The sequence below is a fragment of the Cervus elaphus genome, chromosome X (genome assembly GCF_910594005.1).
Source record: "Cervus elaphus chromosome X, mCerEla1.1, whole genome shotgun sequence".
Classification (NCBI taxonomy): domain Eukaryota; kingdom Metazoa; phylum Chordata; class Mammalia; order Artiodactyla; family Cervidae; genus Cervus; species Cervus elaphus.
In genome coordinates, this window is record NC_057848.1 from 81,696,713 (window position 1) to 81,836,981 (window position 140,269).

A 140,269-nucleotide genomic window follows, 5' to 3' on the forward strand; every position below is an offset into this window, starting at 1 on the left:
GCATTCTTTGGCACTGCCTTTCTTTGAGATTGGAATGAAAACTGACCTTTTCCAGTCCTGTGGCCACTGCTGACTTTTCCAAACTTGCTGGCATATTGAGTACAGCATTTTCACAGCATCATTTTCCAGGATTTGAAATAGCTCAACTAGAATTCCATCACCTCCACTAGCTTTGTTCATAGTGATGCTTCCTAAGGCCTATTTGACTTCACATTCCAGGATAAGCCTAGAGATTACCATATTAAGTCAGACAGGAAAAAGATAAATATCATATGCTATCACTTATATGCAGAATCTCAAAAAATAACACAAACTAACTTATTTACAAGATAGAAAGACTCACAGATATAAAAACAAACTTATCTAAGGGGAAGCGTTCGGGGAGGGATAAATTAGGAGTTTGGAATTAACATATACACACTACTATATATAAAATAGATAAGTAACAAGGATCTGCTATACAGTACAGGGAACTATATTCAACATCTTATAATAATCTATAAAGGAAAAGAATATGATAAAGAATATACATGTATAACTGAATCAGTTAGCTGTATACCTGAAACTAACACAACACTGTAAATCAACTATACTTCAAAAAATAAAATAAAAATAGAGAATTCCCTGGCAGTCCAGTGGTTAGGACTTGGCGGTTTCACTGCAAAGGCCAGGGTTCAATCCCTGGTCAGGGAATTAAGATCCCATGAGCTGAGTGGCATGGACAAAAAATAAAAATAAAAAATATTTAAAGAAATAACACAGGAAAATTCCCTACATCTGAAAGTATTAGCTTCTAGGTTAACAAAGGCTACAAAGTGCCCACCACCATGGGTGAAAGAAGAGCCACATGGTCATGAAGTTTCAGGGATAAAGAGATTTCCTAAAAGCTTCTAGACAGAAAAAGAGGGGAGAGATTATCTACAAAGAATTATAACTTCAAAAAAAAAAAAAAAAAAGAAATATAACTTCAAGTAGCATTTAGATTTACACCACACTAGCAGTCAGATGCGGAGAAGGCAATGGCCTCCCACTCCAGTACTCTTGCCTGGAAAATCCCAGGGACGGGGGAGCCTGGCGGGCTGCTGTCTATGGGGTTGTACAGAGTCGGACATGACTGAAGCGACTTAGCAGCAGAAGCAGCAGCAGCAGCAGTCAGATGACAGTGAAACCAAGTCTTCAAATTTATAAAGGAAAATGATTCAAATCTAGAATTTGATATCTAGAAAAACTCTCAATCAAATGTCAGGAAAGAATGAAGACATTTATAGACATGCAAAGACTCTTATTCCTAGGCATCCTTCCTCAGGAAGCTAATGGAGGTTGTATTCCAGCCAAATGAGGATGTAAACCAGAAAAAGAGGATCTCAGAAACAGAGGGAAGGACAGGAGGAGAACAGCAAAAGGAGTCCCAAGGTAACAGTCAAGCAGAAGCCCTCAGGAGCCTAGCATGGATTCTCCAGAAAAAAGCTCTTCAGGGAAAAAAAACTAAACTCAAGTTTTTGACCATATGGATAATATTGATGAATGTTCAACAGAGCTCTTAGAGCACTCAGAAAAGATAAAAAGCAAAAGGTTCACAGAAAACTAAGCCAATGAGAAAATGATGTAATTAATCAAGTCAATGGAACCAAAAGTTTTAAAATTCATCACATTACATAAAACTAAGCAGCTATTTAAAAAAAAAAAATGAAGTACATTATTAAATGGAAAAAAACTGGGCATACACACTGAGGAAACCAGAACTGAAAGAGACACGTGTACCCCAATGTTCATCACAGCGCTGTTTACAATAGCTAGGACATGGAAGCAACCTAGATGTCCATCAGCAGATGAATGGATAAGAAAGCTGTGGTACATATACACAATGGAATATTACAATATTATACAATGGAATCAGCTACTAAAAAGAACGCATTTAAATCAGTTCTAATGAGGTGGATGAAACTGGAGCCTACTATACAGAGTGAAGTAAGTCAGGAAGAAAAACACCAATACAGTATACTAATGCATATATATGGAATTTAGGAAGATGATAATGATGACCGTATATGTGAGACAGCAAAAGAGACACAGATGTAAAGAACAGACTTTTGGACTCTGTGGGAGAAGGCCAGGGTGGAATGATTTGAGAGAACAGCATTGAAACATGTATATTACCATATGTGAAATAGATCGCCACTCCAGGTTCAATGCATGAGACAGGGCGCTCAGGGCTGGTGCACTGGGATGACCCTGAGGGATGGGATGGGGAGGGAGGTGGGAGGGGGGTTCAGGATGGGGAACACATGTACACCCATGGCTGATTCATGTTAATGTGTGGCAAAAACCACTACAATATTGTAAAGTAATTAGCCTCCAATTAAAATAAATTAATTAATTTTTTAAAAAGATACAGAACCATGTTCACATTAAGCTACCTTTTAGCTAAGAAAGGGGGAGATACAAATATGTTTCCATTTTTCACAAATAAATAAAAGTGAATAATAATGTTACCCGTAGATGAAGGAAGGGAACTGAGTAGACGGGGCAGAGGTAAAAGCTAGAACTCTCTAAATACACTTTCATTTTGTAGATTTGACTTTGAAACCATGTAAATATCTTATAAAATTATTTTAAGAATTCAATCTAAAGGAAAAAGTAAAAAAAAAAAATCCATCCCTAAAATTTGAAAGCAAGCAGAATGAGGGGGAATAAAAAAAAAACACGTATCAAGTGTCAAGTTGGTGATGTAACTACAAAGAGATGAATTCCTTCACAGTCACAATAATTTGACAAAAAGAACTGGACAGAGATCTCGAACTCTTTTCAGTAACCATTTGTTAGTAATATTAGTACAACTGTTCTGAAATTGTGCATAAAGACTCATATAGAATAAACAGGTACAGCTGACCCTTGAACAATATGGGCTTGAACTGCATAGGTCCACTCATAGGAGGATTTTTTTCACTAAACCTGTACTACAGAACTATATGATGCGTGGCTGGTTGAATCCACAGATGAAGAATCACAGATAAGAGGTGGATTTTCAACTGTACTGCGGTTGGCACCCCTAACTGTGGCCTTGTTCAAGGGTCAATTATGCTAATGCTAATTATGCTGTAATTATGCTAATGTTGTCAGGACTAAAGTTTTTACTGTAAGAGATAGGAGATAAAAATATAATATCAAAGGATTTAAGTAAAAACTCTGTAATTTTTAATTTGATTTGGGTATATAGCTATAAATTCATGATATATTTTCTTTTAAAAAATATTTCCTAGCACTGTCCACCTAAAGAGGCTTTGAAATATGACCAACTTAGTATAAATATGCACCCACCTAGCACCCTGCCATTTCCCATTAAAAGAGACAAGGATCCCTTGAAGAAATGGCTGATTTCAGCTCCTAAACAGAAAATGGACTAGATGTGCTAGAAACATCCTATCATTCTAGAACTATCAGGGCCATCTAGGGTTCATAAGCAACCTAAAGAGGTTTCAATTGGCCAAAAATGGAATATTCTGAGTACCAAGAAAACTCTAGTAGCTGTAGTAGATTGAAATATATCAAGTATGCTAAAAAAATTTATGATTCATAATGGTACCAAAATAAACACATTTAACTGATCACCTTTTGAGGAAGGACAAAGAAACAAGGATTTATCCTGCCTTTCTTGTAAGAGTACCTTAGAGTAATCAAAGGATTGGTAGGGAAAAGTTATTTCTATAAGGATTTTCACTAATAAATGATAGATTTAGAATATCACTACACTGCAACCCCTTTCTAAAATAATGGATCTAGGCAATGATCACCAAAGACAGCTAAACCATTAGGTGAAAAGCTGACAGGGAACTTTTCAATGAGCGGATGAGACTGATGATACCTGAATCAACTGTTCAATCTTAACATCACCAAAAGACAGCCCATTAGACATTATGTATAAAAACATCCTTGCCAAAAATCAAACGTGATTCTGATAAACACTCTACATCTACCAGCTCATAGTAAATACAGGGGATAGAGGAAGAACACTCAATGATATCAAGAAGATTCAATCAGCAAAATCCAGAAAGTGAGAATCTCCACAGGAAAACCAACCAGTTTCTTCAAAAAGTAAACTGCAGGGACAAAGAAATTAATAGGGAAGGGTACTTATAAATTAAGAGGCTAAAGAGACATGTTAATCAAATGCAATGTGTATACCTTGTTTGAATCTTGGTTTGAACAAACCAACTGTAACAATCAAGCTTTTTGAGATAAGAAAGAAAGTGAAGTCACTCAGTCATGTCCAACTCTTTGAGACCCCATAGACTATAGCCTCCAGGCTCCTCCATCCATGGGATTTTCTAGGCAAGAATACTGGAGTGGGTTGCCATCTCCTTATCCAGGGGATCTTCCCGACCCAGGGATCAAACCCAGGTCTCCTGCACTGCAGGCGGACTCTTTACCATCTGAGCCACCAGGGAAGCCCCTTTTTTGAGATAAAATAGTGCCAAATCTGAACGTTTACTAGGTATTTGATGACATTAAGGGATAAATGCTTATTTTCAGGTGTGACAGGAGTATGAAATTATGTTTAAAAATTTAAGTCCTTTATGTTAAAACTCAAGCTGCAGTATTTGCATATTATATAATATAATGCCTAGAATTTGCCTCAAACAAATCCAAAGGGGTTAGTGGAAAGTGGGTGAGAGTACAGCGAAAACAAGTTGGGCCACGTGTTGGTAGTTACTGAAGCTTGGTAATGGGTATATGTGGTTTGTTATACCATTCTATACTTTAATATGTTTGTAATTTTCCATAATACAAAATGAAAGAAAAATATAGTACAATAAAGGAAACAAAATCTTACTATATCTACTTAGCTCAGGAGTGAATATTTATAGAGTCATAAGAATATAGGGGCTTCCCAGCTGGCTCAGTGGGTAAAGAATCTACAATGCAGGAGACAGAGCTTCAATCCCCAGATGGGGAAGATCTCCCAGAGGAGGGCATGGCAACCCACTCCAGTACTCTTTCATGGAGAATCCCATGGACAGAGGAGCCTGGTGGGCTACAGTCCATAGGTCGCAAAGAGTCAAACAAGAATGGAATGACTGAGAACACACACATGCATAACAAACAGACCCTAAATAATAGTGAGACCAATTTGGAGGCTATTGCAGCAGTCTGAGAGAAGATGGAAGCTTGGACTGGAGTGGCAATGATTATGATAGTGATAATGGTGATGGAAATAGAAAGAAGAGGGTGGAGTCAAGATATTTTTACAAAGAAAAACTGAACCCAATAAATAAATAACAAAACCAAACAACCCCCACCCCTGCCCCACAGCACCAAAAAAAAAAAAAAGGAAAGGAAAACTGAAAGGACTTGGAGATAATTAGATGCGGCTGAGGAGGAAGAGGTGGGATTAAGACAGAGGAATCTAGAGGAATACCCTACTTGCCTAGTGGTTAGGGCTCTGCACTTCCACTGCAGTGGAGCATGGGTTCGATCCTTAGCTGGGGAACTAAGATCCTGGAAGCTGCATGGCCCAGCCATAAAAAAGAGAAGTCAAAGATGATATATGTTTCTAGTACATGTTGCTACCATTTACTAAGGTGAGAAAAAAAGGGCACACTTGGAAAGGGAAGAGGATAAATTTAGTTTAGGGCAATGTTTCTCAACCAGAGGTGATTGTACTGCACAAAAGATATCTGGAGACATTTTTGGTTGTCACAACTGATTGATGGTCCCTAAGGGCAGAGGCCAGGGATGCTGCTAAACATCCTACAGTGCACCTAACAGCCCAAAACAATAAATAATTATTCAATTCAAAATGTCAATAGTGCAGAGGTTGAGAAATCTTGATGTGGGCCAATGCTGACTTGAAGAGCTCTGCAGGACAATGCTCAAGAGGGAGCTGGAATGAAAATATAAGTTTAGGAGTTGTCAATTTATAGGTGGTCATTCCAATTATCTATCCGTCTAGTCAAAGCTATGGTTTTTCCAGTAGTCATGTATGGATGTGAGAGTTGGACTATAAAGAAAGCTGAGCACCAAAGAATTGCTGCTTTTGAACTGTGGTGTTAGAGAAGACTCTTGAGGGTCCCTTGGACTGCAAGGAGATCCAACCAGTCCATCCTAAAGGAAATCAGTCCTGAATGTTCATTGGAAGGACTGATGCTGAAGCTGAAACTCCAATACTTTGGCCACCTGATGTGAAGAACGGACTCATTTGAAAAGACCCCAATGCTGGGAAAGATTGAAGGCAGGAGGAGAAGGGAATGAGAGGATGAGATGGTTGGATGGCATCACCGACTCAATGGACATGAGTTTGAGTAAAACCCAGGAGTTGGTGATGGACAGGGAAGCCTGTTGTGCTGCAGTCCATGGGGCTGCAAAGAGTCAGACACGACAGAGCAACTGAACTGACTGACTGATCCCAATCATCAGCTATAGGGGTGTGCAATCTCCCATGATTATATTCAAAAAGAAGGCCAAGGGCAGAGTCCTGGAGGACACCAACACTTATCATGGGAAAGAAAATGAGAAAAAGATCCCATGAGAAAGACTAAGAGATTTTGGCCAGTGAAACAGGAGGAAAACCATCAGAGAATGGTATCACAGAAACCAAACAAAAACAGTGTTCCCAAGGAGGAAAATAAGAATAAGAAGTGGTGCCAAAGGCAAAGAAAAGTTGAATAAGTTAGGGGCAGAAAGTTCCCATTAAACTTGGCAAAACAGAGGTCACTGATAACTTTGGAAAGATTGATTTCTAGGGATTATTGGGGGCAGAAGCAAGAACCATCAGATTTTTTTTAAAGAGATGAAATATACTGAGCATGCTTATGAACTGAAAGAAAACAGCTGACAGAGGTGGGGAAAAGGGGTAAATAAATAGGTAAAAGAGGGAATGTAATGAAGGAGCAAGGATCCTGGGGAGAGAGGAGATGAGTCCAAGATGGTGTTTCAAGAAGAACAGCCTTGGACAGGGAGAACGGACAGTATTTCAATGAGATAGGAGGAAAAAGGAGGGTAAGGTTTCAGCAAAATTGGTAGATGGTAGGGGAAGTAGCTAAGAGAGTTCTCATCTGGTGGTCTTAATTTTCCAGTGAAGAACCAGGCACAGCCATCTGTCAAAAGCAAAGGTAAACGTGATGGGATAGGAAATTCGAGGAGAGGTAAGAATTTAGAATAGTCACTGAATACAATGGGAGAAGATGCTGATAAGGGTCATGTAGGAAGATTTTTGGAGAATGATGCTATGATGAGAGCTATGTCCTGGCCAGGAAATCTTTGAGGTCAAGATGTATCCTATCAGAAGGAACCACCAAGTGTCAGAAAGCTGATGGATACTGGTAAGTATAAATAGGGAACAAGTATGTCAGTTGGGAGTCTTGTTTAGTCCTTGTAAGTAAGGCTTTTGCCTTTTTAAGTTCCAGGAGGGCAGGCACCATGTTTGAGTCATCCCTGGATCCCCAGCACCTACCACAGTACCTGACCCATAGTAGGTACTCAGTAAATAATGGGTACATGAAACAGAAGGATGTAAAAATGTCATGATGTAGATGTCTTATGCCCACTCCCATATCTCTCATTATATTTTTCAACCTTGTTCTGCTGAAAACACTAGCCTTCCCACTATTTCAGACATATGCTACCTGCTATCCTGTCCTCATCAGTACCTCTATGTTCTAAATTTTCCCCCTATTAAATTCCTTGGACATTTGACATTTGCAATAATGGATGCAGTTCTCTCTCCTCCTCTCCATCCTCTCTGAAATGAAACACTAGCAATGTTCTCTCTGACGTTAAGAGGTACACTTTCAGAACAGAACCCCTCCTCCCCTGCAGCACTAGAAGCGGCTCTATTATTAAAATGTCAGGGTTGCTGTAGTTAGACTGCAATGCCCTGGGTCATCTTCAACCAGCCTTTCTTTGTTCCTTATTACCTGTGCCACTTGATTGTGTTTCTCGGGGATGTTTTTCAGATAGTTAGACCATACACAGACTACGTCCCTGTCTATGGAAAGAAAAAAAAATTTGATTTACATGGTTTTCTTCCTAAAAGATAATGTAGAAGAATGTCTGGCAACTCAAATCCTCTCCTCCAAAGAGGCATATGCAGATGTGAAGAAGCAAAGTACCTAATTCATGCTCAAGGACATTTTTCAAAGGAAAAACCTGCTTCCTGGTCTGGCCATTAAAACACCTATTCTTAACAGAGCTAGTTCTCAATATTTTCTCTCCTGCCACAAATGCATGATATGACAATGTATGCTTTCTGTTCAGATTTTAAGAGGGAAATAAAATGTAATGGGTTTTGATTTTCTGTTAGTGAATAACAGAACACTGACGTCATATACTCATTTAATTCAGTACACAGGGGGGAGAAAAAGAAACCCAAGTGCCTGCCCTAATGAACTGTAGTTTAAGGCATATGGATATTAAACAGTGTGACTAATATAAAAAGATGTTTTTTTCAAGTGCATTTATTGAAAATGGGAAAATGGAAAGTTCAGGAATGGAATCTGGGAATGGATACTGGAATTAAGTCTCAGAAATATGACAGTGTGATTTCCCTCACAGAACTCACCTTCCCTACCAATTCTTTTAAGGTAGATTTATCACAGAAAGCTCTAATTTTCAGGGACTTAGGGATGTAAAATAGAAAGGGCATCTCTCTAATAAGCAGGAGACCGCTGTCAGTACAGAAAGTAACATAAAACGAAGACAATAATGATGACAATGATGACAACAGTGATGATAATGAGAGAGCAACAGTACCAGCATTAACATTGATGAAGTGCTTACTAGGTCTCAGGCATATGGTTTTTAGAGGAAGAAAGCTGGGGGCAGAGGTTGATTGCTAGCACTATAATAGAATAATTATTCACCAAAAAGTATCCCCAATTAACCTTGTTTTTTTATGTCTTTTTTATTGAAGTATAGTTGATTTATAATTTTGTGTTATTTTCACATGTACAGCACAGTGATTCAGATATATACACATATACACACATACATATATATGTTCTTTTTCAGATTCTTTTCCTTTACAGGTTATTACAGAATATTCAGTATAGTCTAATATATAGCACAAGGACCTGTGCTATACAGTAGGTCCTTGTTAGTTATCTGTTTTATATATAGTAATGTGGTGTCTATGTTAATCCCAAACTCCTAATTTATCCTTTCCCCTCACTTTCCCCTTTGGTAACTGCAAATTTGTTTTGTGTTTGTGGATCTATTTCCGGTCTGCAAATAAGTTCATTTGTATTATTTTTTTTAGATTCCACATATAAGCAATATAATATTTTTCTTTATCTGTCTAGTTTACATCACTTAATACGATAACCTCTAGGTCCATCCATGTTGCTGCAAATGGGATTATTTCATTATTTTGTGGCTGAATAATATTCCATTGTGTATATATACATACCACATCTCCAATTAACCTTGTGATCGTGCTCTGAATTAGAGGCTTCCAATTCAACCTTCTCCTTTGGGCTTCCCTGGTAGCTCAGATGGTAAAGAATCTGCCTGCAATGCAGGAGACCCAGGTTCGATCCCTGGGTTGGGAAGATCCCTGGAGAAGGGAATGGCAATCCACTCCAGTATTCTTGCCTGGAGAATTCCATGGACAGAGGAACCTGGTGGGGCTACAGTCCATGGGGCATCAAAGGCTTCAAATTCAACCTTCTCCTTTAAATCCACCATATTTCCCACTCCTCTCCACTCCCACAGACACTGTTCTCTGCAACCTCCCCTTTCCTCTTAGTGTTTGGTTTGTTATTTCTACTAGGTACATGCTTCAGCTGACCTCTCCAAGTTCCCAGGTAGTACCCCACAGTTTTTGGATTGTCACAGAGAAGATAGACTTATTTCAGTAGCCATCAATGACAGGCTGGAGAAGGCAGAAGGACAGGATAGGGACAACAGGTCAATTAAAACCAAGCAGGACAACAATACAAAGAATGAAAGAGTATTCTCTGGATGAGAAAAAAATAAAAGATGCTTGATTGGGAGGTATGACTACATGAAAGTCCATGGCTGAGAAGATAAAAGCACTCCATAGACACTTTATAGAAGAAAGAGAGTCCCAATCTTTCCATAAAGCAGGAGGTGAAAAACTTTTTCCATAAAGGAAGTGTGCATGTGTGCTTAGTTTTGTCTAACTCTTTGTGACCCCTGGCCGTAGCCCACCAGGCTTCTTTGCCCATGGAATTTTTCAGGCAAAAAATACTGGAGTGGTTTGCCATTCCCTTCTCCAGGGGATTTTCCCAACCCAGGGATCAAACCCATGGCTCTGGCGTCTCCTGCAGTGGAAGACAGATTCTTCACCACTGAGCCATCTGGGAAACCCAATAAAGGGCCAGATAGTAAATAATTTTAGGCTTTGCAGGCCGTATGGTCCCTATCACAACTATTTAACTCTGCCATAGCAGTGCAAAGTAGCCACAGATAATCCATAAACGAGTGAGCTCAGCTGTGTTCCAATAAAACTTTATTTACAAAATCAATCAGCAGAGCAGATGTGGCTTTTGGGCCATAGTTTGTCAACCTCTGCCACAAATTAAATTCTGCCTCTCTGAAGCCTCATTATAAGTTTTCCAAAGTCTGAGATCTTTTTAAGGATGTAGCAATGTGTACTGGTTGAAAAAGTGGCTTTGCATCAGATCCACCTAAGTATAAACCTTAGATCTGGCACTTTCTAGATGTGTGTCCTTCAGCAAATCATTTAATCTCTTGGGTTTCCCTGGTGGTGCAGTGGTTAAGAATCTGCCTGCCAATGCAGGGAACATGGGTTTGATCCCTGGTCCAGGAAGATTCCACATGACATGGAGCAACTAAGCCCATGTGCCACAACTACTGAACCTTGCATGCCCTAATGCCCGTGCTCTGCCAACAAGAGAAGCCACCACAATGAGAAACCCACACAACACAACTAAAGAATAGACCCCTGCTTGTTGCAACCAGAGAAAGCCTGTGTGCAGCAACAAAAACTCAGTGCAGCCAAAAATTAAAAATTTAAAATAGACAAAAGTAATAAAATCACTGAGACTCAAGTATTCATCTGTAAAATGATAGTGTCTACCCCTCAGTGTGACTGGAAATAGTAAAACAAGACAATGATGCATGTTACTCACTTAGCATAGAGCCTCGTCCCCAGCAAGTGCCCAGGTAAGTATTGGCTGATATTATTAGCTATTGAGGAGAGTTAGTAGATAAAGGATAGGCAAGTATGGACTTACAGAAGGTGTAATAGGATGCAGAAAACAACAGAGCCCCTTGGATCTGGGTCCAGTTGTTGTCATATTGACTCCATTAAGCCCTTGAAGATAAAATTATCTAGTCTCTGAAAAATTTTCTTCTGAGCTTCAAATTTCACCTGCAAAAGAACATAAGCAATGAAACAAACAACTTCAGCAGTATCAACTCAAAGAATAGAAAACAAACAGGATGAGAGAAAGTAGTCCCATGAATCCTTGGGTCATGGTCTCAGCAGATAAGGAACTCAGAATGATGGGACAGCCACAGATCTAACATGGTATTGGGAAAAGGTTAAGTGAGCTCTTGTGTAAACTCATCGTTCTATCTGACCTTTCAGACTGAACATTCCAGCTATATGTTAGTGCTGTCCAGTAGACCTGCTGTGATAATGGAAATGTTCTCTATTGGTGTTATGTTCTCTATAATACGGCAGCCTACACTAGCTACAGGTGGCTACTGAGCCCTTGAAAAGTGACTCATGCAACTGAGGAACCAAATTTTTCATCTTATTTTATTTTAATAGCAGTTGGCTCTGCTATCATGTATGACAAGCATTCTTACTCCATACTATGCACAATACTCCAAACAAATCACAGGGCTCATGGGAAAATGGGGTTGCGCACTCACATTCCAAACTTTTATCAGTTACATTCACAGAAAATGTAGGAAACTAATAAAAACAACAGTTTTCTGCATGTTAAATGGTTAAGCAATGTATAAATGGGATGGCACGTTACCACAAAGACCTGAAACTTGCTTGTGGAAGTGGCTATCCACTTGTGAGTTACCATGAGATGGTGAAAAGAGGGTTATGTGGGTGGAACAGAAAGTTCTCACAAAAAAAAAAAGAAAGAAAGAAAGTTCTCACAGCAGATGTGAATGGCTGTGGCTCATAACACACTCAGTGAACTGAGGGAGCCGGGAGATGTATGATATGTGTACATGTGTTCATTTTATGAATTTGTACCCAGCTCAGTTCAGCTGGGTATGGATACCCTTTTATCTTGTGTTTCTTATGGATGAAGTCATTCCTAAGCAAACATGAAATCTGCATTATGTTCAAATTGTTCCCTAATACCTCAATCTGTTGGAACAAATTTTCATTTTCAAAACAAGCTTTAGAGCAGAATTGACTGTATTTAAATTTAAATAGCCACATGTAGCTAGTGGCTACCATGTTGGAAAGTGCAGCTATATATGAAGCAAGAACAGTTGCTACACACATACACACAGCTGTAAGTATCACACACAAAAAAGAAATCAAGGAAGAAAGGAAACAGGCATTTGGATATAAGGCTCTAGTGTTTGGAAGACATAACTGGCCTAAAGTGAAAATTTCAGATTCATTAGCATATTGCTTTTCTAAGGACCTGTTGGGGCATCCGGGTAGAGCTTTCCAGCTAAGCTTCCTACAAGTCCAGTACCTGATGGGATGGAGTAGTGAAGACTTGAGCTGGGTCCCTAACTTGAGCTGTTCTTCATAGCTCAGCCTCCAGAGTGGTGTCACAACATCAGCCAGCCTTGAATAAAATAAACCAGGTACCTAATTCAATATCTATAAATATGTACTGAGCCTCTTACTCCACAAAAGTACTTCCTGCCGCCAACTGCTCAGGCATTTTACTCGTCATTCAGAAGACCTAACTCTCAGACCCCCGGGGAGATAAGAGTCTGGGAGAAGAGCCCATTTTGGTGCTATCTGCTTAACAAAGCTGAACAGATGGGCAAACCTAATATAAGAAAAGTCCAGATTTATCAGGAGGTAATTAATCATATTACAAAAAGGCTTCACTGTTGGGTTCCTTTAAATAGCTCACCTCCCTAACGCTTTTAAAATATAATTTGATTTAGAAAACACAGTTGTTGCATAAAATGAGGTGTATTTGTATTTGCATGACTGCAATGGGACTATTCATTTCTAATCCATCTCATCTCCAAGTCCCTTGTTTTCAGCAGACCTATCCTGGACCTTTTTAGACACAGGATCACAGTTTAATATCCCCTTTCTGCCAAAAACACACGTAAAGGCAAGAATATTTTCTGCAGTCCCAGAGCATTTCCGCCAGCATTCCTTAGATGTTTTCAGTTTGTCCTGGGTATCCTACCTGAGGTGCCCTCTGAATCCTTGCAACACCACATTGCACATCAAGCCTACAGAATTTCAACAGGCCCAGAGATTCAGACTTGTTAAAGGGAAGGGCCTTACCTTTCCTGCCAGAAATCATCTAGTGGTCCAAGATGTCTTGGTTTCTTCTGACTTTCCTGTCCTCTTTGACGTTTCTTGGCCATCACCTGGGTGAAGTTTTCTTTACATGGTGAGCCCAGAAAGAGCTGTGACCAACCTGGAGGTTTTCTGGCATACCAGGGGAGCAGCCCTGGTTTGGAGAAGAGACCCATTCTGGAGAGGAAGCATCTTAGGCTGTGCACTGGGACTCTTAATACCTGAAAACCACAGAAACACTGAAATTCACCAGCAGGAAAGGTGGACAAACAGAAGTAGGGAAACAGAAGAACAACTTCAAAAGTCCTTCATTCATTTAGAAACCTTACCCAGCACCTAGCACAGTGCCTGGCACAGAGTCACTGCTTGGCTGAACTCAATTACTGCGCTCCAAGCACTGGCTATGGCTCCCAATATAAAAAGATGAGGAAAAGATAGTATCTGTCCTCCAGAAAAGGGTTCAACTCTCTGGACACACTTTTGTGGCCAGTCCCTCTCCATTCTACCCTCCTACTAAACAACCCATCAACCAACTAATATTTAGTAAGTACTGACTATGTGCCAGGCACTGTGCCACACTAGATACCAGAGGGGTTACAAAGGTCATAATCTATTGAGTAATTTAGGAGACCAAGCATGGACACAGGAAAAGACGAAATAATCCCCTATGCCTGGTTCCTGATGAGTGCTCAGGAAAGGTTTCTCACAGTAAGCAGAACATGCACTGGGTCTTAAAAGATGGCAGGGAGGTGAATCAGATATTTGAAGGACAGTGGCTCGATCAACCTGGCTAAAATGATAGTTCATTTTAGGGAACAGGGGAAATCAGGTTGAAAAGTTCCACCAAAGGGTTATTTGGAAGAACTTTAATGCCTGAGTAAAATGTGGACTTTATTGTGAAGGCGATTGTAAGCTGATGGAGGCTTTACATAGAAAAATTAAGATGAAACACAGAGGTTAATAAAAAGCAAGGTCATGTTTGAGGCATGTGTTTGAAATGGTAAGGAAACATCCAAGTGGAAACATCTAACAAGTAAGTAGAGAAGCAGTACAATTCAGGAGAGAAGTCAGGGTGAGAGACTTGGTCAAGTGTCTACAAAGGAGCTAAAAAAGCTCCTTAAAAAGGAGCTTTTAGCAAAGATAAGAGCAAAATGACAAAACCTGGGAGAAAGGCACTATTTGGAAAGCAAGATGAGATGCTGGTAACCCAGCTGAATCAGGGGATTACAGAGCTTGGTGGCCAAGGGAGATGACTTTTGGCAAGAGCATTGACCCATTCAGTAAGTCTGAGTCCAAAGAAAAACAGGAAATAAGGCAATGGGAAATGGTGCAGTAGGGACAAAATAGAGTTTGAGACCTTAGGAGTGCAGACCCTAGAGTCAGGAAGACCTGGGCAGTTCCCTGGCTCCACCACCTACTAGCTAAGTGGCCTTTGGCAGGTTAATCATTCTTTCTGATCTTCCTCTTTTTCATCTGCAAAATGCAAATAATAATAGCACCTACCTTATAGAGTAGCTGCAAGAGTTAACAAAGGATAATTAATAAAAAGCACTTAGCAAAACATTAGAGATGATGTTTGTAAAATTCAGAACGCAGTGTCCAGTGCCTGGGAAAAACTCAGTACATGTTAATTACAACTGTCATGATGTTTAAACACAGTATGGGACTGAGTGGGGGTGGCAATAGTAAAGGAAGGGAGCAGAGGGGGAAAGAATAGTGGGAATAACTATGAGTCAAAAACTGGAAGTGTTAGAACAGGTGAATGACCTCACTTTGAAAAGAGGTAGTAATCCCTTTTTCCCAACACAAGACTTGGTGTTGTTGCCTATTTATCTAATGGTGCGTGATCATTGATGTATAACTTTTTTGAACACCCAGGACACGTGAATGGACTCAGACACCTCACTGATCTGTCATGAAATAACTTTTTTGCCCTTGCCCTCTACCTTGGATTTCATGTTAAGTCATACTTCAATTTAGAATGAAATATATTTAAAGTTTAATTATGGAATAGGTTTATTAACAAAGATTCTTCCATGGCTCTATTACCACAAAATTAGTATGCATGATCACTAAGTAATTTAAAGGAAGCTGACATGAGTGCTATAATATTTAACCATATAACATTTTGTATGTTTACAAAGTACTAAAGAAAGTAACTGTCATAACATGGAAGCATTCTGGTGGGGGGGTGGTTAAATTTCTAACAGGATAAATGTAAGTTGGCCCAGAGTTCAGGTGTTAACATCAGTTCAGTTCAGTCCCTCAGCCGTGTCCAACTCTTTGTGACCTCATGGACTGCAGCACACCAGGCCTCCCTATCCATCACCAACTCCCTGAGTTTACTCAAACTCATGCCCATTGAGTCAGAGATGCCATCCAACCATCTCATCGCCTGTCATCCCCTTCTCTTCCCATCTTCAATCTTTCCCAGTATCAGGATCTTTTCCAATGAGTCAGTTCTTTGCATCAGGTGGCCTAAGTATTAGAGTTTCAGCTTCAACATCAGTCCTTCCAATGAACATTCAGGACTGATTTCCTTTAGGATGCACTGGTTGGATCTCCTTGCAGTCCAAGGGAATCTCAAGAGTCTTCTCTAACACCACAGTTCAAAAGCATCAATTCTTCAGCACTCAGTTTTCTTTATAGTCCAACTCTCACATCCATACATGACTACTAGGAATACCATAGCTTTGGGACAGACCTTTGTTGGCAAACTAATGTCTCTGCATTTTAATATGCTGTCTAGTTTGCTCATAACCTTTCTTCCAAGGAGCAAGTGTCTTTTAATTTCATGGCTGCAGCCACCATCTGGAATAATTTTGGAGCCCCCAAAATTAAAGTCTGTCACTGTTTCCATTCTCCCCCCATCTATTTGCCATGAAGTGACGGGACCAGATGCCATGATCTTAGTTTCCTGAATGTTGAGTTTTAAGCCAGCTTTTTCACTCTCCTCTTTCACTTTCATCAAGAGGCTCTTTAGTTCTTCATTTTCTGCCATAAGGGTGGTGTCATCTGCATATCTGAGGTTACTGACATTTCTCCCAGCAATCTTGATTCCAGCTTGTGTTCATCCCGCCCAGTGTTTCTCATGATGTACTCTGCAAAGAAGTTAAATAAGCATGGTGACAATATACAGCCTTGACATACTCCTTTCCCTACTTGGAACCAGTCTGTTGTTCCATGTCTAGTTCTAACTGTTGCTTCCTGATCTGCATACAGATTTCTCAAGAGGCAGGTAAGATGCTCTGATATTCCCATCACTTGAAGAATGTTCCACAGTTTGTTCTGATCTACACAGTCAAAGGCTTTGGTGTAATCAATAAAGCAGAAGTAGATGTTTTTCTGGAACTCTCTTGCTTTTTTGATGATCCAGCAGATGTTGGCAATTTGATCTCTGGTTCCTCTGCCTTTTCTAAAACCACCTTGAACATCTGGAGGTTCACAGTTCACGTACTGTTGAAGCCTGGCTTGGAGAATTTTGAGCATTACTTTACTAGCGTGTGAGATGAGTGCAATTGTACAGTAGTTTGAGCATTCTTTAGCATTGCCTTTCTTTGGGATTGGAATGAAAAGTGACCTTTTCCAGTCCTGTGGCCACTGTTGACTTTTCCAAATTTGCTGGCATATTGAGTGCAGCACTTTCACAGCATCATCTTTTAGGATCTGAAATAGCCCAACTGGAATCCCATCACCTCCACTCGCTTTGTTCGTAGTGATGCTTCCTAAGGCACACTTGACTTCTCATTCCAGGATGTCTGGCTCTAGGTGAGTGATCACACCCTCGTGATTATCTGGGTCATTAAGACCTTTTTTGTGCAGTTCTTTTGTTTATTCTAGCCACCTCTTCTTAATATCTTCTGCTTCTCTTAGGTCCATACCATTTCTGTCCTTTATTGTGCTCAGTTTTGCATAGAATATTTATTATCTTGGTATCTCTAGTTTTCTTGAAGAGATCGCTAGCCTTTCCCATTCTGTTGTTTTCCTCTATTTCTTTGCACTGATCACTGAGGAAGGCTTTCTTATTTCTCCTTGCTATTCTTTGGAACTCTGCATTCAAATGGGTATCTCTTTCCTTTTCTCCACTGCCTTTCACTTCTCTTCTTTTCACAGCTATTTGTAAAGCCTCCTCAGACAGCCATTTTGCCTTTTTGCATTTTTTTTTCTTGGGGATGGTGTTGATCCCTGCCTCCTGTACAATGTCTTGAACCTCTGTCCATAGTTCTTCAGGCACTCTATCAGATCTAATCCCTTGAATCTATTTCTCACTTCCACTATATAATCATAAGAGATTTGATTTAGGTCATACCTGAATGGTCTAGTGGTTTTCCCTACTTTCTTTAATTTAAGAAAGAAATTTAAGTCTGAATTTGGCAATAAGGAGTTCACAATCTGAGCCACAGTCAACTCCTGTTCTTGTTTTTCCTGACTATATAGAGCTTCTCCATCTTTAGCTGCAAAGAATATAATCAATGTGATTTTGGTATTGACCATCTGGTGATAGCCATGTGTAGTCTTCTCTCATGTTGTTGGAAGAGGGTGTTTGCTATGACCAGTACGTTCTCTTGGCAAAACTCTATTAGCCTTTGCCCTGCTTCATTCTGTACTCCAAGCCCAAATTTGCCTGTTACCCCAGGTATTTCTTGACTTTCTACTTTTGCATTCCAGTCCCCTATAATGAAAAGGACATCTTTTATGGGTGTTCATTCTAGAAGGTCTTGTAGGTCTTCATAGAACCATTCAACTTCAGCTTCTTCAGCATTACTGGTCAAGGCATAGACTTGGATTACTGTGATATTGAATGGCTTGCCTTGGAAATGAACATACTCCAACCAATTCCCGGAAAAGGGCATGTGATTAAGAATATGGGCTTTTGGGTCATGTTCGGGACCCCAGCTCTGCTTCTCACTAGCTCTATGACTTTGGGTAAGTTACTTAAGTGCTATGAATCTCAGGGTCCCCATCTATAGAAAGAGAACTGGTAACACCTACCTTTCAGGGTTGTGGTAAGAATTAAATGACCTCATATATGGAAAGCACTCAGGACTGGGCCTAACACAGCAGGTGTTCAACATGTATCACCGTCCTGCCTCAGGCTCTGATTCAAAGTGTGTCACTTGACTTCTTTGTGCCTCAATGTGTCCAACCTGCAAACCTGGCAAGATGTAACAATGCATGTGAGTGCTGTGAGGGTAAAAACTATTATTGTTGTTGTTTAGTCGCTAAGTCGGGTCCAACTTTTTCCGACCCCATGAACTGTAGCCCGCCAGGCTCCTCTGTCCAAGGGATTTCCCAAGCAAGAATACTGGACTGGGTAGTCATTCCCTTCTCCAGGGAGCTTCCCAATGCAGGGATCAAATGTGGGTCTCCTGCATTGCAGGCAGATTCTTTACTGACTGAGTCACCTGGAAAGCTCAAAAACAATTATGTGGAAACTTAAAAAACAGCACACAGGGACTTCCCTGGTGGTTTAGGGCTTAAGAATCAGCCTTCCACTGTAGGGTACATGGGTTCAATCCCTGGTCAGGGAATTGAGATCCCACATGCCTCTGAGCAACTAAGCTGGCATGGAACAACTATAGAGCCTGCGTGTTCCAACTACTAAAACCCGTGCGCTCTGGAGCCTGCACACCACAACTATTTGAGCCCGTGTGCCACAACTAGAGAATTGGTGCATTGCAACGAAAGATCCCACATGCCACAACTAAGACCTGATATAGCCTAATTAATTAATTAAAACACACACACACACAAACCTTCCTAACCTCAGTGCTTGCTGCAGTGTGATGAAACTTAAGGCCCACTCTGCACCACCTGTTAATATTATTAAATGTGTGACCTGTGAAAGACCTTTTTCCAAGGTGAGACACATGTGTGTACTTAATATAAGGAAAAGCAAAAGCCAGAGAGAGGAACTGAGTGAAGGTGCAGGAGACAAAGAATAAAGAATGCTTTGGAGGGGGCACTGAGGAGGCCCCACTACAGAGAAAGGGAGCGGTGCTCATTCAGGAAAGGGGCACTGTCCCTCCAGCTGGCAAGGAAGGAAGGAAGTCGCATGCCTTAGTGGGGTTGGCAGGGGAGCTGAGGTATTTGAAGAAAGCTATCTCTACCCCATAACATCTAGACTTTTGGGGAAAGTGTGGCCCCTTTCCCTCCTGACTGCCACAATGACTGTGCTCCATTTGCCTCGTACCCCTTGTCTTTCTAGATTTCCTTCTCCAAATGATCAGATATAGTCTGCAGTAGACCTCTACTATTTCAAGGTGCCAACCAGACATCTCTCCTGGTAAAGAACCTCTCATCATACTCAGTAATTTCTGTAGTGAAATACATGTTCAGATGCAGTACAGTAATACCAAAGTGAGTTATATCTGTTTCTTGATGACAGAGGGGGCATTTGTTCACAGAAAAGACTATTTTGTTTTTATAGTGTTTCCTGTTTTAAGTAAATGCTTGGGTTCAAAAAAAAAAAAAAAGACTGTGACAATCTCTCTACTTCTGCCTCAGGAATTGATCAGAAAGGGCACCCAGGGTCCAAAGTTGCCAGGCATGAAGGTAAACTAAGTCTCCAGGACTGAATAGCGAACCAGCCTGAAATGCTCAGAGAGGTTCAAAGCAGAGACTGTGTGGTAGGTCTGATCCTCACACAGCCATGGATCTCCTCGGAGCAAATGTTCACTCGCGGAAAAAGATCCTGCTTACATTCTCCATTCACCTTTCTTTCAGTTGACCTGGTCCCAGACATACTTCCTGGCTAAACCAGATGGACAGACGGGTTTACTGCCGCATCCGTGACTGCAGCCCTCGTGCCGTCAGGCCCTTCCTTCCCCCACCAGACCCCCATTCAACAGCCCCACCATCCCTTTCCTCTTTGGGTAAGTTCTGCCCACCGAGTCTGTAAGAAGCCTAACAAGAAGAGACACTAGGAAAGGCTACTACTGAACTTTGGCCGGCTGCAGGGTCTGGGGAGCCGGGAACCCGGAGGTCAGAGGACAGACAGACGGACGCAGGGCAGGACGCGCCCAAGTGCAGCCAGCGTGGGGTCGTCCCCTCCCACCCCGCCTACCTTCCCCCCTCCCCGCCCGGCGGGCAGTTTGGCGCAGTTTTCTGTACCGTAGGGAATATTCAAGTCGGGTTTTCGGACACTTCACGCACCCCTCTTACCTTCTGTAACCAATACAACCCGGAGGCGGTCAACGAAAAGACTAAGCTAAGGGCCCGGATCGCAGCCGCCGGGGAGAGTCACTTCCTGGTGCGCACGGCGCCGCGAGTTCCCGAAAGCAGGAGCGGCAGGACGCGGAGTTTCTGCCCAGAACTAGCGGCCCAGCCCCGGGCAACCGGTCTCAGGACCCAGTCCCACGACTTTGCCCGGGGCACTTCCTCTGGAGACGTTCCGCCAAAGCACTACTAGCCCTACAGCCCGGCGCCTCCGCGCCCAAGTTCCCCCAACCCCGCCCCTCTGCGTGACCCTGCCCACTGCCTGCTCTCCTCACCCTCCCATTGGTGGACCTGAATAAACTTCCAAAATCGCTTAGGAATCCCCCTGTGGTGTAAACAGCCCTAAGCCTGTCCTGGGTGCTTGCCGTTTAACTCTTTCAACTGAAAGAACAGTTTTCTAGTGGTAGAGTCACAGGCATCAGATCCTTAATGGAATGGAAGATTGGGAGATGTAGAGTTTCCTCAAATCACAATGTTGATGGACGCACACGTGTGTGCTGTAAAAAAGTTACTTTAACAGAATAAAATTTACAACAAAGCGAATCTCATTTTATGACACTTGATTTGTATGCTTAATTGGGCTTAAATGAAAGCACTTTATAGTCAGCAGTTATTTATTTATTCAAAGCAAAATATGCCTATTATGTGTGAGGCAACATATTACCCTAGTGAGTACAGCAGTTAAACATGGACCAGCAACTCACGTAACAGCCATGCGACCCCCATGAACTGTAGCCCACCAGGCTCCTCTGTGCATGGAATTCTCCAGGCAAGAATACTGGACTGGGTAGCCCATTCCCTTCTCCAGGGGATGTTCCCGACCCAGGGATGGAACCCAAGTGTCCTGCATTGCAGGCGGATTCTTTACAGGCTGAGCCACCAGGGAAGTACACTGTCCACCAGACCAAGGTTCAAAGCACAGATCTGCCATTTATAAGCTGTGTGAATTTGAGCCAATTACATAATTGCTGAGTGCCTCAGTTTTCTCATCTGAAAAAAATGTCCATAATAATTGCACCTATCTCACTGGGTTGTGAGAAAGATTAACAAAGTTAATACATGCAAGATGCTAAGAACAGAGTAAGCACACACTCAATAAATGTTAGCTATTATCATTCAAAAATAATTGTATATACTGTGTGTATACACACACGTGCACACATGTGAATATATACCTTTTTTAAAAAGAGATCTTTAAAAAAAAAAAAAAAGAGATCTTTATATGATGTACAAAATAAATAAGCTACAAGGATGTATTGGACAGCACAGGGAATTTTATATTTTTAATATATAAAAAATTTGAGTCTCTATGTTGTACACCTGAAACTAAGAGTATTGTAAATCAACTATACCCCAATGAAAAAAAATTTAATCCACTAAAAAAGAAAAGAAGAAAAGAGAGACTTTTGCTTTCCATTTCTAAAGACTTGAGCAGGTACTCACCTTGACTCAAATTGTGGCCTTCCTAACTGCTCTAATAGCTCTTGAGCAAAATGGGAGCTCAAACTGTTGCTTCAGGTTTCTAATTCTATGCTGAGCTAGTAAGTGAGACCAGGCCAGAGACTGCACCTTCAGGTCTCTTCTCTCTCCTTTTAATTCTCTCTTATTCAGAAAGTCAGCCCTACTCTTTTCCTCACCTCTTCTTCCCATTTCTTCTTCTGATGCACTCTGATCCTTTATCATTCCTCATCTTGGCATCCTTTGTTGTGCCTATCCCAGAGCCAGGTGCCCAATAGGAGCTCAATAAATATTTGATGAATTGAATTGAATCCCACCTCCTCTACTGAAAGGAAAAGTGCATCTTTGGTCACCCCCACCCCCACCTCCTCTGAGCATCCAAGCAAACTCATTTAAAGCAGGTCTGCTATTTGAGAAAGGAAAACCCTGAGGTGTGCAGAGAGAAAAGAGATTAAGGAAGCTATAATGTAATTATTTATCCATTAACACTTTTATATATGTTTAATATGATAAACCATGGTCTACTCTACAAGAGAAATCATTACATATGTAAGAGGGGAAAGAAATATCCCATATTATGGAAAAGGTTAGACTCTTCAACTGGCAAGTCAATAAATGAACATGTCATAGATGATAACACATATTGTTAAATTAAATAAGAGCTGAAACCAAAATAACCTTTGCTTAACTTTGTTATCAGCAAACCAAATCACTACAAAGTGAAGTCTCTAGAAAACTGTCAAATATTCTCATTTTGGACAAGGAAAGAATTTCTGAGGCTACGGAATTAGCTCTCAGAAATAACATGCATTAAAATCACTTGAAAAAAATAAAATCATTTGGCAGTGAGGTCTGGTTTGGTTCCATTAACCACGTTCTTTAGGTGTGCTTTCCTGGCCTCTTGGCCTGTGTTAGAGGCCACAAGGGATAGACACAGACTGAGAGTATGTGACCTGATGGAAAGATAAGACGCACAAAGTCAGAATATACAACCATGGGTTTTGGTAATTTCAGGAAAGCAGCAGATCTTCTTTGTAGTCAAGGAAGGAAGAGAATGAGATGCATAGAACTTTAATCACTTGAGAGGAGGTGGGGGCTGCAGCATGAAAACAGGAATGAGCAATATGTATATTGTCCATATGTGTCCAAGGTCCAAGGCCCAGGAGGAGGCAGGCCGAGTTGGAAAAGATTATGGTGCCTTTTTTCCGTGCATCTTGCTGGATCTTAGATCCATTGGACTGCCAGGGAATTCCTCCTACTGTATTTTTATACATTTTGGCAAATTAAATATTTTTATTAAATAGAATAAAAAAAGAAGGGCCTGAAGTTGGAGTGCTGGGATGCAGGGTTTGATCTAGTTCCCTTAACAACAGGCAACTGGTGAAGAGTTTTTCATGAGATGTTCCTGGAAGGGAATTCTAGAAGCTGTGTCATCAAGATGGGAGGTGCTGAGTCTTTGTACCAAGGCAGGCTACACTGTATTCTGTAAGAGTGTTTTAACATGTGCACAGAAGCCCATGAGCAACTTATGCAGGGGATGATTGTAACACACGTAGGTTTCTGAGCCCTACTCCACACCTACAGAATCGAAATCCCAGGGTGGGTAGGGCTCAGGCCTATTGGGCTTTTAATAAGCACTCCAGTGATACCCATGAAAATTTGAGCCCACTACCAGGCAACAACTCAAAATTCCAGATGAATGAACTGAAGGTAAAAAAAAAAAAAATCAAATCATAAAAGCCCTAAAATATAGATGATTATACCTCTAAAATTTGGACATAGGAAAACTTTAGCAGTGCGAGAAACCACCATGTAGGTAGATTTTATGACACAAATCTGAAAAACTTATATATGACAAAAATTTAATTAACGAATTCAGTCATAAACAGAAAAATATATATGACTATGGCAAAAGAGCATTATTTTATTGCATAAAGAGCTACATAAACTGATAAGAAAAACCCAATGACCCCAACAGAGACCTTGGCAAAGGCACAGAGAGATAATTCACAGGGAAAGAAACATAAGTGGTCAAAAATTACTTTGTTCTACCTCTCTAATAATGACAGAACATGCCAACTACATCATGTAGATAATATTATTTTATCTATAAAATTAATGAAAAAAAAGAACCAATGTTACTGAAAGTAGTCCATGGACAGTGAGGCAGATGCTCTCACACATTGCTGGTGGAATTGTAAATTGATACAAATTTCCTGGAAAGCAATTAGAATCCAGAGCTTTTAAAATTTTCATACTATTTGCCCCAGAAATTCCACCTCTAGACATCTATTTTAAGCAAGTAGAGATATGAACAAAGATACATGACCAGAGGGTCTCAAGGTTAAAAATAAAAAAAACCATCTTCAAGGTCCAACATTAGAAGAATAGGGAATGGTTACATAAAATATGGTCTGTCCATAGACAATTACAGAGACACTAAAAATTATTCTTGTGGCATGGTGTTAGAAATCAGGATGCCCTTTAGGGTGCAGGGAGTGGCTGCCAGGGGGCATAAAGAGGCTTCTGAGGTGCAGATAGTATTTTATTTCTTCATCTGGGTGCTGGTTATAAAGATGTATTCACTTTGTGAAAATTCATTGTGATACTCTTGATATGTGTGCTTTTCTGTATGCATGTTATATGTCAAGAAAAAAATTACTTAAATTGTGTCTTTGAAAAGTCTATAATGGCATGAAAGTGTGTGTAGAAGGCAATCTTAAGTGAAAAGGGCAGGATAAAGACTCGTGCACACAGTATAATTTTAAATTTGTAAAGAAAAAAATGCATTGGAAGACAATGGTTGCTTCTAAAGAGTGGACTTGGGGTGACCATTTACAAAATTTTTTTCCATTTTTCCTTTTCTGTACTTTCCAATGTTTTCTACAATGAACAGTCATTACATTGATAATTAGGGGAGAAAACACCTAAAATATCAGAGAAAAAGTGAATTGATGAATCTTAGTGAAACTCCCATAGTATGTGAAACTGATAACTAGATTTCATCAGTTCACAGGGAAGTGGTTTAGACTCTGAGGGACTAACTTACACTAAGCAGATTTATAGGAGACATAGTGCCAGTGAGGAATATAGTTTCTAGAGACTAAAACATTCCTATCTCCTATATAAGGTTATACCTACCAGCCATGAATGTATCTGAGAAACCAAACTAACAATCATTTGTAGTTTGAATATATGGAGCTAAATGGTTTTGATGGAGCTCTTTGACTGGGTTATATGTAACACATTTATCAGATCAGTGTTTCTGTTACTTGATCAAAGATGGATAAACACTGACTCTCCAATGGTCTTTTCCCACCATCTCTAACTCGTTACCAGAATCTTCTGTCATTACATTATTAACTGCCTCCTAGCCTCATTACATGTCACAGTTGCCAAGGTAACAGCTCATCTTACATGAATTATATTCTAGGTTGGTAGCTCCCAAGTGAGATATTGGGAAGCATCTTAATCTCATTGACAGTATATCTGCAAATTATATTCACAAGAAGTTGCTTCAAGGAAGAGTCACAGATGGCTAGTTTCATCCACTGTGAGCTTTTTAAATTTTTTCAATTGAAGAGTCTATCGCTTTCTGATATATGTGTCTAATTTTTTCTAAACTCTACCTCTTAGGTTTGGAGATACACATTACTTTGGGGGCCCTTCAATTACCTGATAAACATCAAGCATTTTGGATGATAGTACTTAGGAGAATGGCACTTACAAAAACAGGGAAGTCAAAAAGGGAAGCTTTTGGGAGAAAGAGATGATAGCGGAACATCAAGTGAAGGTCCAGTGGGCATGTAGAAAAAAAAAGTTAACATAATAGAAAAGCTGTTATGTTGGAGGTGGGAGGAATTACCCTGGAAACTGTCACCAAACTACCTAGCGACTTTTATGTTCTGGTTTCTAGGGTAACACAGATATTCACTACCTCACATTTACATGGGTGGTGCTAAAGTTCATTTTCTCACTTAATAAGGTCTCAACCCTTTGCTTTTATATAGCATTGAAATTTGCAATTCAATGTCAATAGCATTCCAGCATTGACAGATCCATCTCTTAGAGCTAGATGTAGAGAAATAACATGAGGACACCTATTCCATGTCCTGCTCTACATTGGAATGCTATCAGTACATGAGCCTTGGCTTCATGCCTGGGACTCAGCACCAAGGGCACAAATTCTACAACTACCTAGAGGCTAAAATTTCAATCCTTTCCAAACTGTCATCCTCAGTAAGCCCTCAATTGCCGGGGTCCAGCCCCAGCAGGATCCAGGGGAACCCTCAGGATGCACGGCGTCGGCGAGAGAGAGACACGTAGGACCGGCCTTAATGGGGCCAAGTCTGCTAGAGGAGAGAGAGAGAGAGAGAGAGAGAGAGAGAGAGAGAGAGACCAGACCAGGATATGCGGCAGAGTCTGGCAGTTGCTTTATTTTTCACCATCGCCTTTATACCCTAAGTTGGTACATTTCTAAGGGGCAGATAAGGATACAGACTTAGTCTAACATTATATCAGTTTGTCCTTCACGAAACCAGGTGTGCTCTGTATATTTTTTGTTTATGAGAGTCTTTTCCCATAGATTTTTTGTACATTATCTTCTGGCCTTGAGGTTAGCAGAAAACAGAAAATTGGCAGTTTCATGGTATAGCAAGTCGCAACATAATAGAAATACAATCCTGTTAACATAAAAGTCAGTCTTTTTGCAGAAATTCTCAGCTAAATTTATCTAAAAAGTTTAACACACAAAGACTCTGCGGCTCTGGTGAGGCAGCCCCTGTTTAGCACTCTTGGTTAAAATTAACAATTATCTTATTGTTTTTACACTAGGGCTAAACTCTTATTTTACTATATCTTTAGCTATATTAACAATAGTTTCTGCTGCACAACCTCAGCACATTAACATCAATCAACCATTGATCTAATAACCACTTTTAAAACAATATTTTTTTGTATTTTCTAATAGGGCTTCCTCACCCCTCCAAAGGGCTCTGTGCCTATTAGGGCCTTTTTAATGGTTAATCTCTATGTATAATATCTTTTGGCTTTCAGGCCTGTTGGCAACTTATGGCTTGCACCTGGTGCAACTTTAAGCAACTTCAGTAGCCGGCCCTGTCTTTTTTGTGGTTACTCTATTTTCTTTCTATTAGGTGTCATCTCCATGGGAACTAGATAGGATTACATTTTTACAGAACAGAAATGCAAAGGATTGCAAAAACAGCAGATATGGCACAAAACAGGCTCTTAGTCTAAAAGTTAATTACCTGCAAGAAGTCACCAGCTAATCTCTATCTAAACTATTTTCTATTAGGCACATTTGTGGCTATAATATTTGTGGAGCTTTTCTCACCCCGTGAAGGGGCCTATGCTTAATAGTTTCTTTTGTTAGCGTACTGTGCTTAGGATGTTTAGAACAATTATGAGCATTTTGTGCAATGAGAGCACACATTTATCAAACAAGCCAGAATGCCAGCAAAAGGGTTTGAGTTGAAGCATTTCCTTCATCCCTGGCCCCTTCATAGGGTACCAGCGTCCAGGAGATTTATTAATTAGGGTTTTACGTTGGTCCTCATTCAGTGAAAGAGGAGCAGGAGAGCTCTCGGCAGGCAACACAAGAATCCGCAGCAGGGCAAACAAGAACAACAGCAGAAAAGGGGGGAGGATATAGGGTAGGGTAGAGCCGGAGGCCAACCTGGAGGGTCCCTTATCCTAGACGGCCTTGCCTGCCCGGTATTTTCTTCATGACCTCGTCACGGGCGGGATGTCCCATAATGGCTCCCGACACTCAATAACACAAACACTCATCTCTACCTTCTTTCCTGATGCTGTGTGCCTGGATTTTTTTTAAGAGCCATTATTAGATTGAATGGAATGGTAGAACTAGATTGCTTCTGAGTCGTGCCCCCACTTTTATGTTCCATGAATCGCTGAAGAAACTGGTAGATGAAATACTTTTTGCCCCATCCCCACTGAGTAGTTTGGGTTTCCCTTGTGGCTCAGCTGGTAAAGAATTTGCCTGCAATGGGGAAGACCTGGGTTTGATTCCTGGGTTGGGAAGATCTCCTGGAGAAGGGAAAGGCTACCCACTCCAGTATTCTGGCCTGGAGAATTCCATGGACTGTATAGTCCATGGGGTCACAAAGAGTTAGGCACGACTGAGCAACTTTCACTCACTTCACTGAGTTAAGATACACTACTAGGTTTATGATCTTATAATCAGGATCTTTTCCAAGGGAACCCAATCATATTGGAAATGAAAGGTGATTACAGTAAGGTGATTACATTGTGCCCTACACACAAATGAGTTTCATTCTGAAAGCATGTTCATAAGTCCAGTCTGTTTGTAAGTCCAACAAATTTAGCCTAGGTATCCAACTAACATGATCGGCTATATAGTACTATACTGTAATAGGTTTATAATACTTTTCACACAAATAATACATAAAACAAACACAAAAAATAAATAAAACATTTTAATCTTACAGTACAATACCCTTAAAAGTACAGTAGTACCAGCTACATCACCACTGTTTTTATGCTTGCTTCTAGACATCTGGAGCTTGAATTAGAGATACTGTACTACAGTACTTTAGACATTACTGTACAGTAAAGTGCACAAAAGCACAACCACTTAGTAACGGATGAACGCATATGACAATGTATGCCAGACATGTGAACTAACTTGTGGATTTGGACATGCAAACTTATGTTTGCATCTTTAAAAGTTCTCAATGTGAAGGTTCCTATGTAAAGACTTACTGCAACCAGAACAGCCCATATAATAATGAGTGTGTGTGTGTTTAGTCACTCAGTGTGTCCAACTCTTTGCAACTCTCTGAACTGTAGCCCACCTGGGATCCCCTGTTCTTAGGTTTTTTTTCAGGCAAGAATACTAGAGTAGGTTGCCATTTCCTCCTCCAAGGGAATCTTCCTGACACAGGGATCAAACCCAAGTCTCCTGTGTCTCCTGAATTGCAGGTGTATTCTTTACTCACTGAGCCAAAGTATCCAACATTTATTGAATCCTTACTTTGTGCCTCATACTGTGCTCTGTGTTCTATGCACATCATTCTGTATAAGTACCTATTTTACAGAGAAGAAAATTAGCAGCTCTATTTTATAGATGTGATAACTGAGGCTTAGAGAAGGATCAATAACCTGCCCAAGGTCACACTGTAAGTGATGGAACCAGAACTTGAATTCAACAGTCTGATGCCACATCTCCACTTTTAATCTTTTAACTTTTGGCCAGTGGCTCTCAAATTTTAGCATGCATCAAAATGCCCTAGAGGGCTTCTCAAAACACAGATTGCTGGGTTCCATCTTCCAGAGACTCTGATTCAGTAGGTCTGGGGGCAAGGCCTGAGAATGTGCATTTGTAAGACATCCCCAAGTGATGCTGGTGTTGCTGGAGCAGAGGAACTGCACTCTGTACTCTACTGCCTCTGGTCAAGAACAGAAGAGCTTACAGCTGAAAAGAAGCTCAGGTGGTTTGTGCTTGCCTCATGGCTCAGTGCTCAGGGATCCTGGGGATGTTGTGATCTGCAGGTTTCAGTTGCCTCTCCAGGAAGACCAGACAACTGGCTAGAGACACCACCCAGGGTGAGAAAACAGTGCATTGGCTGTCCTCACAAAATACAATATTTCTGGAAACAGCTAGACATATCCTGAGTTAGGCTCAGCTTCTTAGTCCTAACAATTATGGAAGCCTGATGCATGTACCATGTGATCTTGGTTCTCCTTTGGAAGTAACCTGAAGAGTTAAAGAAGAAGTTCAGTATTTGCCCAGTATATCTACCTGTCAGTTGGGATTTTGATATAAGTCACACATTCAGTTCAAGGCTGTCAGGCGAGTGTATGCTCCTCAGTTTTTGTCTCGTCACAACAAAGATTTGGAGTGATGGACATTAAAGCCCCCTCAGCATGTCACACTCTCGGGTCTTGGACAGACTGTGTTGCAGCTCTCAAGTCTTGAGCAGACCGTGTTATAGCTCTTAGACAAATCAGTGTTACAGCTCTATTTTATTTAGATAATAGCAGGAAAATCCATCTTCGAGGTGTGAGGGCATGTCGACCCAAAGACGACAAGAGAAGAGCGCCCCAGAGCGCGGGAGAGAGAGAGAAGAGAGCTTTGGCTCCTCTTTTTATATATTTTTCTCTCCCTGGGCCTGTCCTTTGTAAACTGGGCCAGCCAGGAGTGCTGTTTGTTTTACCTGAGGTTCTCACTCTGGTCCTCGGACCTTCCTTTGTTCTATTTTCGCGGGCTTTTCCCTTCCAGGTCTTTTAGCCACCGCCATTCTGGACTCCTTTTCCCTATTCTAACTACCTAACATTCCCCCCTCAAGAGATGGGAGGCACAATTCTTTGGGAATAAGGGCGTCGAGGTCTCTCTGGCTACTTCCTGCTGAACTGGGACAGCGAGGGACATTGGGCCTTCCCTCTTGCTAGTCTCAGGCCTCTGAGTCCTTATAGCGGTGTCCATCTAAGGGTGAGTGATATTTCCCATGGTCGGCTGCAGTTTTATATCTTTGTTGAACTGGCACTGCATGTTGCAGTCTTACCTGGGCAGAGACAAGACAGGTTAGACAATTGACAGTACATAGAACAATCATAAGCAGCATCAACATGGCATAACAAGGACTTGCAGGGACATTAGCCAGTTTCAAATTTACATCACCAGGATGGCTCAAGTCCCTCTTTGTTTAGGGATTAGAAAATCTATCTCCTGTCTGTTTTGGAGTACTATCCCTGTCAAGCTGTGTTGGCTCTTTAGAGCTGTCCTAAGAAATCTTATCCCCAGAGACCAGATTTTGGCGTTGTTCATTAGAATGGCACTCATTTGTAGTTCTCAATAGGTATCTGAGATCTCCCAGGGGCTCACAGGTGTATTGAGTGTCCTCTTCTGTTTTCATCCATGGCTTGACTCATGAGTAGTGAATCCAGGAGTCATGTCCTGGTACCTTGACTGCTGTGGGGGTAGAAAGTATTACAGGGTAAGGGCCCTTCCATGTGGGCTGGAGTTGAGCCTTTTCAGACTTTAATTAGGACTTGAGTCCCTGGAGCATATAGTGGTGACTCCTTAGAATCTTTTGGGTCCTGGTTCATACCCAACAAGCGTATGTCCTGTTGGAATTGCCCAATGGCCATGGTATAAGACTGAAGGGTCTGAGCCTCTGGATCTAGGAAGAGGTCATTGACATAAACAAAAGGTCTCCCATATAGCATCTCATAAGGACTAAAACCAACCTGTTCCTTAGGGGCAATACGGGTACGGAGGAGAGCTATTGGTAAAGCCTCCTTCCATTCCAGGAAGGCCTCCTAGGTTATCTTTTTTATCGCTGATTTTAAGAATTGGTTGGTTTTTTCTACTTTTCCTGAAGACTGAGACCTCCAGGCACAATGGAGATACTAAGTAATGCCCAATGCTTTAGAGACCCCTTGGGTGACCTTAGAAGTAAATGATGTCCCATTGTCACTTTGTAATGACCTGGGCAGACCAAATCTTGGAATGATTTCATGGAGCAGTTTTTTTTACCACCTCCTCAGCCTTCTCAGTCCAGGAGGGAAAGCCTTCAATCCATCCTGTGAATGTATCTATCATGACGAATAGGTATTTATACCCTTGAGAAACTGGCATCTGGGTGAAGTCCACCTGCCAGTCCTCTCCTGGATAGGCCCCACGTCGTTGGACGGGCTGGGCCAGCTGGGGCCTTCGAGATCCTTGGGGGTTGCTTAATCGGCAAGTGGGACAAGAGGAGACCACTTGCCTTATAGTTGTTTGGAAACCTGTTCCTCTGAAGGACCTTTCTAGTAATCTTTGGAGGGCCTTTTTCCCTAAATGAGTGGTGGCATGTAAGGAGTTAACCGACTTCCACTGGAGGTTCCCGGGCAGAAAAAGCCCCTCCTTTTGGAACCACCCCATATGATCTTCTTGAAAGCCCTCACTCTTAGCTTTAAGAGTCTCATCTTCAGTATATGAAGGAGTTTCTGGCAAATTAGTCTGTGGAACTAGGGTGACAATCCCTATTAGGTCATGGTTCTGTAATGCTGCTCTCTTAGCTGCCCGATCAGCTGCTTGGTTCCCTCATGCCACTTCTGTGCTCCCTTTTTGGTGTCCTTTAGAGTGGGAGACTGAAACCTCAGTGGGCAGATGGACTGCCTCCAAGAGTCTAAGAATTCGATCACCATATTTGATTGGGGACCCTCGGGTGGTCAAGTGGCCCCTTTCTTTCCGAATACAGCATGTTCATGTAGCACCAGAAAGGCATACTTGGAGTCAGTGTAAATGGCTATTCTTTTTCCTTTTCCCAGCTCTAAAGCTCAAGTCAGGGCTATGAGCTCAGATAATTGGGCTGAAGTACCTGGTGGCAGAGGCTTAGCCTCTATGGTCTCAAAATAGGAGACTACTGCATACCCTGCTCTCCTTTTTCCATCTAAGACAAAGCTGCTTCCATCGGTGTGCCAGATTTCCTCAGGGTTGATCAGAGGATCTTCCAACAATCCCTCTCGGGGGTTTGTCCAGTGGTCCAAGGTTTCTAGACAGGAGTGAAAGGGGAGAGAGCCCTCGGGGGTAGGCAGGAGGGTGGCTGGGTTAAGAACCTCACAAGGGGATATAGTGAGGCCTGGCTTTTCTATCAGTATTACTTGATATCTGAGAATTCTTTGATCAGACATCCATAAGTGGCCTTTCCCATTTAGGAGTTGTTTCACTTGGTGGCTGGTAAAAAAAATAGTTAGTTTGCCCCCAAAGGAGAGTTTTAAAGCATCTTCTATCAGGATTGCAATAGCTGCAAGATTTCGAAGGCAGGGAGGCCAGCCTCAGGTGGTTGGATCGAGTCTCTTGGATAAGTAAGCTACAGGCTGGGGCTCAGATCCCAACCTTTGAGTTAACATTCCCAAGGCTATTCCCTCTCTTTCATGGACATAAAGTTGGAATGCTTTTTCTGGGTCTGGCAACCTCAAGGCAGGTGCCTGAGTTAAGGCCTGTTTTAGTGTAGCTTCTGCCTTCTTTTGAGGAGTTCCCCACATCAGTGGGATTGAATCATCTCATCCCTTTAAGCTTTCATATAAGGGCTGGGCAATTAGACCATACGTGGGTATCCAGATTCTACAATACCCAGTTAGCCCCAGGAAAGCTCTCAATTGTTTTCGAGTCATGGGGGAGGGCAACTGGAGGATTCCTTGTACCCGATCAGAGGATAGCCTCCTGGACCCGTGTGTAATCTGAACTCCCAGGTAAGTGACCTTTGTCTCGACCATCTGTGCCTTAGCATGGGAGACTTTATATCCCCTTCTGCCAAAAAGTTTAGAACCTGAATTGCATGTTGTTGGGCACTTTTCTCATCTGGAGAGCATATTAGTAGGTCATCTATGTATTGTAGTATTTTCCCATTAGGTCCCAGGTCCAGATCTAGGAGATCCCGGCTAAGGGCCTGTCCAAACAAGTGGGGGCTATCTCTGAACCCCTGAGGTAATACTGTCCAAGTCATCTGTTGGTGTTTTTCTCCTGGGGCCTCCCACTCAAAGGCAAAAAGATATTTTAGCCAGTGGTATGAAAAAAAAAATGCATCTTTGAGATCCAAGACTGTAAACCACTTGGCACTGGGTGGGTACCAGAGATTACATAGGGATTGGGTACTGTGGGATGGAGGGGGACTACAGCTTCATTTATGATCCAGAGATCTTGAGCCATTTGCCAGGTTCCGTCCTTTTTCTTTACTGAGAGGATTGGGGTGTTACATGGTGAACTGGTGGGGACCAATAGCCCACAAGCAAGGAATTTATTTATTAAAGGCTGTAGTCCCTCTCGAGCCTCTATTTTGGGAGGATATTGTTTCTGGTTAGGAAACCGAGTGGGATCTTGGAGGACAATGATGACCAGTTCAGCTTGGTGGGCTCGTCCAGGAATTCCCTGGTCCCACACCTGGGGGTTAATTTTGTCCTCCCATAGTTTTTGGTCCCTCTCTATTGGAGAAGCTGTAATGGGTTCTTCAGTAGTAACCAGGAGCTGTAAAGCTCTAGGGGCTGAAAAGCTTCCCATCACAAGGGTGGTCCCCAGTTTAGTGAGCATGTCTCTTCCCATTAAGGGAGTAGGACACCCAGGAACCACCAGAAACTGGTGGGAAAATATTTGTCCATCCCAGCAACAAAGTGCTTGGGTGAATCTTCTAGTAGTTGCTTTTCCTGTAGCACCCAAAATGGTACAGGTTTGGGAGGAGAAGGCTCCGGAGTAGGAGATCAAGACAGAGTAGGTAGCCCCTGTGTCAACCAAGAAATTCTCGGACCTACTTGCCACATCCAGTTGCACCCTCGGCACCAACCCCGTGATGGTTATCTGTGACAAGCGGGCTGGCTGGAGCGGGCCCGCTTCAGTCCTCTTGAACCATTGTGAGGGAAGGCTTGGCGCTTGACCTTGAGGCTCTTGGGTCCTGAGGGCAGAGTACCGGCCAATGTCCCAGTTGATGGCATTTGTGGCAAGCCGTTCTAGGAGACTTGTCACCATAAGGACACTCTTTGGCCCAATGCCCCGCCTGTCTAGACGCGAAGAGAAGAGCGCCCCAGCGGGCGGGAGAGAGAGAAGAGAGCTTTGGTTCCTCTTTGTTTTTCTCTCCCTGGGCCTGTCCTATGTAAACTGAGCCAGCCAGGAGTGCTGTTTGTTTTACCTGAGGTTCTCGGACTTTCCTTTGTTCTATTTTCGCAGGCTTTTCCCTTCCAGGTCTTTTAGCCACTGCCATTCTGGACTCCTTTTCCCTATTCTAACTACCTAAGAAGGCTGTGGAGGGTCTTGATTAGCACCACTTGTGAAGCTGAGGAAAGAGCCATTAGTGTGCAAGCTCTCCTCAGAGCTGGTTGTTCACACCTACCTTATAAAGAATGTCTGTTGCCTACAGTAGACACACAGAGGCACACATTGAACATAACACTCACCCCACCATGACCTTATTTCTCTGTTCACTTTTTCCACCAAGTGCCTCGTATTTTCCTGAGATAAAGCTGAGGCCGCTGAATTTTAAGACAGCAGAATGCAGTGTTCATTAGTGTAGATGCATATTAGAAGCACTTGAACAGCTTTGTAAAAATACCACTGCTGGAGACCGCACCCCAGACAAATTAAATCAATCTCTGTCAATGGGTCTCACTGCTGCTGGTGCTCAGGGGCTCAGTAGTGTCCAACTCTTTGCAGCCCCATGAACTGTAACCTGCCAGGTTCCTCTGCCAGAGGACTCTTTCAGGCAAGAATACCTGCATGGAGTGCCATTCTGTTCTCCAAGGGATCTTCCCAACCCAGGAATCAAACCCACGTCTCTTATGTCTCCCAAATTGGCAGGCAGATTCTTTACCACTAGCACCACTGGGGAAGCCTCTGTTGTTGTTATTCTTCAGTTGCTCAGTCGTGTCTGACTCTTTGCAACCCCATGGACTGCAGCACTCCAGGCTTTCCTATCCTTCACCATCTCCTGGAGCTTGCTCAAATTCATGTCCATTGAGTCGATGATGCCATCCAACCATCTCATCCCCTTTTCCTCTTGCCCTCAATCTTTTCCAGCATCAGGGTCTTTTCCAATGAGTCAGCTCTTCGCATCATGTGGCCAAAGTATTGGAGTTTCAGCTTCAGCATCAGTCCCTCCAGTGAATATTCAGGGAGGGACTGAATATCAGGACCTCTGAGCTCCACTAACATGCATTAAAAACCCATTTCCTGGTGATTTTAATGCTAGTCAAGGTTAAGGATCAATAATGATCCAAAAATATAGGTTCTGCTGTGGCTCAGACTCCATTTCTAACTGTGCCACTTAGGAAAAGATGATCTTGGGCAAATGACCTAAACTCTCTGAGCCTCAATTTCCCCCATCTGTAAAAATCGGCATAATAACTGAATTCACTGGGCTTGTTCCACAGGACTATTTGGAGGATTGAATGGGCTGGCATATGTAATTCACTGTAATGATACAGTGCCTAGCACAGAATGATTGCTATCAAGATGGTTGTTGTTCAGTCACTAAGTTGTGTCCCACTCTTTGTGACCCCCATGAACTGCAGCACACCAGGCTGGTAGCCAGTGATAAAATTAAGGCATCCCACTTCAGTCTACAGGGCAAGTCATCATGTTGTGACCCTACGGGAGGTGTGGGTGTTGCACATATGCTGCTGTGACTCTCAGTCTTCCAATCAGGACCACTATTACAAGGCAAATGACTCAGCAGGACATCTACTGTACATCACAGTAAACCTTTCCCATAACAAATAGGGGAAATGACACTTCTTTGGATAAGACACATGTAAAAGCAAACCAGAAACAAAATAATATTAATCCTCTAAGAGATCAGCCCACAAAATACCTCAAGGAAATAATGGACCACTTGAGGTTCTCAAACTACTCTCTGAGAACCACCAAAAGAATGTGAGTGATCTTTGCTATAATTGGTGCCCTCATTAGCAGTCAGCCCTGAATTTCCAGAGCATTCAGGAGTCACAATACAAAAACTTAGTATCTGCTGCCTAATGTCTCACCAATTAACACATTTATGTTAACTCTTCACTGTCTGCATGCTTGTGAGTTTGCAATGCCTTGGGCAGTCACCATTCAGAGACCTCTACAGTTGGAGCAAAAACCTACCAATATTTAAGTGCTAGGATGTAAGGAATGAGATGGATCAAGAAAAGAATTTCTCAGGCCCTCAGAAAAAACAAAGACGTCCACCTCTTTGAAGGAACAAGGTATAAGATCTCAGCTCAGTTTCAAGTTCAAGACGAAAAATCTAGTATTCTATTTCACATCCAGAGCCAAATAAAGATAAAGAATATCCATCTCAAACCAACAGCCAACATCACGACAAATGATAAAATAGAAGTTAGCAAAACAGTAGTTGTTAACAAAATGAACTTTTGGCTTCACACCTACCTGGGTTTCAAATGCCGGCTCAGGGACATACAGGCATGTGACTTTGAGCAAATTACATAATCAGTCAAAGCCTAACAATGATAGTTGCTACTTTTTAGGGTTGCCATAAGGAATGAATTAGATTACATGTGCAAAGCACTTAGAATGGCATTTGACACATGCTGAGTTCTCAATAAATGATAGCTCTTTACTAACTTGAAATAAAGGGCAAATGCATCCAAAAGCCATGATGTGAGTTATGCTGCCACTGATGTCAGACACTGTTTGGGTATAGGGAAAATTTGAGTAGCAGAAGTGCTTAGTAAGAGAAAAGACAAATTAACTTGTCAAGTCCTTCCTCTCTCAATAGCAATAGATTCCTTCATAACAATGATTGTTTCCCAGTAGTAACAAGCATTGGCTTTCATGCTTCTTTTTGTGTTCCAATTCATGGTTCCTTGACATGCAATAAGTGGGCCTCCATTTGTACTCTTGCCCCAGGCCAGGCAAATGTAAGAAGCTGGTCTGTAGCTAAAGCAGTAAGATGTGAAAAAGAAACAAGGCATAAGTATTGGAAGGGGGACAAAAATCATCATTATTTGCAGCTGATCTGGTTGTCTGTCCAGAGAACACCCAAGGGAATCAATTGAAACCCATAGATTTAACAAGAGTTCAGAAGAGTTCAGCAGAGTGGCTGAATACCAATCAATAGTTTTCCTGTAAGTCAGCAACAACTAGTTAGAAGTATAATGGAGAAAAAAATCCATTTGTGATGACAGAAAAGCATAAAATCCATAGGAATAACTTTTTAAAAATGTATAGGCCCTACACAAAGAAAACAAGGATGTTTGTACATCTCTCAGCAACTAGGATTTGAATAAATGGAAATCAATACCACATTTCTGGATGGGAAAGCTAAGTTTTGTAAGATATCAAGGTTTAAAATTAATTACATATTTAATTCAATCCAGTCAAAATTCAAAGTTATTTTACCTTGATAAAGTGATTCTAAAGTTTACATAAAATAATAAAGAGGGGAGAATGGCAAAGAAATTTTAGAAAAAGAATAATAGTGATGGGAGACTTGGCTTATAAGATATTAAAATGTATACATAAGGTATAATATTTAAAATACAGTACTGTCACAAGAGGGCTTCCCAGGTGGTTCTAGTGGTAAAGAACCCTCCTGCCAATGCAGGAGACAATGGTTTGCTCTCAGGGTCAGCAAGATGCCCTGGAGGAGGGCCTGGCAATGCACTCTAGTATTCTTCCCTGGAGAATCCCACGGACAGAGGAGCCTGGCAGGCTACAGTCCATGGGGGTCACAAAGAGTCGGAGACAACTGAAATGACTTAGCACACAGGCATGCACATACTGTCACAAGAATCAGCAAACAAAATCAGTAGGATTGAACAGAAAGCCTTGAGACTGACCTAAAACAAAACAAGAACCTGATGATACACAATAATTTATGGCTGATTTGCAATGTTGTATGGCAGAATCCAACACCACATTCTAAAGCAATTTTCTTCCAATTCCAAAAGAAGCATCACAGACCAAGGAGCACAGATTTTGTCAACAATATTAAATATAAAAAAGGTGAAAAACTAGAACTGCTTTAAGAAAATATAGACAAATGTTTAATCTTGAGATTGGGAAGAATTTTCTAAGCAAAAGTCAATGAATAAAATCACAAAAGGATTCCTAGATTTGACTCTACCAAATTTATTGACAAAGAAGAGCTCTTATCAGTCAAAACCCACTAACACTCAAAATAGAAATGGAAGAGGACATAAACTGAAGACATGCATACAACTAATAAATATATGAAAATGTTCTAACACACTAATAATCCATGAAATACAAAATTCTACACAATGAAATTGGTGAAGATGAAAACCACACTGATACTTGGTGCAGATCTGATGTGGTGATGTGTATATATTTCTATGTTGCTGATCAGAGGGTAAAAATTTTTTTCTGGAAAGCACTTTATTAATATGTACCAAGAGTCTTTTAAATATTCATATCTTCTAAATGAATTAAAGGAATGTGCACACCAAGTAGCTTCAGTCGTGTCTGACTCTTTGTGAACTCACGGACTATAGCCTGTCAGGCTCCTCGGTCCCTGGAATTTCCCAGGCAAGAATACTGGAGTGGTTAGCCCTTCCCTTCTCCAGGGTATCTTCCTGATCAGGGATCGAATCCAGATCTCCTGTATAAGCAGCAGGCAGGTTCTTTACCACTAGCCCCACCCAGAACACCCAATCAAAGAAGCAGCAGCAACAAACTGAGGAACAATACAGGCCTGAGTATCCTAACAGGCGGAAGCCCTGCTCTAGACTTGAGGAGATGTTTCCCTCCTGGCTCAGTTTCCTCATTCACAAAATGGAGAAAATTAATAGTACTAATCTCACAGTACTTGCAAGTCATTTAGCATAGTGCCTGGTATCCTCTAAGTGATAAGTAAGTGTAAGCTCTTATTACATTTGTATATATATGAAAACTTCATAATTTTGACCTATCATCTTCTAAGAATTTACCCTAAGAAAAAGTTCAGGAATTCAGACAAAGACTGATATATAAGGATATGCACAGGGAAAAAACATGGAAACATCAACCATCAACATCTAGCAATAGGAGAATAGTTAAATGAATTGCAGTACATTCAAAAGATGCTAAAGTACTATGTGATCATTTTTTAAAGATGTGTCTAATGATACAGAAAAAATGCTAACAAGTTAAAAACAAAGCAGGGCATATAGCTGACTCTATAGTAGGATCAAATTTTGAAAAACTAATTTATAAATATTTTGTACATAGAGAGGTATTTAAGAAAAATGTCAGTGAAAATATCAACCCATCAAAATATTAAGAATATTTATCTCTGCACACTGGAATCATGAGTAACATTTTCCTTATTCAGGATTTTATTTATTATTCAGTATTTTATGCATTTTTATAATTAATAGTGTTATTCCCAATATCATGTAATTTGAAAGGAAAATAGCATATATATACATATATATTTTTTTAAATCAGTTACTCAACTACACGAATGGACTTCCTTAGGTACTCATTTTACTGCCATGTTCAATGTAGGACATTTGGAAAACAAATTATCAAGACAAACATTTCATTTTGGTTTATTCTTTCCAGCTTTTTACGTATGAAGAAATTTTCTCCTCTCTAACAAATTCTACTCTCCACTATGCAACGAGCCGATTGGGAGCAGGATCTATGCCTCATATATTTGTGTGTTCCTACAGTGCCTAATTAACTTGTATGTACGTTGCAGTCACTCACTAATTTATAGGCTGAATCATAATCAGAAAAGAGTCTAAAATGCTTCCACCATAAGATATAAATGATGGCTAAAGCTTAAAGTGTTACTACTCCCCAGAATGGGCTGTGCTGTGCTTAGTCGCTCAGTTGTGTCCGACTCTGTGACCCCATGGACTGCAGCCCACCAGGCTCCTCTGTCCATGGGGATTCTCCAGGCAAGAACACTAGAGTGGGTTGCTATGCCTTCCTCCAGGGGATCTTCCCAACCCAGGGATCGAACCCAGGTCTCCCACATTGCAGGTGGATTCCTTACTGTCTGAGCCACCAGGGAAGCCCACTCCCCAGAATAGTTGCATTTAAATTCATCAAATTTTTCCCAGTCAAGAAATATAAGGCTCTGGTGCACAACAGCGGTTGTTCTAGGTATTGTGGGAGATATGCAGAAGTTGTTCCTACCTTTTAAAAAATTATTTATTGGGTATTTTTGGCTGTGCTGGATCTTTGTTTCTGCATGTGAGCTTTCTCTAGTTGAGGCGAGTGGGGGCTACTCTCTAGTTGCAGGTACGGGCTTCTCATTGCTATGGCTTCTCTTGTTTCAGAGCACTTGCTCTAGGGCATGCAGGCTTAGTTGCCCCGCAGCATGCGGAATTTTCTCAGACCAGGAATAGAACCTGTGTCCCCTGCATTAGCAGGAGGATTCTTTTTTTTTTTTTAATTAATTAATTTATTTATTTTTTCAGTGGGTTTTATCATACATTGACATGAATCAGCAATAGATTTACACGTATTTCCCCATCCCGATCCCCCCTCCCACCTCCCTCTCCACCCGATTCCTCTGGGGCTTCCCAGTGCACCAGGCCCGAGCACTTGTCTCATGCATCCCACCTGGGCTGGTGACCTGTTTCACCATAGATAATATACATGCTGTTCTTTTGCAACATCCTACCCTCACCTTCTCCCACAGAGTTCAAAAGTCTGTTCTGTACTTCTGTGTCTCTTTTTCTGTTTTGCATATAGGGTTGTCGTTACCATCTTTCTAAATTCCATATATATGTGTTAGTATGCTGTAATGTTCTTTATCTTTCTGGCTTACTTCACTCTGTATAATAGGCTCCAGTTTCATCCATCTCATTAGAACTGATTCAAATGACTTCTTTTTAACAGCTGAGTAATATTCCATGGTGTATATGTACCACAGCTTCCTTATCCATTCATCTGCTGATGGGCATCTAGGTTGCTTCCATGTCCTGGCTATTATAAACAGTGCTGCCATGAACATTGGGGTGCACGTGTCTCTTTCAGATCTGGTTTCCTCAGTGTGTATGCCCAGAAGTGGGATTGCTGGGTCATATGGCAGTTCTATTTCCAGTTTTTTAAGAAATCTCCACACTGTTCTCCATAGCGGCTGTACTAGTTTGCATTCCCACCAACAGTGTAAGAGGGTTCCCTTTTCTCCACACCCTCTCCAGCATTTATTGCTTGGAGACTTTTGGATAGCAGCCATTCTGACTGGCGTGTAATGGTACCTCATTGTGGTTTTGATTTGCATTTCTCTGATAATGAGTGATGTTGAGCATCTTTTCATGTGTTTGTTAGCCATCTGTATGTCTTCTTTGGAGAAATGTCTGTTTAGTTCTTTGGCCCTTTTTTTGATTGGGTCATTTATTTTTCTGGAATTGAGCTGCAGGAGTTGATTGTATATTTTTGAGATTAATCCTTTGTCTGTTTCTTCATTTGCTATTATTTTCTCCCAATCTGAGGGCTGTCTTTTCACCTTACTTATAGTTTCCTTTGTAGTGCAAAAGCTTTTAAGTTTCATTAGGTCCCATTTGTTTAGTTTTGCTTTTATTTCCAATATTCTGGGAGGTGGGTCATAGAGGATCTTGCTGTGGTTTATGTCGGAGAGTGTTTTGCCTATGTTCTCCTCTAGGAGTTTTATAGTTTCTGGTCTTACATTTAGATCTTTAATCCATTTTGAGTTTATTTTTGTGTGTGGTGTTAGAAAGTGTTCTAGTTTCATTCTTTTACAAGTGGTTGACCAGCTTTCCCAGCACCACTTGTTGAAGAGGTTGTCTTTTTTCCATTGTATATCCTTGCCTCCTTTGTCAAAGATAAGGTGTCCATAAGTTCGTGGATTTATCTCTGGGCTTTCTATTCTGTTCCATTGATCTATATTTCTGTCTTTGTGCCAGTACCATACTGTCTTAATGACTGTGGCTTTGTAGTATAGTCTGAAGTCAGGCAGGTTGATTCCTCCAGTTCCATTCTTCTTTCTCAAGATTACTTTGGCTATTCGAGGTTTTTTGTATTTCCATACAAATTGTGAAATTATTTGTTCTAGTTCTGTGAAAAATACCATTGGTAGCTTGATAGGGATTGCATTGAATCTATAGATTGCTTTGGGTAGCAGGAGGATTCTTAACCTCTGGACCACCAGGTAAGTCCTACTCCTACCATCTAAATGCTTACAATCATAGCTAGTTGTGGTGTGGATTAGGAAAGCAGAACAAGCAAGAATAGAACCACATCCATTGAGCTCTTGTTGTGTTAAACACTGTGCTAAGCAATTTATGAACATAAAATTCTTACAACAAACTTTTGAGGTAGAATTTTCATTCACATTTTATAAATGTGGAAATGGAGGCTCAGACAAGTGACTTATCCAAGTTTACAGTTAGTGGTAGAGCTGGGATTGAAACCCTGGACCTTCTGGGTCTGACTCCAGACTGTTCTCTCTCTCTTAATGAACACTGCCTCTCAAAAAATTGCATCTGTGTGTGTAATTACAATGTTCAGCAGTACCAGGTAAGTGCAATATTTATGATGCAAAATATTATACAGAGAGGCAGTAGATGAATGGTTGAGAACCTGGGCTCTGGAAATGACTGCCCAGGTTTGAATTCTGTCTCTCCACTTATTAGCATATACTCTAGGGCAAGTTACTTAATTAACTTCCCTGTGCCTCAATGTCCCATCCATAAAATGGGAACTCATATCTAGCTCAATGATGTTGTTAAGATGAAATTAGTTAATACAAGTCAAGGGCAGTGTCTAGCACTTAGTTAACAACCAATAAATATTGGTTACTAGAACAGGAAGTCAGAGGGAGAGATCATATCCAGCTGGGAGTGCATCAGGGAAGTCTTTATGGAGGAGGTGACATTGAAGAAAAGGCTGATTGCTAATGAAGAGTGTCGGAGCAGGGAAAGCGAATGTAGGGGAGGTAGGACATCTCAGGTTGGATGGGACCATGAGTAGGAAGGAGACGGAGTGGCAGCGGGGGTTATTGGAAGATAAACCTCCAAAGGGGCTTCCCAGGTGGCTCATTGGTAAAGTATCTGTCTGTCAAGCAGGAGACGGGGGTTTGATCCCTGGGTCGGGAAGATCCCCTGGAGAAGGGAATGGCAACCCACTCCAGTTTTCTTGCCTGGGAAATTCCATGGACAGAGAAGCCTGGTGGGCTACAGTCCATGGGGTTACAAAGAATTGGACAAGACTGAACACACACAAACCTCCAAAGAGAGGCAGAGGTCCAAATGTGGAGGGCCTTAAATGTCAAATTTAAAACTCTGAAATTAACCACTGAGCAATAGGAGCCATGAAAAAACTTGGAGGAAGAGGAAGATAAAGCTTTCTTTGGCAACAATCAAGCCTGAGAACTTTGCAGATTCATTCTCGAGTGTTACCAACTGCAGAAACTAGCAACTCCAAGGACTCAGGTTTTGGTGAGGGAAAGGAAAGGGGGAGAGAAGGAGAGAAAGGAAAAAGGGAGAGGAGAGAGGCTGAAAAGGGAGTGTGAATAATTAAAGAACTAGAGAGATGGAAAGCGCTCCTGGGGGGAAGTGATAGAATAATCTTCCTTCATTCCTCATTTCAGAGGCAGCTCGGGGACTGAATTCGCAACATAACCTACCTATTTCCCCATTTAAGACTTGAAGTTTCTACCTCAGTTTGGGACTTCGTTTAATTTCGAGACTGTGCTTTCCGGCCAGTGAGGAGCAAGCGTAGGGCATTAGGACCCAGCGATTGTGGTAGTGAGAGAGGCTGAATCTCGGTCTCTCAATTTTTCCCTCGAGCTCCCTCCTCTCCCTTTGTCATTCTAGCTGCCTGCTGCCTCCGCAGTGTCCCTCTAGCTCCCTCTGCGCTAAGTGCCTGCGCCTTAGACCAGAGGGTGCGCAAAGCAGAACGATTAGTCCGGACCTGCCTTGGTGACCCCATGGCATCCCCTAGAACCGTAACCGTCGTGGCCCTCTCAGTGGCCCTGGGACTCTTCTTTGTTTTCATGGGGACTATCAAGTTGACCCCCAGGCTCAGCAAGGATGCCTACAGTGAGATGGTAAGTGAAGCAAACGGGTGATGAGGAGCGCCTTCCAAAGAGATGGAGAGTACCTCTCCCCTTCTTTCCTCCCTGGTCCAAGGTCCCAGCCTTTTCACCCCTACCCCCACCCCGGACCCTCCCTTCTCCCCAACAACTTTGCAGCTGGGAAGGAGCAGCTGGATGAGAGCGAGATCATTGTGGGCTAGCCGGGAACAACTGTTCGGGAGCCACTGAATGCCGGTTGGGGGAGGGGTTGCCCAAGTAAACCCTCCACCCGCAAGCAAACCCAAGGGCTGAGACCTGCCTGTCACCGGCAGGAGCCCTTTCCTCCTTCCAGCACACCCAAAGTCCAGGCAACCAGCCTACAAGTCTGATTGCTTCCCTTGGAGCTAAGAGTTTAGCAAGCTGGAGAGTTTATTTATCTTGGGGAAGAACAAAAGGGAAGGAGGAAAGAGCTGAGGGCGAATGGGCTACTAAAACAAGCAATTTTTAGGGGCGAAGATGGTATCCCTCATCCCAGATGGGGAGCGGATGGTGTTCCCCTAGCCACCTGGGCGTGTGTCTATATCCTCGAGACAAAAGCAGACTTGGCCCAAATAAAGGTCACTGAAACCCTGCTTCTTCTCTCAAGGGAAAGCTGGATGTTTTGTTTTATTTTGTGTTGTTTCTGGGCTAATCTGCAAAGTCTGCTTTTTCCCTCCCGCAAAATAGTCCATAATCCCCATCTTGGCTCCTGCGGATGCTGAAGGCCAGGCCCTTTGCAGGGTTTCCCCTCTGCAGAGTTCAAATCACCTGGAGGTGACTGGCCAAAACGTCTCCTCTGCAACCTGGGGGCTGGGCTGCACTCCCTAGCTGGGCGTGAAGAGGACTTGTTCCCAGGCTGTGTAGTACGGAGGAGATGACAGGGGATGTTTCCAGCACTTTCTTGCTTGCTCGCTTCTCCCCCAGTCACTCTGCCTCTTCATTACCCCACCCCAGCTGAAGAGAATCTGCTTCTCACTGCTTCTGCCAGACTGCCAGTCCTGGGAGGGAACCCATTACTGGGCTCTCAAGGTCAAGAAGGAAAGGAGCTTAGGGGAGGAAAAGGAGGAGAGAAGAGGCAAGAGGGACTCCCCATTAGGGCTAAGGCAAGGAGGAATAGCCCCACACGCTGACAGTTGACAGGAATAAATAGCTCTCCTGGAGCTCACTGCGGAGCCTTCCAGAGTCCCTCATCCATGAGCTGCAAATGGATGGAGTCTGGCAAATCAAGGCTACTCGGAAATGTTTGCAAGAAGCTCTGGCTTCAGTCTCAGGGTTTAAGCTGGTGTTTCCCATGTCTCTCTCATCACAGGATCACCTTGGGGTCAGGGAGGGCGGCTGACACTCAAGGGCCAAGGGCTAGCCCCAGTGGCAAATCCTAATGTGTTTCTCCTTCCTACTTTCCCTCCTCCCACAACATTTGACCAGATGGAAATGAAATCAGGTCAAAATGAGTATCCAAGACAGCCTGCATTGGGGAGAGGAGGGGAGGAGAAAGGAGGTGAGGTAGCAGAAGCCACCAAAGGCAGAGGGAAAGGGTGGAGGGGAATTGCCACTGTATTTTTATCTTGGCAGTAGTAGTTTGGCATTAGGTTATAAATAAATGCATATGCTCTTGATTTTCTTTCCTTTTCATATATACATACATTTATATGTTTGTGTATGTGCGTGTATTTAAGCTTTCCCTTTCTGTAGGGACATAATACCCTTCCTCAGTATACTCCCTGTCTCCCTAGACCCTGTTCAGCTGCTTTAGAGGCCATCCAAGCTGCACCCTAAGTACAGTGTTAGGTTCTGCAGGCAATCCAACTAAGATGGAGTCACCGGGAAGCTTCTGATCAGCTTGGCAGGCGTTCACGAGGAGGATCAGCCACAAATGGGTTTACAGTAGGTTTCTTCCCAGGGAGTGGAGCTGTCTGTTACAGTCTAGTGAAAGGCAGAAGAATATATGAAGATTCTATATCATACAAAGGAAGATATTTAAATAGGTGTAATCTAATACAGCAGTACAGAATGACTGTGAGTGTGTGTGTGTGTGTGTGTGTGTGTGTGTGTGTGTCTGACTCTTTGCAACCCCATGGACTGCAGCCTGCCAGGCTCCTCTGTCCATGGGGATTCTCCAGGCAAGAATAATGGAGTGGGTTGCCATGCCGTCCTCCAGGGGATCTTCCCAATCCAGGGATTGAACCCAGGTCTCCTGCATTGCAGGCGGATTCTTTACCAGCTGAGCTACCTGGGAAGCCTGTGTGTGTGTGTGTGTGCACGCGTGCATGTGTGCACAATTCTGTGCTTAAGGGCATCTGGAGGAAATGGAAGAACTATAGCTGGGAGGTAAACGTCACAGTACTATGAAGCTTGAGGAGAATTTTCAGACTGCCCTTGTCCAGAGTTCTCTCCTGCAATGAGTATTAGGCCCCAGGCTAGAGATGGCTTTCTGGCAGAGGGCCCACTGCATTGTGCCTGGGCCAGCCCAGCTTTATTGTTGAACCCATAGGAAGTGGGGACAATTCAGTTCTGGTAGAAAGAAGGTGCTCAGTTTATATTCGTTGAATGGCTGGGTGAATGAATGAGTCATTGTAGCATTGTCTTGCCTGGTCACCAGCCTTCAGATTTCTCTGGTTGGCTCTTGATGATGCAGTTCAAAAGTCATTTCTTGCCTCTTAGAAGCAGGTTACAGCCCCTCAGGACTCCAACCAGAGATCAGCTGGGATGATGATCTGGGATTTTCTGTTTTCCATTGAGGAGTGATTCCTCTGCATTGATGGAGTTAGTCATGTATTGACTGCAGTGGCTTTTTATATAAAATCTCAAGGTGTTGTTGTTGTTCTTATTGTTTATGATTGTTCTTTAAAACATCTCAGTGAGGTAGATTCATTTTTCAAAGTTATTTTATTTATTTATTTATTTTAAATTTTATTGATGGATAAATTATTTTATTGATGGATAAACCAAAACAGAGCAAGTTTAATGACTTATCCAAGATGCTAGGCTAAGCTGCTGCTTGAACAGAGGTTAGAAACCAAACCTGTGACTCAACATTCCCAGTAGAGGAATCATTAATGGTTACAACTGCTTTTTTGGATATCAGAATTTACAACCGATTCTTAAAAATATGTGGCACATACTTTCTCCTTTTTTGGTACCAGTCCAACTGTCCCAATCCCATATTTTGGGGTTTCGTTTTACTTGGAAACCAATTTTTTTAAATTTGGATTTTTTTTGTTCTTCTGTCAACTATTTTTGTTGTTGTTGTTCTAAAGCCATTAGTGTTATGTTTAGGTGTTATCTCTTCCATGGAGAATCACTGCTAAAAAATAGACAGACAAATGAATATGAACTTCTTTCCTGTCTCTACTGGGGAAGCCAGGAAATGTTAGTGGAAAGAGTACAGACCTTGAGTCATATTGGTTTGGGTTCAAGACCTGACACTTTTGAAGTGTCTGCCTCAGATTCCTCATCTATAAAATGAGGATAATACCTACCACAGGAGGTTGTTGTAAATATTAACTGAGGTTGCATATGGAAGAATCTAGTACAGTATATGAATATGGTAGGTGTTCAAGAAATGCTCTGGGTTCAGGTGATGATATAATTGACACTATGTTATGCAGTGATTTCCTGACTAATTTGAAGGACCAGTTTAAGGGATTGAAATCAGGCATTTAAAAGAGCAGGTTGCTATTTTTACATGCGTTGGTGAATGGACTTCTATGCAATCAGCTAATAGAGAAAACCCTACACTTGCTGCTGGGTAATGCATAGTGGATCTCGTGCAGAATTTCTGGATGCCTCTCTTGAATAGCCCGTTTGGTATGTGTCACTCCATACCTCCTCCCAATTTAGCAAGTGTCACTATAGAGTACTCTAAATCCCACGTGAATGCAACACGACTGACCACTCTCTTGACTAAGTGCCTTCATTAATTCATTTGGAATTGGGAGACAGTACACAAATGCTGCTAGGCAGTTTAACATATGAATGGTTGACGTGCTCTCTATTTGGTATTCAGCTCTTTGTAGCAGAGGTTCACTAGCAGTGGTTCTATCCTGCACGCACAAAGGGCCACAAATGGAACAGTAAAAAAACACCAAAAATCCTGTCACATTGAAGCCAAAGGATTTTTGACCCTGAAGAAGACAGGGCAAGTCTTTGCGCTTTTTTGCAGCCCCTCATAGGGAAGGTTTGTTGTTGATTTGAATGATTTGCTTATTTGTAGTTAAATGCCCTCCAGTATTTCCCCAGGGTTTTATTTAATGTCCACAGGTGATCTTTTATGCTTCCAATCACACTATTAATTTTATTCCAACTACATAATAAGATAGTAATTTACCAATGCTTAGACTGTTCTTTGAGGTGGTACAATACATTTATTCCCTCAGAGAGGCGACTGACCCTGAGATGTGAAGTGTCTTTCCTTAGTTTACACAGCTAGCTAGCCTAAGCTAAACTACATTGGAATTTATGCCAGGGAACTTGTAGCCTCCAATGGCCAACAGCTGTGCTTGTTTTAGAGCAACTTGTGACTGAGAGTGGAAATCAGACCCTTCTCCCCTTAGATCCACTCTGGTTAGTAGGGTCAGGCTTGCAGCTTCCTTTTTAGGTGGGCATTATATGATAGTCGAAGAAGGCAATGGCACCCCACTCCAGTACTCTTGCCTGGAAAATCCCATGGATGGAGGAGCCTGGTAGGCTGCAGTCCATGGGGTCACGAAGAGTCGGACATGGCTGAGCGACTTCACTTTCACTTTTCACTTTTATGCATTGGAGAAGGAAATGGCAACCACTCCAGTGTTCTTGCCTGGAGAATCCCAGGGGTGGGGTCGCACAGAGTCGGATATGACTGAAGTGACTTAGCAGTAGCAGTATGTGATAGTGGAAAGTAGAACTGCTTAAAAGGTGCTTTTACTCATATGATATTTGGAAATTAAGCATGTGATGGCTTTTTATTGCATTTAAGAGATGATCTATGATTCACATATGGCTTTTTTTTCCTACAGAGATTCAGGAAAATCATACTTGAGTCAGTAAATTTTTCAGCACTTATGTAGCCTTTATGATCTAGTATAGCAACCAGACTGAAGTTTTTAGCCAAAATATATTTTTGTCAGTGCCCTCTTCTGCTTGCATATAGTTTTCCCCTATAAATTATATTGAAGTATAACATACATACTGAAATGTACACCTAACTGTACAGCTCAAGGAATTTTAAGAATCCTGTGTAACCTAGATCAAGAAATAGAACATGACCAGCATCCCAGAAACTTCCCTCATGGCCTCTTCCCATTAGTACCTACCCCCACCCCCTGCATAAATCCCGACTTCCAACAATATAAGTTAGTTTTACTGTTTTTACTTTGGCTGCCTCATGCAAAGAATTGACTCATTGGAAAAGACCCTGATGCTGGGAAGGATTGAAGGCAGGAGGAGAAGGGGACAACAGAGGATGAGATGGTTGGATGGCATCACCGATTCAATGGACATGAGTTTGAGCAAACTCTGGGAGATAGTGAAGGACAGGGAAGCCTGTCGTGCTGAAGTCTGTGGGGTTGCAAATAATCAAACATGACTGAGCAACTGAACAACAACAAATAAATGGAATTATACAGTATAGTAGGCAAATTATTTTTTTTCATTTACCTAACTGGTGTAAGTGAACTAAAGTGGACCAAATCATTTGCCTTCTCTTCCCATTTTGTCCTGTTAGCTGGCTTGGATGGCTAATTAACTGTAATCGAAGATGAGTATTATTAGACAGTTGTAAGCTGTTCAAGTTTAATGTAATTAATATGAGATCATGAACCCTGGAGTGTTGTGAAGACTAAATGATAAAAAGAAAAAAGATATGACTAAAGAAAGGTTCCATATGTGTTTGACTCATGTCTGAATCATACCATCTCATACTATACAAATGAACCAGCTTGAGTCATTGCTATTATCATTAATTACCGTGGCTTGCAAATATATGGATTTCTTTTTTTTTAATATATGGATTTCTAATTGTGTGCTCCAGTAATGATAAAATATGTGTATGTGGCCCTTGGTTGATGATATGATGTTATGATTCTTTGACCAAATCTCCAAAATGCTCATTTAATTTCAAAAGGGAGGAAACTGAGGTAATACAATACTTAACTAATTTTCTCCAAGCAATTTAGGGGCAAAACTAGAATTGGAATTTGGCTAACTTAGCCCAAGGATATTTCTGGATGATGATCTTTGATTAAAGGTATTTGAAAAAGTTGATTAAACCTTTCTCTCTCCTATTACTATAAGGAAACTATGGTTACAGGGTCTGGGTCATGGCAATGAAAAAGAAACAGACCTATACAAAGTCTGTGAGAAAGAAACAGACCTAACAAAGTGAACTGTGAGAGCCTTTTGAGAGAGTGACTCAGTTAACTCTTTATTCTTACTGTCACAGCAATTAAAGTCTTCAGAGATCTAATTACTATAGACTTAAGACATGTGACCCTTCTATTAGAATTGAGGTGACATGGCCCAAGTCTTGTGGGGACTGGCAATAGTAGGATACTTTTGATGTCTCTATCCTTCTCCACAGGAGAAAGAATAAAAGGCTTCCTATACTGTCAAGACCCTCTCCAAGCTGAGTCCCATCTCTAACAAGTTAAACATTCACTGTCTGCAGTCCTGGAGAAGAGATGCTATCTGTACCTACTCAGCTTTGAACTAAAGATGTGATGAAATGGCTTATCCACATGCAGTTTCCTCTTGAGAAAAGGAGGAAAGAAAGCGGCAACTGCTGTATATAAATATCCACAGTTTCAGTTGCAGAGGTTAGATAAACTGAAAAAGTAATATGGAGTTATACCAAATGGAGAGAAAAGTGTTCACCGAGGTCATAGGAACTTGATTTAAAGACCTGGAATTTGGCCTACAGATTCTACTGTAGTATAGATAAAAATCTATTCTTCAATGATGGGTGGTTAGCCCTAGGCAAAACAAAGGAATGTTTCTAGAAGCCACTCAGTCAGAGTCTAGAAATCTTTGCTCTGAACTGATTGTAAGAAACTCATCCTGCTTCCTGTGTTTATTATGTTAGAAGGTTACACTTAGGATTTAGGATCTGCCTCTTGGGGAGTTTTGTGTTGCTAATTAGAAAAAGTCCTACCTTCAGAGTGATAAGAAAAACTCTTGGGCCTAGATTTCTTTCCCTCATGTCCCCCTGCTACCATCACCAGAGTGTAGAGGGACAGAGAGTGAGCAGGTGGCATCTAGGCTAATAGTGAGAGGAAACCACCAGATGCCCCATCCCTTGACTCAACTCTGATCCACATCAGCTCAGTTAAGCCCAGGGTTTGACTCGTCCTACTGGTCAACCTCTCCTAATTTCTCTCTGAAAATCCCTGATTTAACCTAAAATGAGAAGGAGGAGGAAGGACTGATACTTTCAGTTTTCTTATATGCTCAGTAACAGGGTAAGGACGAGAGGTGAATGAAGTGAAAGTTGCTCAGTCCAGTCCAACTCTTTGCGACCGCATGGACTGTAGCTTGCCAGGCTCCTCTGTCCATGGGATTCTCTAGGCAAGAATACTGGAGTGGGTGGCCATTCCTTTCTCCAGGGGATCTTCCTGACCCAGGGATCAAACCTGGGTCTCCTACATTGCAGGCAGATTCTTTACCGTCTGAGCTACCAAGGAACCCAAATTATTTGGAAGCTTCAAGATTCGAGGATACACCAAAATGAGAGTGCTGTGAGCAAGGAGATCAAACCAGTCAGAGGTGAATAAAGGTAAATAAAGACAACTAAGACAGGACCTGACAGGGCCAGGGTTAGGAAGAGGTGTGAGGCAGGGTCATACAAGTGCAAAATTGGATCCTGCCTCTGTTTAAAGTTGTGATTTGTGTGTGTGTGTGTGGATATTATTTACTTTAATCAATGAATGTTTTGGTGCCTTCTTAAATTTTGTACTTAGGGGACATAGCCTGACTCATTTCATCTTAGTCCCAGCCTTGCTCAGGAAAATGAGACACAGAGAGGCAAGTAATTTGCCCAGGGGGCACCCAACTAGAAAGTAACAGAGATAGGATTTGAAGCCAAGCCTGTTTGAATCCAAACCCATGCTTTTTTTTTTTTAACTAAACCATGGATCTTAAAATAGTACTCATAAAGGATTATCTTGTGCCACTCATGATAATTCAGTTCAGTTCAGTCACTCGGTCGTGTCTGACTCTTTGCGACCCCATGAATCGCAGCACGCCAGGCCTCCCTGTCCATCACCAACTCCCAAAGTTTATTCAAACTCATGTCCATCGAGTCGGTGATGCCATGATAATTAGTCCACAAAATAAAGGTGCATTCACTAGAGAAATGACTTAACATTTGTTCCAAATTAGAGTGTGTGAACATTATTCTAAGCACCAGATGCTCCCGACAGGTCAAGTTGGCTTTCTCCCTGATTCTTATAATATTTGTCTTGCATCTGGTGATTTTGACTATTCTCTTCTTAAAATTCTTGGCCCTTATGACCCCATCTCTCCTGGGTTGCCTCCTACTTTTCTAACCACACTTGCCTCTGTCTGTGTTGTGGATTCTCTCCTTCCTCCCCTTATTAAAATGTCTGTCACACAAATTTTCCCACTGTATACATTCTACCTGGGAATACTGATGACTATCAATTCTGTATCTTTACCCCACACCTCTATTACTGAGTTGTCTATGAGACAGCTCCACTTAGAGATGTCTTAGAGATACTTCAACTAAAAAACTCCAAACTGAGTTCCTCATTCCTTCTTGCCTCTTCCCCCTCTTCTTCCATATGCAGTCTTGACTTCTCCCTTTCCCTCTGTGGCCACATCTGATAAAACATCAATTCCTGTTGACTTTGCATTCAAAGTATCCTTGACTCCATCCCTTCCCTCTATCCTTATTGTCATTACTCTAGTCCAGGTCTCTCACCTGATCTCCTTACTTCCAGGCATACCTCTCCCAATCCATCCTCGATGCTACTTCCAGAGGGCTCTTCCTTAAAAGCAAATTATGTTGTTCTCTTGGCTTATTGGATAAAGTCCAGCTCCACAAATATCTGTCGTCTCTGTCTCATGTCTCCCCCTTATCTCTCCCTCCCCCAACCTATGCTGAGCTGGGGCAGTGTTTGAAATGCACCAGTCTATTATGTCCTTCAGGGCCTTTACTCATCCAGCTTCCTCTGCCTGCACTGCCCTTCCCTTATTGATCCTGCAAACACCTGCTCTTCTTTAAGATTCCATTCTAGCTTTTCTCAGTCCCCATCTAGGGAAATTTGACCACTCCAGTGCATCTCCACTGTACCTACTACCATAATGCTACATTGTGTTTATGTACTTCCATAACTTTTCTTCCTGTAAATGCAAACTTTAGGAAGGCAAGGATTTGAATGATTGATATCTGTATCCAGAGTACCAAGTACAATGCTTAGCACAAGGAGGCACTTAATAAATATTGAATGAATTAATGGATACTTCATGAAAAAAGTAGTGGGCAAAACCAGGAAAAAACAGATTTGATAAAATCTCATCAATTTACTACAAAATGAGGATTGGGTCCATCTGAATAGTGAAAAATATTATTAGCTATTACTCTAAGGTCAGTAAAATTCTATTACTTTGTAGTATAACCAGTGCCTCCCTTCTTTGTTCCATGATATCTGCCTTTGGGCTACAATTAGACCTTATACAGTACTCTATTATATACCACTAACCATGCTGCTTCCATAATGTTTTTATGCATGTTTCCCCCCACTAGAACGACAGCTTTTTGACCCTGTCATATTCATCTCTATATCTCCATCACATAATCCATAATAGGTATTCAACAAGTGTTTATTGAATTAAAATTAATCAGTGTCTTGTAAAAGCCAATGGATTTATGTCGATGACCATAAGAATGATTTTCGGCTTACTGTATCTTAAAGATATATAAGGGCCTAATATTTGCATACATTTAAATTTTTCAATTTGCTTAGCACACTTTTAAAAAAAATTTTTACAGATTCTACAAATGTAAGCTCCAACTCAGATATTTTTTGAATTATCAAAAATTCCAAATTAAGGAAGTCCAAATTAGTGAGGCTTTATTGTCTTGTTTCATTTTTGTTTTTGCTCATATGCATCTGCATTTGGACAAAGTAGGCACTGGAAAATGTAGATATGGCTTATCTGTACCAGTTTTTATGGGCCCAATGAATTTTCTTTTAAATTCTTAATGTTGTTTATGATTTATAATCAGAAAAAAATTTTTTTCAAGGGTGCTTCCACTGCAGGGGGCCTGGGTTTGATCCCTGGTCTGGAACTAAGATCCCAAATCCCCAGTGCTGGTACTCGGTATGGCAGAAAAAAAAAAATGTTTTTAAACTATAAAGTCAAATTCTCTTACTTTTGATGGTGTTACTAAGGATTAAATCACAAGGATCTCAGCGGATTGCTTGCTTTTTTCCCTTTATTACAAAATTTTTATTTAGGTGACATGGTAAACAAAGAACAGGACACCCTTGACTGGTGTGGAAAGGGAATGGTGGGGAAGAAGGACCATGCTTGTGTGCTCTTCATTCTAATGGTAAAATAATGGTTAACGCATCAATTTCTTTATGGTACTCCATTCTAGAAACGTGCTTACAAGAGCTATGTGCGAGCCCTCCCTCTGCTGAAGAAAATGGGGATCAATTCCATTCTCCTCCGCAAAAGCATTGGTGCTCTTGAGGTGGCCTGTGGCATTGTCATGACTCTCGTGCCTGGGCGTCCCAAAGATGTAGCCAACTTTTTCCTCCTCTTGCTGGTGTTGGCGGTCCTCTTCTTCCACCAGTTAGTCGGTGATCCTCTCAAACGCTACGCCCATGCCCTGGTGTTTGGAATCCTGCTCACCTGCCGCCTGCTGATTGCCCGCAAGCCTGAAGACCGGTCTTCTGAGAAGAAATCCTCGCCGCCAGAGAATGCGGGGAGTGACAGCAATGTGGGGAATACCGAGGAGCAGCCGTCCTTATATGAGAAGGCCCCTCAGGGCAAAATGAAATTGTCGTAGGAGAGCAGAAGTGCAAAAAATGGACCTTCCAGGCAGTTGCCTCCATGACACCCAGGAAGATGTCAGTGTGTGTTTTTCATTTGATTTATTTATCTTGGGGGAAAGGGACACATATAACCTGCAAGTTGATGGTCCTATTGGCTTGTCTACACCTATACCCTAAAATGACCTCTCCACATAGACGTGTGTGCACCACCTTTAATCACTCTGGGGCAACTCTCACATCTTGCTGCATGTACATGTATATGGCTAACTATTGAAGTGTTTTTGTGAGATGGATTCCAGCAAGCATGTGACTGTGAGATTATGTGTGAGTAAACGTTACTTTGTGTGTGCGTGTGTGTGTGTGTGTGTGTGTGTGTGTTCACTCGCATGTGCGAAGGAGAAGGCTCTGATCTTGAACTAATCCTGCATAGATGTCCTTTCCTTTATAGACTGATTCTAGTGAAGGCAGAATAAAATAAATCTCCTATAAAGAGAATCCCACTTACTTCTTGGTATAAAACAAACTATGTATTCCCATGGGATAGGGGGATCCCTCACTAGATTAAGCTGAAAACTTAAACTTCCCACTTTAGGACAAAGTTCCTTCAATTTGAGACACTGAGTTACATGTAAAATGAATTAACCTCTACTTTAAAAGTTGGTTAAATTGTAAATACTCCATATTGAGTTTAATTAAAATAAGGGAAATATGCAGTCAGTAGATAGTCTAATTCTTCAAGTGATAAAATTGGAAGTTTCACCTTGCCTTTGCCAGAGCCCAGCCTACTAAGCTCCTTTACTCACAGTTGGAAACTGAAACAATAAACTTGTTATCAGACATCTGTTTTGGATTTTCTTAAGCCAAAAGCTGCCTCACTTCCACTATTCTCAGCAGCTAACCAGGATTTGGCAGCTGCTCCACTGTTGTGGTTGAGGGAGCAAAGATTAGTCCTGTTAGAAGTCTGTGAATCTCCAACTCTAGCTGTTCTCTTTAATCATCTGAAATTTGACAGAGGAGCTGTATCCAGTCTTTCCTGCCAAACAGATTCACTATTCTTTCTGAATTTTCACTGAACTTTGCTAATGTAAGCAGAGATCCAAGTTACCCCCATGGTTGTATCCTCCACTACACCTCTTTCAGTGGGTGGAGTTTAGCTGGGGGGAGGACATTTGATATGGGTTAGTCAGATTGAGCAGTATGAAAATTTGCTTTCTTCATTATATACTGCTGCTTCTCCTTGTTAGATGTGCTCTGATGGTTTAAATATCATTGTGCCAGGGATGGGGAAAGGGGTGGGGGTGTTGTGTGTGGGGAGTACGAATTAATGTATTTTCTTCAGTGTCATTGTTCTTGTTAATTGATACCTCTCTGTCTTATTTCTCTCATTCTTTCAAAATAAACATTTTTGAAGTTTGGAGGAAATAGTCTGGACAAATAATGAAAGTCTGGAAAGAAAGGGTCATATCATGGGATTCAGGCTGTTTTATTTTTGAGTGGATGTAGGAGGAAAATAAAGACAAGGGGGAGTACAATAATATACTAGTGAGATTACAAACTTTCTAATCTCATTTAAGTTCACTCATAATTTTGTGATGTCAGCACATGAAACAGAAAGCCACAAAATTAAGATCTCAGTACAATTCACAGGTTTGGTGATGCCAAGGGAAGGTTGAAGAATGATTTCACCAAAAAAAAATTGCAGATGAATAAAGAAAGATGAGCCAGTGTGTCTCACTATATATGTACCCACAAACTGGGACAAATTCCAGTGCCACAGACTTGTCACATTAGGCAAATTATTTTACCACTCAGGGCCCCAATTTCATTTACAAAAGCAAAGTGATTGAAGGCTTAAAATTCTTTCCAATCTACACATGAGTCTATGAAATAATTAAAACTATGAAAATGTGTCTCAAGAATTTTGAAGTTCTCCTGCCTGATTAAACATGAGTTCTTGAAAGTACTTTGAAAACCATGTTAAGATGTGGCAAATAACCATTTTTGCTGTAGTCTTTCCCAAATACATCAGCATAATCTGATTCTTCGTCTCTCCCTAAGATTGCAGAGTGTCCTCCCACAGTTTTGCCTACAGTTTATGGATTATGTTTTGGCCTCAAAAAAACCTGTGAGAGTCACTAAATTTTTATCTTTTCTCGCCACTCCCCACTCTAGTAAGATTAAACTAGGGACTAATCTCAGGTCTCAGACTGAGCCCTTGTTGCTGTTTTAGCCAGTGTCTGTAAAGTCCATCGATTCCTCAAAGTTAGGAATCTTTGCATTTTGATTGGCCACCTACATACAAGACACCGTTTCCAGCAAACCCTCGAAGGTATGCGTGCCAATTCTCGGTAAAAAGAAGGCAAATTCAGCTGTCCTTTCCTCTTACCTCCTAGAGACAGCTTCAGAGGTCTCAGGCTCTTTAACTTAACTCTCTTGACCAGCATGGGAGAACAGCCTTTATTGACAAGTTTGCAGTTTCACATTTTCCTACAAAGTCCCGACATTTGGGATCAGCCTGAGCAAAAGGATCACTATAATTGGTCTTGTTAAATTCAAGAACCGAGACACTAATCGTTTTGTTTTACGCACAATGACAAATGCGAACAATATTAGAACAAGGGGAACGTCAGCCAATCCGCTGATTTCACCAGCAACGGCCGACTTGCTGCGCGTCCCCTGGCCCGGGCGGGTGGGGCGCGCGGCTCTGAGGAATTGAGTTTGCGTCAGCGTCAGCGCGCGCACCGCCTCGCGCCAGTGAGCTGTGACTCAACCAATCAAGCTTCAGCAGAGTACGTGGCTCCGCCCTGCCGCCGCCCGCGTCCCCGCGGAAGCGCATGCGCGGGGTGGAGCCCATTTATTTGAATCCGAGAGGTGGTGTTTGGAACCGGGAGGAGTTGGGACCGCGGAGTGTAAGAGGTGAGATATCTTTAAACACACGGCAAAATGGGAGCCCAGGTACCGAAGAGAATCAATCTCCTGACTTCTGAGCAAGGCAGTCCTCCAAGGTGTCGGGTTTCCCCCAGACCAGGAATCTGCCCAGTGGGTCCGTGGTCGCGGCCAGGTTTGCTCCCTGTTGAGGCAGGCTGTGAGAGGGGAGTTCTTGGGGAGCGATGGGACAGTTCCATCAGAAGGGGCCAGAAGCTGGTTGCCCGCCCTTCTTACGTAGGACCCGAGGAAACAACTGGCAACCTGGAACCTCCTGATGGTCTAGACGTACATATTGCTCTCCTTCCTGCTCCGGCCTCATCTGTTCTAGGGAGATGGTGTTGAGTGTCATTATGACCATTCCTTTAGTTTTTCCCATTTGCAGCCCCAAACTTAGAAGTCATTCTGGCTTTCTCTCTTTTTCCCTACATCCAATTCTTTTGTTATGGCCTTGATCAATCTCCTTCCACGAATTTCACGAATACGATCATCTTCTGTCTCTCTTACTATTTACGCTTTAGGCCAGGTTCAGACCACAGTCACATCTCTTCTGGCCCTTTGCTAAACTTTTTAAATTGTCTGTTTCCACTCCTGGGCCCCTGACATTCTATTCTCTGCGCTGCAGCTAAAATGATCTTAAAACATAAATCATATGGTATCACTTCCTCTATGACACTCTTCCCTTCTCCTTATAGTTAGTTGCCTATGACACTTAAAATCCAGACTCCTTGTTTTGGTTGACAAACCCCAGTATAGCAGTCCCTGTCTGCCTTTCTGACTTTATCTCCCACTTCTCTATACCTCTTTCATGCCACTACTCATCCTCACCTCTTACTGGTAGTGTTGCTGTTTCTTTAACACACAAAGACGTTGCTTCAAGATCTTAGTATGTCTTGCTCTTTCCTCTCTGCGAAATACTCTTTGATCAGATCTAACATAGTTGGTTTCTCCTGGCATTTGAATTTAGCTTAAAGGTTACATCAGAGAGGCTTTCTCTGAACACTTGTTCCGCAGTAGCTTGTCACTGTCACCTCACCCCCCTTTTTTATCACACCACTGTATATTATGTTCGCTATTAGTTATTTACTTATTTATTGACTCTCATATGCCTCCCCATCCAACCCCCCGTAAGTTTCACTATAGCAGAGGCCTTGACTTTTATTATTTATCCCTGATAAGTAGAACTGTGCTTGGCATATAGATGATGCTTAGAAATTATTTACTGATAAGTGAATTAGCGAGCCATGTTTCTGTTCTGAGAATTCTTAGTTTGGCAACCAGTTTGTCTTAAACTTAGTACTGACAAGGCAGGCAGCATTAAAGATTAAAAGCAAAATCAAGGCAAAGTGGAGAGAAATAGGAGTGGAGAAAGTAACATTGAGTTCATGAGATGAATTAGTATTAGACTTACTTATGTGATATAGCCATTTTAGGAGAATTTGTTATGTTCCCTGTACTGTTACCATCTTTTTCCCCCTTCCCACAGGGCCAGTTCAGCTGGTGAATGTTACCTTGGAGAGCTGTTTCTCTCTGTTCCTCTTTAGGTCAAAGGGCTTTTTGAGAAAGTTAACCTATATATTTTGTTGCCTGGATTGCTGTCATTTTTTATTGGGTACTTGTATGCTAGGTGCTCTGTACTAAATGTGGGGAGTACAGATAGGTGTGGTCCCTGTCTTTGGAGTAAAAAGGGAGGGACTGTTTGGCTGGTTAGTGACACCCTGATACTTGTTTCTATATAGAACATGTGCAGTAATGTCATCTCAAAAGAAAGTTAACTCTTGGGCACGAAAGAGGACTTCACAGGGTAGTAGTAGCTATCAGACTAGACTCTCAGCCTCGAGAGTAAAAGAGGACCTAAATGACTCAAAGAGCATCTCAAAACATGGACAGAACAATACTGTGGAAGATTATGAAGGTGCTGATGATCAAGCAGAAGACGCTCTGCAGATAGCATTGAGATACTTTGAGAAAGGTAAGAGATTGTTTTCCTTGTGTAAGGCCTGTTCCTGTGAAAAAATTCTAGACTCTTTTGGTAAGGATTTTTAAAGGAAAGCATATTTTTTTGCTCATTCATGATTTTTGTTTATTTAATGGACATTTATTGAGCACTTAACTACATACCAGTATGCTAGGTACTAGGGATACAACAACAAAGAATGTTCCCAGCAGAGTGGTTTTCAAACTGTTGCACATTGGGATTAAATTACCTCAGAATCTTTTTCTTTTAATATTGATTTATTTCACCACATCATGGATGCAGTTTTGTCATGGGAGGTGCTCGGGATCTTTGTTGTGTCATGTGGGGTCTTTCGTTTCACAGACTCTCTAGTTGTGGCATGAGGTCTCAGTAGTTCTGCAGCATGTGGGATCTTAGCTTCCTGACTGAAAATCGAACCTGAGACCCCTGCATTGCATAGCAGATTCTTAACCACTGGACCACCAGGGAAGTCCCCTACCCGAGAATCTTTAGAAACCACTGGTACCTGGCATCCACTCTTAGATTTTCTGATTTTATTAGTATGGGACACAACTTGGGCATTGGAATTTTTCAACAGCTCTCTAAGTGATTCAGATGTGCAAGAAAGCTTGTGAACTACTGTCTTAGTTACTGAAAACAGCTTAGTTTAAAGTTCAGTGCTTTTAGTTTAGAGCAAAGAAACCAGGGCAGGACTCAGTTTTCCTGCTGTCAAATATTCTAGAGTTTTAAGGGCTTTGAAGGGTTTTTAGGAAGACTTTTTTTTTTTTTTTTACATAAAGCTGTTCCTTAGAAGTAGTCTAATTGTAACTGTTGAGACTGAGAAGTGAGAGAGTTTTAAAGTCCTCACTGTTTACAATTGTTCCTCTTTCAGGTCCCATTAAAACTTCACAGAGTAAAGAGAAACACTTGAAAACTGTGGAAAATGTGGCGTGGAAGAATGGGTTAGCTCCAGAAGGAATCGACATTCTATTAAGTGTGGCACTCAGTGGCAAATTTGGTATGTCACAGGGATAAATTTTTCAGCATTAGTTTTGCCTTTCAGAATTTGAATTACATTGCTGATTGGAATCAGATGCAGTTAAAGAGCTGTATATTTTTCCTATTCTTTTCATAAAACTAATCTAAGATTATACAAATGGACTTTTCTTATGTCCAAACTTCGCTTGTAGCTCAGCTGGTAAAGAATCTGCCTGCAGTGCAGGAGACCTGGGTTTGATCCCTGGGTTGGGAAGATCCCCTGGAGGAGGGAAAGGCTACCCACTCCAGTATTCTGGCCTGGAGAATTCCATGGACTATATAGTCCATGGGGTTGCAAAGAGTCGGACACCACTGAGTGACTTTCACTTTCACTCACTATGTTGAAACTACCTTAATGAAAAGTTTCTTATGTGCATATGCTGAAAATGGCTAGTTATCACATTTTTATTTTTTTATTTTTTTTATTTTTATTTTTTTTTACATTTTTATTTTTAAAATGGATTCTTGTTACCAAATGCATGGAAGCAATTTTTAGTATTTCTCTTAGGAAGGGTAGATAATAGTTTAAGTAGTGTTGCTGGAAGGCATATTAAGAGATCACTGGTATACTTTATTGCCTTTAGGTTCACTTATCAGTGACAGCAAGTCGATGTTGATATTGTCTCAATTCCAGTGTCTGTGGCTTTAACCGTTAAGATGTTTCTTCTTTTGAGCAAATGCTTCCTTTTCTGTTCTAAGTTCATTTGTATGGGGGTGGAGGTGGGGAATCTTAGAAAGAAATAGTATCTGTCCATTATTCTTTTCACTTGAGAACCTTTTAACCTACCCTCATCCAAATTTAGACTTAGAGAATATTTTAGCCCTTGAACATTCTCATTTTAAATGTGAGGGAACTGAAGCCCAGAGTGGTTAAAGAGACTTGCTTAATCTCAGAGCTAGAACTGGGGAACTCTGGTCTCCTTACTCCCCTTCTAGTGTTTATAGTGCACCACACTGCTACCAGATTTTCTACTTTTTTTCTTTAAGACAACTATCACAATTGGATACTTATACCATTTTGCATATTGGGTTCCTTTGTGCATACCCTATCATGTTTGCAAGGGTGTTTGTTAGTCCCTCAGTTGTGTCCGACTCTTTGTGACCCCATGGACTATAGCCCGCCAGGCTCCTTTGTCCATGGGATTCTCCAGGCAAGAATACTGGAGTGGGTTGCCATTTGCAAGGGTATGTGTGTGTATTTTAAAGAAATAATGCATGACTAGCTGAATTCAGTATATGACTTCCAGGTATTTTAGTTCTCTATTTTTACCTGATTAGTGCTGTCTGTTTTCCTAGAAAGTTAACTTTTTAAACTTTGACCTAATAAAATTGGTCTTCTTATAAGTGGTTTCAGATTGTTTGCTTCTAACAAATATCCATGAATTCATATTTAACTGATTAGTGTCCATCGAGAACAATTCTATCTATTCCTTCTCCCCTTAAAACATGTATAGAATGTACAGATGTTTTCTACTTTGGAATTTCTCTTTTCTTTTATGATATCTCAGAAATGAGCGATTAGGTTTTCGTGATGTTTGCTAGGCTTTGTAGCAAATGCATGTGTTTTTAAAAATGCATGCCTCGGGCTTTGAAACTTGTATATAATAATTTGAAAAATAATCTCTAGCTTTCTAGTCTAATTTCATTTTTCTATTAAGCTGGAATTTGGAGACATTAAATGTAGCCTCCTTAATTGCTTTTCTCCTTTTAGTTGTTTCTATGATATCCCCCATCACTATTGGATCTTTGTATGTAACTCCTTTGCTAAGTTGAAATGCATATTCAAGGGCAGGTATGCTAGAAATGTCGTAATTAGGTACAAAGGGACTTTGTACTGTTTAGTAAGTAAAAAGTCACTGGGAAGTAAGAATAGAGTCAATATAGACTATTCAACAAAGAATTCTCCTCTTGAATTTGGTATGTGTATAGAGTATTAGTGGTCAGACTGTTGTAAACTTTACAAGAGTTGGGGGATGGGAATAGGGGAGAAGAGAGGTAAAAACAAGAAATCACTGAGTGGAAAACAATTTTTTATTCTTATGATTCATTACCTGCCATCACTGCTTCCTTTTTTCAACAAAAATGATGGGGTAGAAATTGATGAGACACATTGTTGTAGTTATGTGGGATAAGTAAATCCAGAGAACATGATGACTAAAGTTAGTAATATTGTATAGAATATTGGAAATTTGCAAGAGAATAGATTTTAGGTGCTCTTATCACAGAGAAGAAAATGGTTACTATGTAAGGAAATAAAATGTTGATCAGCTTGACTATAGTAGTCATTTTACTATAATAGGTATACAGTATCTGCCAAGTGTTTACATGTTACAACTATATAAATAGTTGTAAATACAATGTAAATACAATGTAAATGCAGTGTAAATAGTTGCCTGTGTAGGCCCAATTCAAGCTTTGCTTTTTGGAACTTTCTGTAATATTTTTTTAGGAACATTTTCTGTGTTTAGTTGAATTCACAGATGTGGAACTTGAGGATATGGAGGGCTGATTATATCATATCATCATGTTGTGCATCTTAAATATATACAATTTTTACTAAGGAAAAAAAACAAGAGATCTGCACCTGTAGGAAAAGAAAAGACATGTATAAGATGTTTCTGAGAATGCTACTTATGGGTGAAGTTATGAACAGTGTTATCTTAGTGAATGGATGTGATCACCATGCTATAGTGCATGTAAGACAGTGTTTAAATACCTGTATGCTTCTGAGAATGCTACTCTCGGAGAAGTTGAGAACAGTGTTATACTGAATGGATGTGATTAACACACTGTAATGCCTTTAAAACATTGGTTAAAAACACATGTATCCAAGATACTATTGTGGCTTCTACTTGTATGAAAAGTTGAGAACACTAGTTTTTCAGTGAATGGTTCTGATTACCACAGTATAATGCAAATAAAACAATGTTTAAATACAAAAAGAAATTGATAATATATGTATATATAAAATTACTGAAGCCTTAATAAGCAGAAGCTGATATAGGGTGTATATTAAGACAAAGCTACTGGTCACATCACTTCTATTAGCAGATGGGATAATAGCATGGAAGCCAGAGAATGATGGAAAGATTGGACCAATATAGAATGACAGTACTACCAGCTAATAGGGTAGTTGTTTCATTCTGGTATCCTTTCCACTTTTGGGGCGTGGATGGAGAATACAAATGCATCTATCTGTCCTTAAATGTAGCAGCTGATGTAAGATGTCTTACAGTAGATTTAAATAAATCAGAATCTATTATGCCATTTTTAAAAGTCCATGAAATTTTCCTAGGAGTAAAACACTATTTTTGAGATGTAATTCACATACCATAAAATTCACCCTTTTGAAGCATATGGGGTTGGTTTTGTTCATTTTTTTTTTTAGCATATCCGTGGAATTGGGTGGGCTTCCCAGGTCTGCCTACAATGCAATCTGTCTGCAATGCAGGAGACCCTGGTTCAATTCCTGGGTCAGGAAGATCCCCTGGAGATGGGATAGGCTACCCACTCCAGTATTCTTGGGTCTCCTTCATGGCTCAGAAGGTAAAGAATCTGCCTGCAATGTGGGAGACCTGGGTTTGATCCCTGGGTTGAGAAGATCCCCTAGAGAAGGGAATGGTTACTCACTCCAGTATTCTGGCCTGGAGAATTCCATGGGCTGTATAGTCCATGGGGTCGCAAAGAGTCAGACATGACTAAGTGACTAAGCACAGCACATAGAGTTGGGCAGTCATCACTACTATCTAATTTAGTCCAAACATTTTCATCCTTCCAAGAAGAGATCCTGTATTCATCCTCCATTGTTAGATAGAAATATTAGAGCCAGTCTAGGGGTCCCCAAGGAGAGAGGTCTGGAATATTCAAGGAGGAAGAAAGGACAAACTTTTTACTTTTTGTCCTCTACTTTCTTTAGGATTATATAACAATAATGTATCCTGCCTGAGGACAGTCTTTGGATTAAACCTTCTGGCTAATTCTGTTATTTTAAAACATAAATTATGGGAGTGGGTCTGGTCTTTACAAGGATGTATCCTGCCTGAGGACAGTCTTTGGATTAAGCCTTCTGGCCAACTCTGTTATCTTAAAATGTAAATTATGGGAGTAGGTCTGGTGAGGTCTTTACAACCTCCAGACGTTCTTTGGATTCATTGGAGAGTATATAACTCCATTGCTAACACTACCAAGGGAGTACTCTTTCTACCCCCTTCGATGTCTATGTCAGAAGCTTTCTCTATCTCCTTTATACTTTAATAAAACTTTAGTGTACACACAAAAAAAAAGAAATACTAGAGCCAAAGAATTTGCTTTATAGTTTATATTAGAAGTTAAAAGTACATTTTTGTTTCAAGCTATGCTTTGTAATGATGATAAGAGTTATTGCTGCTGCTGCTGCTAAGTCCCTTCAGTCGTGTCTGACTCTGTGCAGCCCCATAGATGGCAGCCCACCAGGCTCCCCCGTCCCTGGGATTTTCCAGGCAAGAATGCTGGAGTGGGTTGCCATTTCCTTCTCCAATGCGTGAAAGTGAAGTCGCTCAGTCATGTCTGACTCTTTGCGACCCCATGGACTGCAGCCTACCAGGCTCCTCCGCCCATAGGATTTTCCAGGCAAGAGTACTGGAGTGGGTTGCCATTGCCTTCACTGTAAGAGTTATTGAATATTACTTTATTGCCTTCAATGTGAAGTGAAAGTTTTAGGACCAAGAGTTAATTACAGTGAAGGGACTATCAAGACCCTAAAATGTAGTTTAATTTGGACTTTGTCTACTTTCTAGGGAGTGCTGTAAACACGCGGATATTCAAGTGTATGATTCCAGTAACTCTAATATCAGAAGATTCTGTGGTTAAGGCGGTCTCCTGGCTTTGTGCTGGCAAGTGTTCTGGTAGCACCAAGGTAATTTTTTTAAACACTTTGATGAAAAGTCCTTCAGAGCCACTTAAGGGCTGGCAAGGAAGAGCCACTTATGAAGTAATGGCAGTGGCCTTTTGTGCAGAGCTTGTAGTTTTGGAACAATATAGCTTGATGCAAGAACTCTGTTCAAATAGAAATTTTTACTGAGAAATAAAGTCTATTATCCTTTGTGCTAGAAGCTTCTAAAACAGTCCTGAGGGGGGAATTAAGCTCTTTTGTGCCAGTTATATTTCTCTAAAGATAAGCATTTTGTTTCTCAATAGGTGCTTTTTTATCGTTGGCTGGTTGCAATGTTTGACTTCATTGATCACAAGGAGCAAATTAACTTGCTCTATGGCTTCTTTTTTGCTTCATTGCAAGATGATGCACTGGTAAGTAAAAATTGAATAGCATTATGCATTGATCAGTGGTATGTGCTTGTATATCGACACACCATATATGCTTCAAAGTACCAAACAACTTTCCTTTCTTATTTTCAAATGTATGAAACAGAAAAGTGTAATGAGTAGCATAACAAACACTGTTATGCCTGTCTCTGAGATTAACAAATGAAAATTTCCCCACATGTGCTTTTTATCTTCTTTTAAGGAAATAATTGTTACAGGTAGAATTGAGTTCACATTGGAGTCTCTTTGCTGATCTAGAGCAATGATTGCCATCTTTTCCCTTTTAAACCACTTCAACAGGGTCCTTTGGGTCACTTATTCTACAGTTTCTTGATTAACACTGAAAACCTCATCAGAATTAATGAGAAGAAGAGGATTACTTTTCATGAGATGCCAGTGGACTGTTTTTGATTAAATAGCATAATTATTCCCATTGAAAGCATTAATAACTCTAAGAAATCAATCTACTGTCCACCTGGAAGTCTTTCAAGGACCATCAGTAGTTCACAGACCATGTGAACCATTCATTTAACAGAACTTCTCTTGCTTTGGGGAGGGGCGGGAATTCATTTATTGATTTCATTTTAAAAAATTGACTATGTTTGTTGCATTATATGAGACAGTGTAGAAGATTCAAAGGTTAGCTGAGAGTTTCTATATTCCAGGGGTTTGTAATCTATTTGGGAGACTAAGGAAAGCATGTAAAGTTAAATGACAACATGTAAGTTCTATCATCAGACAGTGTGTGTTAATGTGAGGATAATAATTGCTGTGATATTTCCAGGAAGAAAAGAACACTGTAAACGAGAGTGATTAGAAAAAGCGTCATAAAGTATGTGGGCACTGAACTGGGCCATGAAGGTGGAGTAGGATTTGAGATTTAATGTTTGATATGACAGGAATATTACAAGCAAAGTTGTGAGCTGTGTAAATTGTGTTTAGGAAACCTTAAATAGATCAGACTGACTTAATTACAATTGATGTCAGGCAGTGGTGGGTGGTAAGGCTGAAAAAATTGGGTGTGGAAAAATTGTAGAGGTCTTTAAATATGATGGTAAGGAATTTGAACTTTATCCAGTGGGGAAATCACTGAAAAATTTAGGACAGAACATGTTGAAAGCAACATTGTAGGAAGTTGTATCTAATAATGCCAAACATTATGAATTAGGATGGAAGCTAGAATCAGGAAGACTAGTTAGGAGACTGACATGTTGATGATATCCTAAACTAGCAATTCTCAAATATGCTCTGTGGATCCTTTGATGCTTCCTGAGAAACTTTCAGGAGGTCTCAGAGGTTAAAATTATCTTTACAGCAATATCAAGATGTTAGTAGCTATTTTCACTGTGTTGACATTTGCACTGATGATGGATAAAACTGCTGACCCACTCAGGGCAGTGAGTCTGCACTGTAGTGGGGTTTGTTGTGTTCTTTACTGTAGTAAAAAACAAAAATGCTAGTTTTACTTAATAATGTCCCAAATGAAGCAATAAAATTAATTCATTAATTATATTAAACTTCAACCTGTGAGACATATCTTTAATATTCTGTCTGATGAAATGGGAAATATAAATAAATCCCTTCTGCATATTAAAGCACAACAGTTGTCGTGAGGAAAGAAACTTTGTGTGATTGAATTGTGAGCCAAACTAGCTACTTTTTTCCATGGAATACCATTTTTACTTCAAAGAATGACTGACATATAAACTGTGTTTATTCAGACTTGGTATTTGGCGGATGTTTTCTTAAAAATGAACAAAGTGAGCTGGTCATTTCATAGAAAACAACTGGCACTATTTGTTGCAAGTGGTAAAATTTGAGCTTTAAAGCAAAAATGAGAAGTTTGAAAAATTTGTATTTGTCATTGTGAACTTGACAGCTTCCCAATACTTAAAAGACTTTGCTGATGAGAATGAAAATATTAATGACTGTGATTTTTAGTATTATATAATGATTGCAATTATAATTATATTAATAATTATATAATGAAATATGTCAACATTTGGGAGATCAGTATAACTAATTTCCAAATGATCTCGTTTGAAATTATGTATGGGTAAAAGCCATCCAAAATGCAAGATATATCAATGAATTTTAATAGAATAGAGTACAAAGAGTTCATTGATAAGATTTCGGAATCCACATTGCAGCTATTTCCTAAGAGACTACCACTTATTAGTTTTGGTGAAGTATCAAAGACTAATATCCACAATTTTTTGAAAAGGCTATTAAAATATTCTTTCTTTTCCAATTACATATGTGTATGAGGCTAACTTTTCTTCATGTACTTCAATCATAAGAATATATTGTTACATTTAATGCATAAGCAGAGTATCTATCTGTATTCTGTTAAGTCAGAAACATTAAAGAGATTGTAGAAATGTAAAACTATGTCACGCTAAGTCTTTTTTTGGGAAAATAGTTATTTTTCATAAAATATTTCATTTATGGTTAGAATGTAATGAGTTTATTTTTTAAATGCGTTACTAAACATTAAAAAATTTCCTAGTTTTAATTTCTAATATGGTGAATATCAACAGCTATAAACCAGATAAACAAAACCTTTTGGGGATCTTCTAATTTTTAAGAATGTAAAGAGTCTTGAGACCAAAAAGTCTGAGAGTCACTATCAGAGATTAAAGGGTATGAAAAATTGAAGGGACAAATCTTAAAGGAGACTGTAAAGGAAGAATTGACATAATCTAGTACCTAAACTGAATTAAGGGAAAGGTCAAGAAATAAAGATAGAGTTTGTAAGTCAGCATGATGCAGAATGATGGTACCTTTGACCATAAAAGGAAATTTGTGGAAAAGGAGGTAGTTTTAAAAGGAACATAATATGTTTGGCTTTAGATGTACAAAGTTTGAGGTTACATCCTGTAGAAATTCACTCAGTGAACATTTATTAACTAATGTGAGATTGATTGAGCTAGTATTGGAGATACAAATATGAGTTAAGAATAAGTTAACTATTGGTCTTCCCATATGGTGCTAGTGGTAAAGAACCCTCCTGCCAATGCAGGAGACATAAGATATCCGGGTTCAATGCTTGGGTTGGGAAGATCCCCTGGAGGAGGCCATGGACACCCACTCCAGTATTCTTACCTGGAGAATCCCATGGACAGAAGAGCCTGGTGGACCGTGGTCCATAGGTTGCAAAGAGTCGGACATAACCAAATCGACTTAGCACATAAGTTAACTATAAGCCTCATATAGTTAACTTATATGAGCCTTATATACCATGCACCAAGTGCTTTTACACACTCTAAGATGCCATCAGTTTTAAGATGCATCATTATCTTTCAAACCATTACAATGGAATGTTGCCATTAAAATTGTCACCTGATACTGATTTTAGGATTAGTTTTGTTTTCAGAGATGTTAAGATGTAGAAAATGAAATGTCAGACTATGTATTTTTTCCTATTTCTGAGGGTCTGAAAGTTCTTTTTATTGTTCACCTCATTTCAAAATAAATGTTTATTTAGCACCCACTATTTTCTATACTTGTGCTCTCCAGTATGGTATCCACTAACCTCATGCGACTAAATGAGCACTGGGAATGTGGCTAGACCAAACTGAAATGTGTTGTAAATGTAAAACACACACCAGATAAGAAGTGGTTTTAACTTATTTAAACCTCTTTACATCCTTGTGACATATACACTTTTATCCCCATTTTAGAGAGGAGGAGTTTGAGGCACAGAGAAGTCAAATAGTTATCCAGGGTCATGTGACTAGAGGCAGGATTTATGGGAAATGCTATTCCCATTTTAGAGATGAGACAACTGAGGCTTGGAAAAGTTATGTAACTTTGCTAAGGTAACTTACCTAGTAAGAGGCTGAGCCTTGAAGATCTTTAAATGTAGTAGGAGAGAGAAGTACAGTGTGATAAATCCTGTGATAATATCCACAGAGTTCCGTGGGAATATAGAGGAGCGGTATCAGAATAAGACTAGGGATCAGGGTTAATGGAGAAGGAAATGGCAACCCACTCCAGTATTCTTCCCTGGAGAATTCTATGGACAGAAGAGCCTGTCCTCTGTAGCCTGTGGGCTACAATCCATAGGGGTTGCAAAAAGTCGGACATGACTGAGTGACTGTCACTTTCACTTTCAGGGTTAAAGTTATAGGGATTTCTTTTCAATAGGAAGAGAGATATGGGTGTTGATGTCCATAAATTTGTGAGTTAGTAAGGGATGTGACTGAGGGATTTCCTGCCCAGTGGTTTTAGTGATTTTTTTTTTTTCCTCAAATTTTCACTCAAGTAGGAGGCAAGGTCTTCTGCTGAAAATGAGGAGGAAAAGATAGAATGTTATGTTTGAGAGTATACATTTTGAAATAGCTCTTGGTGGAAATAGAAATAGATTAAGAGACACAGTTCTGAAGGCCCAGATAAGTTTAGGGAGCATGAATTTGTGATGTTAATGTCAAGGGTCGTAGTTCCTCCAGGGTGGGACACAAAGTGACTGAGCTAAGAGATCAGGAAGTCTAGAGAGAAAAGGGAGAAGAGAGCAGATTGGGAGCACAAACAGCTGAGTTTCAGGTTGCCTTGGTAACATTAAAGACATGTATTAGGATTAAAAATTGGAATGATAGAAGTTGTGGCATTGGAGTTTAAGATTGCAGGGGGGGACTGGGAACGTGTGATGACAGGATTTAGAGTGACAGTGCAGTGAGTTGTTGAAGACTAGAGTAAGGGAATGCAGGTTACTGGAATTGAAATTTTCCGTATCCTGTGGATTTGTTGTTGCCATCGCTGCTCATCTGTCAATTACCAAGTGAAGTATGTTGAAAATCTCCCACTCAGAAGGCAGACTTGTCAGTTTTTCCTTAAAAAGTTCTGTCAAATTTTGCTTTATATATTTTGAGTCTATTACTAGGTAAAGGCACAATTATAGTTTTCATATTGTCCTGCTGAGTCAAACCTGTATCATGGAGTAGCATTTTGTTAGAAATGCTTTTTGTTTTAGTCATTTTGTTTGATATTGACATTGTCAACTCATGCTTTATTTTGGCTAGTATATTGCTTGGTATGGACATGAACTTGGGCAAACTCCGGGAGATAATGAGGGACAGGGAGGCCTCGTGTGCTGCAGTCCATAGGGTCACAAAGAGTCGGATACGACTTAGCGACTGAATAGCAACAACATTGCTTGGTGTGTTTCTATCTTTTGGTTTTTTGAAAAATCTTCCTTTGCCCTCATGTCTTAGACACTTCCTCGATCCAGCATTCTTGCCTGGAGAATCCCATGGACAAAGGAGCCTGGCTGGCTACAGTTCATAGGGTTGCAAAGAGTTGGATATGACTGAAGCAACTTAGCATAGTACAGATTTTATTTTTAAATCCTGTTTAATGATTTTTCACTTTTGCCTGAAAAATTAGTTTATTTACCTTTGTAGTGATTACTGTTATCGTAGAAGTAAGTAGGACTACCTTATTTTTTAATTTTATTATTTTGGGCTCTGCTGGGTCTTTATTGCTGCAGTCTTTTCTAGAGTTGCAGGGAACAGGAGCTACTCTGTAATTGTGGTATGTGGGCTTCTCTTGTTGCGCAGCACAGACTCTAGGGTGCACAGGCTTCAGTAGTTGCAGCTCCCAGGCTCTAGAGCACAGGCTCAACAGTTGTGGTGCATGGGCTTAGTTGCTCCATGGCATGTGGAATCTTCCCAGATCAAGAGTGGAATTCCTGTATTGGCAGGTGGATTCTTTACCACTGAACCACCAGGGAAACCCTGAGATCTCTTATTTTGAACTTTTAAATGATCTGCTTTTTTTCTGATTCTTTTCCTCATCCCTCTTATTTTGGATTGATTGTGGTTTCCCCCCATTCGTGGTTGGAAATTACATACTCTGTGTGTGGTGGTGTTATTGTACCTATTTTAATATGCATATATAGTATAAAATGTAATATATAAAAAGTCATCCTTCTTACTATTTTTCTTTTGTTTGGAAGATATAGTTATTTTTCATAAAATATGTCATTTATCATGTAATGGATTTATTTTTTAATGAATTAATAACTATTTATAATTTTCTCAGTTGAAATCTTTAAGGCTTTTCTTAAAGTCTAGAGGTAACCAATATCTTTATCTTCATCTTGAAAGATACAGGGCCCTAGAATGCTTTAACTCTGATCACATCCCTCCCAGATTGTACACTATTATCTGATTTTAGTTCTGACTCTTCACCATCCTCCTCCACATACAGACATAGTAGACATTATTATTTTCTTCACAATTAATGTTTCGATTTGCCCACATATTTGCCAGGTTTTTTGCTCATCATTTGTTTTTACATCTCAGACCTTTAATCGAGATTATTTTCCTCTGTCTGAAAATATTTTCTTTAGGTTTTTTTCTTCTTTATTTCGCTGCACCACCCAGCATATAGAACTTCCCCAACAGGGGATTAAACCTGTGCCCACTGCAGTGGAAGTGCAGCGTCTTAACCTCTAGACCACTGGGGAAATCCCTAGAATATTCTTTCAGTAGAATCTTTTTATTTTTAATTTTTTTTAATTTTTAATTGAAGGATAATACAATATTGTGTTGATTTCTGCCATACATCAACATGGATCGTAGATATACATATGTCCCCTCCCTCTTGAGCCTTCTTCCCACCTCCACTCCATGCCACCCCTCTGGGTTGTCATAGTGCCCCAGTTTGAGAGTAGAATCTTTGATGGTAAACTCTGTCTTTGCCTAAAAATGTCTTTACTATGCCCGTGTTCTTAAAAATTGGTTCTGCCTAATCAGGAAAAGAATTTGAAAAAGAACAGATACATGTATATGTAGGAAAAAAAAGAAATTTGGTTCTGCTGTGTGTAGAACACTAGGGTGACAGTTAAATTCTCTCAGGACATTGACAGTATTATTCCACTGGCACCTCCTTTCCATTGTTGTTGAATCAGTCTAACTGTAATATGTTGTTTCTTTTCTCTCGGAATACTTTTTAACAGCATCTTTGTGAGATATAACTTATATACCACAGTCCACTCAAAGTAAAATCTACTGGGTTTTAGTATGTTCATAGATATGTGCAACCATGAGCAGAGTCAATTGTAGACCATTTTCATCACTTCAAAAATCTCATACCCCTTGGGAAACCAACGTATTCATGTGGCTTGCTTTATTGTGACCTTCTTACACTTTAAAAAAAAACTCATACATCTTAGCTATCACCTCTATCTTTCTATTTAGAGGTTCTTAAGCAACTCCTGGGGCTTTTGAGGTGGCACTAGTGGTAAAGAACCTGCCTGTCAATGCAGGAGACATAAGAGATGTGGGTTCAATCCCTGGGTTGGGAAGATTCCCTGAAGGCGATATGGCAACCCACTCCAGTATTCTTGCCTGGAGAATCCCCATAGTCAGAGGAGCCTGGCAGGCTACGTCGATGGGGTTGCAAAGAGTTGGACAAGACTGAAATGACTTGGCGTGAATGCATGCAAACGACTCCTAATATATTTTGTGTTTTTAGAGATTTGCCTATTATGGACATTTCACATAAATGGAATCATGTAGGGTGGGGTCATTTTTGACTGGCTTCTTTTAACTTACTTTACTTTTTACTTGAAAGCATAATGCTTTGCCTATTCTAGGTACCTTAAATAAGTGGAATAATCCAGTATTTGTTCTTTTGTGTCTGGCTTCTTTCACTTAACATGTCTTCAAGGTTCATTCATGTTATAGCATATATCAGAACTTTGTTTTTATGACTGAATGATATTCTACTGTATGTATATACCATTATCTGTTGATGAACTTTTGGATTGTTTCTACCTTTTGGTTAACATGAATAATGTTGCAGTGAACATTGGCATCAAAGTGTCTGTTCAAGTCCCTGCTTAGAATTCTTTTGGATACGTACTTAGGAGTTCTTTCAGGCAGGGACTGAGCCTTTTATAACCAAAATATCTAGTATTGTAAACTTCATAAGGGCAGGTCTTTTTGTCTGTTTTATCTACTGCTTAATAAATACTTCTTTCATGAATGAAAGAATAGGTTCTATTCATAAATGTTTGTCAAATAATTTCAGTATGCTTGAGTAGTTTTCATGATGCTGACTAAAGAGTTTCTTGCTCAGCATGGCAGGTGAGAAGGGGGCTTCCTTTTTTTCCTTTTTCTTCTCTTTAAAAATATTTATTGAAGTATCCCAGGTGGGACCAGTGGTAAAGAGCCTGCCTGCCAATGTAGGAGTCAAAAGAGACGTGGGCTTGATCCCTGGGTTGGGAAGATCTCCTGGAGGATGGCATGGCAACCTACTCCAGTATTTTTGCCTGGAGAATCCCATGGACACAGGAGCCTGGAGGGCTACAGTACATAGGGTCATAAAGAGTTGGGCATGACTGAAGTGACTTAGCACACATACATACACCAAATTACTTCTATTATATGTAATCAGTTCAATCAATTTTTATAAACTGAACACATTTGTATAAGTATCACCCAGAAGAAATAAGGATCCTAGCTATAAAAAGCATTAAAAAAAAGTTACAACTTGGGAGTTCCCTCGTGGTCCACTGGTTAAGACTCCACTGCAAGGTGTGTGGGTTCAATCGTTGATCAAGAATTAGGATCCCATATGTCATGTGGTACAGCCAAAAAGTAAAAACAAAAAGTCACAACTTGATGGGCGCCTGACTGTAGCGACTGAGATGCGGTGGCTAACTATTTGTCAGCACAGCAATTGTAAAGTCTCAGATGCACATGAATTTTTCCTTTCTAGATGTGATTAAAGGACAGTGTCAGATAGAATACTGGAGCTTAGGGTGACACTCATTTTATACCCAACATGATAAATAGTATTGCTAAGGTTCACAGCATTCCCTGTGTCGCTCAGGTGGTAAAGAATCTCTGCAATGCAGAAGGTCTGAGTTCCATCCCTGGGTTGGGGAGATCCCCTGGAGAAGGAAATGGCAACCCACTCCAGTATTCTTGCCTGGAGAATCCCAAGGACAGAGGAGCCTGGTGGGCTACAGTCCATAAGATTGCAAAGAGTCGGACATGACTGAGTGACTAACACTTTCAATGGTTCATTTCAGCTTTCAATGGTTCAGGGATGTGAGGCAGTGAATTTTTTTTTACAGAAAGTTACTATATTTTGTGTAGAATATGGCAGATTTGGTCATAATATGTATTCTTCCCTTAAATAAAAAAGAAGATCCTATATCTAAATTCACACTTCTTACAAGTATGTTCAGTCTTTATCAACTCATTTCTAAGTAGAGGAGTGGCAATATGAAATTCTGTACTTTAAAGTTTAGAGTCATAACTACCAAAATATAACTTTGTTTAAAAAAATCTTGGGTTTTGCTACTTCTCTAGTCCCATTTAATAATTTGTTATTGTTGTTCAGTCACTAAGTCGTGTCTGACTCTTTGTGATCCCAATGACTGCAGTGCGCAAGACTTCCCTGTCCTTCACTATCTCCCAGAGTTTGCTCAAACTCATGTCCATTGAGTCAGTGATGCTATCCAATCATCTTATCCTCTGTCACCCCTTTAATTTTTCAATTTTACTTTTACTTTTTCAATTTCCTATATTCTAAAGCAGGTATTGGCAATTTTCTTCTTAAAGGGCCAAGTAGTAAATATTTAGGTTTGATCGTCTTACTGTCTTTGTCACAAGTACTCACTCTGCTGGTGCAGTGCAAACTCAGCTACAAACAAACAAATGGCTGTGTTCCACTAAAACTATTCACGGTGACAAGCAGTGGGCTGAATTTGATCCACAGGTTGTTGTTTACCCATCGCTGCAATAGAATATTGTTTTCTTGTCTGATAAACAGATATTCTTAATTTCATGAACTCTGATTTATTGGGGGTTTTTCTTTTGTGTTTTATTTTATGGTTATCATTTTTTTAATGGAAAAAATGAACTGCTACTCCCTGGTCATGAAGATACTCTCCTCTGTTTTCTTCTACAACAAGTAACAGCAAATTTCCTATAAAGAAAAGGAAGTAAATATTTTAGGCTTTGCAGGCCACTCAGTTTGTGTCACAACTGCTCAACTCTGCTGTTGTAGCAGGAAAACAACCATGGCCAATACATAAATGAGTTAGTGCAGTTGTGTTCCAGTAAAACTTGATTTGAAAATAAGTGAACTATAGTTTGCTGACCTCTAATCTAGAATAAAACTTCAACAAGTGGTCACTCAAAATGATGTGGTATAAGGAACCAATCCTTAAGTACTTCAAGTTCAAATTTATTGAGTGTGTGCTGTTTTGCCAGACTGAAGGCTAAATGGCTAATTAAATTCTGGTATATTCACTAGAATATTAAGATCATTGAAAATGATCATTATGATCATTTTGAAGACCAAGTAACATGTGAAAATACTTTTAAGTGGGAAATCAGGATAAAATTTTAAGTTTGTATCTTAATAGCTGTGGACTACTAGAAGGAATTGGCAATCCACTCCAATATTCTTGCCTGGAGAATCCCATGGACAGAGGAGCCTGGCAGGCTACAGTCCAGAGGGTCACAAAGAGTCAGGCATGACTAAGGTGACTTAGCATGTACACATGCACTAGAAGGAATACATGAATTTTTGTTAGGCAGAAGAATCTGTTTCTGGTTTTCAAGTTGTCTGCATTGTTGTATTCCAAAAATAACTTTAAAAATAGAGTGAGTGAGTAAGTGAAAGTCGCTCAGTCATGTCCAGCTCTTTATGACCCCATGAACTATACAGTCCATGGAATTCTCCAGGCCAGAATACTGGAGTGGGTAGCCTTTCCCTTCTCCATGGGATCTTCCCAACCCAGGGTTCGAACCCAGGTCTCCCGCCTTGTAGGTGGATTGTTTACCAGCTGAGCTACTAGGGAAACCCCAAAATAGCATAAAGACATGCTAATTAAAACTATTGTTTAATCAAGTCCTGAAGCCTTTTTTCTTAATCAGTGTAGATTGACATTTAAGGAAAATGCATTGTTGCTCTCTTCAAGGTATATTGTCATTTTTTCTTTTAATTTTTATATTTTGACAGTGCCCTTATGTCTGCCATTTGTTATATTTACTTACCAAAAAAGAGAATGGTGAGTATTTTCATTCCAATTGTATTACATTCACTCTGTGGAATTAGCATTTGTATTGGCCTTTATAAAGTTTTAATTATTAACATTAGGTTTCGTGGGAATGGTTTTTTAGTACTTTTACCTAAGAGCATCTGCTGAATGGTTTAACTGAGCAGGGTAATTATATTCTTAATGTGTTGTAAGGAGAAGCTACATGGACAATGTTTCTTTTTATTCTGAACCACAAACTTAGTACTTCTTTTCTTTACCTTCACTAGTCAAACCATTTCGTGTGAGAAAACTGCTTGATCTTCAGGCCAAAATGGTGAGTACTGAAAAGACCTAAAACTGGCTAGTGTACTCTGTGCTAGGTATGGAGCTAGGCTTTGGGGATGTAAAACTGAATGCATCATTATCTTCAAGAAACTTATTGCCTGGGAAGCTGAGTCAACAAAATAAAAATCAGAATTAGACTGGGGTCAAGGGAGGAATGATGACGGTGAGTAGAATTTAACTAGGCCAGGAAGGAAAAGAAGGGCACTCATGGCAGGGAACAGCATGAGCAAAAGCTGGGTAGATATCAAATAGCAGCAACTGTTTATGGAATTGGGTTGGTATAGCTGGAAATTAAGTGTTAGGGAGTAATAAAAAATGACTATTTTATTAAAGTGACTAGCTTATTTATTCTGTGGCTGTGATCTAGGAAAGCATTCTTCTCTGGATGCTTAAACTTCAGTATATTTCCTGACTATTATCTCTTGTCCTTACAGCCCTCTTGCCTTGTTATTTCCACTATACCTGCCAGGTAACAGAAGCTTTGGGTATAAAACCGTAGGAAGTTGTGGTGCCTATGCCTAATTATCGAAGCCTGCATGACCTACATAGAGGCATTCAGTTTTCATGAAAAACACAAACACATGTGCACATTTGTGCTTCTCCAGTATGAGGTTTCCTGTTGGTATTTACAATTCAGTGATTGTTTTTGTTTTATTAGGGGCTCCCCTGGTAGGTCACATGGTAAAGAATCTACCTGCAATGCAGACCTGGGTTTGATCCCTGGGTTGGGAAGATCCCCCAGAGAAGGGAATGGCAACCCACTTTAATATTCTTGCCTGGGAAATCCCATGGACAGAGGAGCCTGGCGGGCTATAGTCCGTGGGTTCACAAAGAGTCAGACAAGACTGGGCGACTACCACTTTCACTTTCTTGTTTTATAGCTTCCTGTTTCGGTTCTTTGAGTGCATGCAGTATTTTCTGGTAGCTCTCTGAGGATAGTAATAATAATGATTTTGTCTAAATTTAATTTTATTTTATGTTAATCAGTCAGAGAAGAGAGAAAATATAGGGAAGAAGTAAAATATGGGAAAAGATCATAAAAGAGAACATGGCAAGTCGGCGACGGTTGCTTTATGATAGTTGATTTAAATGTTTGAGTTTCTATTCCTAGATTCTCTATAGCATATTCCTATAGCTATATCACATAATAAAATTAGGATCTGAATATACATTTAATCTTTTTATTTTATTGTTACTTTTTTTTTTCTTATTGGCCACAGAATTTAAACTCTTTATTTTATTTCAGGGAATGCAGCCTCATCTCCAGGCTTTGTTGTCACTGTATAAATTCTTTGTTCCTACTTTGATTTCTGTATCTTTGCCTATGAGAAAGAAGGTAAGGGATTAAGGAGTGATAAGTCTTATTTGGATAGAAATATGTTATTTTGAGTAAGTTAATTTATAGATTTTGACTAAAATGTTTATAGCATACTGTTTAAGATCTAATATTGTAGTGTTGCTTCTGAGAAGTTTTTTAGGGATTAACACTTCATTTTGATTCTATTCAATGTTCTTAATAGATTCCTGATTAGGAAAAAAAACACTTTAAATGGACCTGCATGGGTGCAAAATATTTCATAATTAATTTACTTTCAGTTAACGAAGAGTTTCAGATTTTATGCCATTCCAACTTATGGATACCTCCTCTCATGTACTTTATATTCAAATTTACAGATCTATTTTAAGAATTCAGAGAATCTGTGGAAGACTGCTCTACTTGCTCTGAGGTCAAGGAATCAAGGATTTCCTTCAGAACCTCTAAAGTTGATGTTAGCTAATGTCCATCCTATAAAAAGAGTAAGTATTTAAAACCCCAAATAACTTCCACAGCCTTCTTTATTGTTAAATTCAAATCATAAGGTTTCAGATGTTGGAAGAGATTATAGATGTCTGAGTATATTTTAATTACTTTAATTAGGATTCTATGCAAACCACATTCAGACTCTATTCATTAGATCACCTTAATAAGTGCTTTTACATTTATAGTTTGTAATCTGTTTGATCCACTGATTGTTTCATTATCTTTCTTTTTTAGAATTGGAATTCTCACTCAATTATACCAGTGCTAAATTCCTGTAACTACAGTAAAGAAAGTAGAAAAAAAAGGATGAATCTTTCTGATTACTTCAGTAGCAATGGATCATTTCCACTGGAACAGCTTAAAAGCTTCCCTCAACTCTTACAGAACATTCATTGCTTAGAGGTATATAACTGGGCCACATGCTTATTTGCATAATCCATTTGATCTTCATGGCCTTTATTTTTGTTGTATATTTCTTATCTGATGATTTCCTTGTTGCTCTGATCTCCTTTTTATATTCTTACAGTTGACTGATTTTTCTGTCTTTGCAGCTGCCTTCTCAGATGGGCGCAGTGCTGAACAGCTCTCTGCTACTTCACTATATTAACTGTGTCAGAGATGAGTCAGTCTTACTGAGGCTCTATCACTGGTTGAGTCAAACATTACAAGAAGGTAAAAATTGATGCTCTTAAAGTGTTAGATGAATGAAGAAGGAGCAAGATGGTTTAGAAATAGGTTTCTTTTAAAAGAGTGACGATGTCTAGATAGGAGGAGCCTTCATAAGCTATAATAATTTTTTCTGATAATCATATATTCAGAGCCTGAATGCTGCCATTGTTCTAATTTCAAGGGAAAGTAAGAAAGGAGATATGTTGTTAAGGAAACACTACTGCATCATCACCAGAACTCACTGGGTGCCTCCACATTGATGACTGTCACAGTCCAAGGCTCTCTATCTTTTGTATGTTCAGAAACTTGCTGTTAAGCCTGCAGAATCACCAGATTAATACTAACCAAACTCTGAGACTATTGTGTAAGCCAGAATGTCAACTTATTATTTCTTGATAGAAGTAATTCCTTCTCGTGACCAAAATGTTCATGTTTGCTGACTAGAATAGCTCTTCTCTGCTATCAGTATATGTGGGAGCCACATTAGTCATCAGAAGGTTTCTTAATTATTGAACTGAAGGAAAGGGAAGTGAGAGAGTTTTTCATCCAGGCCATAGTAAAACCCAATCATTTCATTTCCTCTGAGGGGGTCCATCTCTCTAAAAATAGTATTGTGTTCACCAGATTCTTTCTTTCTTGGATAAGCAAATCCTGACTGATCGAGTGTTTAAGGTCAGTTTTAGTCAGTTCCAGGGTAACTCTCTTTTTCCTACTAAGAGTCTTTCTTTACACAGGGTATGATACAGTTAAATTTCCACTCACTAAAGTTCTACCACTCTTAGATTACCCCCAGTTCACCCTAATTTAAATTTAGGCATTCTCATGCTTTTAATTCATACACTTACTTTCTTTTGGATTACTGTGTGGCATAAAGCTAATCATATTCATTATATATGACTTTTACCACTTTATTTTTTTTTACTATAAGCTTTCCCCCTGTATTACCAAGTTCTTGAGGAACATTGCACTGTCACCTCCATGTATATGTTACAGTCTCCAGTGTGAGCTGGCTGGGATGTATGAGATTGATAGCTTGTTTATATTTATTATTTGTCACTTTAGAGTTGTGGTGATGTTTTGTGTAGCTTTTATTGTTGTGCAACCAGAGCCTTATGCTTAATATTTCTGTTCCAGAGTGTATTTGGTACAAGGTGAATAATTATGATCATGGAAAAGAATTTGCCAACTTCCTGGACACTATCCTCAGGGCAGAATGCTTCTTACAAGTAAGGTTCTGCTTGTTTCCTACGCATTTCACCACTTCTTTTTTTTTTTTTTTTTAGCTTTATATGTTGTATTGGGGTATAACCAATTAACAATGTTGTGATAGTTTCAGGTGAACAGCAAAAGGACTCAGCCATACATACATATACATGTATCCATTCTCCCCTAAACTCCCTTTCCATCCAGGCTGCCACATAACATTGAGCAGAGTTCCATGACTTCATCACTTCTTAATTTATTTAGATATTCATTGAACACGTTTTCATTGGTGCTTAACATCTTTTGTAAACAATATTTGCTCAATTCAAAATTCATCATGAGTGCATGCTAAGCTGCTTCGGTTGTGTCCAACTCTTTGAGACCCCATGGACTGTAGCCTGCCAGGTTCCTCTGTCCATGGGATTTCCCAGGCAAGAATACTGGAGTGGGTTGCCATGCCCTTCTGCAGGGGATCTTCCTGACCCAGGGGTCAAACCTGTGTCTCTTGCATCTCCTGCATTGGCCAGCGAGTTCTTTACCACTAGTACCACCTGGGAAGCCCAAAATTCATTATAGATAGAGCCAATTGAACTGATGTTTATCTTTGTACTATTGGCTGTGAAGATAGAACTTGTTAAATTATCCAAATAAGAGAAAAAGATCTAGAGAATTCCCTGACTGTCCAGTGGCTAGGATGCTGTGCTGTCACTGCTGAACACCCGGGTTCAATCCATGGTCAGGGAACTAAAATCCCACAAGCCTCATGGCATGTGTCACCCCTGACACACACACAAAAACAGAGAAAGAAGTTTAAGGGAACAAACTGAAGATATAACTGAATGCATTAAATTAATTGAATTGGCCAGTAAGAAAAATCTCACAAGGTCACTGTTGTTGTTCAGTTGCTAAGTTGTGTCCGAACTATTTGCGACCCCATGGACTGCAGCACACCAGGCTTCCCTGTCCTTCACTATCTCCTGGAGTTTGCTCAAACTCCTGTCCATTGAGTCAGTGATGCCATCCAATCATTTCATCTTCTGTTGCCCCCTTCTCTTGCCCTCAAACTTTCCCAGCATCAGGGTCTTTTCTAATGAGTTGGCTTTTTGCATCAGGTGGTCAAAGTATTGGACCTTCAGCATCAGTCCTTCCAATGAGTATTCAGGGTTGATTTCCTTTAGGATTGACTGGTTTGATCTCCTTGAAGTTCATGGGACTCTCAAAAGTCTACTTTAGCACCACATTTGAAAGCATCAGTTCTTTCACAGTCAGCCTTATTTACAGTCCAGCTCTCACATCCATACATAACTACTGGAAAAACTATAGCTTTGATTATACCAACTTTTCCTGGCAAAGTGATGTCTCTGATTTTTAATGTGTTGTCTACGTTTGTCATAGCTTTTCTTCCAAGGAGCAAGTGTCTTTTAATTTCATGGCTGTAGTCACCATCCACAGTGGTTTTGGAGCCCAAGAAAATAAAATTTGTGACTGTTTCCACTTTTTCCCCATCTATTTGCCATGAAGTGATGGGACTGGATGCCAAAATCTTAAGTTTTTTGAATGTTGAATTTTAAGCCAGCCTTTTCACTCTCCCCTTTCTCCTTCATCTGTTTAGTTGAAGGCTGTTTAGTTCCTCTTCACTTTCTGCTATTAGGGTGGTATCATATAGATATCTGAAGTTCCTGATATTTCTCCTGGCAATCTTGATTCCAGCTTGTGATTCCTCCAGCACAGCATTTCACATGATGTACTCTGCAAGTAAGTTAAATAAGCAGGGTGTTGATAAACAGCTTTGACATAATCCTTTCCCAATTCTGAACCAGTCCTGTTCCATGTCTGGTTCTAACTGTTGCTTCTTGACCGGCATACAGGTTTCTCAGGAGACAGGTAGGATGGTCTGGTAGTCCCATCTCTTTAGGAATTTCCCACAGTTTGTTGTGATCCACACAATGAAAGGTTTAGTGTAGTCAATGAAGCAGAAGTAGATGTTTTCCTGGAATTCCCTTGCTTTCTCTATGAACCAACAGATGTTGGCAATTTGATCTCTGGTTCCTCTGCCTTTTCTAAATCCAGGTTATACATCTGAAAATTTTTGGTTTACATACTGCTGAAGCCTAGCTTGAAGGATTTTGAGCATTACCTTGCTAGTGTGTGAAATGAGCGCAATTGTGTGGTAGTTTGAACATTCTTTGGAATTGCCCTTTTTTGGGATTGAAATGAAAAGTGACCTGTGTCCACTGCTAAGTTTCCCAATTTGCTGACATATTGAGTGCAGCACTTTAACAGCATCACCTTTCAGGATTTTAAATAGCTCAGTTGGAATTCCATTACCTCCACTAGCTTTGTTTGTAGTAATGCTTCCTAAGGTCCGTTTGACTTCACACTCTAGGATGTCTGGTTCTAAGTGAGTGACCACACCATCGTGGTTATCTGGGTTATTAAGGCCTTTTTTGTACAGTTCTGTGTATTCTTGCCACCTCTTCTTAATCTCTTTTGCTTCTGTTAGGTCCTTGCTGTTTCTGTCCTTTATTGTACCTATCCTTGCATGAAATGTTCCCTTGGTATCTCTAATTATATTGAAGAGATCTCTAATCTTTCCCATTCTATTGTTTTCCTCTGTTTCTTTGCATCATTCACTTAAGAAGGCTTTCTTATCTCTCCTTGTTATTCTCTGGAACTCTGCATTCAGTTGGGTATATCTTTCTGTTTCTCCTTTGCCTTTTACTTCTTTTCTTGAACTATTTATAAGGCCTCCTCAGATAACTACTTGGACTTCTTGCTTTTCTTTTTCTTTGGAATGGTTTTGGTCACCGCCTCCTGTCCAGTGTACAAACCTCCATCCACAGTTGTTCAGGCACTCTATCAGATCTAATCCCTTGAATCTATGTGTCACTTCCACACATGATTATGTATAATCATAAGGGATTTGATTCAGGTCATACCTGAATAGCTTAGTGATTTTCCCTACGTTCTTCAATTTATGCCTAAATTTTGCCATGAGGAGCTCATGATCTGGGCCACAGTCAGCTCCAGATCTTGTTTTTACTAACTGTATGGAACTTCTTCAACTGTAAAGAGTATAATCAGTCTGATTTCAGTATTGACCATCTGGTGATGTCCATATGTAGAGTTGTCTCTTGTGTTGTTGGAAGAGATTGTTTGCTATGACTAATGTGTTGTCTTGACAAAACTTTGTTAACCTTTGACCTACTTCATTTTGTACTCCAAGGCCAAACTTGCATGATACTCCAGGTATCTCTTGACTTCCTACTTTTGCATTCCAATCCCCTAAGATGAAAAGGACATCTTTTTTAGTGTTAGTTCTAGAAGGTCTTGTAAGTCATCATAGAACCGTTCAGCTTCAGCTTCTTCAGCATCAGTGGCTGGGGCATAGACTTGGATTACTGTGATATTGAATCGTTTGCCTTGGAAATGAACCAAGATCATTCTATCGTTTTTGAGATTGCACCCAAGTACTGCATTTTGGATGCTTTTGTTGAGTATGAGGGCTACTCCATTTCTTCTAAGGGATTCTTGCCCACAGTAGACATAATGGTCATCTGAATTAAATTTGCGCAGTTCCATCCATTTTAGTTCACTGATTCCTAAAATGTTGATGTTCACTCTTGCCATCTCCTGCTTGAGCACGTCCAATTTACCTTGATTCATGGAACTCACATTCCAGGTTCCTATGCAACATTGTTCTTTACAGCATCAGACTTGACTTTCACTACCAGGCACATCTACAACTGGGTGTCATTTCCACTTTGGCCAAAGCCTCTTCATTCTTTCTGGAGCTATTTCTCTGCTCTTCTTCAGTAGCATATTGGACACATACTGACCTGGGGGGCTCATCTTCTGGTGCCTATCTTTTTGCCTTTTCATACTATACATGGGTTCTCAAGGCAAGAATACTGAGTGGTTTGCCATTCCCTTCTCCAGTGAACCATGTTTTGTCAGAACTCTCCACCCCATGACCCATCTGTTTTGGGTGGCCCTACACGGCATGGCTCATAGCTTCATTGAGTCATGCAGCCCATTTGCCATGACAAGGCTGTGATCCATGTGATCATTTTAATTAGCTTTCTGTGGTTATGGTTTTCATTTTGGAGGCTGTGGGATTGTAGTTCTTGCTTCTTCTGTCTGCCCTCTGATGGGTGAGAATAAGAGATTTGTGCAGGCTTCCTGATGGGAGGGACTGGCTGTGGGGAAAACTGGGTCTTGCTCTGGTGGGCAGGACCATGCTCAGTAAATCTTTAATCCAATTTTCTGCTGATGGGTAGGGCTCTGTTTCCTCCCTGTTAGTCACAAGCAGTGACCCTATGTTCTTATAATCAACAGCATTTTTTTGATTGCTGAATATGTTAAGTCAGTTAATTATTTGACCTGGGTAACCCTGAGTTGTACTATTAAGCTGCTACTCAGGTATCAGCACCATCAAGAAGCCTTAGTCAGTCTGAGTTAGATGTTTTTTTCTTTGTGCTCCCTTGGCTCTTGTGTGTTTTCCTGTATCGTGGTATCTTGAAGCATCTGTTTTTCCGCACATTATGGGTTCCAGACAGGTGGGAACCCTGTCTAACTTTTCTTCATGTATAGGTGTTCAACTTGGTACCTGGTGCAAAAGAGATTGTCAATAAATGTTTGTTGAATAAATCTTAAGGATTTTATATGAAACCATTGAATTAGAAGTTGGGTATGGATAATGGTGGTGAGTATAAAAGAATTAGGTTGACTTTTTAGATTTTCTTCTTGGAAAGATGATGATGAGAGTATAAGAAAAGCAGGCTAAGAAGGAAAGATATATTTGGTTTAAAAGATGCCTGTGGGATATCTAAGAGGTTCAATAGACAGTTAGATAATAAGTCTAGGGATCAGAATGAGATTTGGGCTGCAAATGCAGAAATTTAAGACTTCTCATGATATAGGTGATGGTTTTAGCTGTGTTATAAGATGTGATTGTTCAGAGAATTCATGTCTGAAAAGAAGGTGCAGAATAGAGTCTTGGTGCATGCCACTATTTAAGACTCAGGATGACAGAATTAAAAGGGAAAGCCCTGGATCCTCACTCACTTGTGAAAACACAAGCAGCTAGACACTCAACCCTCCCCAGATGGTGTTGCCCGGAGTTCAGGTTTGGTCTGTGGCTCCTGTTGAAATTCCAGACTTACTGTGCAACTTTATGGACTATTCAAGTGTCTGCATGTACTCCAAAATAATAGTTTCATTTATCTTGAAAAATATTTCATAATTTGATTTCTTACCTTCTTTTTAGTTGGTGAAGTTTTATGGTATTTGAAAACTATGTTGATAAAGATGTTAAAATATTCAAATATTAATCATCTGGTTCTTTTTAGGAGAAAGTCTGATACCTAACCCAAGGCTTTTAATTATGACAAAAAAAATAAGAGTAAAACAACTATTGCACAATGTAAATTGGTTGTTTTGAGTGTAGTTATGACTGAAGAGCTCCACATAAGGTTTTACCATCAACTTGTGTTATAGGAGGGGTTTTATTCCTGTGAAGCATTCCTGTATAAGAGCCTTCCTCTCTGGGATGGCCTCTGTTGTCGATCACAGTTCCTTCAACTTGTGAGCTGGATTCCTTTTAGTAGCTTCTCTGGTATGTATCATGAAAATTTGGAGCCATTTAATTCAGTGTAATGTTAATTAAAAGAATTGAATGATGTTTTTCTTTTCTGATTTTTAGAGGTGAAGCCACTTCTTTTTGACCATCTTTCACGGCTTTTCTTTACATCATCTATTTTTTTCAAGGTAAAAAACATTGTCTATGGCTGGTGGTACACAATTTCAAACCCACATTACAACAGTAGTTTTTTAATAGGATTCACTTGAACCTGGACTTGAGGTGCTACGTCACTCAAATCAAAGTTAATGTATAGAATTTTCTGTTTTTAAGGTTTTGTCACATATAATTTTCCTGAACTGTTTCCACTTGTGGCAGATAATGAAGTGAATGAACAGGTGGCAAATCAGTATTAAAAACAAACTAGGAAATAACTTAAGCATACTTAGTTTGATTGTTGTGTTTGATAGTTTTGTAGATATACTTTTTCGTTTCTCAGATATATATTGAGCACACACTATGTGTTATAATAGTCATTTTCTGTTAATAAAATTGTTCTAACCTTATATAATAAAATTAAAATATGTTACTATTTTGGAGTATTCTCCAAAAAAAAAAAAAAACGCTGTGGTTTACAGGAGTTCTATCTAAATTTGAGAGCCACTTTCTTATAGAATGGTTATTCCTATTCTAAAAGAGTGACAATATAAGTAATGTTCCTTTGTAGTCTTTTCACCTTAAATCGTTTATTGTTGGCCACATTTACAGAAAAAATATATTGTCCTGATTAGTGTTTATCCTAATCAAATGGTACTTTATTAATTGCCTATCCCAAACTTCTAATTCAGTTATTCTTTTTTTTCTAAAATGTTTATTTTTTGTTTATTTGGCTGTGCTGGGTCTTAGTTATGGCACGCAGGATTTTTAGTTGCAGCATGTGAACTCTTAATTGTGTCATGTGAGATCTAATTCCCTGACCAGGGAGTGAACCTGGGCCCCCTGCATTGGAAGTGGAGAGTCTTAACCACTGGACCACCAGGGAAGTCCCTCAGTTATTCTTTATTTCTTCTCTTATTTTACCAATCTAGAGTGCTGTTTATCTGTAAATATTAGATTAAACCATCTGAATAGATTTAACCTGATAGATCAAAGCTGTTTGACAGTTGGCAGTTTCATATGTTCCAGCCTAACAAGGATACATTTATACGCACATGTATATATTCATATTTGAGAGTAGGAGGTGGAGAGAGGAAGGGAAACAGACAGTGGGCCAAAGACAGAAATCAAGGGAATACTTACTACTTAATTCTCACTGAAAAGGAGAGTCTATAAAGGAACATTTTCAAGAAGTATGAAAAGAACCAGGAGAATAGTAGTTCCAAACAGAGAGACACAGGCTATCAAGAAGGAGTGAAGGGATAATGTTGTCACGTATCCCAAGAGGGTCCAGAAAGATACAGACCAAAAAAGTTTCTTTTGGAATTGATAATACAGAGGTCTTGGCTACTTTTGTGAACAGGTTCAGTGGAGTGTGGGGTGAAAACCAAATTGTGGAGCTTGAGGAGTCAATGAGAAATGAAGACAAGACAATGAGTATTGACTGTTTCCAAAAGTTTGGCTAAGGGAGGGATAGAGAAAGAGAGCTACAGTGGGACTTTGAATCAAGGGAAGGTTGTAACTTTTTTTGTCCCCAGAGTGAGAAAAACCTGGACATGTTTATAGATAGGATAGAAGGAGCCAGATAAGAAGAAAGAGAGGTTGAAAATGGGGGAAAGATGGGGGATAATTGACAGTGCAGGGTTTCAGAAAAAGCATGATAGTATTGGTTTAAGACTAGGTAGAGTGATTTGCCTGAATGGTGGTAAGGGGTTGGGAGGTACTACTCTTTTCTAAGATTGGGGACAAGGATGTAGAGATAGGTGGACATGGAGATATATTTGTACAGTTTGAACAAAGAACAAGAAATTGAAATACTTTCCTAAAAATGTTAAATTTCTCAAAATAAGAAGTGCATTGTAGAGGACAGAATTGAGTAGGGAGCTTCAAGAGGGTGTTATGTGAAGAGGACAGCCATTAAAAAAAATGGGAGAGAGAGACAGCTGATTGAAGAGAAGTATGGTAAAAGGATCACTGGGCTTCATTAAGGGCCCAGATGAAGTTGGAGACCATAACTTAGGAGTGGTGTAGAGCTGTGCTTCTCAATCTTTTTTTTTAAACCCATGCCCCCTTCTCATAAAGATAAAAACCTCATGCCTTCCATTAATATGAAGGCTGGATGGGATAGAGTAGGTGAGTGGAGATTTTCTGAATATGACATAGTAATATTGAATATCTTTGCAAATGTTAAATTAGCATCAAAATAGAAGATTATTTTAGGTGATTCCAAGTTTGATTTCAGCTCAAACATATTTATAATCTGAATGTGAGGTGTGTCAGTTTCTAAAAAAAATTAATTGAACTCTTCAATGAAGTAGCAGTGAGCACTGTATCACTGCAGATATTCAAATAGTATCTAGACCATTAATTATTAAGGATGTTTGAGAAAGATTTCCTGTATTAGGTTTTGGGATGGTGTGGATTGCTTTCAAATTTGTAGATATGACAATTTATCCTTATAAGTGTTCTAGTCACACTTGTTTTAAGACTATATTGTTTATATGTGAATAAGTTCCTGGGATATCAAGGCAAAGCCTAAGAAAGGAAAAACTATAGAATTGTTTTCCACAGTCACAGAAGATAAATTTTATGACCAACAATAAATTGCAGTTGTAGACCCAAGGTGAAAAGAGTAGGAAACACATATCTGAAGCAACTTAAGAGGATCTCTGAGGGGAGATAATAAGAGGTGGGTGATGCCATATTTGATGATGTAATATATTATGAATGAATATAATTTAGAAAAACAAGAGTCTATTCCTTGCTGATAAGCTGGGGGCCAGCTTGTAGAGAAAATGGCAAAATAAACTTGTACTTGCATTAATCTGTCTCTTGGGAGACCAGTCAGATTGGAGCAGCAGCTACAGGGTTCTGAATTGGATGTGGTTGTCTCCATAGTCCCTTCTATCTCTAAGCCTCTGGTTTAGTCTGTTAGTTCTCAACACTATGGTATAACTGAATGATTTTTTGTTTTGCCTCTGCAGTGTAGTGTTCTTCAGTGTCTGAAAGAACTACTGCAAAATTGGCTGCTGTGGCTTTCTATGGACATCCACGTGAAATCTGTGAGGAACAGTCCTCTGTGAGTTATCTTGTAACCCTCCACAAGAGTTGATCTGTGCAAAACTGCATATGGAGTTTAATGGTGTGACATGAAACCTAATTGCTCTATGTAAATACTGAATCGTACTTTTCTAAGGTTTTTTTTTTCTACTTTTCACCCTTCCCCACAATCCTGTGAGAAAGATTAATTCTTCAAGTTTTATTATATAAATCAGAAAGCAACCCCTAAGCCTCTAACGTTAGAACTTGCAACTTTGGCTTTCATTCAGTTTGTATTCTTGCTTATACGTGAAGTCAATTTTGATGATGGCTACGAAAATCTGTAATTTTGCTGTACAGATTTTTTTTTGTTTCCCTGATATATTTTGCTTGTATACATTAATAATTTAATTTCACTTTGTAATTTAAAAAGAGCCCTGAATTTCCATTATGTTCATTATTGTTAAATATAAAACCTCAAAGTGAAAGTCAAAGACTTAACTGAATTTCAAGGAACTGCCTAAACCAGGTTACTTTGATTCTTTCTACCTAGAGTCTTGGGTTCTCCTATATTCTTTTTTAACATTAATTTTTTAAACTTTATATTATAGAAAATTCCAAACAAATTCAAAAGTAGAGAAAATAGTACAATTATTACCCTTATGTACGCATCATCCAGCTTCAACAGTTACCAACCCATGGTTAACTTTTTCTCATCTTTAGCACCCTTCATGTCTCTCCTCCTTTGTACTAGATATTTTTTAAGCAAAACCCAGACATCATTTCAGCAGTTGAAAAATGATATCAGTATAACATATAAAAATTAATAGTTTATAATATGTTCAAATATCTAATCAGTGTTCAAATTCCCTATATTATCAGTCACATTCTTACTTTATAACATAAGGATCCCTTAGCTTCAATAGCAAATACTTGGTGGTTAGTTTGGTAAGATTAGTCTAGATCTATTTTTCTCTATGTTCTTTTCCCTATAGTTATCTCCAACTTTGTTATGAGAATGGAGAAAACAAGATTCTTGGAAGTTACCTGGAAAATTCTTATTTCTTCATATTTATTATTACAGTGCTTCCATATATCATGTATGTCTGATCACTTTTAGAAGAAAATGGAGCATTAGTGAGTAGTGAAAGTATCTTGTAAAGCAGTGCTTCTCAAAATGTGGTTTTCGGACCTGCAACATTAGCATAACCTGGGAACTTGTTGCTATTTAGTCGCCCAGTTGTGTCCAACTTTTTGTGACCCCATGGACTGCAGCATTCCAGGCTTCCCTGTCCTTCACCATCTCCCAGAGCTTGCTCAAATTCATGTCCATTGAGTCAGTGATGCCATCCAACCATCTCATCCTCTGCCACCTCCTTCTCCTCCTGCCTTTAGTCTTTCCCAGCATCAAGGTCTTTTATAGTGAGTCAGCTCGTCGCATCAGGTGGCCAAAGTATTGGAGCTTCAGTTTCAGCATCAATTCATCCAATGAATATTCAGGGTTGATTTCCTTTAGGATTGACTGGTTTGATTTCCTTACTGTCCAAGGGACTGTCAAGAGTTTTCTCCAATACCACAGTTCGAAAGCATCAATTCTTCAGTGCTCAGCCTTTGTTATGGTCCATCTCTCACATCCATACATGACTACTGGAGGTAGAGCCCAGAAATATGTGTTTTAACAAATGCCTCCAGAATTTTGGTACAAGCTAAAGTTTGGGAACCCCTATCATAAGAAATTGCATTTGAATGCTTAATCTTTTCAAATACCTCAATTCTATTAAGAATAGTATGTTTACATTTATGATGTTTAGCCAATTTGCAGTGTAAGTCTTAGGCACCTTAATACAGGTGGTTTACAATTTCTGTACTTTATTTCTAAAAATCCTAGGATCCTTTTTAATTAGTGTCATAAATTTTGAGAGGGCATTTAAAAAGGGGCTCTGCTTTCTAAAATTCTTAAAACAAATAAATGTACATAATTGTAGATAACTATGCTTGTCTTAATACTACTTGGCATTATAAAATATAGCTCTTAAGTTCTCTATAATTCCTTCCATTTTGGAAACAGGAGTGTAATCCTATGTCTCCATCATGTGACCATGTACCATAGAGGGAGTAAACTGTAGTTGTAGATCACAAGGAGAGAAGGGTGGGAAACTGTTCTCAGCAGTGGTTCTCCAGGGGGCATTTTTGGTTGGCACAGTGACTGGAAAGAGGGTGCTAACATCTTTTAGTAGGTAGAAGCTAGAAGTGCTAAACGTGCTGTAGTCAGTAGGGAGTAGAAGGCAATCCTGAATGATGAGTTGTGTCATCTAAAATACCCCCTGTAGTGTCCTGTAGAGAAACATTTTTAAAGGATTATTTCAGACATATTTGTCAAGTGCTGCCAGAAATCATAAAGTACAGTTTTGCAAGTGACAGTCTGACTGTATGTATCCCCACCTATTTGAATGGTCTCTTAATCTTTTCCTGCTTGCTCTGCCACTGAATTATGTCATGGTGGTGGGTAATGGTAGAGTTGTCATCATTTCAAGCTCTCAGACTATGTATGATTCCTTTTTCCTTGTGCATAACCATTGTTGGCTACCTAGGTCTGAGGGTAAAGCTATGAAATCACATTTCCCAGTCTTTTCCTAATCCAGTCAACAGTGGATTGTAGGACAAGAGTGAATGGATGGATGGATTGAACCAGTTATACCCATGTGTCATTTAAAGAGATACAGTTCATTGATTTGGCTAGAGTATAAAATATCTGGATCTGGGTTTTACTAGAAGAATGAAAGATGCCAGAAATTTTACTCATTCAATTTAAAAATTGAATTCCAGTTAAAGTGAATATATTTTTAACAGCATTTTTAGTTCAGAAATTCAGGCAAAACTGGTTTTGGATTTGTGTACTTAGAAACTAATTTGCTGACTGCTGTGGTCCCTGGACATTGGTAATACTATCTAAAGTCTGGAGTTTAATCCTTTCTTTCTCTGTTATTTACTAATATTAGAGTGGTTGCTCAGGATATTCTATGAATTGGTCTTAATGGTTCCCTAGATAGCTGTATGGAGAAGGCAATGGCACCCCACTCCAGTACTCTTGCCTGGAAAATCCCATGGACGGAGGAGCCTGGTAGGCTGCAGTCCATGGGGTTGCGAAGAGTCGGACACGACTGAGCGACTTCACTTTCACTTTTCATTTTCATGCATTGGGGAAGGAAGTGGCAACCCACTCCAGTGTCCTTGCCTGGAGAATCCCAGGGGTGGCGGAGCCTGGTGGGCTGCCGTCTATGGGGTCACACAGAGTCGGACACGACTGAAGCGACTTAGCAGCAGCAGCAGCAGATGGCTGTATGTTGTGATCACTGTGGTTTTAAAGTGAGTTATACTTTGGAGTGCCGATCATTTTCTGAAATTCCCAACAACTTTTTGCTGTATATTTAATCCAGCTTTAGCTGGGAAATTGTGAGGACTTTTGCTAATATGGATCTGCATGTCATGGTTTCTTATTGCAGAGAGACAACTTTAGGTGGATCCATGAACTCTGTGTCCGAACTGATTCACTACGTAGGATGGCTGTCCACTACTGCAGTGCGCTTGGAAAGCAACCATACTTTCTTGCTGCACTTTATTTTGGATTTCTATGAGAAGGTAGTATACATCCCATTTCCCCTACTTAGATTTTTGTGATAGCTGTCTGCTTTACTACTCTGTTGTTTAAATTTTATGCACAACTATTACGTTGGGCTATGATCTTATTATCATAGTTAATTTTAGTTAATAAACTAAAGTTAAACATAGCTAATTTTGAAGTTAATGATTATATTCTGGCCTGAATAATTGACAAGGAGAAAAAGCAAATGCTTTTTTCTGAATTCCAGGTACCACTTTAATAGACATTCCCCTGAATAATGCTAACCCTAGACAGAAGTCTGTCTTTTTGCTCATCCATTATAGATCTCTAACCCCTGGTAAAAGAACAAAACTATGCTGTTTCCTTAGCTCTCTACCCCCAGCTTTCAGCTGCCTTATTTCTGCCAGTACCTATGATTCTGGTCCTCTTCTGTTGTTTTGTAATATTCAACCTAGACGGAACTATTATCTAGGAAGTACCCACTAATCTCAGTTTTCCTGGCTTCTTCCCTTCACTGATACCTAGTTGTATTATGTTTGCTTGGAAGATTGCTTGTTTGTTTTCCAGGTTGACAGCTAAATAATGTGATAAATCAGTATTTATGGGACTTAAGCCCACCTAGGGCTTCCCAGGTGGCACTAGTGGTAAAGAACCTGCCTGCCAATGCAGGAGACATACTAGGTGGCGGATTCAATCCCTGGGTTGGGAAGATCCCCTGGAGGAGGGCATAGCAACCCACTCCAGTTTTCTTGCCTGGAGAATATCATGGACAGAGGAAGCTGGTGGGCTACACAGTCCATAGGGTCGCAAAGAGTTGGACATGACTGAAGTGACTTAGCATGCATAGGACCTAAGAAAGAAATGTTCTTTTCCCCTTTCTCCCTAACTCTAAGATTTCTCCCCAGAAAAAAAAAGAGATTTTAATAATAAAACCTTCCAGAAATAATCCTCTATCATAAGGTTACTGTTTGGTGAGGTACATTTTTAAGCAAGTTGTGGCTACCTATTCTGTTTATGAATCAGGCAGGACCAACCCTAATGTTGTTGCTTATTCTCTAGTGATGCTTCTTTGGGTGAAGTTGGTTGAGGGGTTCTGAGGAATAATTTATATACTGATATTATCATTCTTCCCAAAAGGTGTGTGACATATATATAAATTATAACCTTCCATTAGTGGTGGTGTTTCCTCCTGGGGTCTTCTATCCTGCACTCCTCAGCCTGGATTCCAGTATCCTGAATCAACTCTGTTACATTATGGACAGGTATGAAACGTTTTCCCCATTTTTGTGTCATAATCCCATCCTCGTTTTCCAGCTATAAAATAAAGTATATAAATATACTACAGTAAGATTATATGGGCTTCCTGGGTGGCGCAGTGGTAAGGAACCCACCTGCAATGCAGGAGATGCAGATTCAGTCTCTGGGTGAGGAAGATCCCCTGGAGAAGGAAATGGCAACCCACTCCAGTATATTTGCCTGGAGAATCCCATGGACAGAGAAGCCTGGCAGGCTACAGCCCATGGGGTCTCAAAGAGTCGGACACGACTGCATACACACATGCAAGCTTATTATATATAATGCAGTAAAATATTCAGAACAATCAGATTGTTACCTGTTTTCCGCCAGGGCCTTTGGAAATAGGAAACCTGGCTTTCTTTTGGGAATGACCTTTCAATGTGGAACTATTTTAACTGTGTTCTTAAAATGTCAGCATGAGGGATGTGTAATAAAAGAATTCATAGTTAAGGATCTTTTTGTGCAGTGGTACTGTTGCACTCAGCATTGTTAATTCTTGTTGCTGTGTTGCAAAGAAAAATTAGTCATTTACTGACAACTAACAACTGGTTTAAGTCTACATTGCTTCTTTGGTTAAAAGAACATTTTCTGGGAGATAAAGGGGAGCTATTACCAATTATATGAAACTGTAAGTATTAAATTTCTGATACCTTCTAATTTTTCCACTTATGGACTGAAATTGCTCTTTTTAGGCCATAAGTGTAGACCCTTTTGGCATAACTTGTAGGACTATGCTAAGGTTTAAATAGGACTGATGTTGAAGCTGAAACTTCAATACTTTGGCCACCTGATGCGAAGAGCTGACTCATTTGAAAAGGCCCTGATGCTGGGAAAGATTGAGGGCAGGAGGAGAAGGGGACGACAGAGGATGAGATGGTTGGATGGCATCACCGACTTGACAGACATGGGTTTGGGTGGACTCCGGGAGTTGGTGATGGACAGGGAGGCCTGGCGTGCTGCAGTTCATGGGGTCACAAAGTGTCGGACACAACTGAGCGACTGAACTGAACTGAACTGAAATGTTCAAAAGCTAATTTTCAGTCAAGAAAAAATTATACTTCTAAGTTTTCCCTTTAGCCTGTCTACTGCACCTTTTTTCCCACATTAAGAAAATGTTATGTATCAGAAGCTGCTTTTGAGACTCTTATTAATTTTTAATACTGAAACATTAAAAACATTGCCTTTCTTTTTTTTACTGAAATACAATTTACAGAGTCAAGTGCATATCCTAAGTGTACAATTCAATATTTGAGCCTCTGTTAATTTTTGTTCTTTGAGGAAAATGTACCACAAAAGGAAAAAAATATTTAACTAGACAGCTGGATATTTGTGTATGTACATATATTTACATTTAAAATGTAAACTTTTGTTTATATTTACATAGGAAAGGCATTTAATGGTAAAAGTTTTATTCTGTTGTTCTGTCTTTTAGGTATCATAAAAATTTGACTGCTGCAAAGAAAAATGAGCTTGTACACAAGGTATGGATGATGAATCTCTGTGTTAAGTCACCATTGTAGAGATATAAGATCTGTTGGGAATAAGAAACGAAGGGAGAATAGGTGATAATGACAATTTTTTTCCTTTCCCAATAGACAAAATCAGAGTTCAGCTTCAGCAGCAAGACCTATCAAGAATTTAATCAGTATTTGACAGCCATGGTTGGTTGTCTGTGGACATCCAGACCCTTCCAGAAAGGATTATCTATTGACCCTGAAATCTTAGGAAATGCTTCAGTAGCAGAGTATAAAAAAAGTTTAAATTTAGTCCATCATCCTGCTTTTTTGAGTTATACTGTTTCATTTCTGCTACAGGTAAGAATATTTAAACAATTTTTAGATTTTCTGTGGGAATACCATGATGGCACAAATAGGAAATTTCATAAATTTAGTGTGTCTGAATTGCAAGACATGTGTTCAGTCATACTTTTTGAGTATCAGCTAACTTTTAGGTATTGTGCTAGGCTCTGGGGATTCAAAGTTAGTTTCTACCCACAAAGAGCTTTGGTTTGTGGCAGAGACAGATTTGTGAACATTACTGCAATATAGTTAGGTGAAATGAGAAGTACAATTGTGAGAAATAGGGGGAGGGAATATTAGTTCAATTCTATTTGGGTAGAGGTGGTGCCAGGTAAGAAAAGGGTACAGAAAAGTTGAAGCTTTGGTAAAATCCTTCTAGACAAGATGGAAAGTGTAAGCTAGACAATATTATCATTAGAGTTGAAGTCTTAGCCAAAGACTGCTGATCTAATAGGTTGATATCAGTATGTAGGCAAAGGGGTCTTTTTAGGACTTTATCACCAGCCCTGTCATTTTCAACATTGTGAGTGACTTACCTCAAATGGTGTGCATATCATCTGTGTGTGGATGACACAGCAGGATGGAATTACAAATACACTGATAGACTCTGGATTCAGAATTCCCTGAACAGACTGGAGCATTAAGAAATCTAACAAAATGAAAAAAAAATGTTTAGAATGAGAGAGATCGTCATTGAATAATTGTTTAATATATTCATGCAAGAACCAGGCACTGTGTTGAACAAGACACATCTAAGTACTGCCCTAATAGAGCTTAGAATCCAGTTGGGGAGGCAGTCATTAAACAGACATCTTACAATAAAGAATGATGAATAATATAGGGAAAGTACAGAGAACAATGAAAAAATACACAGATGTTTGACCCAACTCAAGCTTTACAGAAGTGATGCTGATTGGAGTTTTGAAGGATGAGCATGAGCTTGTCAAGACAGGAGTGATATTTGAGAAAAAGTGCAAAATAGAACAGGGGACAGTAAACTGTTGCTGTGGAGGACCGAACTGTAAATATTTCAGGCGTTGCAGGCCACATGGTCTCTGTCAAGATTACTCAACCTTGCTGTTGCAACATGAAAGTGGCTATAGACAGTGAGTAAACAAATGGGCGTAATTGCGTTCCAATAAAAGTTTATTTGCAGAAACAGGTGTTGGACTCGATGTGGTTTGCCCTTTGTCACAGCATGCTCTATTTGAGGAATTTAAGCAAAATTGTAGGACTTGAGCAGGTATTCTAACCTGACTCAGCAGCAGAAGTACCCAGGGTACTTTTCCAAAGTATACATGCCTGATTGCTTGCACCCTGACATTTTGATTTACTAACTGATATCCAGAATCTACTTTTTTGATATAAATATTCTGATATACAACACGAGCTGAGAGTCACTGCTGTGCTTAGTCGAGACTCTTTGAGACCCTGTGGACTGCTGCCTGCCAGTCTCCTCTGTCCATGGGGATTGTCCAGACAAAAATACTGGAGTGGGGTGCCATGCTCTTCTCCAGGGAGTCTTCCCAACCCAGGGATCGAACCCAGGTCTCCTGCATTGCAGGCAGATTCTTTACTGTCTGAGCCACCAGGGAAGCCCAAGAATACTGAAGTGGGTAGCTTATCCCTTTTTCAGGGGATCTTCCCGACCCAGGAATTGAACCAGAATCTCCTGCATTGCAGATGGATTCTTTACCAGCTGAGATATCAGGGAAGCCCTCGAGAGTCACTAGAGTAAGCTATAGCATGGTAGGAGATGATGTTTTAAAATGTAGTCAAGGACCAGATGGTGAAAAAAGTAATATGTAGACCTTCAAAAACATACTGATTGATTTCAATAATTGAATCAAAATTACAGTTTTCAAGTACACAGAGGCAGTATAGTTTTGTGATTTTCTGATATTCTTTCCTTTTTCTCTTTTCCTTTCATAATAACTTGCCTGATTTATCATACAATACATAAAAGCTTGTTTCAAATTAATGATATATTACTATTAATAATGAGACTGGATGAAATTTGAAATATTTTTAGTTCTTGCTCCTGGACTAAATCCTATGAAAAATGTACATTGCATATACTGTGTTTTATATGCAATTAGGTACATTTGTTTCAGTTTGTTTTCATGTTTTAGAGATTGCTCTTTTCTTTTTATTTGATCATTAGAAATCTTTTTTATAGTATATATAAAGTATATATACTATATATAGTATATATAAAGTATATATACTATATATAGTATATATAAATCAAGTATATATATAGTATATATACTATATATAGTATATATAAATCAAGTATAATTGATTTATAATGTCATGCTAATTTCTACTGTACAGCAAACTGACTCAGTTATCCACATACATACATTCTTTATATTTTTCATTATGGTTTATCCCAGGAGATTGAGTATAGTTCCTGTGCTATACAGTAGGAGCTTATTGTTTATCTGATTTGTTATTTAATTTGATTCTTAGAATATATAAAACATTTAAATGATTCCAAAGTCTTAACTATAGGAATTTCATCCTTTTTTCCTCCATCTTATCTTTGTCTTTAGGGAGCCTTTTTTTTTTTAGGTAGCCATTTTGTTGCTTCTTGATTTGTTCATTCAGTGTTTTGTTTCTTTAAACTTAGTTAGTAAGCAGTGTTTTTTTTATTCTTTTAATAATTTATTTATTTGTTTGTTTTTGGTTGCTCTGGGTCTTCATTACTGTGTACAGGCATTCTCTAGTTAAGGCGAGCTGGGGCTCCCCTCTAGCTGTGGTACATGGGCTTCTCATTATGGTGACTTCTTTTGTTGCAGAGCACAGGCTCTAGGCATGCAGGCGTTAGTAGTTGCAGCACACAGGCTCAGAAGTTGTGGCATTCAGGCTTTGTTTCTCACGGCATGTTGGATCTTCCCAGAACAGGGATTGAACCTGCATTGGTAGGTGGATTCCTATCTACTGTACCACCAGGGAAGTCCAACATTGTTTTGTAATCTGTGTCCTATAATTCCAGTATCAGGAGTTTTGTGTGTCTGTCTCTGTTACCTCCTTCTTTTACTGTTTCTTCCTCATGTTGCTTAATTTCTTTGTGTGTCCTATTTACTTTCAACTTTGTGATGGACACCTGAACTATTATTTGTAGAAAGAGTCAGAAAACTAGAATGATATCTTCCTGCAGAGAGAACTTTCATTTGCTTCTTGCATGTACCTAGTGATACTCTTGGAGAAGGGAATGGCAGCCCACTCCAGTATTCTTGCCTGGAGAATCTCATGGACAGAGGAGCCTGGTGGGCTACAGTCCATGGGGTCAGAAAGAGTCGGACATGACTGAGCGACTAAGCATACAAGCATAGGGATGCTCTTTGGCACTAACCTAGTGCAAATTCTGTGCTTGAGATCCTTTACACGATTGGTGGACAGACTGCAAGCCTGTGAGAAGGCTAATTTATTTCTGGTGAACTCTTAGCTTGAAGGGGTAGCCCTTTGAGTTTCTAGTTTAAAGTGAATGTTAGTTTATGAGAGTTGCCACTTTTGGCAAACCCTTTGCTTTGACTTTAGTCACCTTAGCCCTTGGAGGTTGTCGAAATGCAGCTCAGGTTTTTTTTTTTTTCCCCCCACTGTGTATAACATGCTCTGATTTATTCCATTTCATTCTGTTCTAATTTTTTAAAAATGCTGGTTGAAGTCCATTGAGTTGATTTCATGACCCCTTAGTGGAGATGCAGCTCAGTTTTGTAGTTGACTCCTTTGGATTGGCAGATTCCCTTAGGCCAGGAGTGACTGAGTATTAGGTTTACCCCTCTGGGCTCTCATCTTCTAGATTTTGGCTTAACCTTACCATCGACTTTGGCATTCCCTTTATTAATGTTACCCCTGTATTACTTTTTTTAAACATAACTTTTTTATTTTGTAAATTGTATTTATTTATTTTATGTTTTGGCTGTACTGTGTGGCATATCAGCTTAGTTAGCTGATCAGGGAACTGTGCCCTATGCAGGGAAAGTGTGGAGTCTTAACCACTAGAGGGCCAGGGAAGTCCCATGTTTTGTAAATTTTAAAAATATAAAAGGAGAGAGAATGTATAGTATAATGAGCCCCTGTAGACCCAGCTCCGTCTTTATTCCCATCCAGTTTCATACTTTCCCCTGACCCAGTTAGTTTGAAGCAAATACCAAATGTTACACAATTTTACATAAATGTTTCATTCTATATCTCTAAAAGATATGGGCACTTAAATTTTTTTTCTGTTTCTTCTTATTTTTCACAACTTTATTAAGATATAATTCAAATACAGTACAATTCACCAATTTAAAGTATACACTTCAGTGGCTTTTAGTATATATTCACTGAGCTGTGCATCCGTTACCACAATCTGTTTTAGAATATTTTTATTATTCCCAAAAGAAACCCCTTGCCCCTTAGCTATCACACTCCAGTTTCCGCATTCCCCAGACCTAGGCAAACACTCATCCACTTTATATCTATATAGATTTGCTTATTCTGGAAATTTATAAAGATGAACTCACGATAATATATGGGTTTTTGTGACTAGCTTCTTTCACTTAGCGTAATGTTTTCATGGTTCATCTATGGGTATGCAATGTGTAAGGATTCCATTTTATTCACACTTTCCTCAAGATTTGTTATTGTCTGGGTTTTTTTTTTTTATTCTAGCCATCCTAGAAGCTGTGAAGTAGTATTTCATTGGGGTTTTAATTTGCATTTCTCTGATAGCTATTGATGTGCTTTTTGCTAGCTATTGATGTGCATCTTTTCATGTGCTTATTGCCCATTTGTATATTTCCTTTGGAGAAATGTCTATTTATACCCTTGCCCATTCTTAAATTAGGTTATTTGTATAAATGGCTTGTAAGACTGATTTCTATAGTCTAAATTCCAGTTGATTATCATATGATTTGCAAATCATATGTGTGTGTATATATATATAATCTGCAAAAGTTCTCTCCTATTCTGTGGGTTGTCTTTTCATTTTTTGGTATCTTTTGAAGGACAGAAGTTTTAAATTTTGATGAATTCTTAATTTGTTAATTTTTTAGTTTATCACGTGTACTTTTTTTTAATGCCTCCTCTTTTCCTTCTCCCTTCAGCCCCTGGCAATGACCAGTCTACTCTCTCTGCTTCTATGAGTTTGATTATTTGAGATTCGTAAGTGGTATCTTATAGTATTTGTCCTTCTGTGTTTGACTTATTTCACCTAGCATAATTTCCTTCAAGTTTGGTCTCCCAGTAAATTGTGGAGAATAGGGATATTGGTTTTTCCTCATGATGTCTTTGTCTGGTTTTGGTTTCAGGTTAATTCAGGCCTCAAAGAATAAGTTAGGATATTTTCTCTCTTCTAACTTTGGAAAAGTTTGTGAAGGATTGACATTAATTCTTCTTTAAATATTTGGCAAATTCTACCCATGAAGCCATCTGGTCATGGGCATTTTTATTCGGAAGGTTTTTTTAAATTAATTTATGTTTTAATTGGAGAATGATTACTTTACAACATTGTGGTGGTTTTTGCCATACATGGACATGAATCAGCCACGGGTGCATGTATGTGTCCCCTACTAGTCAACCTCTTTTCTTATCATAGGTCTATACAGACATTCTATTTTTTTGAGTCACTTTCAACATTTACTTTTCTAGAATTTGTCCATTTTATCATTTATCTAATTTATTGATAATAACTTTTATTTTTTTAATTAATACTTTCTTTTCTTTTTCATTTTGGCTTATTACAAGATATTGAATATAGTTTTCTGTGCTATACAATAGGATCTTGTTGTTTTGATAATACTTATTTCAATAAAGTTGGTAATGTTTTCCCCCTTTCATTCCTGATTTTAGTAATTTGAATCTTTTCTTTTATTTCCTTATTTAGTCTAGCCAGAAGTTTGTCAGTATTGTTGATCTTCTCAAAGAACAAACTTTTGGTGTCATTGATTTTTCTCTACTTAAAAAAACTAAAAGCTTTAAAAATTGTGGTTAAATACATGATATAAAACTTAACCATTTTTAAGTATATAGTTCACTGGCATTAAAACTCTTCATCTTGTAAAACTGTAACTATGTACTTATTAAACAATAACTCCCTATTCCCTTCGCCTTCCTCACATCAGCCTTTGTAACGTTCATTGTACTTTCAGTCTCTGTGAGTTTGACTGTTCCAGGTAGCTCATATAAGTGGAATCATATGTTTGCTTGCTTCACTTAGTATAATGTCCTCAAGGTTCACCCATGTTATAGCAGTGTTTTGAAATATCCTTTTTAAAGGCTGAATAATATTCCATTGTGTGTACACACCACATTTTGTTTGTCTGTTCATTCTTTGATGAACATTTATCTTGCTTCCAGTTTTGGCTGTTGTAAATAATGCTGCTATGAACATGCATGTAAAGTTCTCTCTTCAAGTTCTTATTTTCAATTCCTTTGAATATATATACAGAAGTGGAATTATTGAATCATATGATAATTGTTTTTTTACTTTGTTGAGGAAACCGCATTCTATTTTCATATGAATTTTACATTCATATCATCAGTGCAGAATAATTCCAATTTCTCCATATCCTCACCAGTACTTATTATTTCCTAGTTTTTTTCATAATAACCATCTTTTTAAAAATTTAAACTTATTTTCTATTGGGGTAACAATATTGTGATAGTTTCAGGTGAACAGTGAAGAGATTAAGCTATACATATACATGTATCCATTCTCCCCCAAACTCCCCTCCCATCCAGGCTGCCACATAATATTGAGCAGAGTTCCATGTGCTATATATATAGTAGGTCCTTGTCAGTTATCCATTTTAAAAATAGCAATCATAATATCCCATCTTAATGTGTGTGAAGTGACATCTTATTGTGGTTTTGGTTCACATTTCCATAATGCAGAGCATCTCTTTATATGTTCATTGGTCATTTGTTTATCTTCTTTGGAGAAATATCTACAAGTCCTTTGCTGTTATTTTAATTGGGTTATTTGATTTTTTTTGTTTTTGAGTTGTAGGAATTCTTTATATAAGAAGTCTGGATATTAATTATTTACAGATATGTGATTTGCAAATATTTCCCCCCATTTTGTAGGTTGCCTTTTCATTTTGCTTGATAGCATCCTTTGATGCATAGAAGTTTTAAGCATGATATAATGCCATTTGGATATGTATATATGGATATAGATGTAGTCTGTTTTGGCTTATGCTTTTGGTGTCATACCTAAGAAATCATAAAATCCAGTGTCATAAATCTTTCCTGCTATGGATTTTTCTAATCCATAGAAAATTCTATGGATATAGGAATCCATATAGTTTTTAGTCTTATGTTTAGATGTTTAGTCCATTTTCTTCCCTTCTTTCAGTTAATTTTTGTATATGATGTAAAGGATCCAACTTCATTCTTTTGCGTGTTGAGATGCAGTTTTCCCAATACCATTTGTTAAAGAGACTGTTCTTTCCCCCAGTGAATGGCTATGACGCCTTTGTCAAAGATCATTTGGCTATATCCATGATGGTTTATTTCTGAGCTCTCTGTTCATTTACACTGGTCTATATGTCTGTCTTCATGCCAGTAACACATTATTTTAATTTGAAACTTTGTATTAAGTTTTGAATCAGAAAGTGTGATATTCTCTCTCTTTATATACTTGTTATTTCTATTATTTCTGCTCTGATCTTTATTATTTCTTTCTTTCTTGCTCTGGATTTAGTTTGCTCTCCTGTTCCTGGTTTCTTGGCAATAAATTAGATTATCAATTTGAGATCTTCTTTTTTTTTTTTTTTTGAGATCTTCATTTTTAATGCAAATATTTACAGCCCTGATTCATCTGCCATGCTCACTAGGAAGGACCAATGGCTTACATTGCTGTTCTTATGGAATTTTAGTAGATCTTGTTGAATAAATATTTTTATATTTTTTGTATGTCATTAGGATAATTTCCAGAGACTTTAAATCCTGGGTTTATAAAAACAGTCTTTGCCAACTTTGCCTGTTTTGCTGGTGAGTAGTTCCACAGAATTCCTCGTGATCCCATCCTGAAAGTGGAACTCCATGTGGACACTTACCATAGAACAGCCACCTTCCGTTTCTTGAATATCTTTCCAGATGTGTATTGTTTATTTCTGTGTAAATGATCTTTTTCAACACTATACATTATACATACTTTTCTGTCTCTTGATTTTTTTTTTACTTAGTATCTTGGCTTTTGTTTTGCCTGTGTGTGTGTGTGCTCAGTTGCTCAGTTGTATCCAGTTCTGCAACCCCATAGACTGTAGCCTTCCAGGCTTCTCTGTCCATGGGATTCTCCAGGCAAGAATACTGGAGTGGGTTGCCATTCCCTTCTCCAGGGGATCTTTCCGACCCAGGGATTAAACCTGCATCTCCTGCTTTGGTAGGCAGATTCTTGACCACAGAGCCACAAAGGGAATCCCTTTTGTTTCATATTTGTACATAAAGGACTGCCTCATTCTTTTTGTTGTCTCTGTAGTATTTCATTGTATGGATGTAGTACAAGTTAAGCATATAACTTATCAATTGAGTTTTTTAGTTATTGCCAATCGTTATTAAATTATACTCTAATGAATATGTTTGAACTATATACATTATTTCATACATGTGCAAGTGTGTCTGTTGGATAAAATTGCTCCACATGGAATTGATTTCAAAGGGTATATCTTTGTAATTTTGTTAGGTATTGTCAAATTGCTTTCAGTAGAAGTTATACCAACTTACATTACTGCTAACAATGAATGGGAGTCCAGTTGCATCTAGTTCTTACTTGGAATACTACGTGATGAATCACAGAATAGAATTAATTTTCTTTAAGTTAGTTCTTTTTTCTTCCCAGACTGTGTGTGTGTATACATCTTAATTATAAGATTCAGTCTCTAAAATGATAAACGCTATCAACTTAGACATAGGTAAGCAAACTTATTTTGGAGTTTCAGGAATTAATATATTCCTTTAAATCAGAAGTGTTTTAAAAAATATTTTAGGAAGGTTGATTCTTTTTTTTTTAATATTAGAATATAATTGCTTTACAGTGTTGTTAGTTTCTTCTGTACAACAAAGTGAAATCAGCTATGTGTATACATATATCCCCTCCCTCTTTAGCTCCCCCACGGCCATCCCCCAACCCCCATCCTGTTACCCTAGGTCATCACAGAGCACTGAGTTGAGCTCCCTGTGCTATACAGCAGGAAGGGTGATCCTTGAAAGTTTAATTCTAACAGCATTGTGCACATTTGGCAAAATGTGTAATTAACATTTTGTAATTAACGTTTCTGTATGATTCTGAAAATACTGGGATTTAATGTCAATCTTTCTCTTAAAAGAATACCTTTTGAGCCTTGTCACCAACTTACTTCTCATTATCTAATGATTGTACCTTTGAGGTGGTAAAAATAACCTCTGATACTATGTTGTTGCTGCTGCTGCTAAGTCGCTTCAGTCGTGTCTGAGTCTGTGCGACCCCATAGACAGCTGCCCACCAAGCTCCCCCGTCCCTGGGATTCTCCAGGCAAGAATACTGGAGTGGGTTGCCATTTCCTTCTCCAGTGTGTGAAAGTGAAACGTGAAAGTGAAGTCGCTTAGCCGTGTCTGACTCTTAGCGACCCCACGGACCACAGCCTGCCAGGCTCAGCCTACCAGGCTCCTCCGTCCATGGGATTTTCCAGGCAAGAGTACTGGAGTAGGGTGCCATTGCCTTCTCCGTGATACTATGTTAGTGTGATTTAATTCTGACAGTTTTACTTTGCTGAATTATCACATTGTAAATATTTCGAATTGGCCATATTTTTAGAGATAATTTAGTAAACTTAATTTGGCCAATCAGTTCTCAGTATCAGAAGAACTCAAGTTACTCCATGAGTCTGGGCATTTGTCAAGCCTATGTTTCAGGAAATTCTGAAGCTCTTGGTTTTTTTTTTTATCAGTTAGTTACTTTTGAATTAATAATTAGATATATCTTTGTTTATACATTCAACAAATATTAGGTGTCCGCTATGCTTTTGACGGGCTTAATCTGCCTACAATGCAGGAGACCCCGGTTTGATGGGTCAGGAAGATCCCCTGGAGAAGGAATAGGCTACCCACTCCAGTATTCTTGGGCTTCCCTGGTGACTCAGATGGTAAAGAATCTGCCTGCAATGTGGGAGACCTGGGTTCAATCCCTGGGTTGGGAAGATCCCCTGGAGGAGGGCATGGCACCCCACTCTAGTATTCTTGCCTGGAGAATCACCACGGACAGAGGAGCCTGGCAGGCTACAGTCCATGGTGTCACAAAGCGACAGACAGGACTGAATGACTAAGCACAGCACAGAACAGCATGCTTTTGACACTAGGAATACAGTGCTTAAAAAGATAGCTACCATCTCTGTCCACATGGAGTTTATTCTAATGAGAACAAGCAATAAACAAGTAATGAAATAAGTAGATGTGATAATTTTAAACTTTGAGAAATGCCATGAAAGGCATAAACAGGGTTGTGTGAGTGTGTGTGACTGGAGTTGTCAGGGATGAGTGTTCAAAGAGGGCCTGTTTGAAGAGGTGGCAATTGATCTGAGATTTCTTCTAAAAGATGAGAATAAGCCAACCTAAAAATAGCTAGAAGAAGAGCATTGTAGGCAATGGGGACAGTACTTAAGGGATTCAAGGGGAAAAAGGAAGCCCAGTGTGACTTAGATTAAGGAACAAGAGGAAGCAACAGTTAGAACTGGACATGGAACAACAGACTGGTTCCAAATAGGAAATGGAGTACGTCAAGGCTGTATATTGTCACCCTGCTTATTTAACTTATATACAGAGTACATCATGAGAAACGCTGGGCTAGAGGAAACACAAGCTGGAATCAGGATTGCCAGGAGAAATATCAATAACCTCAGATATGCAGATGACACTGCCCTTATGGCAGAAAGTAAAGAAGAACTAAAGAGCCTCTTGATGAAAGTGAAAGAGGAGAGTGAACAAGTTGGCTTAAAGCTCAACATTCAGAAAACTAAGATCATGGCATCCGGTCCCATCACTTCATGGCAAATAGATGGGGAAACAGTGGCTGACTGTATTTTTGGGCTCCAAAATCACTGCAGATGGTGATTGCAGCCTTGAAATTAAAAGACGCTTACTCCTTGGAAGGAAAGTTTTCAGCAACCTAGATGGCATGTTAAAAAGCAGAGACATTACTTTGTCAAAAAAGGTCCATCTAGTCAAGGCTGTGGTTTTTCCAGTAGTCATGTATGGACGTGAGAGTTGGACTATAAAGAAAGCTGAGTGGTGAAAAATTGATGCTTTTGAACTGTGGTGTTGGAGAAGACTCTTGAGAGTCCCTTGGACTGCAAGGAGATCCAGCTAGTCCATCCTAATGGAGATCAGTCCTGGGTGTTCGTTGGAAGGACTGATGTTGAAGCTGAAACTCCAATACTTTGGCCACCTGATGCGAAGAGCTGACTCATTTGAAAAGACCCTGATGCTGGGGAAGATTGAAGGCAGGAGGAGAAGGAAATGAGAGGATGAGATGGTTGGATGGCATCACTGACTCAATGGACATGGGTTTGGGTAGACTCTGGGTGTTGGTGATGGACAGGGAGGTCTGGCGTGCTGCAGTTCATGGGGTCGCAAAGAGTCAGACACAACTGAGCAACTGAACTGACTGACTGATAGAACAGGATAGGTTATTTTGTTTTTGCGGGGAGGGCAGGTTAAGAATCAAGAATCAGTCAGTTAAGTAGGACCTACTCAAGTTTGAGATGCCTGTTCAATATCCAAGAAGTGTAAGTAGGCACCTTGAAACAGGGACCTTTAGAGCTCAAGAGAGGTGTTGGAATGTGAGAAATAAGTATGAAATTCATCAGCATGGACTATACTTCATCAGTTCCAAAACTACATTTTTTTTTCTTTTTAACTTTTCAGAGATCAGGGTGCATCTTGTGATTGATGTCAGCCAGGCAGCAATCATGATAGAGTTGTCATTTGCTGTTTTAAGTGTGTACTGGCAGATTGCCAGAATCAGACCTTGCAGATGAGATGTCAGCAGTGTGGTGGAGAATTGGAGATGATATTAGAGCACTGTTTTAAGCCCTTGAAATCAAATGACTCAGAGGAAGAAGGTAGGGAAGAGGTGAACCATACATGTTATGGAGATTTCCTTGAGGCAAGGGCCAAAAGTAGGTTAGCTTTTTGCAGTTGAGACCCAAGCACCGTAGCTTTCTGTTCCTTTAAGAAATGCTGCATAATCCACACTCTGGCAGAGAATGATAGTGTGTGAAGAAAAACATAGATGTCTACAACCCTGAAGTAGAAAAGTAATTCAGAAGAGTTAAGACTTTGAATGTGAAGTTTTAGGAATAACTTTCACCACTGAATTTTTTTTGCATTTACCATTCCATCTTGATAAAAATGATGTATGTTCAAAATCTGCCTACATCTAAAACTCACTCATTGTAAAATATAAACTTCTAATTGTGTTATACATAGTTTGATCGGCAGAGTTTTTTCTCAGTGATTCATAAAAAAGCCATTGAATTGCTGGCTTTTCAATGAAGTACTGTAGGTGATAGTTAAAGCCAGGGAATAACTAGCTAGCTCACCTAGCTCTTGAGTTTACATAAAGAATTACAATTTCAGAAATCTACTGTGTACACAGACTGCCTCACCAGACTTCATCCTCATCCTTCAAATCTCAATTCAGATAATCATATTCCTCATAACCTTCTATAACACCTTCCATCTCCACCTGTGACTGAGTCCAGAATTTTTTAAAATGAGGCCATAGATTAAAAAAATGGTGCTCACTTTATCTACTGCAATTTTGTCTTCTTTCTGTTTGTGCTTCTAGGGAAAAATATGAAAGGTTATAGTGGGTGTTTATTCAAAAGGATTCCAAGAATGTTGGTAGGAATAGAACATAGCAAATGAATCAGACAGTGAAGAGCCATCTTAATTTTCTGGTAATTTCTGCTAACCAAATATTTTCATCCCCATTTCTCTCCATTTCCTTTTTTGTTTGTTTTTTGTTTTTAAAGGAATGCCCAGAAGAAAGGAAAGTAAACATGAGCTCTATACGGGTAAGGAAATTTATTTTCATCATGTGCAGGGATAAAGCTTCATTTCATCAAAAGAATTTATACCTTTACTTTTCCCCAAATCCCAAGTCTGCTGCCTAGGCAAATTCAAAGTAAAGTATTTGCTTTCTGAATTAATTCTGGTGACTTTTATGTGACTTCATTGGCACATACTGTCTACATAGATAAAACTATTCATAGTTTGACTCTTGCTGTTGCGTCTGTGCATTATCTTATTTTATAATACACTTGCATGTAGTCAAAGTGTGACTGTAACAAAACCAAACACAGTTGTCTCAGTATAGAAACTCTGCTGTGTACATATTTAATATAGACAGTAATGTAATAGTGTCTGTTCCTGTGCTGTGTACTTTAGATGTTAAATTCCTAGAGTGTAGGAATGATGACCCATTTCCATTTATTTCACAGTACGTGTTCAGCTGAACAGCTAAATTTTTTTGTCAATATAATAAAAGGAATATTTAGCCCTTAAACTTTCGGTATGCTCTAGTTTGAATGTGCTTTAGTGACTGAGTTTTAGTAAAGAACATGACTACTCGAACTTACTCTTGGTATGCACATCCAAGATGCTGGGAACTTTTTCTAGGCAAAGAAGAGGAGGTAGAGAATAAGCAAACTAAATACCTGATAAGTAATTTTCCCTTTTTTGTGCCTGCAGGGGAAGAAATGGAACTGGTATTTGGACTATTTATTTTCAGAGGGGTTACACGGCTTGAAACACTTCATAAGAAGTAGTATTCATCATTCTTCTGTCCCCTGAGCAGAGAGCATAAACCACCTGATCAGCATTCTTTTTTTTTTTTATGTTTCATGTCACGGATGTTTTAGCATGATATTTTTAAAAGGTTGCTGTTAGCAATCATATAATGGAACAGACATGGGGTTGGGGTCAAGCCAACCTAGGTTTGAATCTCATATCTGCCACTCACTAGTTTTGGGACTGTGTTCTGAGTTTTTTTGTTGTGCCTTAAAATATTAGCAATCATTTATTATTAATATTTCTATTTCTAGGAGGCAGGAATTAGGGGAGAGCTTCAACTGGGTGGTTCTGCCTCAGGGTCTCTCCCAAACTTGTAGTCAGGTGGATGGGGGGCTAGAACTCTGGAGGCTGGCTGAGTTAATCTCCCCCTCTTCTTAGAGTCTCAAGGCTTCTTCATGTGGTCTTTCCATGTGGCTCACTTGGGCTTCCTTACAGCATGGCGGCCTCAGGACAACTGGATGCTTCTGTGGTGGCTTGGGGCTCCAGGCAGGCAGATGTCTTAGGGACAAAAAACATCACCTTTTCTGATGCAGCTTTGGAGGTCATGCACTCTTAGTTCCTTCATACTCTCTTGGTCACAAGCAAATCACACACTTCCCCAAGTTCAAGGGGAGGGGTATTAGACTCCACTTCATGATGGGAAATGGCAGAGTTCTTGAGTAGAGTTGGCAAATTATGACCCTTGGATGAAATCAGGCTCCTGGGCATTTATGTCTTGTAAATGGCTTTGCCATTATGTGAAAGCTGAGTGTTTGGGATAGGTACTGTGTGGTCTGCAAAGCCAAAAATATTTACTGTACAACTCTTTATAGAAAAGTTTCCTGACCCCTATTCTAGAAGACCATGTTGGATGAGTGATACTGTTTTAGCCACCTTTGTAATATGCCATTGGCTTCAGGCAGGTTGCAAGCCTCTGAATTTTACTGGGTCTCCAAACCTGGCACCGGATTAGATAACTGAGACATCTGGTTGCTGTGCAGATGGCATCATTGGACCACGTGTGTACAAGTATAGCTTCAGAGTTTCTCAGGCCTTTTGCACAGGAGCAGAGGTACACCCGGCTTACTAGCTGCTCATTCTTTGCTGTGGCTGCCATCAGCTTTTGTAAAACTGAAAACAGGGTAAATATAGACTTTGACTTTTCATGTAGCAAAACTGTTTGCAGGAGTTAAGTGCTTTACAAAGTTGGCAACCACTTTTAGAATCCCCAACTGCTAGTTCAGGAGGAGAGTGGGCATTGCTTATGCACTTCTTGTAAAAATGAAAATCCATTAACTTTTATGATTCATGTACGCTCTCTGACAGCATTGGGTCAAAGGGGCTTTTTTTCCTTCCTCCACCTGATCAACATTAAATGAATGTTGACAGAAGCAAACTGAGCATATGGGACTAAACTTCATTGTTGCTGAAGAGATCAAGAGGCTCAACTTGAGTTTCCATACTCATTTCACCAACAGACTGCTACCTTCAGGGAGTGCTCAGACTGGCTTTCTACCCATGGCTCAGGAGAGCCTCAGTGTGGCTGACTTTATTTTCAGGATCTAGGTTCTTTAGCCCACCAGTGAAAAATGACTTCATCATCAGTCTCTGCCTTCCACCAAATTATGCATAAAGAGATATATCCATTATGTGGTGGGATTTTTCACATTTTTGTGAACTATGATTTGCATTTTTATGGAAAAGAGCAGATGATAATATACAGTGGCATTTAAGCCAGACATATTTATGCAAAATACTCAGCTGCCTCTGAAACCTCTGTGAATGTTGCCCTTTTACTGATTTTGGACAACCATACCAACACCAAGTTAACAGGATATATGTCTAACTCTAAAAGCTGGCTTTAGGTAGTTGGTAGATTCTTGGGCCTTCACTGGTAGTAGCAATTTGATGAGAGAAGGAAAGGGAAAGAACTGTGGGATAATCCACATTCCTGGAGCTTTACCAGTTTGATTTCACGAGACTGCTCTATTTTGTGCATGTGCATGTATGCGTATGTATATATCTCATTTTTAAATGTTTAGGTTCCAATGAATTAACTGTAACTTATTTTCAGGAATAATTCTGAAGCGTTTTAAAATTTTTATAATAGCTATAATATCTTGCTGAAAATTTACCACAGAATTTTGCTTCAGTGCTACAGAAAAATTCTCCGCCTTTTAATAAAATTTGTATCATTTGAGAGAAATCAAGCTGAATTTACTTTTGTATTTAAGGGCACATTGCAGTTCTTTTTTTCCTGTAAAGCAAAGCAGAACCCTGAACTATATTATTGGAAGGTGTTCAGACTAGAATCCTATTTATTCATTCGTTTTTTATTTTAGACATATTTACTGAGCTTACCATGTGCTGTGAATTCTTCTGTGTGCTGGTTATGTAGTACCTGCTTTTGTGGAATTTACTTCTCTGTTGGAGAAGACAGGTAGTACAGGTTGTAAATAGATGTATAATATCAGATGATGTAAAGAAAAAGCAAAGAATAGGGACAGAAACAAACTGAGGGTATGGGACTAAATTCTTTGCTCATTGGTAGAGGCCCGGTGGCTCATTGAGTTTCCATATTTGCTTCAGCAACAGACTGCCATCTTCAGGGAGTACTTAAAATTGTCTTCTATCCATGGCTCAGGAGAGCTTCAATGTGGCTAACTTTGATTTGCAGGATCTGGGTTCTTTAGCCCACAAGTGAAAAATGACTTCATCATCAGACTCTGCCTTCCACCAAATTATACATAAAGAGATATACATGTTTGAGAGGGTTGCAGTGTAAGATGCTTAAGGAGGGCCTGTTTGAAGAGGTGACATATGCAGAGGCCCTAATGAAATAAGTGTATGAACCATGTGAATATTGGGGAAAAGAGCATTCTAGGAAGAGATAAAGGCAAGTAAAAAGGTTTGAAAATGTTAACTTACTTGGCATGTTTGAGGAATAGCAGAGGCTACTAGGGTTACAACCTAGTGATTAAAGGAATGATAAGAAATGAAACAGAAGAAAGCCAGAGAGTAGTTCATGACAATCCTTGTAGCCGGGTATGGATATGTAATGGGAAGCTATCAGAAGGATGGAGAGCCGAGGAGTGGCATAATTTGACATTGTGGATAACAAATTTACTATGTGGATCACAGCAAACTGGAAAATTCTTCAAGAGATGGGAATACCAGACCACCTTACCTGCCTCCTGAGAATGCAGGTCAAGAAGAAGCAACAGTTAGAACTAGACATGGAACAGCAGACTAGTTCCAAATTGGGAAAGGAGTACATCAAGGCTGTATATTGTCACCCTGTTTATTTAACTTAAATGCAGAGTACATCATGCACAATGCCAGGCTGGATGAAGCACAAGCTAGAATCAAGATTTCTGGGAGAAATAGCAATAACCTCAGATATGCAGATGACACCACCCTTACGGCAGAGAGCTAAGAGGAACTAAAGAGCATCTTGAAAGTGAAAGAGGAGAGTGAAAAAGCTGGCTTAAAACTTGACATTCAGAAAACAAAAATCATGGCATCCAGTCCCATCACTTCATGGCAAATAGATGGGGAAACAATTGAAACAGTGACAGACTTTATTTTCTTAGGCTCTCGAATCACTGCAGATGGTGACTACAGCCATAAAATTCAAAGACACCTGCTCCTTGGAAGAAAAGCTACAACTAACCTAGACAGCATATTAAAAAGCAGAGACATTACTTTGCCAACAAAGGTCCATCTAGTCAAGGCTACGGTTTTTCCAGTGGTCATATATGGGTGTGAGAGGTGGACTATAAAGAAAGCTGAGTGCCAAAGAATTGATGCTTTTGAACATCAATTCAAAAAGAGAGAAAAGTCTTGAGAGTCGCTCGGACTGCAAGGAGATCAAACCAGTCCATCCTAAAGGAAATCCATCCTGAATATTCATTGGAAGGACTGATGTTGAAGCTGAAGCTCCAATACTTTGGCCACCTGATTCGAAGAACTGACTCATTTGAGAAGACCCTGATGTTGGGAAAGATTGAAGGCAGGAGGAGAAGGGGACGACAGAGGATGAGATGGTTGGATGACATCACCAACTCAATAGACGTGAGTTTGAGCAAGCTCCGGGAGTTGGTGATGGACACGGAAGCCTGGCATGCTGTGGTCCATGAAGTCACAAAGAGTGGGACATGACTGAGCGACTGAACTGAACTGAACTATAGAGCTGGAGTGTGGAGTTTATTTTTGTTGTTGTTGTTTTTTCATTTTATTTTATTTTATGTTTTTTGTTACAAGGGCTGGTTTTATTTTTTTTCCATTTTTTTTTATTAGTTGGAGGCTAATTACTTTACAATATTGTAGTGGTTTTTGCCATAGATTGACATGAATCAGTCATGAATTTACATGTGTTCCCCATCCCGATCCCCCCTCCCACCTCCCTCTCCATCCCATCCCTCTGGGTCTTCCCAGTGCACCAGCCCTGAGCACTTGTCTCATGCATCCAACCTGGGCTGGTGATCTGTTTCGCCCTTGATAGTATAGTTGTTTCAATGCTATTCTCTCAGAACATCCCACCCTCGCCTTCTCCCACAGAGTCTAAAAGTCTGTTCTGTACATCTGTGTCTCTTTTTCTGTCTTGCATATAGGGTTATCGTTACCATCTTTCTTAATTCCATATATATGCGTTAGTATACTGTATTGGTGTTTATCTTTCTGGCTTACTTCACTCTGTATAATAGGCTCCAGTTTCATCCACCTCATTAGAACTGATTCAAATGAATTCTTTTTAATGGCTGCGTAATATTCCATAGTGTATATGTACCACAGCTTTCTTATCCATTCGTCTGCTGATGGGCATCTATGTTGCTTCCATGTCCTGGCTATTATAAACAGTGCTGCAATGAACATTGGGGTACACATCTCTCTTTCAGATCAGGTTTCGTCGGTGTGTCTGCCCAGGAGTGGGATTGCTGGGTCATATGGCAGTTTTTTAAGGAATCTCCACACTGTTCTCCATAGTGGCTGTACTAGTTTGCATTCCCACCAACAGTGTAAGAGGGTTCCCTTTTCTCTACACCCTCTCTAGCATTTATTGCTTGTAGACTTTTGGATAGCAGCCATTCTGACTGGCGTGTAATGGTACCTCATTGAGGTTTTGATTTGCATTTCTCTGATAATGAGTGATGTTGAGTATCTTTTCATGTGTTTGTTAGCCATCTGTTTGTCTTCTTTGGAGAAATGTCTGTTTAGTTCTTTGGCCCATTTTTTGATTGGGTCATTTATTTTTCTGGAATTGAGCTGCAGGAGTTGCTTGTATATTTTTGAGATTAATCCTTTGTCTGTTTCTTTGTTTGCTCTTATTTTCTCCCATTCTGAGGGCTGTCTTTTTACCTTGCTTATAGTTTCCTTTGTTGTGCAAAAGCTTTTAAGTTTAATTATGTGCCATTTGTTTATTTTTGCTTTTATTTCCAATATTCTAGGAGGTGGGTCATAGAGGATCCTGCTGTGATTTATGTCAGAGAGTGTTTTGCCTATGTTCTCCTCTAGGAGTTTTGGAGTGTGGAGTTTAGATTGAAGAGGATTAAGGGTGAAAGCAGAGCAGTTAGGTTATTACAGTTTTCCAGGCAAGAGTCTTAGACTAGTGTGGTAGATGATGGGGGATGTGGGGTGGGTGGGTGGGTAGTCAGATACTGGATTCAAGCTATATTTTAACGGTGAAGAAGATAGGCTCTGCTGATAGCTTGTATATGAAGTGGGGGAGGGGAGTAAAGGATGACACCTAGTTTTTTGATTGAGCAATTGTGTGAATGCTAGAATGGAGAGATGAAGAACAGATTTGAAGGAGTGTGGAGTCATGAGGGTGTTTTTGGTCATGTTAGTTTGGAGATGCTAAACAGGCAGTTGGATATCCATGTCTAGAATTCAGGGTACATTTTGGTTCTGACAGAAGTGATTTGGGAGTCTTTATTGCATGGCCATAATATTGGATGAGATCACTTAGTACAGGTTGCAAAGAGAAAATGGCAAAGGACTGAAACCTGGAGCATGTCAATATTAAGAAGTAGAGAAGAGGAGGAACCAGCAAGAGACTGAGAAGTAGTCACTAGTGAGCTAGAAGAAAAGTTAGGAGACTGATGTGCTGGAAGCCAAGTAAAGAAAATGTTTCAAAAAGGAGGGGGTATTTAATGGTATGGAATGTTGCTTACATATACCTGTATATTGAAGTAAATCTGATAGTTTCCCCAGTGGGTAGCCTTTGTCATTTAGAAAATTTTCTTTTGCTTTTAAGTTCGTACTCCAAGTAACTTCCCATATTGTTTTTCACAACATATTATTTTGATTCTTAAGATCATGTAGAACTTTAAATTGTGAGAGGGGGGTTGATTAGTTTTTATGAAAATTTAACCCCTAACAATCTGATATCATGGAAGAAACTTCTCTAAACGAGTTTATATTCTGGGAGAAAAAAAATTTTTTTCCCTTAGTTTGCGTTTTTGTTCAATAATTATTCCCTGGGTACCTCTTTGACCATATTCTTCTCTTGATCAATTGTTTAACACACTTTAAATTAGATATACAGCTGTGCAAATATGCCAAATCTAGTTATTTGAAAAGTAGTATTTGAAGAATCTTCACGGCAAACAAGAAAAACAAAATAAGAATATTTTGCGTGCATGCAAAACATGTCTAAGCAAAGAAATAAAAAATGTGGTTTGACTTAATATTCAATAACAATGCTATTAGATTTCTAACTTTTTTATCGTAACTTCTTCGTCTGGTCTTGGGGACAATCTGTAAAGAAAAAATGATAACTGGTGCCTCATAAACTTTTATTAGCATAGTAGAAATTCTCTTTATATCAGTTACATTTTATCACAAAATAGTTTATTAGATAGAAGAAAAATTATTTTCTAAAATTGATATTATATATATATTAGGTGACCTTTTATTTTTTTTAACATAAATTTATTTATTTTAACTGGAGGCTAATTACTTTACAATATTTTATTGGTTTTGCCATACAATGACAGGAATTTGCCACAGGTGTACATGTGTTCCCCATCCTGAACCCCCCTCCCACCTCTCTTCCCATCCCATCCCTCTGGGTCATCCCAGTGCACCAGCCCTGAGCACCCTGTATCATGCATTGAACCTGAACTGGCGATTTGTTTCACATATGATAATATACATGTTTCATTGTCATTCTCCCAAATCATCCCACCCTGGCCCTCTCCCACAGAGTCCAAAAGACTATGCTATACATCTGTATCTCTTTTGGTGTCTTGCATACAGGGTTATCATCACCATCTTTCTAAATTCCATATATATGCATTAGTATACTGTATTGGTGTTTTTCTTTCTGGCTTACTTCACTCTGTATAATAGGTTCCAGTTTCATCCACCTCATTAGAACTGATTCAAATGCATTCTTTTTTATGGCTGAGTAATATTCCATGTGTATATGTACCACTGCTTTCTTATTCATTTGTCTGCTGATGGATATCTAGGTTGCTTCCATGTCCTGGCTATTATAAACAGTGCTGCGATGAACATTGGGGTACACATCTCTCTTTCAATTCTGGTTTCCTCGGTGTGTCTGCCCAGGAGTGGGATTGCTGGGTCATATGGCAGTTCTGTTTCCAGCTTTTAAAGGAATCTCCACACTGTTCTCCATAGTGGCTGTACTAGTTTGCATTCCCACCAACAGTGTAAGAGGGTTCCCTTTTCTCCACACCCTCTCCAGCATTTATTACTTGTAGACTTTTGGATAGCAGCCATCCTGACTGGCGTGTAATGGTACCTCATTGTGGTTTTGATTTGCATTTCTCTGATAATGAGTGATGTTGAGTATCTTTTCATGTGTTTGTTAGCCATCTGTATGTCTTCTTTGGAGAAATGTTTGTTTAGTTCTTTGGCCCATTTTTTGATTGGGTCATTTATTTTTCTGGAATTGAGCTGCAGGAGTTGCTTGTATATTTTTGAGATTAATCCTTTGTCAGTTGCTTCATTTGCTCTTATTTTCTCCCATTCTGAAGGCTGTCTTTTCACCTTGCTTATAGTTTCCTTTGTTGTGCAAAAGCTTTTAATTATGTGCCATTTGTTTATTTTTGCTTTTATTTCCAATATTCTAGGAGGTGGGTCATAGAGGATCCTGCTCTGATTTATGTCAGAGAGTGTTTTGCCTATGTTCTCCTCTAGGAGTTTTATAGTTTCTGGTCTTACATTTAGATCTTTAATCCATTTTGAGTTTATTTTTGTGTATGGTGTTAGAAAGTGTTCTACTTTCATTTTTTCACAAGTGGTTGACCAGTTTTCCCAGCACCACTTGTTATGATATATTTTTAAGATCTTTTTTGAATTGATACTACTTTTCACTTTGTTTAAATTATTAGGTTTTTAAACTTATGAAAGTGAAAGTGTTAGTCGCTCAGTCGTGTCTTCTTTGCATCCCCATGACTGTAGCCAACCAGGCTTCTCTGTCCATGGAATTCTCCAGGCAAGAATACTGGAGAGAGTTGCCATTTCCTTCTCCAGTGGATCTTCCCAACCCAGGGATCAAAGCCAGGGTTCCTGCCTTGCAGGCAGATTCTTTACCTTCTGAGCCAAGAATGTATAGAGAACCTCTATTTCTGTCATGTAAAAAAAATTTGTTTCTAACAACGGTGGACACTATGGACTGAATGTTTGTTTCCCTCAAATTTATTTGTTGACATCATAACTCCAGTCCTTCCCTCTCAACGTGATGGTGTTTAGAGGTGGGGCCTTAGGTAATTAGATTTTGAGGATGGACTTCTCATGACATGTGGTTAGTGCCTTTATGTTGTTGTTACTCAGTCCTGTCTGACACTTTGTGACCCATGGACTGCAGCACACCAGTGTTCTCTGTCATTCACTGTCTCCCAGAGTCTGCTCAAACTCTTGTCCATTGAATCAATGATGCCAATCAACCATCTCATCTTTTGTCATCCCCTTTTCCTGCCCTCAGTCTTTCCCAGCATCAGGGTCTTTTCCAGTGAGTCAGTTCTTCGCCTCAGGTGGCCAAAGTATTGGAGCTTCATCTTTGACATCAGTCCTTCCAGTGAGTATTCAGGTTTGATTTCCTTTAGGATTGACTAGCTTGATCTTGCTATCCAAGGGACTCTCAGGACTCTTCTTCAACACCACAGTTTGAAAGCATCAATTCTTTGGCATTCAGTCTTCTTTATAGTCCAACCCTCACATCCATACATGACCACTGGAAATACCATAGCTTTGACTATACAGACATTTGTGGGCCAAGTGATGTCTCCGCTTTTCAATATACTGTCTAGGTTTGTCATAGCCTTTCCTTCACAAAAAGTGTCTTTTGTTTCATGGCTGCAGACACTGTCCACAGTGATTTTGGAGCCCAAGCAAATAAAATGTGTCACTGTTTCCATTGTTTCCCCGTCTATTTGCCATGAAGTGATGGGACCAGATGCCATTGTCTTAATTTTTTGAATATTGAGTTTTAAGTCATCTTTTTCATTCTCCCCTTTCTCCTTCATTAAGAGGATCTTTAGTTCCTCTTTGCTTTCTTTCATTAGGGTGGTGTCATCTGCATGTCTGTGGTTGTTATTTCTCCTGGCAATCTTGATTCCAGCTTGTGATTCCTCCAGCCTGGTATTTTGCATGATTTACTCTGCATAGAAGTTAAATAAGTAGTGTGACAATATACAGCCTTACTGTGTACTCCTTTCCCATTTTTGAACCGGTCTGTTGTTCGTGTCCAGTTCTAGCTGTTGCTTCTTGACCTGCATACAGGTTTCTCAGGAGGCAGGTAAGGTGGTCTGGTATTCCCATCTCTAAGAATTGTCTACAGTTTGTTGTGATCCGCACAGTCAAAGGCTTTCATGTAGTCAGTGAGGCAGAAGATATTTTTCTGGAATTCCCTTGATATCTCTATGATTCAGATGTTGGCAGTTTGATTTCTGGTTCCTCTGCCTTTTTGAAATCCAGCTTGTACATCTAGAAGTTCTCAGTTCAGGTACTGTGGATGCCTAGCATGACGGATTTTAAGCATTACTTTGCTAGCATGTGAGATGAGTGCAGTTGTACACTGTAGTTTGAACATTCTTTGACATTGCCCTTCTTTGGGATTGAAATGAAAAGTGACCTTTTCCAGTCCTGTGGCCACTGCTGAGTTTTTCAAATTTGCTGACATCTAGAGTGCTATACTTTAACAGCATCATCTTTCAGGGTTTTAAGTAGCTCAATTAGAATTTCATCACCTTCACTAGCTTTGTAGTAATACATCCTAAGGCTCACTTGACTTCACACTCCAGGATGTCTGGCTCTAGATGAGTGACCACACCATAGTTATCTGGGTCATTAAGACCTTCTTTGTATAGTTCTTCTGTGTATTCTTGCCACCTCTTCTTAATCTCTTTTGCTTCTGTTAGGTACATACCATTTCGGTCCTTTATTGTACCCATCGTTGCATGAAATGTTCCCTTCATATCTCTTCATTTTATTGAAGAGATCTCTAGCCCATTCTGTTGTTTTCTTCTGTTTCTTTGCATCATTCACTTAAGGCTTTCTTATCCCTCCTTGCTATTCTCTGGAACTCTGCATTTAGTTGGGTATATCTTTCTGTTTCTCCTTTGCCTTTCACTTCTTTTCTCAGCTATTTATAAGGCCTCCTCAGACAAATATTTTGCCTTCTTGCTTGCTTTGTTTGGGATGGTTTGAATCACTGCCTCCTGTGCAGTGTTACAAACCTCTATCCACAGTTCTTTAGGCACTCTGTCTATCAGATCTGATCCCTTGAATCTATTTGTCACTTCCACTGTATAGTCATAAGGGATTTGATTTAGGTCATACCTGAATGGCCTAGTGGTTTTCCCTACTTTCTTCAATTTAAGTCTAAATTTTACAATAAGGAGTTCATGATCTGAGCTACAGTCAACTCCCAGCCTTGTTTTTGCTGACTCTGTAGAGCTTCTCCATCCTTGACTGTAAAGAATATAATCAGTCTGATTTTGGTATTGACCATCTGGTGATGTCCATGTATAGAGTTGTCTTCTGTGTTGTTGGAAGAGGGTGTTTGCTATGACCAGTGCATTCTCTTGACAAAACTCTGTTAGCCTTTGCCCTGCTTCATTTTGTACTCCAAGGCCAAACTTGCCTGTTACTCCAGGTTTCTCTTGACTTCCTACTTTTGCATTCCAATCCCCTATGATGAAAAGGACCTCTTTTTTTGGTGTGTGTTCTAGAAGGTCTTTTAGATCTTCATAGAACCATTCAGCTTCAGCTTCTTCAGCATTAGTGGTTGGAGCATAGACTTGGATTATTGTGATGTTGAATAGTTTGCCCTGGAAACGAATCAAGATCATTCTGTCAATTTTGTAATTGCACCCAAGTACTGCATTTCGGACTCTTTTGTTGACTGTGTGGGCTGCTCCATTTCTTCTAAGGGTTCTTGCCCACAGTAGTAGATATAATGGTCATCTGAATTAAATTCACCCGTTCCCATCCATTTTAGTTCACTGATTCCTAAAATGTTGATGTTCACTTTTGCCATCTCCTGTTTGACCACTTCTAATTTACTTTGATTCATGGAACTCACATTCCAGGTTCCTATGCAGTATTGTTCTTTACAGCATCTGACTTTACTTTCACCACCAAATACATCCACAGCTGAGTGTCATTTCCAGTTTGAGAGCCTCTTCATTCCTTCTGGAGCTATTTCTCCATTCTTCTCCAGTAGCATATTGGACACTTACCAACCTGGGGGGTTCATTTTTCAGTGTCATATCTTTTTGCCTTTTCATACTGTTCATGGGGCTATCAAGGCAAAATGCTGAAGTGGTTTACCATTCCCTTCTCCACTGGACCACATTCTGTCAGAACTCTTCACCATGACCCACTGTCTTGGGTGGCCCTACACAGCGTAGCTCATAATTTTATTAAGTTACACAAAGCTTTGGTCCATGTGATCATTTTGGTTAGTTTTCTGTGATTGTGGTTTTCATTTTGTCTGCCCTCTGATGGATGAGGATAAGAGGCTTATGGAAGCTTCCTGATAGGAGGGACTGGCTTTGGGGAAAACTGAATCTTTCTCTGGTGGGCAGGGCCTTGCTCAGTAAATCTTTAATCTAGTTTTCTGCTGATGGATGGGGCTGTGTTCCCTCCCTGTAATTTGGCCCGAGACCAAACTATGGTAGGAATTGTTCTTGTTCAATCACCAAGTTGCCTCCAACTCTTTGTGACCCCATGAACTATAGCATGCCAGGCTTCCCTGTCCTTCACTGTCTCCCAGAGTTTTCTCAAACTCATGTCCCTGGAGTTGGTGATGCCACCCAATCATCTCATCCTCTATCGTCCTCTTCTCCTCCTGCTCTCAGTCTTTTCCAGCATCAGGATCTTTTACAGTGAGTTGGCTCTTTGCATCGGGTGGCCAAAGTATTGGAACTTCAGCTTCAACATCGGTCCTTCCAATGAATATTCAGGGTTGATTTCCTTTAGGATTGACTTGTTTTATCTCCTTGCTGTCCAAGATTCTTAAGAATCTTCTCCAGAACCACAATTCAGAAGCATCAGTTCTTCATCAATGGTAGGGGTTATGGCGGTAATGGTGACCCCCTCCAAAACGACTTATGCCAGCATGCCACACTTCCCAGGACTGCTAGTTTCAGTGTCCCTGACCCCCTGGCAGGCCACTGTCAACCCGTGCCTCCACCAGAGACTCCCAAAAACTCACAGGCAGGTCTGGCTCAGTCTCTTGTGGGGTCACTGCTCCTTTCTCCTGGGTCTTGGGCCCAGGAGTCCAGGAGACCCAGAAAGTCCAGGAGTGCCTTTAATGGAGAAGACAACAGATAATCTTTCCCTCTCCTGTGTGAAGATCCATCAGGGAAGGCTGCTGTCTCCAAGCTTGGAAGAAGACTCATGCTGATACCCTGATCTTGGAATTTCAGCCTTCATTAATTGTGAGAAGTAAATTTGTTTTTTAAAGCCATCCAGTCTGTGATATTTTTATTATATAGCAGCCTGATCTAAGACAATGGGCAGTAGTGTTTAACAGAATCTATCATTGACATCATTAACACTTTATTTTTATAATACTGAGAAAAGGGTATCTTCCCAAGGAACATAATAGTGTATGTGAATTTAAGTCCACTTTATTTTTTTTAAGTCCACTTTAAAGTATGTACAGGAATAGAGACTTTTTCAGCTTGTCAGGAAGAATATTCACTTATCTAGTTTGATTTGGTGCACAGAGCTGAAGGCTGGATATTAAGAAAACCATTGCTTCTAGTTTTAGATTCGTCATTACTATCACCTTGGGCTTCCCTGGTGGCTCAGTGGTAAAGAATCTGCTTGCAATGCGGGAAACATGGGTTTGATTCCTTGGTTGGGAGGATCTGGAGAAGGAAATAACAGTCCACTTCAGTATTCTTGTCTGCAGAATACCATGGACAGAGGAGCCTGGCAGGCTATAGTCTGTGGTGGTGCAAAAGAGTCGGACGCAACACAGGACTGAATAACAAAATGGCCTTGAAAGTCACTTAAGTATTTTGGCTCTTGATTCCTTCTTTGGTAAAATTTAGATTCTGAAATGTATTTTTCAAAGGTTTGGCATAAAATGATAGAAAGCCTGTAAAAATTTTGTTGAAAAGCCAAAAAGAGGAGAAATGATATACAGGTTTTTCCTACTTTGCAAGCTATATTTGATCAAAGTATACTATCTTATAAAAAATTCAATTAAAGATTTAGGAAGTAGATTGGATGGCATCACTGCCTCAATGGACATGAATTTGAGCAAACTCTGGGAGGCAGTGAAGGACAGGGAAGCCTGGCATGCTGCAATTCATGGGATTGCAAAAAGTTGGATACAACTTAATGACTTAACAACAGAAGGTAGTAGTTTACTGGAATAATGTATTTCCTCTATACTTTACTCTCTGTGTGAACAGAGCTTTCCTGAGCCTTTCTGAGAAAAGTGCTGGAAGTATGGATGAATAAGCACCTACTTAATAGTTTGCCATCCTAAGCATTAGAATAAGAGTGAATATTTTATATGCTATACTTTCCCCTTGTATCTATATGTAGATATACTTTCTGTTACTTGGGGTAATGGAGGAAAAAATAGTATATAATTTTTAATTAGATGTTACTTTCAACTTAAAAAAATAGAACAATCCTTTTTGTAATCAGGTTTGTGGACTAGGTTAAATTCACTTGATCACTAGTTTATGCATAATCAATTGAAAATTGTAATGGGGAGGAATTCTAGATGGCAATATGAAAAGACTAGTGGAACTTCTCCCCAGAAAAACATTTGCCTAATGGGTATTAAAATTAGCCAAGACCATCATTCACAGTCTCTAAAGAATGATAAAGGGATTTGCAGCAAATTGAAAACCATTTACTAAATATCTGCAAAGCTCAGTAATAGGAGTCTAACATGTGAGCTAGAGGTTACATGCATTTCCCCACCGAGCTCCTTGTTGCAGAACAGGTATTACAGTGAGCTTGGCAGCCAAGTGGCAGCTCCTATCTCCCTTAGATACTGTCCATAATATAGAGGTTCCAACAGGGTCATAGAAAAACTCAAAAACTGGTAACACCATGGTCCTGCCTGAGGGACTTTACTTTATTTGGATTGTGTAGCAATTTGTGCCTTCAAGGAATTGTACAAAGTAAAAATCAGCAGTCAGTCAGTGGAGCATGGTATCAAGCAGTCAAAAGCATGGTATGAAACTTATAGAGGCAGACCAGCCAGAAGTTTAACATATGAGAGAAAGAGCCAGCAAAGGAGGTCTGGTGATATGGATGAGTGTACACATACCTAAGGCCCCGCTCTCTCAGGAGCAACTGGAGAGGAAACTTCTTTGCCATTAGTCCTTGACTAAATGTGAGACAACTTGTAGGCTCCCTGAAGTGTGAAAGCAATCTAAACCACACAGGTCAAGCAGCAAAAGAAGAAAATCTTATTAGCTCTATTGTACTTAGGGGCTATGGTATAACTCCAATCAATCAGTGGATGACTGCTCAACAATACTTCTGACCCAGGGTATTACTTTAGGAACCTAGGTGTCAAGATAAAAATTAAAAATCCAAAAATTAGAGGCTGCACACTGGAGGAATTGGTCCAGCCAAGTTGCTATACATACTGGAGTAGACAACGAAATCCAGTGCTGCTACAATATGTTACCTAACTTCAGATTAATAAACAGGAAAGTGTGACTTATATGCAGGGGGAAAAAAAGATTGCCTTTGAGGGGGGGTCAGATGTTGAACTTGGTGACTAAGGACTTCAAAACATCTATTTTAAATACATTCAAAGAACTTAAACTATGTTTAAATAATTAAAGGAATATGTGATGATAGTGACTCATTGAAAAACAAATACCAGGACTTCTGTGGTGGTCCAGTGTTTAATAATCCATTTCTGCCAATGTATGGGACACAGGTTCGATCCCTGGTCCAGCAAGATTCCATGTGCCACAGAGCAACTAAGTCCATGTGCCACAATTACTGAAGCCCACATGCCAAGAACTCATGCTCCACCACTAGAGGAGCCACTGCAATGAGAAGCCCATGCACCACATCTAGAGAGTAGCCCCTACTTGCCACAACTAGAGAAAGCCCACACACAGCAACACAGACCCAGTGCAGCCAAAAACAAATGGGAAAAAAGAAAATGCTAGTAAAGGATAGAGTACACCCACCACACCCCAAATCGAAATGCTGAACTTTTCATTTGAAAAGAGTGAAGAAAAATGCACAGAGCCTTATGAAAATGTGGTACAACATTAAGCACACACATACTCATAATGGGTATACATACCATACATACCATAGCATAGGAGGAGACAAAACAGACATAAAATATTTGAAAAAATAATGTCTGCCCTAAATTTGATGAAAAGCAATCTATATGTCCAAGAAGCTCAAGAAAATATTAGTAAAGCAAATCCAACATATAAACATGATCAACTGGGATTTATTTACCCCAGTAGTGCAAATACAAGGTTGGCTTAACATCAATGTAATACACTGTGTCAAAACATTGTTCTGGTTTTTTTTTTTGGCCATGCCATGCAACATGTGGGAATAATCTTAGTTTCCCAACCAGGGATCAAACCCTTGCCCCCTGCATTAGGAGCATGAAGTCCTAACCACTGGACCACCAGGAAAGTCCCAAAATATTGTTTAAAGAAAGTAAAAATGCATCTAATAAATGCAAAGACACCCCATGATCATAGATCAGAAGACTGAATATTGTTAATATAGTAGTACTCCCCAAACTGATCTACACTTTCAATGCAGTCCCTATCAAAACCCCACCTGGTATTTTGCAGAAATTGATAAGCTGATCCTAAAATTCAAATGGAAACGAAAAGTACCATGAATAACCAAAACAATACTGGAAAAGAGCAAAATTGGAGGCCTCACATTTCCTGATTGCTAAGCTTACTAATCAAGATAATGTTGTACCGGCGTAAGGATAAGCAAAGATCAATGGAATAGAATCGAGAGTCCAGAAATAAACCCAGTTCATCGTGGGTCAATTTGATTTTCAACAAGGATGATAAGACAGTTCAATGGGGAAAGAAAGTGGTGTTGGGACAACTGGATATTCCCATGCAATAGAGTCTGCTGTGCTGAGTCATTTCAGTTGTGTCCAACTATGTGCAACCCTATGGACTGTAGCCCTCCAGGTTCCTCTGTCCGTGGGATTCTCCTGGCAAGAATACAGGAGTGTTGTATTTGCTTCTCCAGGGGATCTTCCCAACCCAGGGATCAAACCCACATTGCTTATGTCTCCTGCATTGGCAGGCAGGTTCTTTACCATGCCACCTGGGAAGCAAAGAGTATAATTGGACCATATATCACATCAAATACAGAGATTAACTCAAAATGGATGAGAAACATAAATGTAATGTCTAAAACTATAAAACTCCTAGACAAAACATTGGAATAAATCTTCATGATCTTAACTTAGTCATTGATTTTGTAGCTCTGATAGCAAAAGCACAAACAAAAAAATTCATGAACTTCATCAAAATTAAAAACTTTGTGCTTCAAACGAGACCACCAAGGAAGTGAAGAGAAAGCTCACAGAATGGGAGAAAATATTTGCAAATCATGTATCTGATAAATGTCTTGTATACAGAGTACTTAAACACTTACAACCCAATAATAAGGACAATGCAATTTAAAAAATGGGCAAAATATCTGAGTAGATATTTCTTCCAAGTAAAGTGTATGAATGGATAAGAACATTAAAAAGATGCTCAACATCATTTGTCATTAAGTAAATTCAATCAAAACCATAATGCAATACCACTTCACACCCACTAAGATGGCTATAATAAAGACACGACAAGTGAGGATGTGGAGAAATTGAAACTTATTCATTGCTGACTGGGCTGAAGTGGTGTAGCCACTCGGGAATATGATTTGACAGTTCCTCAAGATCTTAAACATAGGGATACTATATGACTGGGTAATTCCACTCTTGGATATATGCTCAAGAGAAATGAAAACATGTCTTCACAAAAACTTGTACACAGATGTTCATAGCAGCATTATTCATAATAGCCTCAAAGTGGAATCAACCCAAAAGTCCTGCTGATGAATGAATAAATAAAATATGTCATTACCATATAATGGAATACTGTTTAGCAAAAAGAAAAAAAGGAGTGAAGAAGTAGTACATATTATAATATGGACAAACCTCAAAAACATTATACAAAGTGAAATAAGTCACAAAAGAGCACATATTGTATGGTTCCATTTATATGAAAATGTCCACAATAGGCAAATCAGTAAAGACTGAAAATAGTTAAGTGGTTGTCTGGGGCTGATGGAGATAGTGTGCAGATAATGGGGGGTACTATGGACTGAAGTAGGAAGTCAAGAAACACCTGGAGTAACAGGCAGATTTGGCCTTGGAGTACAGAATGAAGCAGGGCAAAGGCTAATAGAGTTCTGCCAAGACAATGCACTGGTCATAGCAAACATTCTCTTCCAACAACACAAGAGAAGACTCTACACATGGACATCACCAGATGGTCGATACCGAAATCAGATTGATTATATTTTTTGCAGCCAAAGATGGAGAAGCTGCATACAGTCAGCAAAAACAAGACCAGGAGCTGACTGCGGCTCAAATCGTGAACTCCTTATTGCCAAATTCCGACTGAAATTAAAGAAAGTAGAGAAAACCACTAGACCATTCAGGTATGACCTCAATCAAATCCCTTATGACTATACAGTGGAAATGAGAAATAGATTTAAGGGACTAGATCTCATAGACAGAGTGCCTGATGAACTATGCACAGAGGTTTGTGACATTGTACAGGAGAAAGGAATCAAGATCATCCCCAAGAAAAAGAAATGCAAAAAAGCAAAATGGCTGTCTGGGGAGGCCTTACAAATAGCTGTGAAAAGAAGGGAAGCGAAAAGCAAAGGAGAAAAGGAAAGATATACCCATTTGAATGCAGACTTCCAAAGAGTAGCAAGGAGAGATAAGAAAGCCTTCCTCAGCGATCAATGCAAAGAAATAGAGGAAAACAATAGAATGGGAAAGACTAGGGATCTCTTCAAGAAAATTAGAGATACCAAGGTAACATTTCATGCAAAGATGGGCTCAGTAAAGGACAGAAATGGTATGGACCTAACAGAAGCAGAAGATATTAAGAAGAGGTGGCAAGAATACACAGAAGAACTGTACAAAAAAGATCTTCATGACCCAGATAATCACGATGGTGTGATCACTCACCTAGAACCAGACATCCTGGAATGTGACGTCAAGCGGGCCTTAGGAAGCATCACTACAAACAAAGCTAGCGGAGGTGATGGAATTCCAGTTGAGCTATTTCAAATCCTGAAACGATGCTGTGAAAGTGCTGCACTCAATATGCCAGCAAATTTGGAAAAGTCGGCAGTGGCCACAGGACTGGAAAAGGTCAGTTTTCATTCCAGTCCCAAAGAAAGGCAATGCCAAAGAATGCTCAAACTACCACACAATTGCACTCATCTCACACGCTAGTAAAGTAATGCTTAAAATTCTCGAAGCCAGGCTTCAGCAATACGTGAACCATGAACTTCCAGATGTTCAAGCTGGTTTTAGAAAAGGCAGAGGAACCAGAGATCAAATTGCCACCATCCTCTGGATCATTGAAAAAGCAAGAGAGTTCCAGAAAAACATCTACTTTTGCTTTATTGACTATGCCAAAGCCTTTGACTGTGTGGATCACAATAAACTGTGGGAAATTCTGAAAGAGATGGGAATACCAGACCACCTGACCTGTCTCTTGAGAAACCTATATGCAGGTCAGGAAGCAACAGTTAGAACTGGACATGGAGCAACAGACTGGTTCCATATAGGAAAGGGAGTATGTCAAGGCTGTATATTGTCACCATGCTTATTTAACTTATATGCAGAGTACATCATGAGAAACGCTGGGCTGCAAGAAGCACAAGCCACCATAAGGGTGGCAGAAAGTGAAGAAGAACTAAAGAAGCTCTTGATGAAAGTGAAAAAGGAGAGTGAAAAAGTTGGCTCAAAGCTCAACATTCAGAAAACTAAGATCATTCCATCTGGTCCCATCACTTCATGGCAAATAGATGGGGAAACAGTGGACATAGTGGCTGACTTTATTTTTCTGGGCTCCAAAATCACTGCAGATGGTGACTGCAGCCATGAAATTAAAAGACGCTTACTCCTTGGAAGGAAAGTTATGAGCAAGCTAGACAGCATATTAAAAAGCAGAGACATTACTTTGTCAACAAAGATCCATCTAGTCAAGGCTATGGTTTTTCCAGTGGTCATGTATGGATGTGAGAGTTGGACTATAAAGAAAGCTGAATGGTGAAAAATTGATGCTTTTGAACTGTCATGTTGGAGAAGACTCTTGAGAGTCCCTTGGACTGCAAGGAGATCCAACCAGTCCATCCTAAAGGAGATCAGTCCTGGGTGTTCATTGGAAGGACTGATGTTGAAGCTTAAACTCCAATACTTTGGCCACCTGATGCGAAGAGCTGACTCTTTTGAAAAGGCCCTGATGCTGGGAAAGATTGAGGGCAGGAGGAGAAGGGGACGACAGAGGATGAGATGGTTGGATGGCATCACCGACTCAATAGACATGGGTTTGGGTGGACTCCAGGAGTTGGTGATGGACAGGGAGGCCTGGCGTGCTGCGGTTCACGGGGTCACAAAGAGTCGGACATGACTGAGCGACTGAACTGAACTGAACTGATAGACTGAAAGTTTGTGTTCCCTCAAAATTTATATGCTGAATTCCCAATGTGATGATAGTTGGAGTAAGGCCTTTGAGGGTGATCAAGTCATGAGGGTGCACCTCTTATGAATGGGATGAATGCCCTTATAAAAGAGACCCCAGAGAGCTTCCTTTCCTTTTCATCAGGTAAGGTTATTGCAAGAAGATGGCTGTCTATGACTAGGAAGCTGCTCCTCACCAGACACACTGCATCTTTCAGAGCCTTGATCTTGGACTCCCCAGCCTCCAGAGCTATGAGAAATAAATTTCTTGTTATATATGCTACCCAGTTATAGCAGCCCCAAAGGACTAAGATGGGAAGTGACTGCTAATGGGTATGAGGTTTTCTTTTTATTTTAATTCTCATTTTTTAAAAAAAACCTTTAATTGGTAGAAAATTGCTTTACAATGCTGTGTTGGTCTCTGCCACACAACAATGCAAATCAGTCATAAGTATATATATGTGTATATATATATATATATATATATATCCCCTCCCTCTTGAGCCTCCCTCCTTTTCCCCCATCCCACCCCTCTAGGTCATCACAGAGGGTGGGACAAATTGAGAAATTAGCATTGACATATGTACAGTATCATTGTAAAATAGATAGTGGGAAGTTGGTATACAACACAGGGAGCCTAGCCTGGCACTCTATGAGGTTTCTTTTTAAGATGATAAAAGTGTTCTAAGCTCTGTAAATATGATAAAAACCACTGAATTTTCTAATATTATGTATATCACTAAAGTTCTTTAAAAAAAACATAGAACTGTCTTAAGTCCTGTTTTGGAAAAGTATGAGATAAGTAATCTTAAAGATCTCATGTTTGGATAATGATTATCTTAACTGCATAATAACAAATTTGAAAAAATTATAGTCATAAAATCACTATTTGTGTCTCTTCTCATACCTTGTTCTCTTCCAGTCTAGGAAATTAGTCCTATGCAAAAAGAATTTTCTATGGTAACTGTGTAGCTATCAAGTATTTTAGTGAATTTTTAAAGGTAGACATTAGATTTGCATGTTTATTGAAGATATTTTAGGATCAGCAACGAAAAAAGATAAGCTGGAACAAGTTTCTAAAGTGTAGATAGGTAAGTGAAAGTAGGTTATGAAATTGTGGGTAAAAATCACTGTAATATTATTTCTCTTTAAAAAATGTTTTGATCAATTTTAGAGGTATTTGCATATTTTTCTACCAAAAAGAGAATATATAATATAATTATAATGGATATATTCAAACAAATTAAGGGCAACTGAGTTTCTAACAAAATATTTAATTTTCTTTATTCTGAATGAGGATACGGTCAGAGTGAATGATATTTTAAGTAGAAATGGGAAATTTTCACATTTCTCTATGGATAATCGTGAAGAAAAATTTATTAACCTATTTAATTTCAGGTGAGAATTGTAAAACTTAAGTTTATTTCAATTACTTAACCCATTTTCTAAGCTGCTCTGTGTAAGAATATTTTAGTTGTGTTTATTTTATTTTTTTTTCCAGGTTTTTTTCCATTTATTTTTATTAGTTGGAGGCTAATTACTTTACAATATTGTAGTGGTTTTTGCCATACATTGACATGAATCAACCATGGATTTACATGTGTTCCCCATCCTGAACCCCCCTCCCAACTCCCTCCCCATCCCATCCCTCTGGGTCATCCCAGTGCACCAGCCCCGAGCACTTGTCTCATATGCATCCAACCTGGACTGGCGATCTGTTTCACACTTGATAATATACATGTTTCGATGCTGTTCTCTCAGATCATCCCACCCTCACCTTCTCCCATAGAGTCCAAAAGTCTGTTCTATACATCTGTCTCTTTTTCTTTCTTGCATATAGGGTTATCGTTACCATATTTCTAAATTCCATATATATGCGTTAGTATACTATGTTGGTCTTTATCTTTCTGGCTTACTTCACTCTGTATAATGGGCTCCAGTTTCATCCATCTCATTAGAACTTAGTTGTTTAGAATTCCATGTTACTATTGAATCTAGTGACTTCCCTGGTGGCTCAGACAGTAAAGCGTCTGCCTACAATGCATGAGACCCAGGTTCAATCCCTGGGTTGGGAAGATCCCCTGGAGAAGGAAATGGCAATCCACTCCAGTATTCTTGCCTGGAAAATCCCATGGACGGAGGAACCTGGTAGGCTACAGCCCATGGGGTCCCAAAGAGTCAGACACAACTGAGCGACTTCACTTTCACTGAATCTAGAATAACAGCATCTCCCCCTGCTGGATGTTTACCCCACTACAAGGAATTTGACCTCTTAGATCCCTGGGTTGGGAAGGTCCCCTGGAGAAGGAAATGGCAACCCACTCCAGTACTCTTGCCTAGAAAATTCCATGGATGGAGGAGCTTGGTGGGCTACAGCCCATGGGGTCACAAAGGGTCGGACACGACTGAGCGACTTCACTTTCACTAGCCTCTGCTAGTGCAGAGGAGGGAAAAAATGAGTGTGTTGAGCTGAATGGGGGAGCTAGAGTACAATTCTGATTTTTGCCCTTAACTACAAAGATCCATTTCCCTTGTGTCTGGAAATAAATTGAGCTTCCCTCAACTTGAGGATTCTTGATATAGACTTAGGGTCTAGGGGTCAGACAGTAATTGAGTCTTGCTGGGTTCTATACCTCTTGAAAAACCCTACCCCTATTAGCCATTTACATAAGACTAGACATACTGACTAATAGCTACATTAGATCGTTTTACCCTAAACCTCAGATTTTTCCTTGACATTAATAAGGATTCTTTCTTTTCTTAGCATTTTGTCATTCTAGTACCAAATACGTTTGACAACTTTTCATATTTTGCATTTTTGTGTTATCAGGTTTATTTAAGAACTTTGTAAGACTAGTTTTGGTAAGATAACTGTTTTACATTTGCTGCTTTTTTCTTATTCTGTAAAATACACATAATACTTACAACCTTAATCATTTTAAATTATACAATTCAGTGGCAGTAAGTATATTTGCAATGTTGTGCAATCTTCAGCAGTATCTACTTCCAGAACTTTTTATCATCCAAAAAGAAAACCCTACACCCATTAAGTAGTTGCTCCTCACTTCCCTCTCTTCTCTCAGCCCAATATGCTGCATAGTTCATATAAGTAGAATCAAACAATATGTGGCCTTTTGTGTCTGGTTTCTTTCACATACATAATGTGGCAACATGTATCAGAACTTCATTTCTTTTCATAGCTGAAAAGAAACTTCATTTCTTTTCACTGTATGGACACACCACTTTTGTTTATTCATCAGATGATGGACATTTGAGTTGCTTCCACCTTTGGCTATTGTGAATAGTGCTTCAGTGAAAATTCATTTATACAAATTGTTATTTTAACACCTGTGTTTCAGTTTTTTTGGGTGTGTATCTAGGAATAGTATTGTAGAGTTATATGGTAATTACATGTTTAGCTTACTGAGGAACTGACAAACTGTTTTCCAAAGTGTCTGCACCACTTTTCATTCTCATTAGCAATGCATGAGAGCTCCATTTTCTTCCATATCCTTGCTAACACTTGTTATTTTTCATTTTGTAAAAAGTGATCTTACTTTAAAAAAAACTGTTATTTGTTTAATTTGGCTGGGATGGGTCTTTGTTGCTGCACGGGGTTTTCTCTAGTTGTGGGGAGTGGACTTCTCATTGCGGTGGCTTCTCTAGCTGTGGAGCACAGGCTCTAGGGCATGCGGGTTTCAGTAGTTGTGGTGTGTGGGTTCAGTAGTTGCATTTCCCAAACTGTAGAGCACAGGCTTAATACTTGCAGTGCACTGGCTTAGTTGCTCTGTGGCATGGATCAAACCCGTGTCCACCACATTGGCAGGTGGATTTTTTAACCTTTTTAACTTTTTAACACTTTTAACCTTTTAAACTTTGACTACACAGAATTGTTGGCAAAGTGATGTCTCTGCTTTTTAATACACTGTCTAGGTTTGTCACAGCTTTTCTTACAAGGAGCAAGCGTCTTTTAATTCATGGCTGCATTCACCATCTGCAGTGATTTCGGAGCCAAGGAAATAAAATCTGCCACTGTTTCTTCTTTTCCTCATCTATTTGCCATAAAGTGATGGGACTGGAAGCCATGATCTTAATTTATTGAATGCTGAATTTTAAGCCAGCTTTTTCACTCCCCTCTTTGATTCTTCATCAAGAGGCTCTTTAGTTCCTCTTCACTTTCTGCCATTAGAGTGGCATCATCTGCATATTTGAGGTTGTTGATACTTCTCCCAGCAACCTTGATTCCAGCTTGTGATTCATCCAGCCCGGCATTTCTCATGATGTACTCTGCACAGAAGTTAAATAAGCAGTAGTATCACTTTGCATGCTTGTGCTAAGTTGCTTCAGTCGTGTCCAACTCTGTGTGACCCTATGGACTACAGCCCCCCAGGCTCCTCTGTCCATGAGCTTCACCAGACAAGAGTATTAGAGTGACTGCAGCCCTCCAGACTCCTCTATCCACGAGATTCTCCAGGCAAGAATACTGGAATGGGTTGTCATGCCCTCCTCCAAGGGATCTTCCTGATCCAGGGTTTGAACATGTGTCTCTTATGTCTCCTGCATTGGCAGGTGGGTTCATTACTGCTAGCACCACCTGGTTAACCAGGGCTAAAAACTATTATTGCTGCAACTACATCTTCTATCAGCAATTGCCACCCATCAGAGACAAAGGCAGGAAGCATCTCTCTTTCTCCACCTTCTGATCTCCTGTCACTGCCTCTTATTGGCAGACCTGAACAGCAAGCTAAGTTAGCAAAAGAGCCTGGGAAATGCTCAGAGCAAAGTCTAGAATGGTAGAAGTAGAGTTGAAGGGCAATGAGTAAATTACTGGCACAGGTCCAGTAAAATAGGAGAAAATAGGAGAAAAATAGATAGTGAGTAATTCTACTTTTTCTATTCCATTCTTAAAAGCTTGAGTATCTAGAAACTTTGAATAAAACTTGACCTAATAGTATGGTGGTTAAGAGAGTGGACTCTGAGGCTAGATGGCCTAGTTTAGAATCTAGACTCTGCCACACTCTAGGTGTGGCTTTGGGCAAGTTGTTTAATCTCTCTGTGTCTCAGTTTCCTTATATGTAAAATAGGGATAATAATATCACCTTCCTTTTAGGGCTGTTGTAAGAATTATGTGAATTAGTACATGTAAAGCACTCAGAACAGTGCTTAGTATATAATGGTCACTTGATGAATGTTAACCATTATTATTTCTTCCCCCAGTTTACCACCATTAAGTACTACGGAGAAAGCAGTAAGCTTTCATTTTTCCTATATCCTGTTGGTTTTCAAGGAAATATTTTGCTTAACATGATAATAATTGATGAACTCAGAATCCTTACCCAGCAATTTTTCTTTGAAGTGAGAATCTTTAGTCAAGAAGAAGCTGAAGATTTTCAGGGAGGAGTTGTGATAGAGAGAAAATAGTTAAGTTTGTTCTTGCTAAAGGTTGACATTGATATATATTATCAGGAAAACATATGCAGTGAAAGTAAAATTGACAATCCAGTGAATAGCCACTTAGATAAAAAGGAAAGAGAAGCACTGGGAAAGAAATGGGGATGAGATGTCAGTAGTCCACTCTTGTTAAGTATCTTTCTATTACAAACAGAAAAGGGATTTGCTCCTGGAGACTAAGTGTAGGGATAAAGATGTCTGTGGGATCCATGGGCTTCCCTGGTGGCTCAGATGGTAAAGAATCTGCAAGGAATTCAGGAGACCTGGGTTCAGTCTCTGGGTCAGGAAGATACCCTAGAGAAGGGAATGGCAACCCACTCCAGTATTCTTGCCTGGAAAATTCCATGGACAGAGGAGCCTGGCGGGCTCCATGGGGTCACAAAGAGTTGGACACGAGTGAGCACCTAACACTGTCTTTTTCTTTTACTTTCATGGTTCATCTCCACAGCACACATACATAGTATAGCAGAGTGGTTTTGGAATCATACAGGCTTGAGTTTGAGTCCCAGATGTATGCCCTTGTGCAAGTTGCTATCAATTTATGTCTCCTTTCTCTTATTTGTAAAAGGAAGAAAATAAGACCACCTAATTCATTCACTCATTTAAAAGATATATGTTGTGTAACTACTATTTGACAGCTTTTCTACTAGATCCATAGGGTCGTGGCATTACTGAAAGATCATAAACCTATATAATGTGCTTAGCACAATATAAATATTTCATCAATGTGAGTTATTGTTACAAGGTAGAGCCTCAGTGAAAGTTGAATTCCAGGGCTAAGACTTCCAAACCAACATGTCCAAAATCAAAGTCACAATTCCCTCATGATATGCCTTTTAATTATCCCCTACTCCAGACAAACAGATAAATAAACAATGTCTGTTTTTTTTTTTTTCCTGGGTTCCCTTTATCTGTTAACATCTAAGGAGTCATCCAGATTAGACATGTTCATCACATTTGGTTTTTCTCTGTCTTTCCCCACATTGAACTGGTCACTTGATAGTGGTACATCAGCTCACACTGGCCGGAGAGAGCTGACTGAGCACACGTCTTCCCAATTTCACATCCAGTGATGTCTAGTGGATAGCTTGAAATCAGCCATGACAAAGTATTTACACCATGGAAATCAATGAACACTATAAATCAGGGATTTTTCCCCCTTTTCTTTTTTGAGCTGATTGTTTACCAGCACATGACTGCTTCTTAGTGCATTCAAATCTGCCACCTTTCAGTGCCCACTACCACTATCCTAGACATGGCTCTCAATTCTTATCCAGCCCTTTGCCTAAAGCCTCCTCAATGGTCTCTTTACCTCTGCTTATCAAGCTTCAATACTCCCACAGATCTTTCTTTGTAAATGTGAGTTGGATTGTGTTTCATCTGCTTAGAACACCTCATGGCCTAGAGGAGTACATCCACCTGCTTAACCTGGCATTCAAGGCCCTGCATGTTCTGCCCCACCCTACAGTGTTCCAGTCTCTCAGGCATCACTCTCACTTCACTGATACCTTCCAATGTAGTTCCACTCAGCTATTCATTTTCTTTCTTTCTTTAAAAATTTTATTTATGTATTTATTTGACTGCACTGGGTACATGGGATCTTCGATCTTCGTTGCAGCATGTGAACACTTAGTTGCGGCATGTGGGATCTAGTTCTCTGACCAGGGATTGAACCCCAGCCCCCTGCATTGGGAGCATGGAGTCTTAGCTACTGGACCACCAGGAAAGTCCCTATCCACTTTCTTGAATCCACCATGCACTTACATAGCCTTGCGCCTTTGCTCATGTTGCTCTCAGCCTGGAATGCCCTTCCCTGCCTGGTGACCAGTTTAAGTGTCAGTCCCTGTTGGAAGTCTCACAGACTCTCTCCCCTTGCAGTCAGAGTTAATTTCTTAGTGACTGTGCTACCAGGCTGAGCTTCCTCCAGGGGAGGAAGCAGTGATGAAAGGTGTAGTAATAGCAGTAGCAGCATGCTTTCAATAAGCAGAGATCTTTTGGATAGCTTGGCCTTTGCTAGGTTTGAACATAAAAAAGGACTATACACAGCATGGGTGCTAAACATGGCTCATCTCTGTGGGGGTCAGGAAATATACGCAGAGATTCACATGGCTGGAAGGCACTATCTCTGCTTTCAGCAGAACTGCACATAACCCACCTTAGACCAGCAAAGGAGAACTTTTTGAGAATGTCTTGTAGAAGAGAAAAAATAATCCTAACAGATTGTTTGCCTTGTCTGGTACCTCCCTCTCACTGTGAGCTTTGTTACCCTAAGTGGGAGGCACAAGGAACGGGGACACAGGAATCCAGAGAGTGTACCGATGCATGGGTTGGTAGCTCACTGGAGCTTTGGGTTCATTCTGCTCAGTCTGCCATAGCCCTGATTTCCTCACAATTAGATTGTTCACAAATGGTTGTTCACCTGCCCACTGTTTCTGAGGTTCAGCCCATCAGGAGTGAAAAACAAAAACGGGGCCTTCAAATGGCAAAGGGACTTGAGAGAAAACAGCAGAGTTGGCATTGGAATACCCAATGATATTACCTCACTGTGTGAATGCCCTTGAGTCCCTCTAGTCCTTCCCTGGGAGAACCAGAGATATTTCACTGGGTTGGTTATTGTGTAAAGACTATGGAATGCAAGTCCAGTGAGAGACTGGTACAGCAGAGGACATAAACATAGAATTTTATACAGTTCTGGCAGCAATCAAGTGCCCACACATGATTTTTTGTCATTTTGTGAATTGAGTTCAGGAGGTTCTGACTCTTAAGCGCTGTATGTAAAATAAAAGCAGTTAGTGCAGCTGTTACTATTGTACTCTCCAATCTGGAATTAAGTTACAGGCGGAAAATATAGACTATTTTTTCCCACTTCAGTTTAATCACAGTTTGGAAGCAGGAAGCTCATTTGTTGCTTCTTTGGGGTCCCTTGCAATGCTCAGCATTATTCTGCACACATGAGAGACTCGATAAACATGAAAACCAGGAATGGGGTTTAAAGATTCCTGCTTGGGACTTCCCTGGTGGTCAAGTGGTTAAGAATCTGCCTGCAAATGCAGGGGACATGAGTTTGATCCCTGGTCTGGGAAGATTCCAAATGCCACAGAGCAGCTAAGCCCAGTGCACCACAACTACTAAAGCCTGCATACCATATAGTCAAAGCTATGGTTTTTCCAGTAGTTGCGTGCCGAAGAATCGATGCTTTTGAATTGTGGTGCTGGAGAAGACTCTTGAGAGTCCCATGGACAGTAAGGAGATCAAATCAGTTAATCAACTGATTAACTAAAGGAAATCAGCCATGACTATTCATTGGAAGGACTGCTGCTGAAGCTGAAGCTCCAATACTTTGACCACCTGATGCGAAGAGCCGACTCATTAGAAAAGACCTTTAGGCTGCCAAAGATTGAAGGCAAAAGGAGAAGGGGG

General features: G+C 39.8%; 2 protein-coding genes and 1 non-coding gene across 5 annotated transcripts; 2 read left to right on the plus strand and 1 right to left on the minus strand.

The window, feature by feature from the left end:
* The first annotated feature begins 44,335 nt into the window (after positions 1-44,335).
* TMEM35A (transmembrane protein 35A) lies at positions 44,336-57,062 on the plus strand. The gene is made up of 2 exons (XM_043897528.1): positions 44,336-44,637; positions 55,241-57,062. Exons 1-2 carry the CDS (start codon positions 44,518-44,520, stop codon positions 55,652-55,654), a joined length of 534 nt encoding a protein of 177 aa, XP_043753463.1. The 5' UTR covers positions 44,336-44,517; the 3' UTR covers positions 55,655-57,062.
* Positions 57,063-58,492: 1,430 nt separating this feature from the next.
* Positions 58,493-113,383, plus strand: CENPI (centromere protein I). 3 transcript variants are annotated; one of them, XR_006339935.1, is made up of 22 exons: positions 58,493-58,556; positions 60,052-60,537; positions 61,415-61,540; positions 66,336-66,454; positions 66,736-66,843; positions 77,845-77,893; positions 78,151-78,197; positions 79,455-79,544; positions 79,883-80,005; positions 80,244-80,411; positions 80,561-80,681; positions 81,813-81,904; positions 87,381-87,498; positions 87,586-87,650; positions 90,603-90,697; positions 94,161-94,296; positions 95,417-95,541; positions 97,008-97,056; positions 97,171-97,389; positions 102,471-102,528; positions 110,379-110,420; positions 111,097-111,147. XR_006339935.1 is itself a non-coding variant. In XM_043896596.1 (21 exons), exons 2-21 carry the CDS (start codon positions 60,318-60,320, stop codon positions 111,196-111,198), a joined length of 2,214 nt encoding a protein of 737 aa, XP_043752531.1. In that variant the 5' UTR covers positions 58,493-58,556; positions 60,052-60,317; the 3' UTR covers positions 111,199-113,383. The 3 variants fall into 3 exon arrangements, 2 of the variants coding, with proteins under 2 accessions (XP_043752531.1, XP_043752530.1); XM_043896596.1 differs by lacking the exon at positions 102,471-102,528 and having other exon boundaries at positions 111,097-113,383; XM_043896595.1 differs by lacking the exon at positions 102,471-102,528 and having other exon boundaries at positions 58,496-58,556; positions 60,305-60,537; positions 111,097-113,383.
* TRNAG-UCC lies at positions 88,432-88,504 on the minus strand. The gene has a single exon. It is a non-coding gene; the product is annotated as a tRNA-Gly (tRNA).
* Positions 113,384-140,269: the final 26,886 nt, after the last annotated feature.

What these genes read in the sequence shown, in the direction of transcription:
- CENPI (XM_043896596.1), top strand. Translation starts at nt 60,318, where the DNA reads ATGTCATCTCAAAAGAAAGTTAACTCTTGGGCACGAAAGAGGACTTCA. An exon ending in AGAACATTCATTGCTTAGAG is followed by an intron (nt 80,412 to 80,560) that starts GTATATAACTGG and finishes CTGTCTTTGCAG; the next exon opens with CTGCCTTCTCAGATGGGCGC. An exon ending in TAAACATGAGCTCTATACGG is followed by an intron (nt 110,421 to 111,096) that starts GTAAGGAAATTT and finishes TTGTGCCTGCAG; the next exon opens with GGGAAGAAATGGAACTGGTA.
- TMEM35A (XM_043897528.1), top strand. Translation starts at nt 44,518, where the DNA reads ATGGCATCCCCTAGAACCGTAACCGTCGTGGCCCTCTCAGTGGCCCTG. An exon ending in AGGATGCCTACAGTGAGATG is followed by an intron (nt 44,638 to 55,240) that starts GTAAGTGAAGCA and finishes ACTCCATTCTAG; the next exon opens with AAACGTGCTTACAAGAGCTA.